This window comes from Sciurus carolinensis, chromosome 12, assembly GCF_902686445.1.
Source record: "Sciurus carolinensis chromosome 12, mSciCar1.2, whole genome shotgun sequence".
Taxonomy (NCBI): domain Eukaryota; kingdom Metazoa; phylum Chordata; class Mammalia; order Rodentia; family Sciuridae; genus Sciurus; species Sciurus carolinensis.
In genome coordinates this window covers 115,823,506-115,934,429 of record NC_062224.1, presented here as the reverse complement: position 1 = coordinate 115,934,429, position 110,924 = coordinate 115,823,506, and the positions used below count along the sequence as shown (strand labels likewise).

General features: G+C 47.8%; 1 protein-coding gene and 1 long non-coding RNA gene across 4 annotated transcripts; one reads left to right on the top strand and one right to left on the bottom strand.

Moving 5' to 3' along the window:
- The first annotated feature begins 13,231 nt into the window (after positions 1-13,231).
- LOC124962391 (flavin-containing monooxygenase 5-like) lies at positions 13,232-35,372 on the top strand. The gene is given in 10 exon segments (XM_047521703.1): positions 13,232-13,290; positions 16,966-17,105; positions 18,379-18,567; positions 18,889-19,051; positions 20,357-20,394; positions 20,396-20,500; positions 20,579-20,778; positions 28,477-28,826; positions 32,677-32,749; positions 33,802-35,372. Coding segments are annotated over 9 exon segments (1,617 nt in total). The 5' UTR covers positions 13,232-13,290; positions 16,966-16,970; the 3' UTR covers positions 34,166-35,372.
- Positions 28,382-97,174, bottom strand: LOC124962394 (uncharacterized). Of its 3 annotated transcripts, none has more exons than XR_007104469.1 (4): positions 96,630-97,174; positions 34,015-34,187; positions 31,476-31,670; positions 28,382-29,167 (listed from the first exon to the last, which is right to left on the bottom strand). It is a non-coding gene; the product is annotated as an uncharacterized LOC124962394 (long non-coding RNA). The 3 variants fall into 3 exon arrangements; XR_007104468.1 differs by lacking the exon at positions 96,630-97,174 and adding an exon at positions 96,433-96,570; XR_007104467.1 differs by lacking the exon at positions 96,630-97,174 and adding an exon at positions 79,692-79,799.
- Positions 97,175-110,924: the final 13,750 nt, after the last annotated feature.

The following is a 110,924-nucleotide window of genomic DNA, read 5'->3' as shown; positions in this document are numbered from 1 at the left end:
GCCCAGTACCCGTCACAGTGGGGTGACTCAGCCAGCCCACTACCCATCACAGCTGGGTGGCTCAGACAGCCCACTACCCATCACAGCTGGGTGGCTCAGCACAGCCCACCATCACAGCTCGGTGGCTCAGGACAGCCCAGTAGCCCACACACTGGCTCAGGATAGCCCACTATCCATCACAGCTGGGTGGCTCAGCACAGCCCCCTACCCATCACAGCTGGTGGCTCAGGACAGCCAGTACCCATCACAGCACGGTGGCTCAGCACAGCCCAGTACCCATCACAGCTCGGTGGCTCAGCACAGCCCACTACCCATCACAGCACGGTGGCTCAGGACAGCCCACTACCCATCACAGCTGGGTGGCTCAGTACAACCCAGTACCCATCACAGCTGGGTGACTCAGGACAGCCCACTACCCATCACAGATGGGTGGCTCAGCACAGCCTACTACCCATCACAGCTGGTTGGCTCAGGACAGCCCACTACCCATCACAACACGGTGGCTCAGCACAGCCCACTACCCATCACAGCTGGATGTCTCAGCACAGCCCAGTACCCATCACAGCTGGGTGGCTCAGGACAGCCCAGTACCCATCACAGCTGGGTGGCTCAGCACAGCCCAGTACCCATCACAGCTGGGTGGCTCAGCACAGCCCACTACCCATCACAGCTGGGTGGCTCAGGACAGCCCACTGCCCATCACAACACGGTGGCTCAGCACAGCCCACTACCCATCACAGCTGGGTGGCTCAGCACAGCCCAGTACCCGTCCCAGCGGGGTGACTCAGCACAGGCCACTACCCATCACAGGTGGGTGGCTCAGCACAGCCCAGTACCCATCACAGCTGGGTGGCTCAGCACAGCCCACTACCCATCATAGCTGGATGGCTCAGGACAGCCCACTACCCATCACACCTGGGTGGCTCAGCACAGCCCACTACCCATCACAGCTGGGTGGCTCAGCACAGCCCAGTACCCATCACAGCTGGTTGGCTCAGGACAGCCCAACACATCACAACACGGTGGCTCAGCACAGCCCACTACCCATCACAGCTGGATGTCTCAGGACAGCCCACTACCCATCACAGCTGGGTGGCTCAGGACAGCCCACTACCCATCACAGCTGGGTGGCTCAGCACAGCCCACTACCCATCACAGATGGGTGGCTCTGGACAGCCCACTCCCCATCACAGTTGGGTGGCTCAGCACAGCCCAGTACCCATCACAGCTGGGTGGCTCAGCAGAGCCCACTACACATCACAGCTGGGTGGCTCAGGAAAGCCCACTTCCGATCTCAGCTGGGTGGCTCAGGACAGTCCACTACCCATCAGAGCACCGTAGCTCAGGACAACCCACTACCCATCACAGCACGGTGGCTCAGCACAACCAAATACCCATCACAGCACGGTGGCTCAGGACAGTCCACTACCCATCACAGCTGCGTGGCTCAGGACAGCCCAGTTCCCATCACAGCTGGGTGGCTCAGCACAGCCCACTATCCATCACAGCTGCGTGGCTCAGGACAGCCCACTATCCATCACAACACGGTGGCTCAGCACAGCCCACTACCCATCACAGCTGGGTGACTCAGCACAGCCCAGTACCCATCACAGCTGGGTGGCTCAGAACAGCCCAGTACCCATCACAGCTGGGTGGCTCAGGACAGCCCAGTACCTGTCACAGCGGGGCAGGCTCAGCACACCCCAGTACCCGTCACAGCTGGGTGGCTCAGCACAGCCCACTACCCATCACAGCTGGGTGGCTCAGCACAGCCCAGTACCCATCACAGCTGGGTGGCTCAGCACAGCCCACTACCCATCACAACACGGTGGCTCAGCACAGCCCACTACCCATCAGAGCTGGGTGGCTCAGCACAGCCCAGTACCCATCACAGCTGGGTGGCTCAGCACAGCCCACTACCCATCACAGCTGGGTGGCTCAGCACACCCCAGTACCCATCACAGCTGGGTGGCTCAGCACAGCCCACTACCCATCACAGCTCGGTGGCTCAGCACAGCCCAGTAGCCATCACAGCACGGTGGCACAGGATAGCCCACTATCCATCACAGTTGGGTGGCTCAGCACAGCCCACTACCCATCAGCTGGTTGGCTCAGGACAGCCCAGTACCCATCACAGCACGGTGGCTCAGCACAGCCCAGTACCCATCACAGCATGGTGGCTCAGCACAGTCCACTACCCATCACAGCACGGTTGCTCAGGGCAGCCCACTACCCATCACAGCTGGGTGGCTCAGTACAACCCAGTACCCATCACAGCTGGGTGACTCAGGACAGCCCACTACCCATCACAGATGGGTGGCTCAGCACAGCCTACTACCCATCACAGCTGGTTGGCTCAGGACAGCCCACTACCCATCACAGCTGGGTGGCTCACAACACCCCACTACCCATCACAGCTGGGTGGCTCAGGACAGCCCAGTACCCATCACAGCACAGTGGCTCAGGACAGCCCACTACCCTCACAGCTGGGTGGCTCACAACAGCCCACTACCCATCACACCACGGTGGCACAGGACAGCCCACTACCCATCACAGCACGGTGGCTCAGCACAGCCCACTACCCATCACAGCTGGGTGGCTCAGCACAGCCCACTACCCATCACAGCTGGGTGGCTCAGCACAGCCCAGGACCCATCACACCACGGTGGCTCAGGACAGCCCAGTATCCATCACATCACGGTGGCTCAGCACAGCCCACTACCCATCACAGCTGGGTGGCTCAGGACAGCCCACTACCCTCACAGCTGGGTGGCTCACAACAGCCCACTACCCATCACACCACGATGGCTCAGCACAGCCCACTACCCATCACAGCACCGTGGCTCAGGACAGCCCACTACCCATCACAGCACGGTGGCTCAGGACAGCCCACTACCCATCACAGCTCGGTGGCTCAGGACAGCCCACTACCCATCACAGCTCGGTGGCTCAGCACAGCCCACTACCCATCACAGCACGGTGGCTCAGGACAGCCCACTACTCATCACAGCTGGGTGGCTCAGTACAACCCAGTACCCATCACAGCTGGGTGACTCAGGACAGCCCACTACCCATCACAGATGGGTGGCACAGCACAGCCTACTACCCATCACAGCTAGTTGGCTCAGGACAGCCCACTACCCATCACAACATGGTGGCTCAGCACAGCCCACTACCCATCACAGCTGGATGTCTCAGGACAGCCCAGTACCCATCACACCAGGGTGGCTCAGGACAGCCCACTACCCATCACAGCACGGTGGCTCAGGACAGCCCACTACCCATCACAGCTGGGTGGCTCAGCACCGCCCACTACCCATCACAGCACGGTGGCTCAGGACAGGCCACTACCCATCACAGCACGGTGGCTCAGCACAGCCCACTAACCATCACAACATGGTGGCTCAGCACAGCCCACTACCCATCACAGCTGGATGTCTCAGGACAGCCCAGTACCCATCACAGCTGGGTGGCTAAGGACAGCCCACTACCCATCACAGCTGGGTGGCTCAGCACAGCCCACTACCCATCACAGCTGGGTGGCTCAGCACAGCCCAGTACCCATGACAGCTCGGTGGCTCAGTACAGCCCACTGACCATCACAACACGGTGGCTCAGCACAGCCCACTACCCATCACAGCTTGGTGGCTCAGGACAGCCCAGTACCCGTCACAGCGGGGTGACTCAGCACAGCCCACTACAGCTGGGTGGCTCAGCACAGCCCAGTACCCATCACAGCGGAGTGACTCAGCACAGCGCACTACCCATCACAGCACGGTGGCTTAGCACAGCCCACTACCCATCACAGCACAGTGGCTCAGCACAGCCCACTACCCATCACAGCTGGGTGGCTCAGTATAGACCAGTACCCATCACAGCGGAGTGGCTCAGGACAGCACACTACCCGTCACAGCGGGGTGACTCAGCACAGCCCACTACCCATCACAGCTGGGTGGCTCAGACAGCCCACTACCCTTCACAGCTGGGTGGCTCAGCACAGCCCACTACCCATCACAGCTGGGTGGCTCAGGACAGCCCACTACCCATCACAGCACGGTGGCTCAGGATAGCCCACTATCCATCACAGCTCGGTGGCTCAGGACAGCCCACTACCCATCACAGCTCGGTGGCTTAGCACAGCCCACTACCCATCACAGCTGGATGTCTCAGCACAGCCCAGTACCCATCACAGCTGGGTGGCTCAGGACAGCCCAGTACCCGTCACAGCGGGGTGACTCATCACAGCCCACTCCCCATCACACCTGGGTGGCTCAGCACAGCCCTATACCCATCACAGCTGGGTGGATCAGGACAGCCCACTACCCATCACAGCTGGGTGGCTCAGGTCAGTACACTACCCATCAGAGCACCGTAGCTCAGGACAACCACTACCCATCACAACATGGTGGCTCAGCACAACCAAATACCCATCACAGCACGGTGGCTCAGGACAGTCCACTACCCATCACAGCTGGGTGGTTCAGGACAGCCCAGTACCCATCACAGCTGGGTGGCTCAGGACAGCCCACTACCCATCACAGCACGGTGGCTCACGACAGCTCACTACCCATCACAGCTGGGTGGCTCAGGACAGCCCAGTACCCATCACAGCTGGGTGGCTCAGGACAGCCCACTACCCATCACAGGTGGGTGGCTCAGCACAGCCCAGTACCCATCACAGCTGGGTGGCTCAGCAGAGCCCACTACCCATCATAGCTGGGTGGCTCAGGACAGCCCACTACCCATCACACCTGGGTGGCTCAGCACAGCCCACTACCCATCACAGCTGGGTGGCTCAGCACAGCCCAGGACCCATCACAACTGGTTGGCTCAGGACAGCACAACACATCACAACACGGTGGCTCAGCACAGCCCACTACTCATCACAGCTGGATGTCTCAGGACAGCCCAGTACCCATCACAGCTGGGTGGCTCAGGACAGCCCACTACCCATCGCAGCTGGGTGGCTCAGCACAGCCCATTACCCATCACAGATGGGTGGCTCAGGACAGCCCACTACCCATCACAGTTGGGTGGCTCAGCACAGCCCAGTACCCATCACAGCTGGGTGGCTCAGCAGAGCCCACTACACATCACAGCTGGGTGGCTCAGGAAAGCCCTCTTCCGATCTCAGCTGGGTGGCTCAGGACAGTCCACTACCCATCAGAGCACCGTAGCTCAGGACAACCCACTACCCATCACAGCACGGTGGCTCAGCACAACCAAATACCCATCACAGCACGGTGGCTCAGGACAGTCCACTACCCATCACAGCTGGGTGGCTCAGCACAGCCCAGTACCCATCACAGCTGGGTGGCTCAGAACAGCCCAGTACCCATCACAGCTGGGTGGCTCAGGACAGCCCAGTACCTGTCACAGCGGGTGTCTCAGCACAGCCCAGTACCCGTCACAGTGGGGTGACTCAGCACAGCCCACTACCCATCACAGCTGGGTGGCTCAGACAGCCCACTACCCATCACAGCTCGGTGGCTCAGGACAGCCCAGTAGCCATCACAGCACGGTGGCTCAGGATAGCCCACTATCCATCACAGCTGGGTGGCTCAGCACAGCCTACTACCCATCACAGCTGGTTGGCTCAGGACAGCCCACTACCCATCACAACACGGTGGCTCAGCACAGCCCACTACCCATCACAGCTGGATGTCTCAGCACAGCCCAGTACCCATCACAGCTGGGTGGCTCAGGACAGCCCAGTATCCATCACAGCTGGGTGGCTCAGCACAGCCCAGTACCCATCACAGCTGGGTGGCTCAGCACAGCCCAGTACCCATCACAGCTGGGTGGCTCAGGACAGCCCACTACCCATCACAGCTGGGTGGCACAGGACAGTCCACTACCCATCACAGCTGGGTGGCTCAGCACAACCAAATACCCATCATAGCACGGTGACTCACCACAGCCTACTACCCATCACAGCTGGGTGGCTCAGCACAGCCCACTACCCATCACAGGTGGGTGGCTCAGGACAGCCCACTACCCATCACAGGTGGGTGGCTCAGGACAGCCCACTACCCATCACAGCTGGGTGGCTCAGGACAGCCCACTACCCATCACAGGTGGGTGGCTCAGGACAACCCACTACCCATCACAGCACGGTGGCTCAGCACAACCAAATACCCATCACAGCACGGTGGCTCAGGACAGTCCACTACCCATCACAGGTGGGTGGCTCAGGACAGCCCAGTTCCCATCACAGCTGGGTGGCTCAGCACAGCCCACTATCCATCACAGCACGGTGGCTCAGCACAGCCCACTACCCAACACAGCTGGGTGGCTCAGGACAGCCCAGTACCCGTCACAGCGGGGTGACTCAGCACAGCCCCCTACCCATCACAGCTGGGTGGCTCAGCACAGCCCAGTACCCATCACAGCGGAATGACTCAGCACAGCCCACTACCCATCACAGCACGGTGGCTTAGCACAGCCCACTACCCATCACAGCACGGTGGCTCAGCACAGCCCACTACCCATCAGAGCTGGGTGGCTCAGGACAGACCAGTACCCATCACAGCGGAGTGGCTCAGGACAGCCCAGTACCCGTCACAGCGGGGTGACTCAGCCCAGCCCACTACCCATCACAGCTGGGTGGCTCAGACAGCCCACTACCCTTCACAGCTGGGTGGCTCAGCACAGCCCACTACCCATCACAGCTGGGTGGCTCAGGACAGCCCACTAGCCATCACAGCACGGTGGCTCAGGATAGCCCACTATCCATCACAGCTGGGTGGCTCAGCACAGCCCACTACCCATCACAGCTGGTTGGCTCAGGACAGCCCAGTACCCATCACAGCACGGTGGCTCAGCACAGCCCAGTACCCATCACAGCACGGTGGCTCAGCACAGCCCACTACCCATCACAGCACGGTGGCTCAGGACAGCCCACTACCCATCACAGCTGGGTGGGTCAGTACAACCCAGTACCCATCACAGCTGGGTGACTCAGGACAGCCCACTACCCATCACAGATGGGTGGCTCAGCACAGCCTACTACCCATCACAGCTAGTTGGCTCAGGACAACCCACTACCCATCACAACATGGTGGCTCAGCACAGCCCACTACCCATCACAGCTGGATGTCTCAGGACAGCCCAGTACCCATCACAGCTGGGTGGCTCAGGACAGCCCACTACCCATCACAGCTGGGTGGCTCAGCACAGCCCACTACCCATCACAGATGGGTGGCTCAGGACAGCCCACTACCTATCACACCTGGGTGGCTCAGCAGAGCCCACTACCCATCACAGCTGGGTGGCTCAGGTCAGCCCACTACCCATCACAGCTGGGTGTCTCAGCACAGCCCACTACCCATCACAGCTGGGTGGCTCAGCACAGCCCAGTACCCATCACAGCTAGGTGGCTCAGGACAGCCCACTGCCCATCACAACACGGTGGCTCAGCACAGCCCACTACCCATCACAGCTGGGTGGTTCAGGACAGCCCAGTACCCGTCACAGCGGGGTGACTCATCACAGCCCACTCCTCATCACAGCTGGGTGGCTCAGCACAGCCCACTACCCATCACAGCTGGGTGGCTCAGTAGAGCCCCCTACCCATCACAGTTGGGTGGCTTAGCACAGCCCAGTACCCATCACAGCTGGGTGGCTCAGCAGAGCCCACTACACATCACAGCTGGGTGGCTCAGGAAAGCCCACTTCCGATCTCAGCTGGGTGGCTCAGGGCAGTCCACTACCCATCAGAGCACCGTAGCTCAGGACAACCCACTACCCATCACAGCACGGTGGCTCAGCACAACCAAATACCCATTACAGCACGGTGGCTCAGCACAGCCCACTACCCATCACAGCTGGGTGGCTCAGGACAGTCCACTACCCATCACAGCTGGGTGGCTCAGGACAGCCCAGTTCCCATCACAGCTGGGTGGCTCAGCACAGCCCACTATCCATCACAGCTGGGTGGCTCAGCACAGCCCACTATCCATCACAGCTGCGTGGCTCAGCACAGCCCACTACCCATCACAGCTGGGTGGCTCAGCACAGCCCAGTACCCATCACAGCTGGGTGGCTCAGAACAGCCCAGTACCCATCACAGCTGGGTGGCCCAGGACAGCCCAGTACCTGTCACAGCGGGGTGGCTCAGCACAGCCCAGTACCCGTCACAGTGGGGTGACTCAGCACAGCCCACTACCCATCACAGCTGGGTGGCTCAGACAGCCCACTACCCATCACAGCTGGGTGGCTCAGCACAGCCCACTACCCATCACAGCTCGGTGGCTCAGGACAGCCCAGTAGCCATCACAGCACGGTGGCTCAGGATAGCCCACTATCCATCACAGCTGGGTGGCTCAGCACAGCCCCCTACCCATCACAGCTGGTTGGCTCAGGACAGCCCAGTACCCATCACAGCACGGTGGCTCAGCACAGCCCAGTACCCATCACAGCTCGGTGGCTCAGCACAGCCCACTACCCATCACAGCACGGTGACTCAGGACAGCCCACTACCCATCACAGCTGGGTGGCTCAGTACAACCCAGTACCCATCACAGCTGGGTGACTCAGGACAGCCCACTACCCATCACAGATGGGTGGCTCAGCACAGCCTACTACCCATCACAGCTGGTTGGCTCAGGACAGCCCACTACCCATCACAACACGGTGGCTCAGCACAGCCCACTACCCATCACAGCTGGATGTCTCAGCACAGCCCAGTACCCATCACAGCTGGGTGGCTCAGGACAGCCCAGTATCCATCACAGCTGGGTGGCTCAGCACAGCCCAGTACCCATCACAGCTGGGTGGCTCAGCACAGCCCACTACCCATCACAGCTGGGTGGCTCAGGACAGCCCACTGCCCATCACAACACGGTGGCTCAGCACAGCCCACTACCCATCACAGCTGGGTGGCTCAGCACAGCCCAGTACCCGTCCCAGCGGGGTGACTCAGCACAGCCCACTACCCATCACAGCACGGTGACTCACCACAGCCCACTACCCATCACAGCTGGGTGGCTCAGCACAGCCCACTACCCATCACAGCTGGGTGGCTCAGGACAGCCCACTACCCATCACTTCTGGGTGGCTCAGGACAGTCCACTACCCATCAGAGTACCGTAGCTCAGGACAACCCACTACCCATCACAGCTGGGTGGCTCAGCACAACCAAATACCCATCACAGCACGGTGGCTCAGGACAGTCCACTACCCATCACTGCTGGGTGGCTCAGGACAGCCCACTACCCATCACAGCTGGGTGGCTCAGGACAGCTCACTACCCATCACAGCTGGGTGACTCAGGACAGCTCACTACCCATCACAACTGGGTGGGTCAGCACAGCCCACTACCCATCACAGCTGGGTGGCTCAGGACAGCCCACTACCCATGAAGCACGATGGCTCAGGACAGCCCACTACCCATCACAGCTGGGTGGCTCACAACAGCCCACTACCCATCACAGCTGTGTGGCTCAGGACAGCCCAGTACCCATCACAGCACGGTGGCTCAGGACAGCCCACTACCCTCACAGCTGGGTGGCTCACAACAGCCCACTACCCATCACACCACGGTGGCTCAGGACAGCCCACTACCCATCACAGCACGGTGGCTCAGCACAGCCCACTACCCATCACAGCTGGGTGGCTCAGCACAGCCCACTACCCATCACAGCTGGGTGGCTAGGACAGCCCAGTACCCATCACACCACGGTGGCTCAGGGCAGCCCAGTACCCATCACAGCATGGTGGCTCAGCACAGCCCACTACCCATCACAGCACGGTGGCTCAGGACAGCCCACTACCCTCACAGCTGGGTGGCTCACAACAGCCCACTACCCATCACACCATGGTGGCTCAGCACAGCCCACTACCCATCACAGCACGGTGGCTCAGGACAGCCCACTACCCATCACAGCACGGTGGCTCAGGACAGCCCACTACCCATCACAGCACGGTGGCTCAGGACAGCCCACTACCCATCACAGCACGGTGGCTCAGCACAGCCCACTACCCATCACAGCTGGGAGGCTCAGCACCTTACGTCCATGAGAGCTTCCACACTGGTGAAGATCAGACTCCTGCAGGATGTGGCAGAGTGACTGTGTGCTCACCTGTGCAGGAGAGGATGGGCTGCCCACCCCACAAGACTCGGGCCCTGCACTGTCCACACAGCTCCTGTGGTCCGCTCGGGCAAATGTCATCTGAGTCAGGCATGTTGGAAGACCTCCCCCCACCGTTCTGTAGAGTACGCACAGGCGTTTAGAGGGCCCCAGGCCGGGTGGCCCTCATTCCTCAGCCAGCCTGAGCCCACACCTGCTACACTGACTGATTAACACAAGGCCACACGGGGCTGGCATGCTGCCAGCAGGAAGCATTTGGAAAGGCCAGGATTGTGCCAGTCCAGGTCCAGGTTCTGGATACCTGAATTAGATGTCACCTATGCAGCAGGAGGCATGCATTGGGCTCTCTGGCAAGAACAGTGATGACAAAAGTCACCTCTAGGAGCCTGGTCACAGCCCTGGAAGAGGGCTGAAACTAGATACGTCTTCTCGGACAGCATTACCCAAAGGTGCACAGAGCCATTGACCACACTTCACCATGTCAGTGTGACGGGCTACCTGGGGGGGGCTGGGGGAGGCCTGCTTCACCAGCCTCCATGTGCTCTCCTATAGACGCCATGTTCACAGCAGTGTCCGCCCCCACTGCTTGCTGACTCCAGAGCTGTGGGATGTTGGCCTCAGTCTTCTATGAAACCATCTCACCACCCCAGATGGCTGCCCCTATGCCTGGGCACTCACAAAGGCAAGGAGAGCGGTGCCCATCTCTGAAAACGTGTGGCATGCCGATGTCCACAGGAACCTGAGGAGACCTGCTGCTGTCAACCCATCCCTATTACAGCCTGGCCAGAGACGGGAGAAAAGGAGAGCAGGTGGCACGGCATGCGGAATCTTTTCACACAGAGAGCTATACGAAAGGTCATGCTCAGAGAGTTGTAGAAGTGAAGAATGATGGATTGACATGTTGGATTGACAGTGACCAGGGCAACCATGTCACAGGACATGCTGCCCAGAAATGGGTCCATATCCATGATGTGTCATGGCCCCTCATTAACCACATAACCCTCCAGCTGCAGGTTTGTGGAGACAATATTTTCTTTTTTTAAAGCATCAGATAGAGGTTCTATTAGACAACCCACCCTGAACGCTGGACTGAAGTCCCTGAAGAAGCATTAACAAATTTCAGTAACGCCTGAGGAATGCCTGTGGGTTCCAGCTCCTGCCCCAAAGAGCAACTGCACCTACAGAGCTGGCTGGAGCTGACCCAGGGACAGAAGCCCTGTTCCTTCACACACCGCAAGCGTTAACCAGGGAGGGGACAGCAGGTGTCAAGGGGCTTGCTCCCACTGGAGACTGGCTAGTTCTTGCCACCCTGGGAGGAGTCTCAGGCCCTCATAACTTGGTCCCCATTGATCCTGTTGGACTCTGGACCTGCAGTCATGGCTTATGCCTGAGTGGGATTAGGAAATACACCACAGCTCTACAGTTGGAATGAGTCTTGGTCTAGATTGTCATTCCATCCTGAGTTCTGGGAATTACACATAGACCCCCATCCCTGAGCAAACGTGTGGTCATTCTGCCACAAATGGCCCAGCTACCACAGCTGTGATAATGCCACCAGGATTGCCTTTACAAGTCCCTACTGAACATTTACTTTTCCATCCACAGCTGCAGGCTTTTGTTCTTCCCCTGGAACCTGTGCTGTTGTCCAACCTAAAGTCATACTCGTCTGATCCCGTCCCTTCTGTAGGAGAGATGCTAAGCTGGTGGTTTGATTTCTGGGGCTCCTGGTGGAAAACACCACTTGTTACTTTCACCTGGATAAGAGCTCTGTCTTTCGGTGCATGTGGCTCTACTGTTGCTGTGGACTCTGTTCACAAGCCAGGCAAATGGCATCACAGCACACTCCTACATGATGCTAAACCCCTGGCAGGATCAGGGCCCATCTCAGAATGGGGTGGGATGGTGATGCTGTAAGAACCAGTGACAAGGAGTGGAGTGTGTGGGTTCAGCTTGACGTGACTGGAGCCATCTTGGCACAACCACGAATGCCCCGGCAACCTTCCAGCTGCTATATACTATAAGGAGGCAAAACCATCAGACTTGTGCAGTTTTACCACTGAATCATGGTGTTAATATCTTTGATTTTAGCTTCAGAGAAACCAGGTACACTCAGCTTGGACAAGTCACTTTTTTCCTGATCGCTTCATAAGCCCCATCTTCTGACCTAAAGGACAAGGCAGCACTTGGTAGTTCTCCTGCTTACTGGTGAACTGAAATGGAGCAAACTACACCTCAGGAATTTACGAATATGTGAAAATTGAACCCACTATTATATATAAGTACTGGGCTAAAAAATTTTTAAAAATATGCTGTTGCTGTGCTCATTACTGGTATCTGTGCATATGTATAAATGTTGATAACACAAACATTACAATTGTTTTCATACTTTATATTTACTTACGTAAAATACAATTTGTTTATTTTATGTATTTTGGAACTTGTGATTGCATATCACACTAGCTGAGTCTAAGACACCATGATATCAGTACCCATCACTCAAGGCCTTTTCCACCTTTTTTGGAAAGGGACCAGTGCTCTTTAGGTTGTATGCAGGAGACTATCAAGTCAGGTTGTATTGCAGCCGGTCCGAGATTTTCATGTGAAGATTAATTATGGTTTGAAGAGATCTGCATGGGTGCCAAGTTAACAAAGGGTGGAATAATGATAGTTAATTTTAGGTGTCAACTTGACAAGATGAATGGAGACCCAGATACCAGTGAGGCATTAATTTCCCTCAAAGTACACACTGTGCCCATTCCTCTTCTGCAGGAGGGAAACGCAGGTGATTGAGCATTTGATTAGAAGGATAAGGAGGACCAGGTGTGCAAGGTGTGTCTGTGATGGTGTTTCCAGAGATCAGTTGGTGCTCAGGAGCCTGAGAGCTGGTGCTCAGGAGCCACCCTGAATGTGGGCGGGTCAAATTCAATGGGTGGGAGGTAGGACCAAAACAAAAGGCAGAGAAAGGCCCGTTCTGTCCCTGTCCCAGAGCTGGGCAGCCCTTCAGTCCTTGGACATCAGAACACCAGACTGACAAGCCCAAGGACTCCAGGACTTGCCCCAGCTCTTCCCTGTAGCCTCAAGAGAGGTGCATCATCACCTGGGTCTGGAGCCTCCATTCCTGGACGGAGCCACACGACCAGCCTCACAGGGTCTCAGCCCTGAAGACGGCCTGCCTGGCACTCCTGGCCTCCATCAGCACGTGAGCCACGTTCCCTGCACTGCCCTCCGTGTGTCTGCATCTCTGTCTGTGCACTTACCCATGGGCTGCGGTTCTGTCCCTCTGGAGAAACCTACCTAAGGCGTGGGGTGAGCAACGCGTCACTTGGGGAGGAGCCCATGCTTGGTCTTTCTGAGTGTCTTTCTGACAAGGCTGCTGAAGGGGCTCCGCCTGTGCTTGACAGCCCAAGGGGGAAACTGGGGGCAGATCTCCTGGAGGAGAGACTGCAGCACCATGTGGAAACGGGCTGCCTACTTCTGCAGCGATCCCACTAGAGCAGCAGGTGGGGCCCCCAGCAGGACTCAAGAGTCTGCCTCCCGGAACGAAGGGACCGGGTAGGTCTAAAACAGGGCTAGGAGGGAAGGACACCCCAGGCCAGCCTCCTCTGGAGGTTGGGAGGACACCTGGGGAGTCCAGAAACAGCTGGCCAGCAAGGAGGGTGGACTGTCTCCTGTAGCACAGGCCCTTGGCCCCCAAGCACCACAAGCCGAGGGGCAGGACAGAAGCGCACACGGTGCCACTCAGGAGAGGACCAGCCCCTCCTGGACAGCCTTTCCCCTGGGACAACAGAAGGCTGTGGGTAGCAAGTTGGGTCTCTTCCACTTCTGCCAGCTTCCATCTCCTTCCTAACGTCCTACTGCATTGCTTCCAAACACTCTTCCAACAGCAACAATGTACTGGAGGATGGCAGGCATTCCCTGATTTTAAATAGTGTGTCCCAGGTTGAGACAGGAAGCAAATTAACCATACTCCGCATCAGGAAAACTAGCAATGACGTCTTCAGACTTGCTTTTTGGCAGGTGACACATCTATCTCTGCCCAGGCTTAGCTGCCCCAATGCACCCTATGCTCCTCGGTGATTCCGATCTTATTCTTCTGGACACACTTACTTCATGTCCCACAGCTACTTTACCTTGCTACTGTTATTTAATATTCATTTTTTGAATCAAAAGTGCATATAAATATGAAAGTAAAGATGGAGGGAGTCAGGAAGCAGGGACACTGAAATGGAAAGATCAGAAAGTCAGGTAGGAAGTCCCCTGAAACCAGGCAGGGCTCGGGGGACACTGCCCTGCCACCGGCTGATCAGGTCCACTGGCTCCTGGTGCCTGCTGGGATCTCATCTACTCCCAGCAGAGAGACTGCCACCTCCTGAGTGGGCACAGGGACTCAGGTGTCCCAGCAGCACCCAAGGAGGGATGGCTGCCTCCCCATGACCCGAGATTACCTGGGGGGGGGCGTCAGCCCCAAGAGGGGGTGAGGAGCACAACCTGCACTCAGGGTGCTAAGGAAGGACACTTTCAATCTGCGCAAGAGCCACCAAGGAAAGCATGTGCGCTGCAGCAGATGACAGGATGGAAATCTGCAGCCTCCGGGACTCGGTGCTTCACTTCCCAACTACTGACTGACAGTCCCAAGTATCTGGAAATACGTTGCACGCAAACGTGGAACAGGAGCCCCACCCCGCACACTGGACCATCTCTGCCTATGTGAAATGCACTTCTTACCTTTTACTGCAGTTGGTGTTTATGAATCTTGAAAAAATAGCAAGCACGCGCCAACTGTGGGACAGAAGTGAAAGAACAAGCAACACTCTGGGCTCTGGCGGCCGTTCGTGGCCCTAACAGAGGCATGTGAACAGGAGATATTGGAGACGTGAAGGGATGTGAAACTTAAGGCGGGGTGAGTCTTGGTTTTTCCCACATTAAGTGAACTGTGAGGCCACTGGGAAATAAACAGACTACACATGAAAGAAAAGAAGGCCACACGTGACTCTCATGGACACGCAGGTCTCAGCAATGGCCTCTCTCATCTGGACATTGAAGGAAATGGGCATTAACACCCAGCACTGGCTCCACGCCCCGAGCACAGGCCTCCCGCTCAGCAGGGCTGCAGAATGGGATCTTCTCCCTGAGTCTAGGGTTTGGAAGCAGCCTGGGATGACATCCTCAGAGGGGCCATCGCCTCAGAAGCACGGATGTCCACAGTGCCCATCAGGACCCAGCAGAGACAGAGAGTGCCCTGAGAGGGAGGGAGCAGGGATCCAGGGTGGCTGAAGCCCATCCAGCCGTCACCCAGTGGGCCATCTGTCCCTCACAGGAGCCGGGGCTCTCCACTCTGAGACGTGAATGAGGGCCCAAGCAGGGAAAGTCAGAAGTCATACTGCAAAAGTTCCCCGAAGTGGGCGTGAGCAGGAATCCCACCCAGCGAGCTGGAGGTGAGAGGGGCCTGGCCCAGGAGCCCTGAGCCCCTTCTAGCTCCGACTCCCCTGCCGGCCTGTGGCCCTGTGGCGAGGACTCAGACGTGGTGCGTCCTATCCTCCCAGCTCCACCAGCCAGCTGACGAAGGGTGCGGCGGGTGCAGAGCCCTGTGCACAATCAGAGAAGTGGACACCAAGTGACACGTTAGATGGGACATTGCCCACTCTGGCCATGCAGGAGGTTGAGATGACCACCTCGGCCAGGAGACTCAGGGGGGACCGAGTCTGAGCACCAACGCTCCCTCATAACAGAGCCGAGCTTCAAGGAACAGGGGACTGGGTACACGTGGCAGGAGAAGACCTTGTGGGCCAGAGCAGCTGCGAGCAGGAGACAGGGAGTGGGAGGAGAGCACAGTGCCTGCGTGTCATGGTGGCCTGCGGATGGAGGGGTGTCCAGGAGAGGGGAAGCTCCAGGAGGGGGCGAGCCTGGCCCACAGGAGCCCTGAAGCCTGGTGGCAGCAGAGCTGCCGGCAGTAGGAGCGAGAGCTCTCTCTGTATCTCCCTCTCTCTGATAACGGCTCCCCCAAACCAGCGCTCCAAGGTACATCCCAGTTGACCCAGTGGGGGACAGGGAGGTGATGACTCGATGTTTCCCTCCTCTTTTCCTTTCTGGACTTGCTCATCTGAGTTGGAGGCTGGAAACGCAGCACTGCCGCGTACAGACCCCTCCTGTCTTGACGAGAGACCCAGCTCTGCCTCCTGACGCATATTTCCGCAGCCTCCAGCACTTCCCGGGCTGCCCTGAACGGGCAAGCCGCGTACAGCCACTTGGTCTTATGAATAAGAAGCCGATCCTTAAGAGAGGATGAAGATCTGTGATGCTTCTATTACGAAGGGTTCTGAATCAGGGGGAACCTGTTTTGATTCGATGATCTAATGATATGATCTTTCATGATCTAACAATATGACCAAAGTCGGGTCAGCACACAGTCACCCCTTGGAACTGGGGGGCCTGGCTGCAGGATCCCCACAGACACCCGAGTCTCAGGAGGTTCTACGTCCTTCTCTGGAATAGGGCAATGTTGTCACGTAAGCTACAGGATCCCCACGCACTGTGAATCACCTCTAGGTTACCCGTTGTCCCTGAGGCACTCCGAGCACCCACGTCAGTAGTTTTACCCTATTGCTTAAGGAAAAAGGAACAGGAAAGAAGCCCTTTTCTCTATCATCTGCAGACACACAATTTACAAAGATGCTTTCACCTACATTTGCCGAAGGTCACACACAACCTTCTGACATAGAGGGCTGGGGTGTGTGGATGTGTGTGTGCTTTCCAAACACCAGAGGCAAGCAAACTCTCACCACCAATGATGGGTCCTAAAATGCAGAGGCCTCTGACGTGACTAGAGAGCTTGACTTTATCACAAGATAACCTAAAGAATTCTCCTTTACTTAAGGGACCATGAAAGTAAAAAAAATCGCAGTGATTGGCGCCGGGGTCTGCGGCTTAGGTGCCATTAAGAGCTGCCTGGAGGAGGGACTGGAGCCCACGTGTTTTGAAAAGGGCAGTGACATTGGAGGACTGTGGAGATACGAGGTAAGCCTGCACACTTGCTTGTGGAGTGAGTTGTCTCTGTGAAGAGAGATGCTAGAACTCCAGCTCTGCTCACTCTGACCACGCCCTTGCTCATTCCTTGCTCTTCTTTCTAAGTAGGAATATCTACTCTGAGATGAAGTGACGACTTCTCCAGCACTTGCAGGACCCGTTTCCTTCAGGTCCCCGACAGCTCCACGGAGCCCCTGGGCTGTCTGCACATAAAACTGACATGTTCTGCTCTGGCAGACTTGGTGACAGGCCAGGAGGTCACCTGCATGCTGACCGTGGCCCTTGCCTCCAGACCACGGGTCACCTCCAAGCTGCTCTGTGGGCTGCCTTGTTGAAGTTTAAAGCAGTGCATTCACTCATGGACCTGTACTGATGGACAGGCAGTGAGTGTTTCTAAACAGCAGGGAGACTTCACCCTTGTTACAGGTAGACTGACACCATTCACACATGGACCCGTCCCTGATGGACAGGCAGTGAGTGCTGCTGGACAGCAGGGAGACGTCACCCTTGTTACAGGTAGACTGACACCATTCACACATGGACCTGTCCTGAAGGGCCAGTAGTGAGTGTTTCTAAACAACAGGGAGACGTCACCCTTGTTACAGGAGGCTTCCAAGGCATCCACCGTCGTCTGCAGTGATCGTGGCGCTGGCCTGACTTCACCTGCTCAGTCAGCTCATGAGTTAGGACACAGCACATTTTCATGACCGTTTCCTCCCATGTCGTGTGATGCTTATTTCCAGGGCCTCCTCCTAATCCATGTTCCTCTAGCCATGAGGCTGAATTTCTCTTTGGAAAACTCCCTTTGCCACTCCTTTTCACATTTCTTTTTATTTTGTTTGTCTGGGATTTGTTTGTTGTGTTGTGTTTTTATTACTTTCAATGTTTTTATTAGTGCATTATATTATAAATAATAGTGGGGGTCTTAGTGACATATTCATACTTGCAAAATACATAATTTGCTTCAGTTCATTCTTGGCACGTCCCTTTCCACTTCTCCTTCTCTTGCCCTTTGGGGTCTTCTATCTGCCCGGACAGTGTCCTGTTGGGATATGATCAGGGAACCACCTAGGGTCCATCCCCATGAACAGGATTCTACACATCTCCCTTCATGAGCTGACTCCAGCCCCTCCCTCCATCCTGTTCAGCTTACTGTACAAACCCAATAGCCCAAGAGCAGTCCCAACCCCACAGGCTGATGGCCCCACACATTGCCTGCTGTGTGCCTGAACCCTGGGGGCCATGGCTGGTTTGCTTCCTGCAGGAGACACCTGACTCTGGACGAGCTGGCATATACAAATCCCTTACCTGCAACACCTCCAAGGAGATGACAGCTTTCAGCGACTACCCCGTTCCCGACCATTTTCCCAACTACATGCACAATTCCAAAATGATGGAGTATCTCAGGATGTACGCCAGGCACTTTGGTCTCATGCAGCACATCGAGTTCCTGGTAAGGGATGGGAGCCCTGCTCCGCACCTGTCCAGGCAGTCTGCAGGTTCCCCACAGTCCTCCAAGAGATATCCTGTCTCCTCATTCTCAGCATCAGCCAAGGTCCCTTTCTATCTGACAGCCCCACCGAGGGCCACTGTCTCAGGATTTGTCCCCAAAGACTACCTTTCACTTGATTATATGAGATGGAGAATAGGGGTTCCAGGGGCTACCAACAGAGAAGTTACCTCCCACTTTATCTGTCAAAACACGGAGTTCTCTGGGGAAATGGACCTGGGAGCAGTGCTCTAGAACTAAGGCTGCCTGCCCCTTGCTTCCCAGGCAAAGGTGTGCAGCGTGAGGAGGTGCCCTGACTTTTCATCCTCTGGCCAGTGGCGAGTTGTGGTCGAAGTTGATGGGAAGCAGAAATCCTACATCTTCGATGGGGTCATGATCTGCAGCGGCCGTTACACTGAAAAGCATTTGCCCTTACAGGAGTTTGCAGGTATTTAACTGAAGAGTGTGAGAGACACATCTTTGGATTCCAAGAACCTCAGAGCTCACGCTATCACGGGCACAGCACAGAAGTGTCTGCGTGGCAGAGTGGGATGCAGAGAGGAACATTCAGGAAAGATCTGGTAATAGAAGTAGCCTTGGAACTGGAAGCCCAGAGTTCTCCAGGCAACCAAGGCAGGGGACTGGCCTTCCAGAAAGTAGTAGTAAGTGAGCAGTGGAGTGTGGCCTGGCCAGGATCTCAGGGAGGTCACACAATTGCTGTGGGAGGAGCAGGTGTGTGGGCAGGAGAGGTAGGTGAGAGTCAGTGAGCAACCACTGCAGTGTGTGTGTGTGTGTGTGTGTGTGTTTGGGCACGGGGGAGCCGCTACTTGTTCACACATGCATCTAATAACATTCTGTCCTATGGTGGTGGGAAGACTGATTGACAGGGAGGAAGCCCAAAGCAGTGACATCAATAAGGAGAACTTCTTGGTAGTCCACAAAAAGGGAAATGTGGGAGGTCCTGAGTACACCCATGGTAGCAGGTCTCAAAGAGAAGGGTAAAACATATGCCTGTAGCAACATATGTCATATTTCTGGAATATAATCATATTTGTCATCCAGAATCTTTGAAACTAATCATTGACACTTGCACTAATAAGCAGGGTAGCTGATAAACACGTCTCTACAGAGCTACTGAAATGTAGCTAACATATACTGACATAGATTTGTTTGAGATACACGACTGATTGTAAAGATACGGCAAAGCATAAAACACCTCATGAGTACCTTTGTATACTGTTCATACATTAACCTTTTAGATTATGCTCTATCAAATAAAATACATCACTGAAATTTCTACCCAACATTTGGTGACCACTCTGATCTTGGAAGTTGCCCTCAGCTTCTCTCACCAGCATCACTGCTCTGCGGTCCTGGCTAAGGTTCTTTGTGTGTTTCTGAGTTCCTTTCCAGTGTTACAGGAAGTGAAGAGCAGTTTTCTTGTGTCAGTAGAGAATCAGAAAAGGATAATAACATCCTGAGGTGACGCCAGTCACCACAGTGAAAAAATTTAAAGTTGGTTTTTAAGGAGAAACTTTAGTCTGCTTGATTTTGGTCTCAGTCAAAGGGACACTGCATTTGGATATTTTGTTCCTTCCTTAATCTCATTCTATCATTTTCCAGTGACTGACCAACAGCACAGAAGGGGTTTAAGTGACACTCACTCCCGTTTAGAAACAAATTAGAAACAGTTTAGAAACAAATAGCTTTTCCGTCTCTGCTGGTGACGTGGACTCTGGGCTGTTCCTCACAGGCATCCAGGAGTTCCGGGGCAGATACCTGCACAGCCAGGGAGTACAAGCACCCAGACACTTTTGCGGGGAAGAGAGTGGTTGTGATTGGCATCGGGAACTCTGGAGCAGATGTGGCTGTCGAGATCAGTCGCGTTGCTGAACAGGTTTGGCATTTCGCACTCATTCTGAGATCAGGGTGATAAACAAAAACATGGTTACTGGGCAGCGTTTCTTCTCCGCAGGTTTTCCTCAGCACGAGACGCGGCGCGTGGATTTGGAACCGGGTGTGGGACGACGGCAACCCCATGGACACCGTGCTCTTCACCCGGTACAACAGGGCAGTCCAGAAACTGCTGCCCTCCTTCCTGATCAACAGGTGGGCAGAGAATAAGCTGAACAGACGGTTCAACCACGCCAACTACGGGCTGCAGGCTGCACACAGGTAGGCGCGGGTGGAGGAGAGCCACCAGGGCTGGACGCTGCGAGCTGGTGCAGAGCCCCGCCCCACACACAGAGTGAGAATTCCAAGGCCCATTCTAATTCAAATCTTGACAGGACTTTTCTCTCCTTTGGTGGCTCTGGGTCATCTACTCAGGTGTAAGAGAAAGGCGTGGAGGGAGGGTGGGAGCAGGTGGCTCTGTGCTGGTCTCAGGAGACCCTGCCACTTTGCCTCGCCACCCTACAAGCTCCCCTCCTCCTCTTCACTGTCGCCCACGGCCCATCTGTTCACTCTCTGCGTTCTACACCAGGTTCACGGAACCCTCAGGCTAACGTCCACCAGGAAGGTTCCACCATCCACACTGACAGCGCCCCACTCAGGCCAAGCCGCCCCTCGCCCTCCTCGCTGCCCTGGTCCCTGTCCTGCTCCTCTTCCAGGCCACCCTGGATCTACCACCCAGAAATGCAGTACCCCTGGACTTCCCCAGACCCCTTCTTGGTTGCGGCCTCTCCCCCCAGCCAGGTCTGACCAGGACCGGCCCTCCCAGCCCGCTGCCCATGCCTGGTTCTTCCACCTCTGTGGCCTTTGGTCCTTTCCCCGCCCAACCCTTAGAACTTGGTGCTATCCAGGATTCCATTCTTGGTCCTCTCCCCTCCTCTCCCTACACAGTTTCCTGTATTTAAAAGTAATCAAGGTAAAAGATTATAAAGGCTTAAACTAGGGTTGAGCAGGGGCAGTGAAAACAAATTAGTTTTCACAAGTATCTGCAAGAAAAAACACGTGGCTCATGACTAGTTTCATGATGTGGGATGCGTGACTGCAGTTTCGAAACAGGTATTTTCAGGATGGAGAAGATGTGTGTAGTGATAGCAGAAGACACCCAGGAACAGGCCCTTCGACTGAACGCGGAGCTCAGCCTCCCATTACAGTCACCCAGCGCCGGCTGCCGCTGAGCCCAACTCTCCCCTCAAGGGTCACTCTTTCATGGTGGCTTTGGGTTTTGTTTTTGGCCACACACGTCTTTACTGTTTTTTGTTTTTCTTTTTTTGTTCGTTTAGCATCTATACTCTTTAAAAAGGATACATATAAAAGAATATGTGCATATATGCTTATTCTTTTATCTATTCCCATTTCTTCTTTTATCATTAACGCACATTAATTCTGCAGATGTCCATTCCGCTGTGGGCGTTCCACACAGGCACAGCTTGTGCTCTGACCGGGTCTCCCCTCCCTTCCACCCCATCTTGTTTCTCACCATGCTTTCCTTTCTCTTCCCTCATCTGTTTTTTTTTTTTTTTTCCAGTCTCCATGTATGAAAAGAAAACATGCAATTCTCATCTTTTTGTGTCCACTTACTCTGCTTAACATGATGTCCTCCAGTTCCATCCACTGACATGCCAATGATATGATTTCATTCTTCTCTACGGCTGAGTGGTACTCCATTATACAAATGCACCATATTTTCTTGGTCCATTTATCTACTGGCAGGCACCTGCACTGATTCCATATCTTGGCTATTTTGCATAGTGCCAGTTGACACTGGCATTCAGCTCTGTAGGGGACTTTGAACTTAGGTGTTGTGATGCATCCAGTTTTGATGTTTTTGCTCAGGACTGCTTTGGCTGTTCAGGGTCTTTTGTGCTCTGGTTTGAATTTAGGATTGTTCTTTCTAGTTCTGTAATAATGTCACTGGTATTCTGATGGGAACTGCATTGAATCTGTAGATCACTTTGGGTATTAGGGCCACTTTAACAAGATGCATTCTCTCAGTTCAGGAACATGGGAGACCTTTTCACATCCTATAGTCTTCTTCAATCTGTTTCTTCAGTGCTTGGTAATTTTGTAGAGGTCTTTCATTTTTTGTTAGGTTTACTCCTAGGATTTGTTTTGAGGCTTTTATGAATGTCACTGATTCTCCGTGATCTCATTATTGGTGTATAGAAAAGCTATGGAATTTCATGTGTTGCTTTTTGTCCTGATGCTCTGCTGTATTTTGCTTATCAATTCTAAGAGTCTTTTGGAGGGTAAGAGTCTTTCCAGGGTTTCCCTGAAGGGTAGAATCATATAATCTGCAAACAATGACAGTGTGACTTCCTCCTTTCCCATGTATATCTTGTGTTTCTTTTTCTTAGCTAAAATTCAGTGGCTAAAATTTCAAGTACTCTATTGAATAAGTGGTGAGAATGGACACCCTTGCCTTGTTCCTGATTTCAGATGAAACGCTTTCACTTTTCCCCTATTTGGCATGATGTTGCAATGGCTTGTCATATATAGTCTGTTACATTGCAGTGTGATCCTTCCATACCTAATTTATTCAGGGCTTTATCCTGAAGGCGTATTAAATTTTATCTAAGGCTTTCCCTGCATCTGTTGACTCTTTAGTTTTTGACTCAGCTTCTATTCCCTGTTACATTTATATACTTGTATATATTGATCCAGCCTTGCATCCCTGGAAACCAACTTGATTGTGATGATTGATCTTTTTGATGTGCTGTTGAATTCACTTTGCAGCATTTGATTGAGGACATCTATGTTCAACAAGGATACTGGTCTATACTTTGCTCTTTCTTTTTCTTTTTGTTATAGTATGCTTACCAGATTTTCATAGCAGTATAATCCTGGTCTGGTAGAATGAGTTTGGAAGAGTTCCTTCCCTTTGTATTTATGGAATATTTTGAGGAGCATTGGCATTAGTTCTTTAAAAGTCTGGTAGAATCCCTCTAGTTCTCAACTTTCTTGTTAGAAAACTTTTTACTACTGCTTCAATCTCATGGCTCATTATTGATCATTTAAGTTTTTATATCCTCTTGGTTCAATTTTGGAAGGTCAAATGTGTCCAGAAATGTGTGTCTCTTCTAGATTTTCCATTGGCATACCATTACTCAAATATCCCTTAAAACACTGTGAAGTTCAGTAGTTACCTTTTGTAGTCTCCCCTTTTCACCTCTAATTTTATTGTGGAGGGTCTTCCCTCTCTGGTTAGTTAGTTAAGGGTTGACCAATTTTGTTTACCTTTTTGAAGAATTGTTTCATTGATCCTTTGTGTTGTTCTTTAGTCCTTATTCTATTTATTTCTTCCATGATCTTTATGATTTGTTTCCTTCTACTGATTTTGAGTTTAGTTTGTTCTTGTTTTTCTAAGACTTTGAGATGCTTCATTAGGTTATTTATTTTAGAACTTTCTTTTAAAAATGTAGCACTCGTGGCTCAAACCTCCTTCTTTGTACTGCTTTGTTGTTTCCCACAGTTTTCATTTTCTTTTGGTTCTAAAAATTTTAAATGAGTCTTTCAATGACCCATTCAAAAGCATTTTATTCAGTCTCCATGTGTTTCTGAAATTTCTATAGTTTCACTTGCCATTGATTTCTAATTTCATTACATTATGATTTGAAAAGGTACACAAAATTGTTTCAACTTTTTAGATTTGAGAAGACTTCCCTTATGCCCTAATATATAGTCTGTTTTGGAAAAAGTTCCATGCGTTGACAAAAGAATGTATATTCTGATGTTGGATGGAATCTTCTGTAGTGTAATATAATCTTTTATAGTATAATTTAACTCTGATGTTTCTTTGCTGGTTTTTGTTGTTGTTATTGTTTTGGTCTGGATGATCTATCTGTTGGTGAGAGAGAGGTATTGGATTCACCCCACTCTTAAGTGTCTTGGGGCCTGTCTCTCCCTTTAGTGTTAATAGTATTTGTCTGATAAGATTGGGAGCCCCAACATTTAGTGCGTATATATTTATAATTGCTACAATTGCTCCCCTTATCAATATGTAGTACCCTTCTTTCTTCTGGTTTTGGCTTAAAGTCTGTTTTGTCAGATATGGTATGGTTGGTTTCTTTTAGATTACATTTTTTTGGAATAACATTCTCTATCACCACCATTTTCAAGGTATGAAGGTCTTTGCTGATGAGGTGAGTTTCTTGCACACAAAACATTGGGGGTCTTGTTTTTAATCTAATCACCCAGTCCACATATTTTAATTGGAAAATTAAGACCATTTACATTCAGGGTTTTTTTTCTTTAAGTCATTTATGGACACAATACCTTTATTTTTATGTAGTGCTAAGGATCAAACCCAGTGCCTCACTCATGCTAGGGAAGTGCTCTACCACTGAGTCACACGCCCAGGCCATTCAGGGTTATCTTTGAAAGATATATTTGTTCCTATCCTGTGATTACTTTCCTTCTGGCTGCTTTGAACGTTCTATGTTCATTTCTTCCTCTCTCATTCATCTTGGAGTTGATGTTTTCTGTACTAGTCGTGCTCGATTCTTCATTCATTCTCCTTAGCTCATGTGTCCTTCCAGGGAACTCTGCCTTTGTCCTGAACTTGGCATCATTGTATCCCCTTGTCCTTCCTCTTCTGGGTGTAGGATTCCTTAAGTGCCCTCTGTAATGCTGGTCAGTGGTCATGAGTTCCCTTAATTTGTGCTGATCTTAGGATTTTATTTCTTCTTCAATCCTGAAGGATGCCTCTGCTGAGTATAGTAATCTAGGTGGGCAATTATTTTCTTGAAATATTGCTTCCATGCCCTCCTGACCTTTATAATTTCTACTGAGAAATCTGCTGTTATTCTGATAGGTGTACCTTTTAATGGGAATTGCTGCTTCTCTTTCAGCTTTGTTCTGTACTTTTGCCAGTTTAATATGTTGTGAAGAGGTTCTTTTCTGGTCTTGTTTACTTGGGGTTCTAAACACATTCTATACCTGTATGTCCATGTCTCTTCCATGCTTTGGGCAATTTCCTGCTAATACTTGTATGCATGCAGCCTGTAATACTTCTCCCTTGTCTATTTCAATTATGTATATACTTGGTATTCTAAAGATGTCCAAGAGATTGTGTGTGTTCCAGTCCTTTTCTCTTTATTACTGTCTGAATGTGATAATTTATCACCATTATCTTCAAGCCTTAGTATTCATTATTCTTCCTGATTTAATCTATTGGTCAGAATTTCAACTGAGTTTGTATCTGACTTATTAAACTTTTCATTTCCAAAATTTTTTTCAAAATCTCTTTATTGAATTGCTCATTCATCTCTTGTATTCATTCATTATTCTGTAATCTCTTGAATTAATTGCACTTTTTAACAATTATTTTTTTGAATTCCTTATTTAGCACTTGGTCTTCTTCAGTATCTTTGGAAACTTTCAGTGTAGAATGGTAAACTTTAGAAGCTGTCATGCTGCCTTCTATCCCCAACTTTATTTCATGTCTATGCTGAGATTTAACATTGATGTAGGATTTAGTTCAGTTGCAATTAGGCTTCATAATGTAATCTCCATGTGGTTCCTTTAGCTGTAATCTGCGGGTTTCAACACATCTCCTGTATCAGAACCTGAGGAACCCACTTTCTCTGTAGTTCTTGCAAGAGTGGGGCCTCTCTGGTAATTCAGACTGGTATGGTGAAGACCACAGAGGATATGGGGTGCGCCATCTGTAGTTACACCTACAGTGTGTGTGGAAGCCTGTATTAGGTGATGGGGATTTCCATAGGCATTGCTCAAACTGGTTCTGTTGATTGAAAGTGATTCTGACATTGGCTATTCCAAACACAATAAAGGACCTGAAATAGCTTGGAGCTTACATCTCCTCTGTTCTTCAAACAGAAATGTGCACCAGGATTCAAGCAGAAATGGCTTGTGACTGGAGCTGTATTTAATTTTTCGCAATGAGTTGAGAGTGTAGCTCAGAGAATAAGTACCTGCCCAGTACGTATAAGACCCTAGATTGAATCCCTAGCCCTGGAAGGGGGAAAAAAAAGAAAGATTGAGAGATAAGAAGAAATAATAATAATAAAACAAGAAATAAAAATTGATGAATTTAAAAAGAGAATAAAAAAGGAGAGGGAAAAATGAGGAAGAAGAAAAGGGAGAAATTTGTTTAAAGAATAAAATCTGGTAACAATAAAAAATGAGAAATAATAATGAAAAAATAGAATAGACAGAAAAAAAAATATCTCCTGGCTGAGGTGTTGGAAACGTGTCTCCAGGTGGCCAAAGGTTGTTCACCAGGTGTGGGGTGGGGCAGGCAGTGGGTCCCAGCTGCTGCTTGCTGTAATTCCTCTCAGGTCTCATAAAACAAGTTGGGCAGAAAGCAGACTGATTTGCACCTTTCTCACTGAAAATGTTAAGGGCATGCTGACCACGCCCAGGGTACATTCTCTCCAGTGACTTAGACTATGTACTTGTGGACATGGCCCATGTCAGAGCCACAGCAAGCCCGTCTCACTGAACAGGTTTGGTGGAGTGTAGTTCGCACTGGGCAGCATACTTGCTCCCAAGAGAAGGTGGACGGAACACCCAAGGATGGACACAAGTCAAGCTGCAGCACATCCCAGAGAACCTCCGAGGGTGGAGGGAGCAACTGGTCCACCGAGTTTAGTGCTGGGATTGCCAGCTTTACTCGCAGCACCTTCCAACCTGGCCTCCCACACAAAATAAGTGACGTGTCACCTCATGTCACAGAGGGCAGGATCACTGAACCACGGTCCCCTCCGCCCCCTTCCCTCGTAAGCCAGCCCCCCCACCCGGCATACACTTCTCAGCCAACCTGTGTCGGAGGCACTTTCCCAAGCCATGACTCTCTGTGGCCGCCACCTACAGAGTCAGGGCAGTCGCGTGTCCACAGGGACCCTACGATATGATTATGCCGAGTTTCCTGGTCCCCACAAGAGTTTAGTCCCCACAATAGGACCCTTCTCACAATGGTTCCCTGCTATAATTGAGGGCTTGCTGAGAGAGGCAAGGGGTCCCTTCTCTGAAGCTGTAGTTACTCAGACTCCTGTTTAAGTCTTCTGTCTACAGGGTACAGCCTTCTACACCACTCCATGACTCTTTCTCTTTCCCCTTTGTCCCCACAGAAGAACCTTCTTTCCCCAACCAAGGTGCCAGGGCCACCAGCTGGCTTACCCCACTTCTGCTGCCTCATCACTCTCTCTGGTCTCTGGAAGCCACCACGCTCTGTTGTACTTCTGTTGCTTCATCACTCTCTCTGGTCTCTGGAAGCCACCACGTTCTGTTGTTGTTTTGTTTTGTTTGTTTTTAATCTGTGGCATCAACTTCCGGTGCTCAGTCACAGACCCTCACCTCCAGGAGAGTAAGAGCTGTGGTTTTATCTCCATCCTGTGGAGGAGCAAACTAGAGCTGACTCTCTCTTTCACCATCTTTCTGTTCACAAAGATTCGCTGTTGAAGTCATTCAGTAGCTCTCTGTAGATCACTGATAAATATTAATGACATGATCTCTATAGATCACTGATAAATATCAATGACAAACTCGTGTCAATCCTTATCTGGTACTGAGGATGAATAGATAAGTTAAAATCAAAGGATTTTATTCCTGATAAAAATATCATTCCCTAAATAGAGTTCATGTTTATTATCACATGCTTAGCACAATCTGATCTGGTTGTTGAACCATTAGAATTTTATAGATTAGGAAACTGATGATAAAATGTTTCCTGCCTTGTCTAAGGTTGCACAGCTGGTAAGTGGCAGGATCAATGCAGAAGCAAAATTCTATGTCTGAAATCAAGTTCTTAACCAACAAACTGTATTACCTTTCTAGAGATATCAATAAATAGTGTAAAATACTGAGATAGTGTTGTGCAATCAAGAGCATTTATTTACCACAATTTCTTTACAAAGAAAATTCATACACACTTTTTTTTTTCATATTACACTCCCTGTAATGCAGATTTCTCAGCCATCAGTCTACTTTCAGTGATGACCTGCCAAATCGCATAATCACAGGAAGAGTGCTGATGAAACCAAATGTGAAGGAGTTCACCAAGACATCCGCCATCTTTGAGGATGGCACTGAAGAGAACGTGGACGTCGTCCTCTTTGCCACAGGATACACCTTCTCCTTCCCTTTCTTGGAGGACGACTTGGCAATCCTGGACAGCCAGCACTCCATGTATAAGTTCGTCTTCCCTCCTCAGCTGGAGAAGCCAACGCTGGCTTTCATTGGCATCCTCCAGCCAGTGGGAGCCCTCATTCCCACGTCCGAACTCCAGAGCCGATGGGTTGTGCGTGTATTCCAAGGTATGCACTGCTCTTCCACACGAACAGGCTGGGCTCCTGATCATGCATGAGTGGCAAGGCACCCAGAGCGCTTCTGTTCAATGTCTTTTATCAAAGCACCTGAAATTTCACCATTAGAAATCGATGACTTTTGGACTCTGTAATTTTTATTTTTATTTTCTAAAAGAATTCTATGAAAATGAAAGTAACCAAAGTATAAAAATAGAAAACATGTAAATCGTAATCAGGTTGCATTTGAGTACTGGATATCCATTCATTTAGTTCTTTCCAGCAGAAAGTTAATTAAGGGTGAGCATCAAGGAAACAATTGGCCAGGAAAAAAACCAGCAAGGGAGAACCTCCTGTGAACAGAACACAGGAAGTTAGTGAGGTCACTTTACATTTCAGATAAACTCCAAGTGTGTGGCTCACATTCTGGCTCACTTCCCAAGTCCTTACGCAGGTTCAAGCCTCTAAGCAAAATGATACTGGGACCAGACAAATCAGGTTCCATTTGGCAGAGTGGCACCGTAGTTTCTGAGAACAAGATAAACCCGCTGAATCACACGTGGCCCTTTCTCTCACATCCCCAGATAACTCTATCTTCCCCGTGCTCTAATGAGAGATCAGGATTCCATCTTCTCAGGACACATCTTCCCTGAGGGGTCGCCATGGGCACAAAGAATGGCCACCCTCACTGGATCCTCTGCCTTCTGAGACGTAGGCTTGCCAGCTACGTGAGTCAGGAAGCTGCTGGGTGCCTGCTTTTCACTACATGAAACCGGAATATGTATCCAGGGGGCCTGGGCACTTTCTCTATCTCACCTCATGTTCTGAAGTCATGTGGCTATTCCCTCAGTGAGGTCACCTTCCAGAATGACTCACTTGCCTCTTATTCAAAAGCCTCTGCAACTTTGGCATCTGGTTTCCTTTCATGTATCTTCCTTTTCTTTCTCCTAGCTAGTATTTTCCTTGCTGACTTCCACCATGAATCCAGGCCTAGCAATATGACCACGAACCATTGCCCCCTGCAGAATGCTAGAGGAGGACAATGGACAGCATGGTGGCCATGAGAGGGGTTGAACACACATGGTTCTTACTGTATTTTCAGTTCTGTACTTTTATCTAATTCCCTTTTTGCGAAAATTTTAAAAGACTCATTTTAGTAAAATATACATACAGAAGTGTGCATAATGAATGCACACCTTGTTGAAATTTCACAAATACGCACGCATGCACATGCGTGCACGCACGTGCACACACACGCGCGCACACACACACACACACACACATACACACACACACACAAACTAGCCTAGAGTCCCCAGTATCACCAAAGGCAACTATTATCTCTATTTGTAATAGCAAAAATCAGTTTCTCTTTTTTTCCTTTATATAAATAGCATCATAGGATAAACACTCCATTGAGTTTGAACTTTCTCTCACCATGATATTTACAGCCATTTGTATTCACTGTTACATAGCATCCCATGTGCTTGCCCATTGGATGCATGGATCTGGGCATGTATATCTACAACTTGTCCATGCTATGCAGATGGCCACTGAGGATGACTAGAAACAATGATGTCATAAACAACCTAACATCTGCTTTTGATCGAGCACTTATATCTCTTGGGGATATACCTAGGAGGAAACTGATGTGTCACAAGGTACGTGCACATGTGAAATAACTTTTAAAGAGAGATGGCTTTGTTCCACCAGTCTGCTCATGTGCGTACACTTGGTTGTCTAAAGTCTGGTTTGTAGGACATTCCATGGTACTCATGAGTAGATCATACTTCTGTGCTAATGTCTGTGACCCTGGGTGTTTGGAGAGTGCCCAGGTAAACTGGGGTTCCAGAACCACTATGGCTAGCAGCCTTGCTCTTCCTGGATGTGCATGGGAGCTGGACATGGTATCTACTGCTTGCCTTTCAGAGGATGCTTTTTTAACTGGGACTTCCAGCTGTCCATTCAAGGAACAGGGAGTCCCACACACAAGAAACCCATCCGTGATGGCGGACACCTGCAGCTCTCACCTGACTGGCATCCAGTTTATGCCGCCTGACTGCTGCTCTGGTGCTGGGAACCAGTGTTGTTTCCCGTCTGGAATCCCAGGACAGTCAGGCCTGGGTGGCCCCTCAGTCCCTGATGATGTTCAAAGATTTACTACTTACAGTTCCTGGCAGAGCAGGGCAGAGGGAAGGCAGTACTTTGTGTGCTGGTCACAACAGACAGGATGCAGAGTCAGACTCAGACTTAAGAGTTGGTGGGCCCAGCAGTGAAGATAAAGGAACAGTGGGACTGCAGGCTAATGCCTGGGGGGTTCCCTTAGTGGAAGGCAGGGGGAGCATGGAGCCCAGACTGTGAGTGGGAGAGAAGCCGACAGACCCCTGGGTCTGACTGCCTGAGCAGTTTGCCTTAGTGGGTTCTGTTTCAGTGTCACTTAGCTTGGACCTGAGCTGCTTGCCTTAGTGGTTCTGTTTCAGAGCCTGAGCAGCAACCTCCTGAGCTGTCCCTGTGACCCTGACTTCAGAAGAAGTCAGTGCACCTGCTTCTCCTACTCTGTCCCTTGATTCCATGTGTCTCCTCCTGACCTAACCTGCACTTTCTCATGTCTTCTCTCCATCCCACATACATGCACACATACACCCCTTTCCTTTTAGTTACCTGTTTTCTTATAAAATGCAGCAGCTACGGTTGTCCGGGGGATTTTCCATCACTGTATATTTGTGGATACATATACAAAGTGAGACTTTCCAATGGCTCTGAGGACTTAGAAGAATTGTTTTTAAGATATGAACTCAAGGTACGGATCTGTTCAGACAGACTTTTAAGGCAGGTCACAATAGAGTTTGAGGAACTCTGGAAGATAAAAATGATCCAAATGATCCAGCAATCTCACTACTGGGTACATCCTTAAAGGAAATGAAATCAATATGTCAAAAAGACCCTGCACTTCTGTGTTTATCAGAGCACTGTTTACAATAGCCAAGATAAGGGATCCATCTGGACATCCATCCAAGAGGAAGGGATAATGAATATGTGCTTCATCAACATATATATATATATATATATATATATATATATACACACACAAATAACACTGCATATAATATATAATACAGATATGACAAACATGATATATATGATATAAAATAGCCAAATGTTAGTCACAGAAAAGCATGAAATCTGTCATTTATGAAAACGTGGATGGACCTAGAGGATATTCTTTTGAGCAAAATAAGTCAGATACAAAAAGACACAGGTGGAATGATCTCTCATGAGGGGCATCTCAGAGGTGATCCCATAGAGGCTGGGGACCAGGAGGAGAGGGGAGAGACAGTCCCCAGGTGAAGGGCTACAGCACCATAGGAGAAGAGGTGCTGGTGTTCTGTGGCACACAGATGCTGCAGTTGACAAAGCACACTGTGAATCTCACAGTAGTGCAGAGAGATCTTGAATGTACCCACCTTAAAAGAAACGATAAAATGAACATGATGCTTATGCTAACTTCCTGAGTTGATTACCCCACATATTCATGGATCCAAACCTCACACTTTAGCTCATAAATCTGTACAAGTATCATGTGTGAACCAAAGGCAACATGTTTGTGGGAATTCATAGTATTCAAGAACTTTCACTGTATATTTCGACTGAGCACAACTCAAAAGCCTATGTCTCTTAAGGAAAGCTCACTTCCATCCTGACACCTGAGAACAAAAGGAAGGAAATTCCCTTCCTTGGCATCTTTCACTTGCGGCTTTGATTATGGGCTCCACAGGACCCAATTATCACAACTCCTCATTTTCCAAACCTCTTTGTTACTTGTCGCCCCAGCCCTCCTTAAATTTCTCTCCTTTTTTCTTAGGACTGAAAAAATTACCCTCAGAGACCGACATGATGGCTGAGGTCAACAGAAGGAAAATGAAAATGGCAAGAGAGTAAGAAACCTGATTGCTGGCTAAGAATAGGAAACAGGGTTAGAAGGTCCTATTCACCTTTCCTCTTTGAACAACTGGCTCTTAGCAAGACCCCCTAAGATAATTCTAGCTCTGGGACATCATGCATGGGTACAGGTGTAGAAAGTGCCCAGCCTGGTACATCAGTCTCACAGAATGTCCAGTCCCTGCGATGAGTGACCTCCAAAGTGAGGACCACCAGAACAGCAGGAAGTGTGCCTATACTCCCTGCCAGAACCAAAGTCAGAAAAACAGGAGAAATCCACTTAGCTCAGAATGTAGAAACACACACTGCACAAATGCAATCAAGAGTAGCCTAGGAAGATGTGTGCTCACTTCACCCTGGTAAACACCTACTCTGTGCGCTCTGCAACAAACCCATACTCAAGAGCACACTCAGGAGAACTTTGGGGATGATCAGGTACCTTTCTTACAATTTCCTGACTATTGGCCGTAAAACTAAACGGGTATGTAAATGCAATTCCTGTCTACTTAAGTCTATTCTTGGTAGTTTATATTTCTATTGCTGAAAGAAATGAATTTCCTTTGTACTTTCTAACTGATTATTTTTGGATTTTGATTATAGCTTCATGTATATTCATTTGGAATCAGAACTTGCTCTACCATTTTGTTGATTATGAAAGATATTTAGGAGTTTTTAGATTTGATATATAGACTGAAAAACACATTTGATTGGATGGCTGATTCACATTTTATGATGTGTTTCTTGAACAATAACATTCCCCCAAATTCGAAAAGTTCTGGTACTTTTAAAATAGTCTTTAATTGCAATTTTTATCACATAACCCCAAGAATAACTTACCAGCATAGTTTTTAATTTCAAAAGTCTGGAATAGTTTCCAACTCTGTTCAGTGTCCAAGGACATAATTACTGTTCGAATTAATACATGGAAACATGTATTAAGAAATTTAAGAAAAGCATATTAATAAACAGAAATAAAGTCCCTTGGAAACTTGGGATAATACCGACAGAAATGTGACCTAGCCTTCCAACACCGTCCTTCCTATTCCAGGTTCATGGAGAGCCCAAGAGACGCACATCGAGTGCAGTACATCGACTACATGGACGAAATTGCTTCTGAGCTCGGAGTCAAGCCCAGCCTGTTCTCCCTCCTCCTCTGGGATGCCAAGCTGGCCAAGGAGGTTTTCTATGGGCCCTGCACCCCATACCAGTACCGCCTGCAGGGGCCCGGCAAGTGGACGGGGGCCCGGGCAGCCATCCTCACCCAGAGAGACCGGATCCTCAAGCCCCTGAGGACGCGTGTGCTGCAACCCTCTGGCTCCTCTTCCTCTAGGTGGCTGTGGGTGGCAAGGGTCTGCGCGGTCCTTTTTCTCTCTGCTTCTGTGGTCATCATCATGCAGATGATCTATCATTAGGCTCACGTGGACACAGATGGTCCTGGAACCAGAGAAGAACCAGGCACTTAGATTTGAATTCTGTCAAAAGGAAATCAGTTAGTTATATGTACATATGGGGGCCAACTGGTTATATGGGGAAAGTTTCATTAGGCTGCTAGCTCACATGTGCACATTTAAATCAGAACCAACTAACCCCAGAGCGCCTCCTCAAACATACCAGTGTCACATGGAGACAGTACCTCTTCAGTGGAAAACGTGACAGCTAACACCATCACCGACTGGTGGACAGCACAGCAGTGGGAGACCAACCTGAGGTTTCGCAGCTGCTAGTGTGACGCAGTGAGATCACCTATCTGGTGTTCTTGCCAAAAATGTCTGATTCCTGCGTAATCATGAAGAGTGATCAGAGAAATGAAGAAAGAGCTACGAGTACGAGACATCGCATGTGCTCGAGGAAGGTCAATGTCCTTGAGAAGTACACTAAAGAGACTAGGAAAATTCTCTGCTCAGTGGAGACTAAGGAGGCTTGATGGCCAAAAGGCTGTCCAGGACAACTGGGGGTTTAGCAGGCACTGTGGGTTAGATGGTCTCACTGAGCTACCAATAGCATTATCTGACACAGCAAGGGTTTGTGGGTATGCCGTGAAACAAGCTTGCACTGGAAGATGTACGCAGAATTGGCACGATGAAGTGCTGCGAGATCCACAGGTCATTTGCAAAAGATTCAGAAAGAAGTGTTGTGGGTTCGCACGGGGCATACAGGAGAGGACCACAAGAGGGACAAAGCTCTAACCGCTGGGGCCTGCAGGTAAAAGGTGAGACGAGTTCATCATAGTATTCCTTCCGCTCTTTTGCAAACTTGAGAGGTTCAAAATAAAGGATTTTAGGAAAGAATTTCTTCTTGGTAATGATTTATATCTGTGCCAAAGGTAGCTCACAAATTTCACTTTAATTTTTTAGTAGCCAAACCAAGGAAGACAGCTTAGATCAGCAAATGATAGGGCTATGAGATAAAAGCAGACCAACTTCCAAGAAGAATAATAGTCATGTTAGGTGTTAAAAAGAGACACAGCTTCTACTAGGGATTCTTGTAGATGAGGACACTATGTTTAACCAAAATGACTTCTAGACACACAGAGTAGCCCAGAGTGGTGGTGCACACCTGCAATCCCAGCCACTCGGGAGGCGAGACAGGACGACGGCAGGTCCAAGGCCAGCCTGGGCATTTTAGTGAAACCCTACCTCAAAAATAAAATTAAAAAGGGCCAGCGGTGTAGATCAGTGGCAGGGTGACCCTGGGTTCAATCCCTGATATCTGAAGGAAGGAAGGGTGGAGGGAAGGGAGGGAGCAAGAGAGGGAGGAAGACAGGCAGGCCAAGAAAGACTGACTGCAAGACTCTCGTGCATGAGACCTTTCCTGTGACCTTTCTCCCCATCTTGACCAACGTCATTACTACCATACGTTTAAGAACAGCTGATCTAATGTCTTACGAACACTCTTTAAAATACCATTCCAACCAACAGAAGCTGCGACAGACACTGGTGGGGTCTCAGGGAGTGTCTGCAGCACAGCGATGTTTGCAGGGTCTCACACCGTAGCAGGCAATGGGTGGGCTCGTGCCCTTTTGTGCACCAGGAGCCTGGATAGAGTTCTCTTTAAGGAAACCGTCCTCTCCGGCTTGAGAGCCAAGCCCAAGGGGACACGCCCTGAGACCATTTTTTAGTGAACTGTTTTGAACCTGCTCCATACTAAGAATGGCCGATGGAGGCCGCTGTTCCCTACTGCATTCCGCCCCCAAGAGTTTTGAGCTGAAAGTGATTTTTATCAAGTTTCCTGAAGATCTTTCATCTCTGAACTTCCTGTTGATCCCTTTAAGGCAAACTTAAGTGCGACCCAGTGTGACTGTGTGATGACTTACTCTGAGAAGTTACAATAAGAGGAAGGTGAGAAATACCTATCAAGTAGTAAATTCAGGTATGAACTAGTACCATTTTTTTTCTAGCAATATTCAATCATCAGGGTTACTCGTCTATTTAGTCCCCTGAAAATTAGAAATTTTAAAACCATTGCCTGTATGTAAAAGCAATTAAAATCTAGAGCAGAGGGGATGTGGGGGCGAAGGGGGAGTGAATGTTCTGGAGTCCAGGGTGAGGGTCCGTATCGCCTTCTAGGAAAGCTCAGGGCTTTGCTGTGTCGCTCTCTCTCTGACCTTTGACTTGAACATCCAAAGGATCAATGGCTGGAAATGCACAAGGCCTATTTTTTTCTTATCAACTAGAATGTGCTAAAACAATCTTCGAATGAAGACTATTTGAGGGTCAACAGAACAGTTTCGTGGTAACAAGACACAGCCTTTTCCTCATAAGGGTGCAGACGTAACAGTGCCAAGGGGAGACCTACATTCTGCTGGCCTCCTGCTCCATCTGGAGGCCTCCACTAGAAACGCCTCCACCTTCTCATTCACCTTGGGGGATGCGGAGTGCGACTTTCACGGGGCCAGTCCTTTCCCCATCTGGCAGAGTGCGAACCCTCTCACCTTCTCCACCTCCCGGGTCCACAGAAGAGGCAGCCATTGAGGGTAGGTGGGCCTGCTGTACAAACCTAGGCTCTCCCTTGCTGGGCGCTGCAGGCCCAAGACTTGGGAGAACTGCAAAAAAGCCCAATGTAGCTGCAGGTCAAAGCCACAGTCTCTCTTCAACCTTATCATTAATCAAGCTGATCAGTCATTTCCATATACCTGTCTCCAGGATCCTAATCTTGAACTGTTTCTGACTTCAGAAGGGAATTAAGGGATGTGGACACTTATGACCCCAAATTCCACAAAAAATGTACTCTCGTGAGGAATAGAGAGGCAGAGGAACAGGATGGAATGAGAAGCTACAAACAGGAGTGGCATTTGGACCAAACTGTGACACCAAAGCAGGTAGGGGGATAATGATCTGTCGGGTCCCAGATGAGGACCACGATGCCAGGAGACCCTCCAGTTCACACCGTCCACACCACCTCACGGCCTCATGGGAGAGGAGAAGGGGAACGCTTCACTACCGAGCAGGAATTCATGGGATCTTCATGTGGAGCAACAAATCCTAATTTTACTTTTCTAGGAATTCTGCAAGCACCCACCCTTGAAGGCAGTGGTCAAGTTGACAAAGATCTACATAATACTCCACTGCCCTTAGGATTAGTGGGATGCCACTAATTCTTCTAGCAGGGTTGAGAGTCTAGAACACCTGCCATCTGAGACCATGACTGACTCTCCTGGGAACTTACTCTGGGCCGGGAACATTCCTGCCCACTTGTCTGTGTGGCTGTCTCAACTCTCTGGATGCTCCAAAAATCAAGGCCAAAAGTCTGTGCGAGCACGTCTGCCCCAGAGAGCAACCAGACCACGAGTTGTCACCATTTCTCACCTGTTGAAGCAGCAGTGTCCACTGGCCCACATACCACCAGTGCACGAGGAAGGGCAGAATTCAGCCAGCAGTCACCCTGGACACAGGCAGCTGCCCACAGGAAGCCAGGACCCGTGCAGATGCAGAGGGCAGCATGGCACGCCAGCCCACGCTCCCCCAGGACCGCCCAGTGCCCCTGCGGCCTGGACGCCTCCGCAGGCTCAAGCTCAGGCTTCCCAGCGGCAGCCCCCAGGCTTTCTGCTCGGCTTCTGCAGTGAAGGCCTCTCCTCTCCTTTCCGGTCTCTCCCTGGCTCAGGCGGAGTTCTGAGGAGCTGTCCACTGAGCGCTTCTCCACCCAGTGCGGATTCCCAGCCCTCAGCCATGGCTTCAACCAGCCCAGAAATCACTTCAGAACAGCGGTACCTCTTCTTGGTGACCTTGCCACGCTGACCACAAAAAGGAATGCAGCAGAGGTGCGGCGGCCCAGCCCCGGAGCTTCTGCACAGGCTCACTGGGTGTGTGCAGGTGCCCGGAGAGTCTTCCGCAGTCGGGCTTCTACATCTTCATTAGAAGTTCAGAAATGTTCTTCAGCAACTTTCCTGACTTCTTCAGAGAAATACAGAAATGGGCAAATATTCTAGAACTTCAAAATTAAAACTGCTGCCCCAGGATGTGTTTCTTTCTCTGATAATATAAAAAAAACTCTCAGTATCATGGAGATGATTACCTATCAAAATGTATTTATTCTCTTGGGCCTCAGACAATCTGAATTTATAAGGCAGCTATTAATTTGCTAAAAGGGGAAGCTCAACAAGCTGCCAAGGTACACAGCCCAAGTCCCCGCACAAGGGCCTCTACCCCATAGGTTGCCAGTTCTGTGAGTCGGTGGGCGCGGCTCCGGAGCAGTAGGGTTTAGAGTCTAGAACACCTGCCGTCTGAGACCGTGACCAACTCTCCTGGGAACTCACCCTGGGCCAGGTGCATTCCTTCCCGCTTCTCTGTGTGGCCATCTCAGCTCTCTGGATGCTCCGTACTCCCTGATCCAGGGACAGCCTAGCAGTTTCTCACACCTGTGCTCTGGAGGCAGACGGCGTGCCTGAGGATGCTGGCTCTGCCTTTGAAGGTCTGCCAGCTCAGGCAAGCTGATATTCTCCAACTCCATCCACTTACCTACAAATGTCATAATTTTATTCTTCATGGTTAACATTCCATTGTGTATATAGACCTCAGTTTCTTTATAGGATATGGTATTTTTTAGTGTAAAGAAAATTTCACATGAAACCTAAGATAGATCAATTTCAAATTGGTTGGAAAGTTCACGTCTATTCCCAACTGCTATCTTGATGCTGTGCACTTGAGAGTTCTCATCACTTCCTCAGACATAGCACATCACATGCCCGCCCCTGGCCTGCACTCAGCAGCTGCCACCACCGCACATCTCTGTTGCTCCAAGATCCTTAATTGCTGTCTTGACCTTGGCCCATGTCTCCTCCATTCTGTGTGTGAACAGCAGGTTCAGCTTGTTCCCGGGTAAACCCCATTTCTGGCCATCACATCATTCACACATTTCAACTCTACTTTGCCGCATTTTTCTCAACACTGATTCTTTAAAGCTGGATCTATGAACCCACAGATCTCCCCCACTCAGCACGCCACCCGCAGGCCACCCAGTACCAAGCCCAGTACCCACCACCACTGTCTTCTGAGAAGTGTGGTTTGTGAACTGTAGTGCAGAGACAGTCAAGTTCTGCTGCAGATGCATCTCCAAGTCAGGGCTGGGCGGGTTCCAGGTCTGGGCCACAGCAGCAGGTGGGAAGAGAGGGCTGCAGGAGAGCAGCCCAGGGCATGTCTGCTGCTGGCCAGGAGCCACGGTGCTGGTGCTCAGCAGGCCTTCTTTCTTTACAATTTAATTCAGGTGAATGCCTTTTCGACATCTTTATTCATCCAAGGAGTAGTATGTTAAACTTTAAATGTCATAGCAAAATTACCTGCAGTCCAATGTGTGTCCGACACTGCCTTCAGCCGCCCCATTTCCTACTTCACTGAATCGAGTTTTAGCAACGTCCTCCTTGACTCTTCCTTCATCCTCAATACCCAAACCCCTAGCTGTGGAGGGTTCTAGAAACACCTTTCTGAAACCTCAAGGCTCCAATGCCTGAGAGACTCTGGATCAAGTCATAGTCCTACCTCACTTTTCCAGGTAAAGCTGGGCCAGTTGTCTCACATGACCGAGTCTCCAAGTCCTTAGGGTTTTCCAGAGGGAGGAAAAATACACACACACACACGCACACACACACACACATAATTAATTTTAAGAGGCAATTTATTAAATTGGCTTGCAGGATCAGAGGCTGAGTAGTCATACAATGGCGATCTGCAGGCTGGGGAGCTAAGGAAACCAGTTGCTGCTCAGTCCAACACCCAGGACCCTCAGAATGAGAGGTCAGTGACTCAGCTCTAGTTTGAGGATGATGGCCCAAGATGCCTGGAGAGTCACTGGTGCAAGTCTGCATCAAAGGCTGAAGAACTCGAGTCCAATGTCCACAGGTGACAGCTCAGAGAAACACACCCATTGGAAAAGCTTCCCCCTTAGCTTTGCCATGACGTCAGACCCCCACCTGCTGGATGGTGCCACCCACTTTCAGGAAAAGGACCACTCTGCTTCCCATCAGTTCACAGACCACACGCCAATCTTCTCAGGGAACATCCCCAACGACACACCCAGACGTACGCTCTACCAATTATCTAGGTATCCCTCCATCCAGTCAAGCTGACAACCAAAATCAATCCATTACAAGGTTGCTCGGTCCCTGACCCAGACCTGAGAGGAACCCTGGTCAGTCAGGAAGAGTGCACACACTGCTGCCAAGCTGAGGAGGTGGGGTTCCAGCAGCCTGCACTCTCCCCCAAGTCTGTACGTCCTGCCGGGTTGCTTCAATGGCACAGGTGTATAAACGGTACATGGGACCAAAGCCCAACACAGCATTCTCTAGAGGGCACTCTATATCCACTCTGGGCACCAGACCCTGCGTGTGGTCCTCAGGTGGGCGTCCATGGCCCCAGGAATCAGATAGCAGCACAGGACCCTCCCGTGGAGTAAGAGCCATACGTGGCTAACTGTGCAGGACACCCAGCATGAGTGCTGGGTTTGTCAAGTCTTTGCTTGCACAGAACAAACGGAGCCAAGGAGAGAACATTCGGACAAGCGTGCAGGGTCCGGCATGCAGCCTGGCCTCCAGGACTGGCTTTAGAAACTGGAAAACTGCTCATAACCCAGCACAGCCTCTCCCTCTGCACTCTCTGCTCTGAGGGCCACTCCTTCTCTCCCCTCTGCCAGAGCAGCTCGGGCAAGGTGGAATACAGCTGCCCGCCTCTGCCTGCCTACAGGTACAGGGACAGCAACACGGGGGAATGTGGACACCCTCATGCCTGCTCTAAATTCTCAAGGAGGGGACCGCGATGGTTCTGCTTGGGGTCAAACTTTCACTCAGAACCAAGCAACCATGGCTTTCTAGAAAGAGTGGGGTTATTTTATACGCACATGGCTGCTTAAAGCCCACCACAAAGGAACAAGCAATAGTTACTGAGCACTGGACAGATCTCTGCAAAAACATTCACAGTAAATAACATGGAGCATTTCTGATTTTCATGCAGTCCACAGATACAAAAACCAGTTCCTCTCTGCAAAGTCTTGTAAGTGTGAATTCCTTGCAATAGGACTGCAGTCAGTTCTTAGTCCATGAATTTGCTTGGTCTCCTCCGGTGTGTGCGCAGAATCTCCTTCAAGTACACGCCCCTCCCTGCAAAGTCCTCTTGGCATGTCCCACTCCTTCACCTTCTCCATTCACAGCAGCAGCCTGCCTCTCCTGAGCCCATCCCAGCTCCCTCTGGGCTCTCCAGACGTTGCGTTCTTCTGCTCCCCACACCCAAGGGAGCCTCCCGATGGGGCCTGAAGAGGAAGAGGAGCCTTATACCTCCTCTGTGACACCCTCAGTCCCGCTGTGTGTACTGTGTGTACTGTGTCCCAAGTCCCGCTGCGTGTACTGCAGAGGCTTCAGGGAGGTGGAGGGATGGCTCGTCCAAATCTTCTCAGGCACCTTGCTCTGTTGGTTCTGGAGCAACAGAGACTGTGACATCAGCAGCATGTTCTTTAGGCTCATGACCTTCTGAATTTAGCTATTTCTATGCCACGCGCTACGTAAGAGCTGAGAAAAGGGACAATGTGTGCCTTATGTAGGTTGGCATTCAGAGCATTGTAATAAAAGTTCCAGAATGAACTGCTGTGAGTCATTGGTTCTGCCAAGCAGAGGGCACCTGGGTGGGAGACCCCCACCACAGAGCCCCATGGCCACTCCCTCTGTGGTACCTTGTCCACCGCTCGCTTTGCCTACCCACTAGAGTACAAAGGCTGCATCTTTTCCTCTTTATCAATATCACCTGGAGAAGTAATCCACGTGGCAGGGCCCTGTACACACCTGTTTGGTGAGGAAAAACAAGCCAATAAGAACCCAGTCACGAGGGGCTGAAGCGGCAGCAGGGGTCAAGTCGCCCAGCGGGCAAGCAGGAGAGCCTCTGAGCCCAGCACCTCAGAACAACAGCGACCCGTGTGCCTTCAAACGTGACAACCAGCGGGCAAGCAGGAGAGCCTCTGAGCCCAGCGCCTCAGCACAGTAGTGACCCGTGTGCCTTCACAACGTGACCAGGACCCTTCTTTTCACTGCTGGCAACTGTGCACTTCTTCCACTGTGAGGTCAACCTGGCAGCCTCTGCTTGGGACAATGGCAGGGCCCAGAGGCAACTGCCGGTCACAGCACAGCATCTCCACACAGACCACACACCACCACCCCTGGCCCATGCTGGCAGCCCCTTCTCTGAAAGCAGTCACCTCTATCTTGGGACAACTCTGCTGCCCTCCTGAGTCACCTCCACTGCCACTGCCACCACCACCACGTGTTGGGGCAGCTTCCGTTGGGACACCAGCCACGGCCTGGAAGCTCAGCATCGAGTTGCCTACAGGTTCGACGCTGCCGCCACCACCAACTAGGGATGTGGCCGCTTCCACCTAGAGACAACAGCCAGGACCTGGAAGACCGTCACCAAGGTCCCTGCAGGCTTGGTTATGCCTGAGGTCTGAGTTATCTCTGCTACGTGTGCTGACAGCCACCATCTCGTGCGGAAGCAGGAGAGAACCTTGCACAGGGTGGGTGGGTAGGAAAAGGGTGTGAAGAACTCTTGATCCCAGCTCACTGAGCCAACCAGCCCAGCACCCACCAGGATCCTCGGAACAACTTGAGCGGCACTTGCTGGGACCTGACACCAGCCTGGTCCCTGACTCCCTCCCCAATCCAGCATCCACAGATGGATCACCTGGTCCAACCGGTTTGGCAATCAACAGGGCCCTCTGGCTCCTCAATCCCCAGTCTCTCAACACCCGCCTAGCCACCAACCCAGCCCAGCGCTTGCAGCTACACAGGCCGGCCTGCGGCTCTCTACACCTGGTCCTGATCTGCCCAATACAGAAGAACTTTCCTCCACAGGTGCACAGGTCCAGGACTCAGCCCCCAGGACCTCCGGGGAGAGGGGTTCCTGACTGGGAAGTCAAGAGGCTGTGGGCAGGAGATACAACTTAGAGACTAAATTAGAGGCCAGGAATTGTGGGGGCCACAAGCATTGTGAGGGGCCACGACCAGGCTCCTGCCTCACACAAGTGGACCTCAAGGGAGATTCCTGGGGTGGTCTTCCAGCAGGACTGGCAATTGCTATACCCTGCCTCCGGGAGTGCCGCCTCCAAGTCCAACCCTCCTACCCTAGTAGCCTTCACCACGCTGAGGGTGGAGTTACCAGCACACTCCAGACAACCCTGCCTATCGGATGAGGAGGAAAGCAGGGAAATCAATGAACTCCAACAGGAACAATTGTTCAGTTTTCCTCTGAGATTTTTTTTTTCTTTTTTCGTTTCCTGCTTTCACATCCCCAAAGCTTTTGAAACCAAGTACTTCTCATGCATCAGGTTACTGAGGACTGGAATGCTGGAATAGTATATTATGATTTTGTTGTATATTCTTCTCTTTCTACATTTTTTTTCTTTTCCTTTTTCTTACTCTATTTTCCTCTCACTTTTCTGATTCCCCAGAGTCTCTTTCTCTCTGTTCTCCTGCTAAAAACCAACTTCTTTTGATTCCTCTTTTGCTCTTTCTCTGATCTAATACCTCTATATTCTCACCTCCTACTTCATGAACACCACATCCTACACACACACACACACACACACACACACACACACACACATACACACCATTCTCTCTTTGTCCACCATTAGAAACTGTAGACCCTACTGCAAACCTACTGTTCACACTGTAGATAATAAACAAACACATCGCTTATGTTTACAGTGACAAAACTGTAAAAGTCTTAATAGGGGTTACTTGATTTAAGGATTCATACTGTTTGCATGGGGTGCTGTTAATATTGATCTCCCCCTTTAAGGCAAGGTATTGGAAACCTGGAGGGACACTATAAACCTATAGGGTAGAAACTGTAATACCTCAGATCTGCACTGCTAGAGGGAAAGATATACAAACAACATGAAAAAACAAGGGACGAAAGCACCTCAAACAAACCCAGATGCTACAATCATAGAATCCATAGCAAAGTAGAAGAAATTCCAGAGGAGTTCAGAAAGGACATAGTTAAAATGATCTGTGAAATAAAGGATGACGTGAGAAAGCAAATGCAGGCAACAAAAGATCACTTCAATAAAGAGACAGATATTCTGAAAAAAAGAAAAAAACAATCTTGAAATGAAGGCAACAATAAATCAAATAAAAAACTCTATAGAGAGCATCACCAACAGACTAGATCGCTTGGAAGACAGAACCTCAAGCAATGAAGACAAAATATATAATCTTGAAAATAAAGTTGACCACACAGAGAAGATGGTAAGAAACCATGAAGAGAACCTCCAAGAATTATGGGATAACATGAAAAGACCAAATTTAAGAATTATCAGAAATGTGGAAGGCACAGAGACACAAACCAAAGGAATGCACAATCTTTCCAATGAAATAATATCAGAAAATTTCCCAAACCTGAAGAATGAAATACAAAATCGAACACAAGAGGCTTATAGGACACCAAATGTACAAAATTACAACAGATCCAAACCAAAGCACATTGTAATGAAAATGCCCAGCATACAAAATAAAGATAGACTTTTAAAGGCCACAAGAGAAAAGTATCAGATTACATATAGGGGGAAACCAATTCAGATCTCAGTAGATTTCTCAACTCAGACCCTCAACACCAGAAGGTCCTGGAACAACATATATCAAGCTCAAAAAGCAAATGGATGCCAACCAGAAATCATATATCCAGCAAAATTAAGCTTCAGATTTGGTGACAAAATAAAAACCTTCCACGATAAACAAAAGTTAAAAGAATTTACAACAGAAAGCCTGCGCTACAGAACATTCTCAGCAAAATATTCCTTGAAATGAAAAGCAACAATGTAAGTCAGCAAAGGGAGAAACTATAGGAAAAGTCAATCAAAGAAGAAATCACGTCAAGTTAAAAACCAAAAATAAACCAAAATGACCAAGAATACAAATCATATCTCAATAATAACCCTGAATGTTAATGGCCTAAATTCATTAATCAAAAGACACAGATTGGCAGATTGGATTTTTAAAATAGATCCAACAATATCCTGCCTTCAAGAGACCCATCTCACAGGAAAAGACATGCACAGACTCAAAGTGAATGGTTGGGAAAAAACATATCACTCACATGGACTGCATAAACAAGCAGGGGTTTCTATCCTCATATCAGATAAAGTGGACTTCAAACCAAAGTTAGTCAAAAGGGATAAAGAAGGACATTTCACACTGCTTAAGGGAATCATACACCAACAACCCATAACAACTGCAAATATTTATGCCCCAAACAAACACTTCTCAATTTCCGGAATCATACAGACAACAATACAATACTACTGGGTGACATTAACATACCACTCTCACCACTGGAGAGATCTTCCAAACAAAAACTAAACAAAGAAACTATAAAATTCAATAATGCAATCAACAGACATATATAGAATATTCCATCCATCAATGAGCAAATACACTTTATTCTCAGCAGCACATGGATCCTTCTCTAACATAGACCATGTTATGCCACAAAGCAACTCTTAGCAAATACAAAAAGATGAAGATACTACCCTAACATTCTATCAGATCAAAATGGAATGAAATTAGAAATCAATGATAAAATTAAAAAATAGAAGCTACTCCAACACCTGGAGACTAAATAATACACTATTGAATGAGGCAGGATAGCAGAAGACATCAGAGAAAAGATTAAAAAAAAAAAATTCTTAGAGGTAAATGAGAACATTGATACGACATATGAAAATCTCTGGGACACTAGAAGGCAGTGCTAAGAGGAAAGTTCACTGCATTGAGCTCATTCATTAAAAGAATAAAAAATCAACAAATAAATGACCTAACATTACATCTCATAGCCCTAGGCAAAAAAAAAAAAAAAAAAAAAAAAAAAAAAAAAAAAAACACCAAAAGCAGTAGAAGACAGGACATAATTAAAATCAGAACTGAAATCAATGAAACTGAAACAAAAGGAACAATTGCAAAAACTGACAAAACAAAAAGACGGTTCTTAGAAAAAATAAATACAATTGATAAACCCTTAGCCAAGTTAACAAAGAGGAGAGAGAAAACTCAAATTACTAAAATTCATGATTAAAAAAGGAAATATCATGACAGACTATTGAAATACAGAAGACAATCGGAAACTATTTTGAGAATTTATACTTCAACAAAATAGAAAATCTTGAAGACATAGGCAAATTTCTAGAGACATATGATCTATACAAACTGATGCAGGAGGACATAACAATTTAACTAGATCAATTTCAAGTAATGAAATAGAAGACACCATCAAAAGCCTACTAACCAAGAAAATCCCAGGACCAGATGGTTTCTCAACTGAGTTCTACAAGACCTTCAAAGAAGAACTAATACCAATACTCTTCAAAGTATTCCAGGAAATAGAAAAGGAGGAATCCTTCCAAACTCATCCTATGAGGCTAGTATCACCCTGATACCAAAACTAGACAAAGAACATCAAGGTAAGACAACTTCAGAGCAATATCCCTGATGAAAAAATTCTTAATAAAATTCTGGCAAATCACATACAAAAACATATTTAAAAGATAGTGCACCATGATCAAGTGGGATTCATCCCAGGGATGCAAATTTGGTTCAACATAAGGAAATCAATAAATGTAATTCATCACGTCAATAGACTTAACGATAAGAATCACATGGTCATCTCAATAGATGCAGAAAAAACATTTGACAAAATACAGCACCCGTGCATGTTCAAAATACCAGAAAAACTAGGGATAGTAGGAACATACCTCAACATCATGAAAGCCGTATATGCTAAACCCAAAGCCAACATAGTTCTAAATAGAGAAAAAATTGAAAGCAGTCCCTCTAAAAACTGGAACAAGACAAGGATGTCCTCTCTCACCACTTCTATTTAACCTACTCCTTCAAACTCCAGGCAGAGCAATTAAACAGACGAAAGAAATTAAAGGGACACAAATAGGAAAAGAAAGACTCAAACTATCACTATTTGCCATGACATGATATTATATTTAGAGGGTCCAAAAAAGTTCACCAGAAATTTGTAGAACTCATACATGAACTGAGCAAAATACCAGGATATAAAATCAACACCCATAAATCTAATGCATTTCTATACATCAGGGATGAATCCTCTGAAACAGAAATTAGGAAAACTACACCATTCACAAAAGCCTCAAAAAAATAATAAAATACCTGGGAATCAATCTAACAAAATAGGTGAAAGACCTCCACAACGAAAACTACAGAACACTAAAGAAAGAAATTTAAAAAGACCTTACAAGATGGAAAAACCTCCCACACTCCTGGATAGGCAGAATCAATATTGTCAATATGGCCATACTAAAAAAAGCATTACACAAATTTAATGCAATTCCAATTAAAATCCCAATGATATTCTTCATAGAACTAGAAGAAGCAAACATGAAATTCATTTGACAAACTAAGAGACCCAGAAAAGCTAAAATAATCCTTAGCAAAAAGAATGAAGCAGGAGGCATCACAATACCAGACCTTAAACTACACCACAGAGCCACAGTTACAAAAACCACATGGTACTGGCACCAAAATTGACAGGTAGACCAATGGTGCAGAATAGAAGACACAGACAAACCCAAATAAATATAGTTCTCTCATACTAGACAAAGAAGCAAAAAACATTCACTGGAGAAAAGATAGCCTATTCAACAAATGGTGGTGGGAAAACTGGAAATCCACATGCAGCAAAATGAAATTAAACCCCTATTTCTCACCTTGCACAAAACTCAACTCAAAGTGGATCAAGGATCTAACAATTAGACCAGAGACCCTGCACCTAATAGAAGAAAAAGTAGGCCCAAATCTTCATCATGTCGGCTTAGGACCTGACTTCCTTAACAAGACTCCTAAGGCACAAGAAATAAAATCAAGAATCAATAAAGGGGAAGGATTCAAACTTAATAGCATCATCTCAGCAAAGGAAACAGTCAATAATGTGAAGAGAGAGCCTACAAATTGGGAGAAAATCTTTACCACATGCACATCAAATACAGTACTAATCTCCAGGATATGTAAAGAACTCAAAATACTTTACACCAAAAAAATCAAATAACTCAATCAATAAATGGCTAAAGAACTGAGCAGATACTTCACAGAAGATGAAATACAATCTATCAACAAATATATGAAAAAATGTCGAACATCTCTAGCAATTAGAGAAATGGAAATCAAAACTACTCTAAGATTTTCATCTCACTCCAGTCAAAATGGCAATAATCAAGAATACAAGCAACAATAAGGATGTGGGGAAATGGCACACTCATACTCTGCTGGTGGGGCTGCAGATTGGTGCAACCACTCTGGAAAGCAGTATGGCGATTCCTCAGAAAACTTGTAATAGAACCACCATTTGACCCAACTATCCCACTCCTCGGTCTATATCCAAAGGACTTACAATCAGCACACCACAGTGACACAGCCACATCAATGTTTATAGTAACTCAATTCACAATAGCAAAATGATGGAACCAACCTAGATGCCCTTCAATAGATGAGTGGATAAAGAAACTGGTAATATATACACAATGGAATATTACTCAGCCTTAAAGGAGAATAAAACTATGGCATCTGCCAGTGAATGGATGGAGCTGGAGAATATCATGCTAAGCAAAATAAGCCAATCCCAAAAAAACAAGGGCCAAATGTTTTCTCTGATATGTGGTTGCTGACCCATAATGGGGGGGTGGGGCAAGGGAAGAATGGAGGAGCTCTGGACTGGGCAGAGGGGAGTGAGGGGATGGGAGGGAGTAGGGGGTGGGGAAGATGGTGGAATGAGATGGACATCATTACCCTAGGTACAAGTGTGACTGCATGAATGGTGTGACTACATCATGTACCACCAGAGAAATGAAAAGCTGTGCTCCATTTGTGCACAATGGATCAAAATGCAGTCTGCTGTTATGTGTAACCAATTAGAACAAAAATAAAAATTCTTTAAAAAATCCAACTCCAAGTAGTTTAAAGAAAATATGCCTAAGACAAATAACTGGAAAAATTAAGATTAAAATTGTCTGATTATCAAACAAAAACAAGAAAAAGCATAGTTGGTTGTTATTAAAATGAGATAAAGAATAAGCAAAATATTAAATTGCTTGTTTAAGCAGCACAATTCAAATGGACTAACAAGAGCTCTGTATGAAGATTATTATTAGTCCATATTTTCATTTCAACATATAGGGCAAAGTAAGTTAGAAATGAAAAACAAAAATGCTGTACTTATTGGTACTTTTCACTCTGTCATGATCTATAATTAGTAATATCCCTAGACAGTCCAACCAAAATCAAATAGAAAATCAGACTGGTGGAAAACATCAACAACGTAGTACACAGAACTATCAAGGGAAAAAGTGACATAATCAGTTTCACATAAGAAGAGCAGAAAATCAAAAATCATGAAACGCATATGAAAACATCCACCAGGACCAAGCGTCAGTAAACACCAGCAGCTTGGAATGAGCTCCCAAGCGCTGTCTCTCATCAGTCCTTCCACACTCCGTAGACAGATGCTGAATGTCCAGGGGCAAGGCCTTATTCAAGGCACTGGGATACTACAGCGAAAGGAATTTCAACTGCAGGAATCTGTAGATAAATAGCAGGTAAATATATTAGATTATGTCAAGCAGCAGCAGACAAAACCAATCCAAGATCAGGACAAGCAGAATGGGATGCAATTTTAGAAGAGATGGGTGGGAAGATGTCTTACATTAAGTTCACTCAAAAGCAGAGCCTGGGACGAGGATTAGTGTAGCAATAGTTAACCTGGGAGTTGATTCCCAGGAATGGAGTGATGGGATGGGAAGTGAACAGGAAGAAGAAAGAAGCCACTCTAAGTGTGTAATACTGCTGCAGGGTAAAGAGGTTTGGTACATCACTGTCCACACAAAGGACAGGAGACAGGAGAAGCATCCACTGGCTCCTGTCTGTGCCTAGCTGAGGGCTTCCAAGTGGTGCTGACTCCTGCACATGCTCAGTTGCACGCATGCACGGGCTGCGTGTGTTCTCACCAGGGTCCTAAGTAAGCACCTGGACGTGAAGGGGAAGACTTGGCAGCTGGGCTTCAGGCGGAGACTGTCAGCCCGAGATCAGATGAGGCACACGGTGCTGGCATGGTTCCGAGCACCAGAGTCTGGCAGAAGGGCCTCCCCGAAGAGGTGGCATCTGAGCAGGGAGTTCAAGGAACCAAGGGAGTGGCCTTTGTTGATATTTGGGATAACAAAACAATCAGGCCGAAGGAACAAAGAGGCATGACTTTAACTGTGACAGAAGGTCCTTGGAGAGGTCTGAACAAGAGAGGGCCATAACCTGGCCACCACTTCACACATGCTCTCGCCACCGGAGGGGTGGAAACGGAGAAGCCAGAACACGCTCACAATGATTACGGGGAGGAAGAAGACATAAGCCTGTGCAAAATAATAAGACACTTCAAAAACAACCACACAGACCTGAAAATCATCAAAAGATGATTATGGTAACTGAAATTTAAAAGTTGATTTAAACAGCAGTTTGACACAACTAAAGACAGAATTAAAAACTGAAATATGTTTGAAGAAATTACTTTTTAAATGTAGTATATGAGGATAAAGGTTTGAAGAAATAGGAAAGAGAAATTAAAAAACAGAAAATATAAAATAAAAAGGTCTAATATATGTCTAGTGCAGTTCCAGAGAGAAAAATAAAATTAAAATATTTGAAAAGAAAATGGCTAATATCCCAACTTGATAAATGATATCTGTCCAGAGATCCAAACCACATACCCCAGGTAAAATCTATATAATTTAATCACATTATCAGAATACAGTCAAAAAACCTTGTGATTTTTTGATAGACACAGAAAAACCATTTGCTAAATTGATTTGCCAAACTTCAATATTAATTTATGGATTTTTTTAAAAACCTTAGCAAACTAAGAATAGAAAGGAATCTTTTTCCTCTGTAAGTAAATATGAGGAGAAACCTGAAGCTAGGCCTTTATTCAATGGTGCAGCACTCAACACGTCTAAGTTTCAAAATAAGACAAAAGTGCCTACTGACCCACCTCAATTCAACATTGCATTACAGATCCTAGCAGGTTCAATAAAGCAAGAAAAATAAATGAAGGACATTATAGTTTTTTAAAAAAAGAAAAATGTATTATTCTTAAACATTATTGTATCCAACCAAAATCAAAGAAACCTTCAAACTATTAGAAATAATAAGTGGCTTTAGCAACATTGCTGAATTCCAGACCAAAATTTAAAATTTCCTGTATCAGACTCATATGTCATAGATATTTTTAATTGACAACAGACATGTAAAAATTATTTAATGAAAATACTATTTTCCCTTACGGTAGAAAGCCTATATTTAAATACAAAAGGAGTAATAATAAAAATTCACCATCTGCCAACTAATACAGTAATCATTTACTCAGACAGGAATTGAAGGTAAATCCTAAGAATACAACAAATAACAATGTATTTACAGTATCAGAGTATCTTCCCACAAAATACTAATTACAAAAGGAGAGATGCTAGGTTTACAGTGGAGAAATTCAGTAGACATTATCTCAGTCAAGCAATCAAAACTAACACCCTCTATAGTAAGAAGTGAGGCCAAGTAGGACCCTTCACCTCCTGATGTGAGACACTGAGAAGAATCCAGAACTCCTCCCCCTACTCCTGCCAAGTATACAAAGCCAGCATATGATTATTATAAATCAGTAAGCTCCAGGCGAGGAACACCATACAAAACAACTATCTCATGCTCTTCAAAAATGTAAAGGCCATTAAAAGGAAAGACTAAAAAACTTCTCCAGATTAAAGACACAAATTACAAGATCTATGACAACTAAATGCAATGATTTGTGCCTTTTAAAAATCAATTAAATTATACATTTTTAGCCAGAATGTTTAAGAATAAAAAACACACATTACTAATATGAAGGTAAGTGGGTACAACTGACAGCATTACTAAAGTTGAAGCAGTATGTACTCTGTGACCCGGAAGTTCTACTCCTAGGTGCACAGCTAACAGAAGCCTGCAAGTCACAAAGACATGTAGTAGAAAGTTTATAGAAACATTCTCAGAAGTGTGAATTTGTAATTTAAAAGTTCAAAGTGGTGTCAGTAAACAGGCTGTTGTAAGTTCACACTCTCCAATACCATATCAAAGGAGAAACCAGATGCAAGAGTACATGCATCAAGTGGGTCCATGTACAGGTTTCTATCCAAGCTTAAATTAATCTGCGCTCTTGGAAGTCCAGCTATTCATCACCCCTCATTCAGGAATTGATAATGTTCTGTATCGCCATCAAGGTTTTTTTTACATGAGTGTGTTTAGTTATGAACATTTCTTGAACTGATGTATGTGTAATTTTTTCTATATTTCAATAAAAAGTTGTTAAAGTGCATGTTGTTTATTTTACCCAGCAGACTTTCAAGATAAAAAATTTAATAATGAACTGGGCTAGGAAAGATAGGGGAAAATAGGCATCCTTGCATTTGTTGGCATGAGAATAATATGGTACAACTTTAGGATAAAGAGTAAACTTGTTCCAAAAGTGCCCTTTGGCCCAGTCATCTATTTCTAGGAATTCACCTAAAGATGCATACTGATGAACTACTGTCTTAAAGGGCAGTCACCTTTGCATTGTTCATAAAACCTTAGTAACAGTTAAACATCCAATAGCAGACGGTTGATTAACAAAGACGACAGTTAGTCTGGTCTTGTAGGGCCCAAGTGGAAAACAAGTTTATTCTTTGCAGCCAATGTCCTTTAAATCCACCCTGCTGTCTAGAACCTGGATGAACGCTCAGAAGGACCCCAGAGCTCCTCTAGTCACTCGGGCAATAACAGATTCATCCTCCAGATTGTGAAGACTTCCACACCCATCAAACATCAAAGCTCTGATCAGCTGACCAGTTTTAAGTTCTCCCAGGAGAGCATCTCTTTAAATGAAGTCCACTACATTTGCCCAGGAGAGACAACCTCTGTGAACTGCAAAGATATCAACAGGCAAAAAAGCAATGTGCAAATGTAGAATTCACTGAAGTTTGTGAAAGAAAAAAATTTCTAAAATTGCACAAGAGTAGTCATTACCCAAGACTAGCAACAGTACAGTCTCCAAAGAGAAGAGATGGGCAGCTTAAATTCTTGGAGCTATGACCCCCTACACCTTCTGAGTGTTAGACCATGTGTGTCCAGTGTCAATCCAAAAGGTAGTGCTGGTGGGATTTAAAAAGGAGAATTACAATGTACTGTCAAGTGGAACGACGCTCACTATAGCCCCACTTGTATAAATCACATCTGAGTTGGTTATAATGAAGAATTTGATTTTGGTTTTACCTTTTACACTTTCCCATAATTTTTCTTTTTTTCTTTTTTTAAATTTTGATTCATTGGACACAAACGGTTTAACTGGTTTCTCTGGGTTATACAGGAAGTAAAATCACACTGTTTGTGTAATCTTACATGTACACAGTGTAATGTTGTTGAGCTTATGGTATAGAGGTAGAAAATTCACTTCCATTTATAAAGTACATAAATAAGCACATTTTGAAGTGGAGGGAATCTGTTGAGGATCCTGGTTCATCTGTGACTTTGAGTGAAACTTACATCAGTTTCCTGCTGTGTCGTGTGAATTTTGCTTGAAAACACAGGTAGTAACAGAAACAAGGTCAGCCACAATTAACTAACTCATCAGAAAGTCACTAGTTACACCACTTTCACCAAAGATGATTCATGGTATTCTCAGGATGACACGTCTATTTCAGGAACATGAGCTCCCCTGGCTATCTCAGGTTTCCATCAGGAAACCTCTGCTTATCTACCAAACACCATCTATAACGTGCAAATACATCAGGCATGGGCAATGAGTATGAGAAGCTGAAGGCCGCGCCTCCAGCTTTCAGAGGTTCAGACTTAGAAGTCTGAATGCAGCTTCCCTTGAAATGCAATGAAATTTCATGGCACTTCCTCTTCTCTAAAGCAAAGAGAGGTAGGGCTTTGTTTGGGCAGACAAATAATAACGGGAAGTTTTGTGTGACTGCAAAGCTAAAATGCAAAATTAAATTAGAAACTGTGACACCTGTGCCATCAGAAGATAGATCCCTGCCTGGAAACGCCTCCGCTTTACACCACGCCTCTGGGAGATAAGACGCAGCTTGCGCACCTGCAACAGGCTTCCACCTGCATTTATGGCACAGATAGGGAAACTTAGAAGATTCACATGCAGCTATTTACTGAAATCAAAGGACACCAGTGAGTGTTAATTTCAGAATCAACCAATGATGGCATATTTATCACACAAATGTATGCAGGCAGGAAAGCTCAGTGCTCCACGTTCCATGCAGAGAGGGAACAGAAGAGCCTGAGGTCACAGCCCTTGGCTGCTTCTTGTCTGGTGGCACAGCCAAACACTGCTGGAAATTCTCATCAAAAAATTAAACAGACACTGGTTTAGGAGAAGCTACACAAAACAAAATATCCAGAACTGAGAAAGCTTATCTGCAGAACTTAGTGTGAGGGAGCCTGTCTTGGGTTTTAGATGAAGGGGTTCCGGTGCTGAAGAGCAGGAGGGCTGAGCCTAAGAATGTCTCCACTAAATGCATCCTACCTGAATCAGCATGCAGTCTCAGGTGTTCCCAGAATGACTGATGGAGTGGGGCAGAGGTGACCCCCCACAGGAGCCATGGCCTGTTAAGAACAGAGCTGCATTTTTTTAAAGGCAAAAACGTACAAAGTAATTTCAAACGCTGTCCCTGGGTAGCCACATGAAATCCTTTGAAAGGCAGAATTTCAAGTATAGCTCCATTTTTTGCCTAAACTTAATAAAACCTGAAGAAGCGCCTTCAGAACATTGCACCATCTTTTCCCAGCTGTGAGCCTCTCCTGACAGCCCTGGCAACTCCTGCCTGATCCGAGGGCACAGTGTGGGGGTGGGCAGCACAGGAGGGGACACACAAGGAAGACAGTGAGAGCTGTGCAGCTGTTGTTAAGAATGACATTATAAATTAGTTCTATGCTTTTTCTATTTTCTAACTTTTAATTTCCAAGTTTTTCCATTTTCTATTTTTGTGGTTAATGCATTACTTCTTTTTAAACTATGGAGTTTTGTTCACCAACATATTACTATTAGGTGTAGTTCAAATGTTATTTCATTCTTTCTGCTATATCATCTGTCTTAAATGTTTCTTGTCTTAATTGGTTCATGTCTGCAGATTTGGGCCTGTTCACTCATTTTAAATCTGCAGGTTCAAAGCACAGGCACAGGGAGGGAACCTAGGAGAGGGGCCGTGGGCACCATCCTGAATGTCAGACACCACAGCCAGAGGAGAGAGTCAACAAACAACATGGGCATTTTCAGATGCCAAAGACGCTGAAGGCAAACCTCCCGTTGGCTGGAACATCGAAAAGTTGACCCCTAAGTTCTTCAATTAAGCACCAGATGTCTTAAGATTAAAGTTCCTCTAAACAAAGTAGGAGAAAACACAAACAAAACTGAGAGGAAAAGAACGTAAAAACAGATACCCAAAAGCTCAAAATGCTGTGCATTAGTATACCTAAAATCTGAATTAAGGATGATAATTTTCTGAGAAAATATTAATTCCCAAAATTTAGAAAGACTAAATGCTATGACTAGACCAATAACCACAAATTAAGTAGGAAAACACATCAAAGAATTGTTCTTAAAAATCTCTGGGGCCAGGCAGCTATACAATTACTAAATTCCTTTAAGCCCTTGCAGATGATAATTCCAACACTAATTGTGATTAAATATATTTAGAATGTACAATGTAGAATGCAGCCCCTACATAAAGAAAATAATCTCCTCAGCAACCTAAAGAAATACAGGAACATGAGTATTCCAAGAGAAGAATCTACTCGAATGCATGTCTGAACCCCAAGATCTGCAAGGAAGCTGAGTGGCTGTTGTGTACATTCAGAGGGTGAGTGGGGTGGAAGATGCTGCCACCTCGGTTTTATTTTCTCTCATGTACTAGGCCACCATGAATCAGTGTTTGGATTTTTACTCCTGAAGCTGAATAGTGGTCCAACAGCTCCTTATGTAACTACAACCTCTCCAGCACTGATAACAGAAATTCTGTTAACATCAGTGCATACCACACTGCCTATGTAGCACATGGAATAAAAATCATCACTCAAAAGAACATTTGTTGTCCAGGTATATAAAGCTGGTTCAACATTTGAAAGTCCACGATGCAATTCTTCACATCAACTGTCTAAATGAAGAAAAACCACATTATCAATGGATGCAGAGAAAGCACTTGACAGATCCAACAGCCATTCTTGCTGCAAATTCTTAATAAACTAGGAATAAAGGGGAACTTTCTCAAGTTGATAAAGAATATCTACCAAAAAAAAAATCCATAGCTCCAAACTGCCTTTCCATTTTGAGAAACTATGAAACTGAAGAAGAGGGAGGAAACTGGGACCATAATGTAATGCGTAGTCTTAGTTGGAATTCTGAAGCAGAACAAAAGGACACTGGAATATATGCAATTAGAAAAGTGCAGTGTACCAGTTAACAGTATTGTGTAAGTACTCTTCTTGATTTAGGTAAGTTTTCTATGGCTATGTATGCTCTTAACATTAAGGGATTATGAGAAGTTCATGTACAGATATGCATTACCAGGTGACAATTTTATTTTCAAATAAAAGGATTTAAACAGCCAAAAGGCCCCTATAGCTAATATTATATTTAAAGGTAAGAAACTAAAAGTTTCCCCACTAAAATAAGAAACAAGGCAAAGACTTCCCCTCTCCCCACTCCTTTTCAACATCATACCAGAAGTCCTAACTAATGCAATAAGACAAGAAAAGGAATGCTGATTGGACAGGAAGAAATAAAACTGCCTTTGATCACAAGTGATGTGATTATTTATGTAAAAATCTGAAAGAATGGACCAAACCACCCCAAAACTGATACATGACTACAGCCAGATAGCAGGATAAAGGTGAATAATACACAAAAGTCTCTTGCTTTCCTATATACCAGCAATGAACAGATGGAACTTGACTTTAAAAGCATAATACCATTTACATTAGTACCCCCAAAATTAAATGCTTAGGTATAAATCTTACAAAATATCTGCGAGATTTGTATGAGACAAACTATAAAGCTCTGATGAAAGAAATAAAAAAAACAACTTAATAAATGGCAAGATATCCCATGTTCTGTGGACAGGAAGACTCAATATAGTCAACATTCGTTCTTAACTTCATCTATAGATTCACCACAGTCCCAATGTAAATGCCAGAAAGTTCTGTTGTGGTCACTGACAAACTGATTCTGCAGTTCATATGGGCACAAAGCGCCCCGAGTAGCCAACACCATGGTAAAGGAGGACAAGGCCTCCAAGCTACAACAGTCAGCCACTCTGTGTGAACACTCAAGGGCACAGAAGAGAGGAGCCCAGAGGAAGAGAGCCACCAGAGGGCAGTCAGCTGCTCTCCAACAAAGGCGCAAGCCAACGGAGGGGATGAGACAGCCTTTTCAACAAAAGCGTGGGGACAACTGGACATTCACACGCCAAAAAAAAAAAAAAAAAAAATCTAGACACAGACCTTACAACAGGCACCAACTAACTCAAACTGGATCACAGATCTAAATGTAAGATCAAAACTATGAAGCTCCTAGAAGATAACACAGAGGAAATCTCAGAGGAACTTGGGTTTGGTTGTGACTGAACAGACAGGACTCCAAAGCACAATCATGAAAGAATCGATAAGCCAGTTTTCATGAAAACTAAGAAATCTGGTTGGGAATGATGCAGTCAAGATAATGAAAAGACAAGCCACAGTCTGGGAGGACATATTTTTCAAAAGACTATTATCCAAAATATACAAAGAACTAATACTCAACAATAAGAAAACAACTGAATTTTTTTAAATGGGTCAAAGACCTTAACAGACACCTCACCAAAAAAGATATAAAGATAACAAATGAGCATATGAAGAGACATAACACATCATGTGTCATCTGGGAAATGAAAATTAAAACAGTGAGATAGAATGGAGATCCAAGATGGTGGACTAGAGGGAGGCTGCATTCCTTGTCGCTTCGTAACTCCACTTTCAAGCAGAGGATATCTGTTTCTCGGGGATGCAGTTTTTGCTGCTTATTGATTCCCTGGTGTTTACCCCATTTGTCTGCTGTGATGACCTGCAGTCTGCCAGCATATGGACACCTTTTTTGAGTACAGATTGCTCACTGTCAGGCACCTATCATTTGCCTGCCTCTCACCTGTCCATCGCCTGCCTTACACCTATCCATCACCCAACACACGAGGTTCACCTCCTGATCATCTGACAATAGTCAGCAAACTGATCGCTGACCGCCAGTGGAGCACCAGCTGCCTGCTGTTGCCTGGAAGTTCACTGTTACAGTACCTGCAGGTTTGATTACATGTGGCTGTCGCCATTTTGAGACAACAGCCAGGCCCCGTAGGACCCCTGGTCAGACTGACTGAGCAGCATCTCCAGGATCCCTCAGCCCGACCGAGCACTCCCTGCCTCTGGGGCCCTCACATCTACTGACTGCTCCCTGCTGCCAGGACCCCCAGACCAACTGACTGCAACCTCCAGACCAACTGATTGCACCTGGCCTCCAGGATCACACAACCACACCAAACACACCGGACCTCCAGGACCAACCGCATCCGGCCTCCAGGACCGCCAGCTGACCACATCCACACCCCGAGCTAAAGCTCCCCATTTGCCAACACATTTCGAAGCCAGAGCGGCCAACTTGGATAATCCTGGAAGTCATAGCTCCGATCTTTGGTTGGGGCAAATCCCATCCTGAGATGGCTGCTGGAGGCTTAAAGCTCAATGTCAGGTACCTCTCATGAATCAGGCTACTGAAGACTGGGAGGTTTCATTAGTATATGACTGTTACACTGTAGATTTTCTTTTTTCTCCTTTTTAAAAAATTTAAGTTTTTATTTCTTTACTTTTCTTGCTCTCTTTTCCTTTTTTTACCTGTTCCCTCAGAGTTTCTTTCTCCCTTTTTTGCATGCTAATATCCAATTTCTTTTGATTACACTCTCACCCTTTCTATTTTCTAGAACTTCTGTATATTCTTTTCTTATCCCATTAACAGCCACATTCTACATCCCTCTGCATCCTCTTTGTCCTCCATTAGAAACTGCAGACCTTATTGCAAACCTGTTTGTTTTACCAAAGATAATATTTGAACTTATTCTGTTTACTATGACAATTTTGTTATTGTCCCCATAGGGGCTATTTGGTCTAGGATTGCATAGTGTCCGATTTTGGCACTGATAATATTGATCTCCCCTTAAAAGAAAGGGCTTTGGAAACCTATAGGGCCACTATAAGCCTATAGGGGGAAATCTGCAATACCCCAGATCTGCACTGCAAGAGGGGAAGATACATGAACAACAGGAAAAAACAAGGGAAGAAAATGATCCAAACAAATCTAGATTCTATATTAATAGAATCCAATGACAGTATGTTAGAAGAAATGTCAGAAAAGGACTTCAGATTATACATGATTAAGATGATTCGTGAAGCAAAGGATGAGATTAGAGAGCAAATGCAGGCAATGAATGATAATACCAATAAGCTGAAAGAGCACCTGCAGGAAGCAAAAGATCATTTAACAAAGAGATAGAGATTCTCAAAAAAAAAAAAAACAAACGGAAATCCTTGAAATGAAGGAAACAATAAACCAAATAAAAACTCAAAGGAAAGCATCACCAACAGATTAGATCACTTGGAAGACAGAACCTCAGACAATGAAGACAAAATATTTAATCTTGAAAATAAAGTGGCCCAAACAGAGAAGATGGTAAGAAATCATGAACAGAATCTCCAAGAACTATGGGACATCATGAAAAGACCAAATTTAAGAAACATTGGGATTGAGGAAGGCACAGAGATACAAACCAAAGGAATGAACAACCTATTCAATGAAAAAATATCAGAAAATTTCCCAAACCTGAAGAATGAAATGGAAAATCAAATACAAGAGGCTTACAGAACACCAAATGCACAAAATCACAACAGATCCACACCAAGGCACATTATAATGACAATGCCTAACATTCAAAATAAAGATAGGATTTTGAAGGCTGCGAGAGAAAAGCATCAGATTACACATAGGGGGAGACCAATACGGATAGCAGCCAACTTCTGTACCAGGACTCTAAAAGCTAGAAGGGCCTGGAACGACATATTTCAAGCTCTGAAAGAACATGGTTGCCAACCAAGAATCCTATACCCAGCAAAACTAACCTTCAGATTTGAAGATAAAATAAAATCCTTCCATGATAAACAAAAGTTAAAAGAATTTACAAATAGAAAGCCTGTGCTACAGAATGTTCTCAACACAATATTCCATGGGGAGGAAATGACAAACAACAATGTAGGTCAGCAAAGGGAGGAACTACCTTAGAGAAAAACCACTCAAAGGAGAAACCAAGCCAAGTTAAAAACCAAAAATAAGCCAAATGACTGGGAATACAAATCATATCTCAATGATAACCCTGAACATTAATGGCCTAAACTCATCAATCAAAAGACACAGACTGGCAGAACGGATTAAAAAGAAAGACTCAACAATATACTGCCTGAAAGAGACTAAGCTCATAGAAAAAGACGTCCACAGACTAAAGGTAAAAGGATGGGAAAAAACCTACCAGGCACATGGACTCAGTAAAAAAGCGGGGGTTTCCATCCTTATATCAGATAAAGTGGACTTCAAGCCAAAGTTAGTCAGAAGGAATAAAGAAGGACATTTCATACTGCTTAAGGGAACCATAAATCAGGAAGACATAACGATAGTAAATATTTATGCCCCAAACAATGGTGCATTCCCGTACATCAAACAAATCTTTCTCAATTTCAGGAAACACACAGACCACAACACAATAATTCTGAGTGACCTTAATGCACCACTGTCACCACTAGATAGATCTTCCAAACAAAATCCAACCAAAGAAACCATAGAACTCAATAACACAATCAATAACCTAGACTTAATAGACATATATAGAATATTCCATCCATCAATGAGCGGTTTCACTTTCTTCTCAGCAACACATGGAACCTTCTCGAAAATAGATCATATGTTATGCCACAAAACAGCCCTTAGGAAATGCAAAAAACTAGAGATACTGCCTTGTGTTCTATCAGATCATAATGGACTAAGAGTAGAAATCAATGACAAAATAAAAAACAGAAAAGTACTCCAAAACCTGGAGACTAAATAATATGCTATTGAATGAAACATGAATAAGAAAAAACATCAGGGAGGAGATAAAAAAATTCTTAGAGGTCAATGAGAACGATGATACAACATATCAAAATCTCTGGGACACTATGAAAGCGGTATTAAGAGGAAAATTCATTGCATGGAGTGCATCCCGAAAAAGAATGAAAAGTCAACAACTAAATGACCTAACATTACAGTTCAAAGCCCTAGAAAAAGAAGAACAGAATAACAGCAAAAGTAGTAGAAGACAGGAAATAATTAAAATCAGAGCTGAAATCAATGAACTTGAAACAAAAGAAACAATTCAAAAAGTTGACAAAACAAAAAGTTGATTCTTTGAGAAAGTAAACAAAATAGACAAACCCTTAGCCACACTAACAAAGAGAAGGAGAGAGAAGACTCAAATTACTAAAATTCATGATGAAAAAGGAAATATCACAACAGCCACCACAGAGATACATAACATAATGAGAAGCTACTTTGAAAATCTGTATTCCAACAAAATAGAAACTACTGAAGACATTGACAAATTTCTAGAGACATATGCTCCTCCCAAACTGAACCAGGAGTACATACACAATTTAAACAGATCAATATCAAGCAATGAAATAGAAGAAGCCATTAAAAATCTACCATCCAAGAAAAGTCCAGGACCAGATGGATTCTCAGCCAAGTTCTACAAGACCTTCAAAGAAGAACTCATTCCAATACTTCTCAAAGTATTCCAGGAAATGGAAAAGGAGGGTACCCTACCAAACTCATTCTATGAAGCTAATATCACCCTCATACCCAAACCAGGAAAAGACACATCAAGGAAAGAAAATTTTAGACCAATATCCTTGATGAATATAGAAGCAAAGACCCATAACAAAATATTGGCACACTGTATACAAAAACATATTAAGAAAATTGGGCACCACGATCAAGTGGGGTTCATCCCTGGAATGCAAGGATGGTTCAACATTTGTAAATCAATAAACGTAATCCATCATGTCAATAGACTTAAGGATAAGAATCATATGGTCATTTCAATTGACGCAGAAAAAGCGTTCAACAAAATACGACACTTCTTAATGCTCAAAACACTAGAAAAAATAGGGATAGTAGGAACATACCTGAACATTGTAAAGGCTATTTATGCTAAGCCCATGGCCAACATCATTCTTAATGGAGAAAAACTGAAACCATTCCCTTTCAAAACAGGAACAAGACAAGGATGTCCTCTTTCACCACTTCTATTCAACATTGTCCTCGAAACTCTAGCCAGAGCAATTAGGCAGACCAAAGAAATTAAAGGGATACGAATAGGAAAAGAGTAACTTAAGCTGTCACTATTTGCGGATGACATGATTATATATTTAGAGGATCCAAAAACCTCCTCCAGAAAACTTCTAGACCTCAACAATGAATTCAGCAAAATAGCAGGCTATAAAATCAACACGCATAAATCTAAACATTTTTATACACAAGTGACGAAACAGCTGGAAGGGAAATGAGGGAAACAACCCCATTTGCAATAGCCTCGAAAAAAATAAAATACTTGGGAATCATTCTAACCAAAGAGGTAAAAGATCTCTACAATGAAAACTATAAAACCTTGAAGAAAGAAATTGAGGAAGATCTTAGAAGATGGAAAGATCTCCCATGTTCTTGGATAGGCAGAATTAATATTGTCAAAATGGCCATACTACCAAAAGTGCTATACAGATTCAATACAATTCCAATTAAAATCCCAATGATGTACCTTACAGAAATAGAGCAAGCAATCATGAAATTCATCTGGAAAAATAAGAAACCCAGAATAGCTAAAGCAATCCTTAGCAGGAAGAATGAAACAGGGGGCATCACAATACCAGAACTTCAACTATACTACAAAGCAATAGTAACAAAAACGGCATGGTATTGGCACCAAAATAGACAGGTAGATCAATGGTACAGAATAGGGGACACAGACACAAACCCAAATAAATACTATTTTCTCATACTAGACAAAGGTGCCAAAAATATGCAATGGAGAAAAGATAGCCTCTTCAACAAATGGTGCTGGGAAAACTGGAAATCCATATGCAACAGAATGAAACTAAACCCATATCTCTCACCATGCACAAAAATCAACTCACAATGGATCAAGAACCTTGAAATCAGACCAGAGACCCTGCATCTTATAGAAGAAAAAGTAGGTCCAAATCTCCAACTTGTTGGCTTAGGATCAGACTTCCTTAACAGGACTCCCATAGCACAAGAAATAAAAGCAAGAATCAATAACTGGGATAGATTCAAACTAAATAGCTTTCTCTCAGCAAAGGAAACTATCAGCAATGCGAAGAGAGAGCCTACAGAGTAAGAGAATATCTTTATCACTCATACTTCAGATAGAGCACTAATTTCCAGAATATATAAAGAACTCAAAAAACTCTACACGAAGAATACAAATAACCCAATCAACAAATGGGCTAAGGATATGAACAGACACTTCACATAAGAAGATCTATAAGCAATCAACAAACATATGAAAAAATGTTCACCATCTTTAGTAATAAGAGAAATGCAAATCAAAACTACACTAAGATTCCATCTCACCCGAATTAGAATGGGGATTATCAAGAATACAAGCAACAGCAGGTGTTGGAGAGGATGTGGGGAAAAAGTACACTCATACATTGCTGGTGGGGCTGCAAATTAGTGCAGCCACTCTGGAGAGCAGTGTGGAGATTCCTTAGAAAACTTGGAATGGACCTACCATTTGACCCAGCTATCCCACTCCTATACCCAAAGGACTTAAAATCAGCATACTACAGAGATACATCCATAACAATGTTCATAGCTGCTCAATTCACAATAGCCAGATTGTGGAACCAACCTAGATGCCCTTCAACTGATGCATGGATAAAGAAACTGTGGTGTATATATATATATATATATATATATATATATATATATATATATATACATACAATGGAATATTACTCAGCTATAAAGAATAATAAAATTATGGCATTTGCAGGCAAATGGATGAAATTGGAGAATATCATGTTAAGTGAGATAAGCCAATCTCAAAAATCCAAAAGACGAATGATCTCACTGATAAGCAGATGATGACACATAATGGGGGGGTGGGAGGGGGCAAGAATGGAGGAAGGAGGGACTGTGTAGAGGGAAAAGAGAGGTGAGAGGGGTGGGGGGGAAAGGAAAAAATAACAGAATGAATCAAACATCATTACCCTATGTAAATGTATGATTATGCAAATGGTATGCTGTTATTCCATGTACAGAGACAACATGTATCCCATTTGTTTACAATAAAAATAAATTAAAAAAAAAAAACAACACTGAAATACCCCTGAATGCCTCTTAGAAAAGCCAAAATCCAGAATACCAACACCACCAAACTGTGACATCTAGACAATGGAACAGTGCTAACAGGAAATGAGCTATTAAGCCAAGACAAGACAAGTAACCACATCTCACGAAATGAAAGACACCAACTCGAAAGGCTACACAATGCAGAACTCCAGCTACCTGACGTTCAGCAAAGGACAGGCTACAGGGACAATGAAGACGACTGGTTGCTAGGAGAAAAGAGCGGGGAAGAGCATGCGGAGCTCAGGGATCTGTGGGGGACCTTCCTGTGCACTGAGGTTGAACACACAGACATTGTAAATCTGTCCAAATCCACAGATTGTGCAGAACCAAGAGTGAACCTTAATGTAAACCCTCAACTTCGAATGACGATTACATGTCAATTCAGACTCATGAATCACAGTAAATGTTCCACTCTGGCGAGTAATGCTGACCACAAGGGAGCTGTGCACATGTGGGGGCAGGAGACATATGGAAGCCCCTGTACTGTACCTCCGTGCACCTCAATCTGCCCCTACATCTAAGTTATATGTGTGTCCTGTCTATTGTATAATATCATATATATTTGTTGAATGAATGAATGAACCGAGGATGACACCAACCCAAAAATACAGGCTCCTCGCTCCAGCCCGGGGCTGCCATGTCGTCTTGTGGGTGCTGCGTGTGTACCTTTGAGAGTACTAACTGAACCTGTTTCTCCATCCACAGCTGCAGCCTTCTACTCTCATGCTGCTTCCTCTGGAACCTGTGCTGCTGTCCAACCTAAAGTCATACTCGTCTGATCCCGTCCCTTCTGTAGGAGAGATGCTAAGCTGGTGGCTTGATTTCTGGGGCTCCTGGTGGAAAACACCACTTGTTACTTTCACCTGGATAAGTGCTCTGTCTTTCGGTGCATGTGGCTCTACTGTTGCTGTGGACTCTGTTCACAAGCCAGGCAAATGGCATCACAGCACACTCCTACGTGATGCTAAACCCTGGCAGGATCAGGGCCCATCTCAGAATGGGGTGGGATGGTGATGCTGTAAGAACCAGTGACAAGGAGTGGAGTGTGTGGGTTCAGCTTGACGTGACTGGAGCCATCTTGGCACATAACCATGAGTGCCCCTGGCAACCTTGGTTGGCTTCTCTGCACAGGTTTCCAGCTGCTATATACTATAAGGAGGCAAAACCATCACAGTAGTATGTGGAATTCTGCAACAAGACCCTGGTGCCAGAACTCTGCCTGGTTTTGATACTGGCCTGGACAAACCAGGTACATTTTGACTTGGATAAAGTCACTTTTGTCCTGACCACTTTCTAAGCCCCCAACTTCTGAACCAAACCACAGGGATCCACCAGTCTTGCCACTGCCACAGACTACAATTCTGTCAGAAAGTCTCCAACGAACTACACTCTGTGCAGTCCACCTGGTGCTGTAGGTCCTTCTGCTCCAACTTAATCATGGCAAGCTGTGGCTGCTACATCTGTCTTTGCCGGAGGGTAATGGCTGCTCCTTATCTGTGCTTCTGTCCTAATGCCTCTGATCCCCAAGACCTGCCATAAACCACCTTTGAGTCACACAGAAAGCCTATCGGTGAACACACTGTCTGGCGAAGTTAGAAGATCAAAATATTGCTTTTTACTTTGTGAGACCTATGTTTGAAGGCCAAGTAATAGATGATCAAAATAATCAATCATTTACATGTAGTATTAAATCCCTCTGGAGACACAGGATTTTTTGAGAGAAGAAAATATGTGAACACTGGGTGAACTAGGAGGAACTGCCATCAAAGAAAGAAGACCAAGCAAAGGGAGCATTAAAGCAACCACCCGCCTGGGTCCTTGCTAAGAAAAGGTGTTGCAGCAGATTTGAGTAGAAAGCCTACTGGTTTTGCTTTGGGAGGCTCTAAGTATCAGCCCACTCTTTTCAGACATCAGAAGGATCCCATGGTGTTACGCTTGAACTTCTTCCCTTTTATCCTCGCTCGTCCCCGCAGTCTTTGTAACACTCAGAACGACATGGACATTGCATGTGAATATCCATCTTGTCCTCCAGAAGGTACAGGCATATACAAATACAAAAAAGCAAAGAAAACTGAAAACACAGGAAACTGAAGTGCACTAAAGTGCACAGAGGAGTGCCGAGACTTCCGGAGCAGGGGTTGGAGCAGGTCGGCAGGGGATGTGCCATTAGGAGCCGCCTGGAGGAGGGACAGCAGCCCTTGGAGATACTAGTTTGGATGGCTTCCATGTCCCCCACCTGGAAGAGCCCCCCTGCAGTGCACCCACTTGGCTCCACCACCACCACTGACCTTCCTGACCTGGTTCTAAACCAGCTGCTACCGCGCTCCGTACAACGTTTACTGCGCCTCTGCTGCGTGCCAGGCGCTGCTCTGTGTAACAGCACTTGTGCCATATAGGAGGCGGGAGGATCTTCCCTCTATTGCAATTGATTTGAAAGAGATGATATAAAAGGCTACACAGAATCTTCCTGTTTGAAGAACCACTTCAGTTGTAAAATTACAAAACCCTTGCGCCTGGGCTGAATGAGGAGCTAGGTCTCAGCATCCTATCATAATAGCAAGGTGGGCCTCACTGCTGCAGTTGTTGAAGTGCTGTGAAGGCAGAATTTCACAGCAAAATCTGTTATGCATAGAAAGGTGTTCCACCCTCCCTTTCCTTTGCCTGGTCTAGATCTTAGCCAGGAGATCTCTAAGCCTTGGCCTGGAGAGGGAGATGCTATGCAGGAAATCTATACCCTACAGCCTGAGTTCTGGGAGAGTTAACCAACATATTTAAATAAAATGTGCTTTTCTTTCACTGGATCATCCAATGTTTTTATTCTACAATAAGTAAACAGCAAAATTAACACAACATTAAGCAACTCCAGATTGCTCTTCACCAGTGATGTGTGATTGGCTCAGCAGATTTAAGGACTCCCAACAGCCCATGGCCCACCACTGCTGCCCGTCTAGAGGCCAGGCCTCACCAGCAGCAAAGCCATCCTCCCTCTTGCTTCATCCAGCTTTGTTCTTCAAAGGAGCCAGAACGGGATGCTCATGCCTAGTAGGCGACTGAGCATGTGTTGGGTGCAGCTGAGATGCCAGCCTGTCTTAGACGGCACTGCAAACACATCTCAGAAGATATCTCTGCACAGTTCTGGACTCAAGACCACAAAGGTAAAGACGGCAAATCCTTCTCCTTTTTAAAACTTCCCCTAAAGACTGATACTTTGCTCTGTTCCTGTAATATTTTTACCTGGATTTCTTCTCTAAATTCTGAGCACCACAAACAAACAAACAAAATAAGTTATAATATATTAAAAAAAAGAATTGCAAAGCAAGTTTCATGTGTGGTGGTCACGAGCATGGGCTCTACCTTCCTGCTGCCCAGTTTCTGCTCCTGCTCCATTCCTGTCCCACCTGTTAACCTCAAGCAAGTTAGGAAACCTGCCCACACCAAGACTCCCTTCCTGCAAAATGTGAGCGGTATTAGCGCAGACCTCAGTGTTAGGGTCAAAGGCTTGCTCTAAGCCCTGAGAATGACACTGACGTGTGAACTCAGCAAGCTTCTGCCGTCATGTGGATGTGGATCCCTGGGTCTGAGCAATTCTGCTCTCTCTCACAATATCAAAACGTTCAGAGCTGTGCATTTCCACAATCGCGACTGTGCAGCACCGGTATGGTCGGCACTGGGCTGCCGGAGCAGATGTCGCGTGGGATCTCAGCTACGGTGCTGGCTGACTGGCACTCGTGTCTCCTGCCGGAGAGCGTGGACCATGCCCGAGGGACCAGGCTTGCTTCATTCTTCCGTTCACAGCACTGCTCGGGACCGACCCGGACCACTAATGATGATCACTAATGATGATCAATCCTAATTTATGAAACAGTTATTTCTAGATGTGAACGACTCTCTGGTGTCCCCTACAGTGCACACCCACCCGCTCACGGCACACGTGGCTGGACACCGAGGGTTGGGATGGAGAGACACTGCTCTTGTCCTTCACTTCAGAGTATGCGCCGTGGCTCCCCAACTCCTCAGGCAGTTACTGATCAGAAAACAAATCAGGCAACAAATTTAACTGTGCTATTTGTGTTCTAAAACCACAGCACAGATATGGCTGAGGACTTATTTTATAAACTCACAGTTGGCACGTGATGACCAGTAACTAGAATGTGGATTTTAAGCCCAGTGGTGCCCTCCAGAGCTCTGAGGTGAAGCCCTGCAAGCGGCTGAAGGGACCTGCACTGTGTGGAGGAGATGGGCACCTCCTCTTCCTCCGTACACCTCCAGGACCCTGAGCATGGGAAAGCAGGTGGCCTAGTGTCCTGGCATCTCCAGGTTCCCCCTCCATGAATCGTGTCCTACCTTTGTCCCTTGGCTTTTGCTACTTTATCTTCAGTTGCTGGGACGAGAGGTGGAGGCACAGCAACCATCTGATTCCTCCCATCACAGTTCTTCCCACCGGACCATCCCTCCCCTCTTCTAACAGGAACCCCGCAGGCCATCTGCAGGCCAAGTGCAGGGGAGGCAGTATCTCCTCCTCATCTGCAGCCCAGCACCGAGCTGGTGTTCAGCAATCGGTAAACTCACTTTAGCCGACTCCTTAAGAGGAGCTCAGTTTCATGTGAACTTTCTCATCTCCTGTCAACAGCAGGGAGGGTAAGCACACACCCACCACACACACAGATACTCCTGCAGCCACAAGAGTCCAAGTAGCCCATGCAATCATTCTTGCTTCTCATTATTACTGCTCCTGCTTTCATAATGCAGTAGGTCTTTGCACCCGACTCTAGTGGCATTCACTTTTCAGTAGATTTACTGTTAATTGGTAGACATCAGTGTTTCTTAGAGCACAAACTCACCCCACAAAAGGTAATCCTTTGTAATCTCCCACTGTCTGCCACAGTCATTCAGAATGTGGAGCTGATAAAAATCTGCATATTTCACTGAACTGAAATATTTTAACCTGATACTCCCTGTGAACACAGGTAAAGTAGAGAGCAGTATTATTTGAAGCATTGGTTATTCTTCCAGGAACATTGACTTAAGCCTTCTTTCCAAATAAAATTTACATTTACTCCCTGCTCTATCTCACAGATGCCTCAGCCACCAGGGTTACTGTCAGCAATGATCTACCCAACACACAACTACTGGAAGCAAAATGTGAGGTTACTAAGACATCAGCCACCTCTGAACGGCACAGAGGACACTGATGCTGTTGTACAGGGATCGACAGTTCTGGTAACCAGTCCCTGGGTCTGAACTCACCCCCCGCCCTCAGCCAGAGAAGCCAGTGCTGGTTCTGCTGGCGCCTTCCGGCCAACAGAGCTGCTGCTCCAACCAGAACTCCAGAGCTCGGGCTACGAAGGGAGTCGAGGGTGTGGCCTACCCCACACCCCAGCAGAGTGGACTTGTGGCCACATGGTGCAATCTGAGAGGCACCTGGACAAACCACATACAATATAGACTCCTGTCTGTCCAGATTTGATATCTGAAATGCAACAGCTGAAGTCCAAAACTTTCCTGTGTCTTGAAGACATCGGTCTTCACCAGCCCTTTGTCAAAGTGCAATCCCTCCATTGAGCTTCCATGCTAAGTCCTTTTCAAATGAGTTGAGCTTATCACCATATCCTGCTTGGAACTGCGTGAGTATAAGGCACAATGTAAACAGATACAAACTAAGTCCCTAGGTGGTGAAGGGAGACTTGTACCACAAGGAAAGTTGATAGAACAATTGAAAACATCACTACTACTCATTTTCCTCATGACTGGTTTGGAACAAAAGGAAAAATTCTCATTCTTCAACCCTTTTTCCAATCCCACATTCAAATAAAACTTCCACTGAAATTAAAATTTGACCATAGAGTCAACTTGAAATTGTGATCTGATGGTTGTTTCTTAGACCTAGAATAAAAACCCCATATTATTCTACCAATTCTATGTAATGAAAAATTACAGATATAGACATACTTGACTACTCAAACATAAACCCACTTATAGGTATAATGTAGGTATTTTTAGAACAAGAGTTCTCTGTGACTTTTGATCTTGTATTAGAAATGGTACTGGAAAAGTTACAGAGTGAGAGAAATGTGGAAATACTGACAAAAACAGGTTGGTGACAGATACTATTCTTTGGAGATAACAGAACTGTCTAAAAATTTTCAAACCATCATCAATTAAGTCCCCAATGCGTTTCCCAGTACTATATATACCCTATAATTAAATATTTGTAAATGAGTCCAAATTTTAAGGGAACTTGCTATGAAAAGGAACACACGGTGCATCTTTTTTAAAAGTAAACCATCTACTTGTAAGATGACTATTCACCTCTTACATTTTGTAGGATTGGGCTTTCCAGGGCTCTCTTAACTTCTTGTTTCCCAAGTGCTGGGATACCTGTTGTGAAAGGAGAGCCACGTTCTATGCGTTTGCAGAGAACCAGCTCAAAAAGCAAAGAGTTAGCCTGCCCTGTGTGCCAGGAGGTGCTGTGAACTGTGCTAGGCCTTGGGACAGAGAGAGCTTCAGACCTCTGAGTCCAGAACAGCAGGCAAGGGAGCAACCACAGATACTAAAAGAGGTGTGCAGTCACTGGGGAAGGATCAAGAGGCAAACCCACTGCCCTCTGCCTGGGAGCAGAGAGGAGGTACAGTGTTGGGGAGAGTTTCCTAAAGATGGGATCACTCGGAAGACAAGTGGACAGGGTGGACAGCAGGGGACACTGCTCAGGCTGACTCCGATCAGACACTGCACCAGGTGCTAAGTGCAAACACATCACCTAATTAAATCCCACAACCTGGGAGACAGATGTCACCATCCTCATTTCACAGAGAACACAAATGACAGAAGTTAGCTTGTCCAAGATCTTATAACTAGTGAGACAGGCCACACAGACCCAAAGCCCTACTGCCATTCGGTTCCTTAAATTACCCTTCCAACAATGCTCTTTCCACCATAACCCAAACCCTGTATTTTTTTCTTTTTACCTTTTTTTTGCCATTTTCTTTTTATCAGAATCACTTGGCTCAGAATATTTTCTATTATTGTGTATCCATTAAAAAAAAAGAACTGGCACTGAGGGATTGCACATGTAGTCCTAACACTCAAGGAGGTTCACTCGAAAATATGAATCCTCAGAAGCTAGCAGGGCATCGTAACAAAAATATGGGAGTGCAGAGGGGGCTCTGGATTTTTGAGATGTTAAAAAGAGTCTAAAACAATACACACCACTATACAAAATATATCAGGGTAACTACTTAGCATTCCAAGGCACAAGGTTTTTTTTAATTTTTTAAATTTAATTACATGACAATAGAATGTACTCTGATACATCATATACAATGGAATATAATTTCTCATTCTTCTTGTTATACATGATGTAGAATCTCACTGGTCATATAGTTATATATGTACATAGAGTAATAATGTTTCATTCTACTATCCTTGCTATCCCCATACCCCCTCCACTCCCTTCAATCCCTTCTACCTAAAGTAACTCTATTCTTCTCAAGTCTCCCACCATTGTGAATTAGCATCCGAATATCAGAGAAAACATCTGGCTTTGGTTTTGGGGGATTGGCTTATTTTGCTTAGCATGTTCTCCAGCTCCATCTATTTACTGGCAAAAGTCATAATTTCATTCTTAAGGCTGAGTAATATTCCATCGTACATATATATATATATATATACATATATATACACTACACTTTTTTTATCCATTCATCTGTAGGAAGTGTGGGTTGGTTCCATAGTTTAGTTATTATGAATGGAGTTGCTATAAACATTGATGTGGCTGTGTCATTGTAGTATGCTGATTTTAAGACCTTTGGATATAAAGTGAGAAGTAGGATAGCTGGGTCAAATGGTGGTTCTATTCCAGGTTTTCTGAGGAATCTCCATACTGCTTTCCATAGTGGTTGCACCAATTTGCATTCCCACCAGCAATGTGTGAGCATAACTTTTTCCCCACATCCTCGCCGACATTTATTGTCGTCTGTATTCTTGATTATTGCCATTCTGACTGGGGTGAGACGAAATCTTAGAGTAGTTATGATCTGCATTTCTCTAATTCCTGAAGATGGTGAGTATTTTTTCTTATACTCATTGAATGACTGTATTTCTTCTTCTGTGAAGTGTCTGTTCAGTGCCTTAGCCCATTTACTGACTGGGTTATTTGTTTTTTGGGGGATTAAGTTTTTTGAGTTCTTTATATATCCTGGAGATTAATGCCCTCTCTGAGTGAGGTGCATGTAGTAAAGATTTTCTCCCATTCTATCCACTCTCTCTTCACATTATTGTTTCATTGCTGAGAAGAAGCATTTTAGTTTGAATCCATTCCCTTTAATGATTCCTGATTTTACTTCTCGCACTTTAGGAGTCTTGTAAGGAAGTCAGGTTCTAAGTTGACATGGTGAAGATTTGGGTCTATTTTTCTTCTATTAGGTACAGGGTTTCTGTTCTAGTGCCTAAGTCTGTGATCCACTTTGAGTTGAACTTCATGCAGGATGAGAGATAGGGATTTAATTTCATTTTGTTACATGTGGATTTCCAATTTTCCCAGCACCATTTATTGAATAGGCCATCTTTTCCCCAGTGAATATTTTTGGCAGTTTCCATCTAGTATGAGAGAACTGTATTTATGTGGGTTTGTCTCTGTGTCCTCTATTCTGTACCATTGGTCTACCTGTCTATTTTGGTGTCAATATCATGCAGTTTTTGTTATAATGGCTCTGCAGTATAGTTTAAGATTTGATATTGTAATGCCTCCTGCTTCATTTTTCTTGCTAAGGATTGTTTTAACTATTCTGGGTTTTTTATTTTTCCAAAAAATTTCATGATTGCTTTTTCTAGTTCTATGAAGAATATCTACTGGGATTTTAATTGGAATTGCATTAAATCTATATAACACTTTTGGCAGTATGGCCATTTTGACAATATTAATTCTGCCTATCCAGGAACAAGGGAGGTCTTTAGATCTTCTAAGGTCTACTTCAATTTCTTTCTTTAGTGTTCTGTAGTTTTCATTGTAGAGGCTTTCAACTCTTTTGTTAGATTGATTCCCAACTCAGTGACAAATCTACTGAAAGAGAAATTAGAAAAACTACCCCATTCACAATAACTACAAGTTTTTATTTTTTTTAATGGAGGACTCCAAATAATCTGCTCTACACTAAGAAAAAAGGCAACATTTGCTTTGCAACTCTCACAAAGAGCCAGAGCCTGGGAAACCTTCCTCTGGGAGACGCAGAGACAGCGCCAGTGTGCAAGCCATTTCTCTTGACTTAGTCTTTGCCTATAGAATTCTTTCCAGATACTGAATTTTCTTCCCCAAAGCAGAATAGATTGCCCTTTGCAAATGACATACAAGCTGACAACAGACAGAAGAAAAACAACCAGAGAAAACACGAAGAATTTTTTGGAGGGCGTGGAGAGGGGGTGGTGCTGGGCACTGAATCCAGAGCCCAGAACAAGCCAGGAAGCTGTGCTGAGCTACACTCCAGCCCCAGAATTTTAACTAGAGTGAATCTAAATCAGTTTCTTCAAGTGGTAACACTATGCGCTTTACATTTTTGTTACTGCGAAATCAGAGCAGATTTCAGATAAGAGAGTGGCTGTTGACACTTGATATCACAGAAGTCACACTCACTGAGTCAGCAGCACCAGCCTCGTGAAGGGTGCCTGTAACTTCAGTGCTGCTTCTCACACCCAGCAACCAAAAATAAGCCAAGCAAAGCAGGTAACAAAACGTCCACTAAGAAACAAATGATTCTGCTGTCACGTACAACAACTTAGGACAAATATTTAAAAATCTTTAAAAAATAATGCTTGGGAGAAGCAAAAATAAATAAAATTTGAGATTGTTTAAAAAAAAGAAACAAGTGAGGACATGAAGCAACGGTGTAATCATTTGAAAGTCTGAGCTCAGAAAAAAACAATGAGTAGATAAAATTATTCAGAAAAAATTCAGATTGAGTTGAGAAACTTTTAGATAGAGTTTATCTCAACCGAATTTTTTCCTCGAAGATCAAAATCGAGAACAGGTTTAGTAGCTCAGTGGTAGAGTGCTTGCCTAGCAGGCATGCAGCCCTCCCTGGGTTTGATCCCCAGTACCACAAAAAAAAAAAAAAAAAAAAAGGGCAGGTTTGGAACTGCCAGAGACTCTTCACACATCAGATTATCTGTACTCTGAAATCCAAATCGTGGGAACATATGGCAAATCTGATTGCAGAAAAATTCTAATTCACAGAAACCTTAAAACAAGCTCATTATTCACCTATGCTGCACTAACCCGGGGGCAGCTGATTTGTTACCAAAGCTGTTTTCTCATGATTCCCATGTCAATGAATCACCCAAGTAAGTCAGTGTGCTACAGTAACAACCAACCTTGCAAAACCAGCCAGATGGCCCAAAACGCAGAAACTAGCAAAGAATATTCATGAAAATGGCAAAAATTCACACAAATGCCTGTGACCATCTAAAAACTGCAGTTGAAAGAGGAGGGAGGACATCTTGTAAGCCAGCCCCTGAGACATGTGGTTCTTTCACAACATCCAATCGTATGCACAAGATCAGGCTAAATTCAGCTAAGCTTCTGCATCTCCCAAGTTCCGTGTAGGGCAGGACAGGGCAGCAAGAGATCACTTCCAAGAGTTGGTCACCGATGGGCCACTTTTCACTCTCTTATCACTCCCTAGAAGTCAAAGAAGCATATTTCTAAGATGCTCCGTTGCTTGTTCAATAAATGTTTTTTGAGCATCTACCATGGCTAGGCCATGCCATTGTAAAAGAAAATGAGACAGAAGGAGCTCCTCCCCTTACGGCATTTTAAGGACTCCTCACTGTGCAAATGACAATTTTTTTATAGTAGTGACAAGATTTCACATTCAATCCAAACCCTAGTGAGAACCGTGCTTTGAATCCATCATCTCTGAGGATACTTGAAGCAGGCACTTGAAGCACAGGCCTGCTCTGGAGGGTCAGTACACCAGGCTGGGCAGGCCAGGCGAGGCTGAGCCAGCCTGGGAGGGAATGGGTGGAGGTTTGGACTTTTTGATCTGGGCAACAGGGTACTGCTAAAGGTTTGGGGCAGGGTAATGACATAACCAGAGGTATTTTGGGAAAATGACTTTGGGTTAAAAGAGAATGGACCGAAACAGGCAGAAAGCAGCTAGAAGGCTTCACGGGGCTCAACCCTGGAGTCGGGCTGGGGCCCCTTGGCTCTAATCTCAACCAGAATTACGCTACTTTATCTTTGTTGCTCTCGCTTCTTGCCTTCACCCGAAGCTGCCTGTGGTCTTGGAAGCCCCAGAACATCACTTTGACACATCAATTGGAAAAACAAATCTCAAGGCCAGCTCCTATTGCCCGATTCCAGGGGAGGGGACACAGCCCCAAGTCTTGGTGTGAAGAGCAGCACCCACAAACAGGGATGAAAGGAAGACATCAATAGACATGTTGGAAGGTGACCTACCGTAGCCCCTGGATACACTCACCCATTCTACACTTCAAGCAACTCTCACTTTGCTGGCCTGAGAACTTGGGAGGAAAACACCAGTCTTGTCCTGCTGCTGAACCTCCCTGTGTCCCAGGCTTAACTTAAACTGCGCAGCCTGACTTGGAAAGCAAGATCAGTGTAGAGATCTGTCCATTTCCACACAACTCCATTCCAACCAGGAATTCACAAGATGGATGAAAATAATCATAGACTAGGTGAGGGAGACCCAAGATGAAAGAGATTCATCCATTCTTTTTACCACCTGACCTCCTGAAGCCTCCGTGCTGACCAGAGGACCTTGATGACATTTTAAAGCCCAAGGGATTAGAATTAACTCAATAATCCCAGGAGCAATCACCCTAATAAAAGGTCACAAGTCCCTTTAGAAAAAACTTAAAAGAGGAAGGTTTACATTGCATATCTGTAGCAGGGTTGTAAGGTCCTTCCTCAAGAAGATGTGGTCTCTTTCAATTCGAGGACTTTAACATCAATCTCTGGATTGCACAGATAAAAGAACTGGGCAAGAGATCATGGTTACATGCTGTGGAACTCGAAACCATATTTCTGCTCACCAGATTTCTGTTCATCAGCTCAAGAGACTTTCCACTTGTTTAAATTTAGTAACATTCTAATAAGCCCACAATCATGGCTTCATTACCTAGTGACACAGATCCTAACTGGTCAGCACACTATGCACGCCACTACTCTCTTGCTGCCCGTTACCATGATTGTACCAACCTTCTCTCCCATGATTAAGTACTAGCACCCAGCCTCCACGGTTCTGGGATACCATCATCCTGAAATGAGGGAACCAAGTTCAATGGTGCCCTTTCCAGTTGTCCTCCCTAGAAACACCATATACAGTCCCACAGGGATGCTCACGTTCCCCTCACTGACGCATCATCAGCATCTTAATGAGGAGAGCATACTCTGGGCTCTCCCTGAAACCACAGTCAAGGTAAGCCAAGTGCGCAAATAATAGATCTTATTTCCCTAGGCCTTTAGATGTATTCTTCCACATCGTGCCCGGAAACGTAAGATATTGGATCCAAGTTTTAGTAGACAACCAACTAAACATCAGGGCCTTTTCCATGTGCAGGAATGAATGCATTAAATCCAGGGTGTCAAGCAAGAGCACCCATGGTGATAATCCAACAAAACACTCTGTACACTATAGATTAACATTTTGAGAACCCTTTCTCACGTTTTCAGCTTTCTCCGTTCAACATAGATTAGCAAGCTCTTTGTGCATGTGTGTGTAAGCTCAGAACAGAATGAGACACAATTCCATTATGAATTGGGAGGCAATGAAAAATATTTAGGATCTTGAGCTATGGTTCTATGTGTAATCACTTACTAGAAGCATCATAACTACCTGGAAAATCATTAGAAATGCAATTTGGGGAACCCATCTTGCCCTACCTGCTTTGGCTTAAGTAGAGAAACAGAGTCAAAGGCTTCGGAAGACTGGAAAGTTAGGGTAGATTTGTCATTTATCACCCACTCGCCCACATTGAGGGTTCCAGAAGACTGTCTTTCATTGTTACTATGGGAAATCACTCTTCCAAGTAGGCCAGAGGGAGGTGTGGGAACTCAGTCACCAAATGGGAAACCTAAATGCAGGGAGTGTCACTGACCCCACTGCAGCAGAGGCCAAGTGGCAGCACTCAACTTCCAAAGGTCAGGTCATTGTAATGGACAGTAAGGTCACGGCAGCTATCATTCGTGCAGACTCATGGCATTGGCTAACTGGCCATCTACTTCCTACAGGAGAAGGAGGATACTTACTAAGGTCCTAAGTGATCTGTATAAGTGAAAGGTTCTAGGTTGAGTTTACAAGTAGTCTACCCTGAATCATACAGAGTTATAGCCCCTCAGTCAATGCTCACACTTGCCTGGGCTGGATACAAGATATACCATTTCAGGGAAGACGCCCAGTGACCTGCTTCCATTGACCAGGCCTCACCTCCTACAGTTTCCACCAACTCCCCAGATTGCAATCAAGTCATAAAGCCACTGATGGATGAATCCACTGATGAGGTCGGAGCTCTCATGACCCAGTCACTTCCAAAAGCCCTCCTCTGAATATTACCACATGGAGAAGCCAGACTTCATCACATGAGCTTTTGAGAGACACTCAGGGATCCAACCACAACATTACTGTATCTCAAACAACTCTCAACTGCCCCCTTCACAGACGAGTTATTTGTCTATATTATCATCTACTGTCCATTTTTTTCCTGGTTTCTGCTGGATATAGAAGTGGACGTGGTGAGGCTGAATGAGGAGTAAATATTAGTCGTCTGCTACCACAGCATCTTCACCTACACCCACACTTAAAACTCCCTGGTGACCAGATGTAAAAAGAAACCTAAAACTTATCTTCTCCCCCACCCCTCATCTGTTGATGTAGTTTTTCCCCGTCAAATTCATTCATCATATAACCACTGGGATTCTGCTACAGCCTACATCCTACACCCAAAAATCAGGCTCCCTGTAGTAGCAGCGACTCTCCAGACAGTCCTTCCCCCTCTACATTGTAGTCCACCCTTTCACACCCATAAACTCGTTTCTGTTCTAGGTATCTTCAACTGAAGTAATTCTCTAGAAGCCAAATCCAGAAAATTGGGGAAAAAACAACTTGAGCATTCAATCAAGGAAGTTGATATGCAAAAATCTTACTGTTGAGCTTAATTTCAAACTTGTATTATAAAATCATAGAAGTTGGGTTTTGCCTTTGTTTTGTGTATGAATGCGAGAAGCACATCGCTTCAGCAAAGATGCTAATCCCGTATCTGAGTCAGAGTCACAGGTTCTTCCCAAGTCCCGGCACATGGCCTCACATTCCTTGATAGAGCCAAATCTCTAGAGAGGCATCTCCAAACACGGACTGCTCTGCGTAGGAGCTGAGGGGAGGAAGCCAGCAGTTTCCACTGGGAAATTACAGGACAAATATCCTTCATCAAGATTATTATTTTATGAAAAGGTGGTTGTGCACCCTTGTGAGCATTGTAGTGGCTACCAAAATATCCTACCCCCACACCAAGAGCTCCAAGTCCCAGACTCAACCGTGTCTGAAGAAACCAACTGCGAGTGGACTTCACTTGGGGCTTGTGGTTTTCTTAACTCTTAATAAACCTCCTTTCAAGTTCAAGTTTTATACACAGGAAGGCAAACCAAATAGATCTGAGAAGTTGGTAATTATTACCGATTAGATAGAAAGTGTCCCCCAACAACTCACAGATTAAAACCGGAGTTTTGAGATGAAAATTTATCACTTTAGCTGGCAGGTGGGGTCTACGCAAGCAAGCTATGGGAGTCCCAACTAAAAAGCATTACCGTTCTCAAAGCCACGCAGCAGAACCCAACACTCACCCTCCACTTGCTTTATTGCAGATTCTTAGACGAGTAAGTTCTCAAATCAGAGAATTTACCATAGACAAAAACAGAAACAAATCCCGGAGCACACGACACTCACCACTAGACCCTCCGCAGAGAGCGCAGCTAGGGGTTTATATAGTACTTGGCTCACTGCTATTGGTCTAAACTTATGCTAATTAGGGTTTGAAAGAAGTACCAATGCTATTGGTCCAAACTTATGCTAATTAGGGTTGCAAGCGCTAACGCTATTGGTCCAAACCATGCTGGGTTGCAAGCGCTAACGCTATTGGTCCACTCTGGAGTCCCAACTTCCATTTAGCTCTACCGCACTTCCAATTTCTCCTGGCAGGTCAGGAAGTGGGAGGTTGAAGGTCTTGGTCTGCGCTCCAAGTTTCCGGGGCTACTGTGGAGCGGGCTTCAGCGGCAGGCGTCCACACAGCGCCCTGGCCACCGAAGGGTGACAGGTTGGCACACCTTGGCTGGTAGCGCCTAGGGCCTGCCACCTGCATGGCGGGCTGCACAGAGCTTCGGACCAGGCCTGACAGCCCTCCAACCCACGAGAGCCCGCTCCCGCCCCGCTCCGCCCCGCTCCCGCCCCGCTCCCGCCCCGCTCCCGCCCCGCTCCCGCCCCGCTCCCGCCCAGCTCCCGCCGCGCTCCGCCCAGCTCCCGCCCTGCAGCCCTTCTGGACGGGGCAGTCTGCTGACCGCGCGGCTTGGCAGGCCGGAGAGTGTCAGCGTCAGATGATGCAGGAATGTTCAGATGCGAAGCGATTAGATCAGTGGCGATGTGACCTAATCAGTGGGTTAATCCTGCGGATATGGATTAACGGGGTGGTAACTACAGGCAGGGCGAGTGCGCCTGGAGGAGGTAGGTCCCGGGATGTATGTTTTGGGGTGTATGTTTTGTCATAGTTAAATCGCCAAAAGTACAGGACAAAGAAAGAACGTTAAAACCTGTTAGCAAAGTACCACTTAGAGGAAACTCCGTCAGATCTCCCAGCAGAAACCCTCAAAGACAGGAGAGCATGAAACGAGGTTTCAAGATCTGAAAGGGGGAGATTGACCGTGGAAGACTTCAGGCCGGCGGCAGGTCCCGTTACTCCATGGCTCAGGACTCAAACAGCAGGAGTAGTGCTGCTCAGCGAGCTGCATTTGCTACCCCGCCAAGGTTTTGCTCCCGTTTTTATGAGTCTCCTTGGGAATGTTTGGTCCTGAGGGACCTTCAATGCAGTTCACAGAGAGGCGCATTAATATTGCTAAAATGACCACACTGCCTAAGGCAATCTACAGATTCAATGTTACCCATCGAAGTATTAATGACATTCTTCACAAAACTAGGGAAAAAATGACATTAATATAGAACTACAAAAGACCCCAAGTAGCCAAAACAACCTTGAGCAAAAAGAACAAAGTTAGAGGCATCACAATACCTGATTTCAAGACATACAGGGCCATTGTAACAAAAATGACATGGTATTGCCACAAAAACAGACACATAAGCAAAGGGAACAGAACACAGGACCCAGAAATAAATCCACACATCTTTAGCCAAGTGATTCTTGACAGAGGTTCCAAAAATATACATTGGGGAAAGGACAGTCTCTCTGACAAGTGGTGCTGGGGGAAGCTGGGTGTCCTGTGTAGAAGACAAACTGTATCCTTCCCTCTCTTGCCCTGTGCAAAAATCAACTCAAAATAGATCAAAGACTTTACTGTAATATCAGCAGCTTTGAAACTACTAGAATAAAATACCAAGGAATTCACACAGGGAAACACCAAAATATCAGTACAGGCAACAATTCCCTGGATGGGATTCCCAAAGTACCAGAAGCAAAAGCAAGACTGGATGGTCAGATGGTGGATCAGTGGGAAAGGGCTCCTTTGAGCTCCAGTCTGGCTCCAGTCCTCGGCACCGTTCTAGTAAATTTCTGGCTTGCATAGAGTTTCACACTTCAGATGAGAACAGTGGACAGATTCCAGCCCGGAATAGTAGTACCCTAGAGGATGAACCTGGCCGTGAGAAGTTGTTGGATTCCTTCTCAGTTCATACCACTACAACAACCAATATAATGATTTCTTTTATATAAAAGACAGCCCATCTCAAAATTTCTCCCTTTATAACCATGTAAATCCAAGGTTCTGCCTTTGGGAATTTAATAATGGATGTTTTCTATTTAGCTTTTTCCTTTAAAATTTAAGAGATGATTTCCAGCCTTGATTTGTTTTGTTGTATACTGATTTGCTATTAATATTTAAACATATTCTTAAGAGGCTATCCCTAATGAGTAATATTTTTTATAAAACAAATTACCCACTATCTTTTTATTTCATAAAGCGTACCAATTACATAATTTATCTGGGATGAAGTAAAAAAAAAAAAAACTAGTAAATAGCAACATTTCTACACTTATTCTAAATATCAGTGGTTCTTAACCCCATTTAAACCCTTAAAATTCTCAAAGACCTCAAAATAACCCTTCTTTAAGTAAGTTAAGTCTATTGGTATTTATTCAATTAGAAATTAAGACATTTTTAAGATATTTATTTACAGTATTTATTCATTTAAAATAATATGCACATTAATGTAAATAAAATATTTTTAAAATAATTATCTGTTCAGAACAAGGAAGTTTTGATGAAAAGAGTGGTATCGTTTTGCATTTTTAAAAGCTAATGTCTGGCTTGATAGAAGACAGCTGGATTATAACATCTGTTTATGCATTTAATCTTTTACTTACATTATTTTGATTGAAGTTTATGAAGGAAAATCAACCTCACTTGGATGTGGATGGAAACAGGGATCATATGTTAATTGTCACTGCAGGTAATTGTGGATAGTCCCATTTGATTTTAAAACAAAACTTGGTAAGCTGCAATAAAACTGTATTGATGAATTATTTTCTGGTCTATTACACTGAAATCTGTTGCCCTGACTGGCCCTTTTGTACACGTGTCTCAGTTGTTTTGTAACATCATGCATTGGTGGTTCAGAAGGATTAGTTTCCCAAGTTGCACAGATTCTCCAAATTTGGCCTTCAACCATTACACAATATCAGAGAATCACACTTCTCATCAGAAAGGCTGTTAAGTATTAGGAAACTATCAAGCTTATGGTGCATATTCAAGTTTCCCCATACTCTAACGCTCTAATGCTATCTTCAATGGCAGACGCTGCCGCTGTTTTCCTTGAAGTGACAGGCCACTCCTCCATTGTTCAGAAACTGTCTGCCAAACACCCAGGCAGAGCAAGCACAGTTTGTGCAACGATCTTTTCAAAGAGCTGTTCCTGAAGAGAGCCCCTAATTCAGCTTACAACCTGAACAGCGCAGTGACCACAGCACCCTTGGGCATCATATTTAGGCTGTCCCGAGGCACCTGCATGTCTTGCTTCTGTGCCAGTAGTGTGAACGTCAACAGGCTGAACACAGCAAATAAAGATGGCAGCACCACAGGCTAGTTCTCCCGTCAGACTCTGAAGGGCGTCATGGACCTGCCATCTGTGGGCTGGACCTTGAGGATTGCTGCTGTGCCCATGTGCTGTTCAGCTATGACTTCTGAGGCTCGAGTTTGAAGCACACTGAACTTCAGCAGCTGGCTTAGAAAGGGTGGAGAAGGGGCAGGAAAACCACGCCAACAAACAGCCCGTCGACAAAGTGAATCCCAGCATCAGCAGGAACTGAAAGACCATGTCCGCGTGGCAGTGATCGTGTTTTAGGGGGTCACAGCCACCAGCTAGGGTACAGAGATAACATGCTCACTTTGGGGAGTCCATCTGGGAAAGCTAAACGAGACGTAAGTCTCCACCTGGATGGCTCCTGCAGCCCGACAGCATAGTAAATTGAGGCGTGGGAGACAGCACCCTGCCAGAGGGAGGGGCAGCAACAAGCGTCCAGAGGGAGGGGCAGCAACAAGCGTCATCGTCAGGGCAACCGAACCAGAAGTAGACTGGTCTCGGTAACGACAGCCCAGCAATGACTCAGCTCCTGTAGGGACTGAAATCAACCCCTCCCCATGCCTAGAATGCGAGACCCCCTGGGGAGAGACGCCATCTGCTCCGGCTCCTCCAGGCCTTTGTATGCGATGCCCAGCACCTATACAGATGGACCACTAAGAAAATTACCTGAAGATCAAGAGTAAACACGAACAACAGGAGAAGACCAGGGGAAAATCCTGGTTGGAGGTGGGAGCAAGGACTTTAAGCAGCTGATGTAAATTCAGAGGAGAAATGGAAGGAGTGAGTGCACAGATGGCTCCAATGGAGAGTTGGATTCATCTGAAAACGTCAAATGGGCATTCATTCTACAACTGACAGATTCAGTGCCCCGTAGGAGCCCAGCAGAAAGACTGAGCAGGCTGGAAGCAGCAATAGGATTTGTAACTCGGTAGGCCAGTCAGAACACTGGAACCGGATCACAGAAACCAACAGAATGCAAAGGAGAACCGAACACAGAAAGCACGTGGAAGGCAGGCAAATGACATGGCATGGGCCCAGTTAGAGAAAGAGGCCAAGAACAAGGTGGCACCCCCGCGAGGAGCCCCCCACCAACCTCCCCGAGAAGCCCCCCTCAGTACTGCCGCAGGGCAACTCCTGGGCCTCGGAGGGGACAAGCTGGAGCCACGGCATGCGTGCGTCGTGAACCTGAGCACAGGATGTTGGGTGGGCACGAATCCTCATCTATCCGTCCACCTCTACCTCACTGCCTAGTCAGCTACTATCTGTCATACCAGGGTCTGATGTTTTAAAGAAACTGTATTTTGAAAAAGTTACATAAATAGTACTCATTTTACTTGAATGGAAATGCTTTACTTTTAAAATTAGAAAAGGTTTTCAAATCTGAGAGCAGAGTATTAAAAAATCAGCTCAGTGTAAATCTGTTAGTATGATCCAGATATAAAATTTCTGGGAGTTTTAGAGACTTGAAGGTGAAAATTTTGAGAGAGGAACATTACAAAAATTAAGAGGAAAATTATATCATGACATTACTATTGCTATAGTGCTATTCTTTGAGTTCAGAAATTTATAATGGATTATGTGTCCCTTAATACATTCATTACATTTACTTGGATGTGATACAGAGTCCAGCTGCTGGCAGAACAGGGCGCCTACTGGTCACTGCCAAGGGAAGACATAAGCTCCTCTAGGGACCAGTTGGTTGTGACGCTGAGTGAAGCATCATGGGAAGGCTGGGACATCCGGGGGCAGGGTGAATCTCCCTGACTCCTGCCTCCTGGAAAACATGTCAGAACAGTTCATGATCATGAACAAAGATCCATTCACTGAAAAACTGGGGAGACAAGGAAGGACATGGGGCTCGGTGACACGGATGTAAACAGCAGGTAATCCAAACCCTGTTTGCATTTGTCTTAGAATTTCCCTGGTAGCCCTACTTTGTTATTGTTTAGCTTTGGCAAGTAAGGGAACTGGCTTGCATCGCCTCTGAGTTTTACACCCACAGGCACACAGCAACCCCAGCGGGAACAGGGACGGAATGGCAGTTCCATTGGGTGGGATCTCAGGAAAGGTACAGTGCAGGCTGCTGCCCTCCAATCCCTATACTCAACCAAGTTATTTAAATGAAACATTTTTCAGAAGAAAGGAAAATTTTTCTGACTGTATCTACATTATTGCATGTGTATTTTTAGTCCAATTAATAGACTGGAAGGGTCTTCAAACTTCAGCAAACCCTGGGATAAAGAATAGCTCAGAATCAGAACAACTAAGCTGAACTCTTGCCTTCTAAACTTCAAATCGCTGCAACTGGGCCTCCAGCCCGTTCCACTTTGAATCCCTAAGCATTTTAAGTCTCCACGTGCCGAGCACCGGGCTGGCTTCACTGGGACTCAAATGAAGTCCGTTGCATAATCCAGAGTCCTAAGGATTGATCCTCTCCTTGGAAAATCAAAATACTGTTTCCTAAAATAGACAGTAAAATAGACCATAAAGTGCCAAGACGCATAATGATGATGATAAAGAGAAGCTGATTTTAGGTGAAGCTCAAAAGAAGGACAGGGTTTTCATAAAAGAAGAGTGAGGAAAAGCCAACCATTTCTCTCGCTGTTCGTATCTCGTCACCATCTGAAGGCGTAAATGAGAAACCACATCGGCGAGACTGGACCGTTTAGAGAGCGACGGGCAAGAGGAGTGAAGGGCTGGGACTGCCCTAGTGCCCACACCAAGGCAGCGTCGTCAGGAGATGTGGACGCAGCGCTGGACCTTGCACAGCCCCCAGTGGTACATCGGTACTGCCCCCTGTGCAGCTAGGAAACCAGTTTGCCCAAAGTCATGCAGCCACCAAGGAACGGCGGGACCGGATCTGAGGTGACCGGGTCTTTCGGGCCGTAAAGCTACCTGTGTTGCACAGGCCGCTGCACAGCTGCAAGAGGCTCGCCAGGCCGAGCCCGAGGAATCACAGTTCTCTCTGCCGCTCGCCCGGGCCTCTGGACAGCTCAGCCAGCACCGAGGGCTGCACACCCTCTCTGCTGCCCTTCACCTCCTGTGGAAGCCTGTGCACTCACTGTGGTCAGCTCGGGTGCTCCTGACCCTGGCTGTCATGGCCAGAGTGGAAGCCCTTCGGGGCGTAGCGTTTAGTCACCTGCTGCTTACAGGATGGCATAAGAGAGAGCCGAGTTCTGGTGAACAAACTAGATTCTTGCACTAATGTACGATACGGAAGAAAGAAGAAACCACAGCAGCTGATAACTGAAAACGTTTGGCCTGATCTCTTGGTGGACACATCTCCTTGGCCAAACAATTGCTAGTAATAATTTACCAGAAGTTTTTTGGCAAATGCAGAATAATCTGAGCACATTTTGCCTAACTACACCATTATGTCACCACCCAGTGGTTAAGTGTAAACTAACTTTCCAAATCAACATGGTGTAACAACAAGATGATGTGCCGAGGTCCGTCCTTCCACGTCAGTTTAGGTTGAGATGTGCTAGCCCGCCCGTTCCGCTCCACTTACACCACTCAGAGCCTTCTCCAAACTCTTTCAGACTTCTCCCACAATCAGCTCCCAAAGCTTCTGAACCACACGGTCAGGTTAGTGAGGGCCACAACCCCCACTTGCCAGGACCAGTTTCTCTGTTGGTTGACTTTTCATTGCTGTGACCAAAATGCCTAACAAGAACAATTAGAGGAGGAAAAGTTCGTTTTTGGTCCATGATTCAGAGGGTCAGTCCATGGTCAGCTGAGCTGCTGGAAGGGAGCAGGTCCTTGAGGGCGTGCCCCTGGGGACTCTGTCTTGCCTGGCCCCATGCCCGCCCCCTCCCTCCCCGCTCTCCCTCCCCCTCCTGGCTGCCATGAGCTGAACAGCTTACCTCCACCAGGCCCTTGTGCCATCAGGCTTCGCTCTGCCTCCTGGCCTGCCGGACCCCAAAGCAGGGGAGCCAGCACACCGTGAGCTGAAGCCTCTGAAACTGGGCACCAGGCGAGTCCTTCCTCCCTCAGCCGTTCTGCTCAGGCATTTGCCACAGCTACAGGAAGCGACTAACACAACAGTACATGAATTATATCTCAACAAACTTCTTTTCAGAAACCTGTTCAGAAGGGCTGGGGTCAGTGATGACACAGAGCTAAGAAAACAATGACAATCTTAAGGAACACCTCTAGGTTGTCACGCCCCTAACGGCTTTAGTGGAATTAAATCGTATTATCTTCTCTCCTCAGCTTTGAACTACTACATAAGTCATCTTATTTCCTTGCCTAGCAAACAGACCCATTCTTTAAATAAATATCCAGTACCTGATTATTTGAGTTGGGTGCTGATCACGTACTAGCCCACGAAGGTCAACTGTTAGGTTGCCAGGGATTTTGACCAGCAGTTGTTAAACACAGCCATTCTCAAAAATTAAATTGAAATCAAGTACGTGAAACGCAGAGGTGATAAATACCCCCAATATACCTCTTCCTGATCGTTTTACTGCTGTTACCTGTGCTCTTGCGTGTGTGGGTATCTCCTGGAGAGAAGGTAGTCCTGCGAGAGGGTTGGGAGAGGTAAGGGAGGCAAGAAGGGGGGAGGGGGCTGCTGTCCTCGCCGCGGCTGGTGGGTGTCCAGCCCCAGAGCGTCCCCACAGGCTGCTGTGTGCTAGGCGCCTGCAGCCTTCTGGCTGGCCACACAAGATACTGCACAGCACCAGCCAGGAAAGCCCTGTCCACAACGGGCTCAGCATTCCCGGGAGACAAGTTCCCCTCTGTCATTTCCGCTTTGTCTTTTATTTCTCCTCCCAAGATAACGTTTGGCGGCCCCTGAGAATCTGCTGGTTCGTCCATCATCCACAGATGCCATGTGCCGGCCAGCGTCTCTCTCCAGTGACAGCAAGGACGCTCTAGCAGAAGCAGTCAGCCAGCACTGCTTCCTTTTGGTAAGCCCATGGTTCTGACAGGCGCAGTCATGGATCACAGGTGTGTGATGACGTCGTAGGCCATTTTGATCAGGTGACGATGGTGTCTTTAGGCTTTCATCAGGTAGATGTTCTGAAGTTTCCGTAAGTTACAAATGCAGTTGTTCGCCTGATGGCCTCTTTCTCTGAGCGGCTTTTGAAACGTCCTTTTGGTCTCACCCACGTTACTTTCCCCTTCGGATCACAAATCACGGATCCCTTTCCCAGGCCTTTGAAGGCGGAGGTGTATTTCTTGACCCTTCTTTCTGCTTATTTCAACTGTGCACCCGAGTCTGCGTCAAAGCACCTGCTCAGAGGGGCTGCCCCCTCGGCTCAGCCCTGCCTGAGCATGTGTGGGGAGAGGGTGCAGCAGGAAAGGAGGGGTCTTGCCCTCTGCTTTGTTTGGGGCTCATGAACTCGGCATAGAGGCCCCTCCTCTGTGGGAGGGGTGTCTTGCCCTTGGTGCTTATGGAGTTAAGTAGGCAATCGTCTTCAAGGGCAAGTTCACTGATGTCCATAATCAGTATATGTCAGAAAATGGAAAAGTGAAAAATTCAGAACTAACTATATAAAACATCTAATAAAATGTCATGAAGTGGGCTGCAGATTGAACCTGGGTACTTCATAACTGAGCTACATCCCCAGGCCTTTTCTATTTTTATTTTTGGACAGCCTGGGTAAGTGGTCCAGGCTGGCCTTGAACTTGCACTCCACCTGCCTCAGCCTCTGTGTCGCTAGGATCACAGGTGTGTACCACACCTGGCGTTCTAGCCAAGCATTTCTGATGCCCACTGTGTCTTTCCCTCCTCGGCCTTCCTTGTCTCTTCTCCACTCAGTGTCCATGTGTTCCACACACTGTGGGAGCCACCTGGCACACGTGCCATACTGGAATTTTCTCGGGAGGGGAAGCGAGGCTAGAGAGCTCATGGATCAGTAGCTGAGTTGGTAGTATGCCCGTGATGTGCCTGGCTCTAAAGCCCAGGCTCCTTTTGCAATACGAGTAATATGCAGTTTTTACAAATACGATTCTTATTATTTCTAATAATCCCACCTCAATTATCAATATCCTCACAGTACTTTTTCCAGTAGGGCTACAGAGAGCAAGAGGGAGTTGAATTCCCCCAGGACTGGCTTCCTAGCTCACTGCCAAGGTTACCTCCGCCCTACATCCCGTGCAGAGCACCTGCCCTGCCCGGAGTGCCCAGCAGGGGGAGCTCGGCCTCCAGCCTTCCTCCCCGCGGGCCTGTGCATTTAGGTCCAGGTGCTTTCCATTCTTTGGCTTTCAAAGCACATTTCCCAGATTCAGAAAATCTGAGGAGGGAAGGAGAAGACGGGATAAACATTCGAGAGGAAAGCATCACAGTCACTTGGGCGTGGTGTGGAAAACAGAGTTTGAGAAAGAGGCAAGGTGCCTTGGTGGGGCTGGACACCTGGATTTAGTTTCTCCTCTACCTTTTATTTGGTATTATCCTGAAAAAGTCACTCAGTCCACCTGAACCTCAGTTTTCTCATCTGTAAAACAGTAAAAATAGTAGCCCTCCTGCCAATGTCCTGGGATTATTGCAGGGATCAAATAAGGTAACGAGTGAAAGTACTCTGAGAATCAAGCCTGCCTGCATGAGGCCAGGTCACCAGGCAGCCAAGGAGGGCTGCACCCAGGTACACTGTGCTCCCCCAACCAGGCCAGGCTCAAGAGCCTACTGTGTGTGAGCGAAGCCAGGAGGATTCACCCACCGTCTGCGCTGCTGAGTCACCCCAGGTGGAACCAATGGAGTGCCATTTTCAATAAGAGAAAAAGAAAAAATAACTGTCTTTGGAAATGAATAAACAGTCCTGACACCAACTGCAAGGAGATGCTCTTTCCTATTTTAAGTCTCATTTTCCTTTCAGTAAAAATTGAAATAACAACGTCGACTATGAAGCACAGGGTACATGAGGTGTAGAGCCTTCTTAGTCCCTTGCTTTTGCTCTGGTAGTTCATCACTCATTGAGTGAGGAGAACCCAGATCCAAGCCATCGAGGGTGGAGCCACAACCCTGTGGTTCTAACAGAACTAGTTAACGGCACATTAATTCCCCCCACTAACATGAATTTCTGGGTATGATAGTAAATTGCGCATTCCGTGACACAAAAATGTCTTTAAAATATTAATAATAAATTAGAAGAGTCTATAGTCTTAGGCTTAGCATCACTCACAATTATCTAGAAATCTTGGTTTCAAATAAGCTGCCTAATTGTTTAGCAATGCTCCTCTTGTAACTTTTAAATTAAGTGTTCTGAATTTTGCATTGAAAATAAAGTCACACTTTTTTATAATTGGAAATCGTTTCTTTAAAAAAAATTCTAAATGAATAAATGGAATCACTTTAACCTTTAGTCTATTCTGAAAAAGCACCAAATGTAGGTTTTCAACAAACATGGGCTTGGGGTGCCATCTAGTGCTGAACCAGTGCTACTACACCAGCTGCAGACTCCAGGAAATCTGGTCCTAAGATGCCATCTAGTGCTGGAAAAAAGCAGCAGTGACCACAGGCTCAGAGAAGAAACTCCTGCTCCACCTTCCGAGACAGGTGCAAAGCCAGACTGCAAAGACTGGAGTAAACATCTGCTACTACAATGCACGAACACCACTGTTACCAACAAGAATCGAGAGCCTTTTGGGCAGTAATATGCTACTCCCAGGCCAGCCTGAGCAGTGTTCCCAAAGAGTGGGGCCCTCAGTGGGTCACGGCAACCTCCACCTGCTGCCACATCCTGGAACCTGCCTGCTGGGCTCCTTTTCTGGGGCTTTATCTCCTGGATCAGCACTGCCTTATACCCCAGCTACTTCCCGCCCCTAACGAGGCTGGTTGAATCTCAGAAGGAACAGGCCACAAATCAGGCAGGCATTATTCAAGAAGACTTGTGGCCACAGGGTTAAAAGTGTGGCCTCACCATTTGGCAGAAAATAAGAAGGTTGTCACCAATTCCAGTGTTGAAAGTAGACACCTTCCAGCTTTCAACTTCACACTGAGTACAGTAAATCACCTCGCTGTGAAGGACAGCTGGAGAAGAAAACTAATAGTGTTAATAAGAGTGCTCATGATAAAAGACTGTGAACAAGGGCTTGCATTTCCCTTCCCAAGTGTCAAAAGAACCGTGGAACAAATCACACCACTAGAAGATTTCATGATCGGATTGACTTTCCAAAAGTGAAGCCATCTCGCCAGGCTGTTTGCAGGAGATCTGCATATTACTGTCTTTATCATGAACCCAGCTGTGAGGGAATACATGCAACCCACAAGCTGAATAAGGTCCAGGTCTGGCTTACCACCCTTGAATGAGATTTCAGAGGAAAACCTCCATTCTGAGCTGTCTCCTATGGCTCTTTGAGAAGAGTCACATTGATAAAGCTCTTGGAGGAGAAGGTACCTTGTGCTGTTTCAAAGGATACAGCCAGGCGCAGTGGCACATGCCTGTAATCCCAGCAACTCAGGAAGCTGAGGCAGGAGGATGGCAAGTTCAAGACCAGCCTCAGAAAATCAGTAAGGCCCTAAGCAACTTAATAAGACCCTGTCTTGGGGATGCAGCTCAGTGGTAGAGCATCCCTGGGTTCAACCCCTAGTACAAAATAAAGAAAGAAAGAACATACAGGGACTAGGGATGTGGCTCAATGGTAGAGTGTTTGCCTAGCATGCATGAGGCCCTGGGTTCAATTCCCAGAATTGCAAAAAGCAAATCAAAACAATCTAAAATATCACAAGGAATGGAGTGCAAGTGTAGAGATTTTTACTAGTTTCTGTCTTTTTCTATCTTTACCATCAATGTTGCTACCATTTTAAAATTGTCGTGATCAAAAGTTGTCCCTTGTAAGCCTCATAGTAATCACAAGTTAAAAACCTATAATAATAGACTCACCAAAAACAATAAGCAAAGAACCAAAGCACGATACTAAAGAAAATGATTCAGTCACAAATGAACACTACAGGAGATGGACAAAGAAAGAAAAGAACTATAAAAAAACCCTACAAAACAATAATAAAATGATGCTAATTATATGTTACCCATCAATAATTACCTTAAATATAAATGAATTAAAGTCTCCAAATTAAAAGATATAGCGATGAATAGATTTTTTAAACATAAGACTCAACTATATGTTGTTGACGAGAAACTTCATTTTTAAGAATCAGAAAAAGACATCCATATGAACATAATCCAAAGCAAAGCAGAAGTAGACAGATCACATCAGATAAAACAGACTTTACGTCACAGACATTAAAAGGTCTCAAAGAAGATCCCGCTGCTGGAAAGACGTCCCTGCTGGCCCTGCATCACCTGTGGGGCAGGGGAGCCATGAAGGGGCCATGCCGCTCGGTCCCCAGCTGCTCTCCAGCCTGGCCAGCCAGGGGGAGGCAGGGAAAGCAGGACCTTGCCAGAGTCCATCTCTGCCCTTCTAACACGACTTCCCCGGGAAGCACCCGCACTCTGACAAGGGAGGAGCTGGGAAGTTACTGCCCCCGGTCACATGAAAGGAAAAGGCCAAACCCTGAGGACGGGCAAGACTCAGGCCCTCCAGGAACCAAGGCTGCAGGTCAAAAGGACTCCCCACACCCACAGAGAGGAGCAGCACAGAATCACCATCACGGGGTCGGCTGGGAGCCAGCAGAGCTGGAGCCTGGGGGGCCCCATAGGGCGCCTGACCAAGCTCTGAAGACCAAGCCCAGACCAGCTGGAACCAGACGCCAGGGGCCTGTGTTGGTCAGTTCTTCATCTCTGTGACAAATTACCAGAGAAAAGTCAACTTCAAGGAGGAAATATTGATTTTGGCTCCTGGTCTCTGGTTTCAGTCCCTGGTCACTTGACGCTTGTTCCTGGGTCTGTGGTGAGCCAGAGCCCTGTGGCGGACAGGGTGTGCGGGGCAAAGCAGGCTCCTGGAGACCAGGAGGCAGAAAGGGTCCAGGAAGCAGCAAGCAGCAAGTGAGCCAGGATCCACGACGAAATGTACCTGCGAGGTCACAGCCCCAGTGACCCACCCTTCCAACCTGGCCCCACCTCCCAAAGTTTCCATCGCCTCCAAATAGTGCCCCAGCTGACACAAGAGCCCTGGGAGGACGGTCCAGACCCAAACTGAAGCAGCACTCCCACACGTCCCTGAGATTCCCCTCCAGGAACCCCTCCAGGTTCTCAGGGGAAAGAGCAGAGAAAACTCCCCGTGTGCCTCTAGCAACAGGAAAGGGACACACAACCACTGAGAAGGTCACCCAGAGCCATCTTCTTAACTAAAGTCTGCCCGAGGGGACCAATTCCGTCAGAACCTAACCAGCCTGGGCTTTCCAGAGTCTGACAGACGGGGAAGGGAAAGACCCACCCCATCCTTGAGGAGGGGGCTGAAGCTCCTTCGAAGGTCACTGCCCAGGGTCACCAGCCTGCTAGGACTGGGGCCTGATCACAGGACTACAGAAGGCCTTCCCTCTCTCCATCCTCAGGCTCCTGTGTCGTCTCAGGGGCTTTCTCAAAGAACTGCAAGCCTCGATTTAGGAGAGTCTGTATTGGCCAAATACAGTTATATCATGTGCACGCACCAGTATGTAACGACAAATCCCAACACTGTCTATGATATAACGCACAATAAAAAAAGGAGGAAAAACACACCAAAAAAAGTCTCTTGAGACACGGAAGACAACAGAGGAGACAGAGGCAAAGGCAGAAGGGGGAGCCCCGGCTCCGACCCCACAGCTACAGCCAGCAGCCAATCCCACCCAACACGCCTGCACTGCACATGGAAGGCCTGGGCTCCTCACCTGAGAGACAGCGAAAAATAAAGGCAAGAAGCAGATGGAGAGAAAAGGCAAGTATCAGAACCAGACCCAGACTGGCGGGGATCTGGGGTCATCCGATCTGGGAGTAGAAATAGCCATGAGAGCCATGTGCTCAGGGCTCTGAAGGCAAAAGTGAGCCACGTGCAAGAAGAGGAGGCGATGTCCCGAGAGGGGCCTCCGAGAAAGAAGTTCTGACACTGCGGTACCGTCACGGAAGTCGAGAACTCTACAGGCCCATCGCCGACTGCGCCTCTGTGCCTGAGGTAGGTCAGCAAAATTTCCAAATGGAAAAGCCAAACAAAACAGGGTAAAAAACAGAACAGCTAGGAAGCTGCAAAAAAGAACAATATCCAAAGGAGCGGAGAGAGAAAGGAGCAGAAGCATCTGAGGTGACAACTACAGGGGCTTTTCCTAAGTCAATGGCCAACATCAACCCCGCTGCAGATCCAGCACTCAGAGAACAGCGAGCAGAAAGAATGCCAAAGAAGCCCCACCTGGGACGTCATCTCTGTGGGTTTATCGATGTGCCTACCTGACTGGGCTCAGGGACACGCAGCTGGTAACACCATCTCCGGGTGTGGCTGTCGGCGTGTAAAGGCATGGACGTGAGGTGAGGTGTCCCTCAAAAGCTCACTTGAGACAATGCAGGAAGGTTCAGAGAAGTGATCGGGTTGAGAGAGTCTTAACCTAGTCAGTGAATTAATTTCTGATGGGATTAACTGCGTGCTGACTGAGGCAGGTGGGGTGTGGCTGGAGGGAGTGGTAATTAGTATCTGGAGAGTGGAACCTCTGCTTCCTGATACCATGTGAGCTGCTTCCCTCTGCCACACACTCCACCATGATGTTCAGCCTCACCTCGAGCCCAAGGAATAGAGCCAGCCTTCTATGGACTAAGAACTCTGAGGACTTGAGCCCTCAAATAAACTTTTCCTCCTCTACAATTGTTCTGGTCAGATCCTTTAGTCAGAGCAGCAAAAAGCTGACTAAAACAGAGGGGTTCTAGAAGAGAGGATTCCCTTCACAACCACAGATGTGGGAGGCCATCATGAGACACGGAGGCCCTGATCAGACTTTGTCATTTACACAAGCGCGTGTGCACACATGAACACGTGCACTTTGATTTTCAGACCTTAAGTCTTGGACTGAATTGTATCACCAGCTTTCCTGGTTCCCTGGCTTGTGGACAACATATCGTGGGACTTCCCAGCCACCATAATTGTGTAAGCCTCTCTATAATGTGTGCGTGTGCACACGTGTGCATGTCCTATTCACTCTTTCCATGGAGAACTCTGATTGATACAATATCCAAACTACAGTAAATCACGACAAGAAGTAAACCTCAAAAGAGGCCAAAGGGGGAGAAACACCAGGACGGCTCATAACATGTGCGTCATTCTGACTCCTAGGAACAAAGGGCATGACTACCTTCCAAGTTCCCTGTCATGGCAGAGGTCAAAAGCCTGAGAGGTGCAAGTGGAAGCATATGAGACCCAGAGGACTTCTCGGACTCACACCCACACTGCATCGACCAAAGGACCTCGAGTGGCCACGCCAAGTACTTTCTGCACATGCTGCCTCAGCAAGGATGCGCTGGTGACACTGCCCCAGGTACATGTGAAAATGTACCACAGGCCTCCAGGATGAAGGACGGCACTGAGGCCCCGAAGCTCCGCCCAGGGAAACTGGAATCCTGTGTTCACCATAGGATGCAGGAGTTCAAAAGGAGTTTGGGGGGCATCTTTGGAACCCCTATAGCCGGTGTACTGCAATCGTTCCCTAGGAGGAAGGATGAGATCAGCCCTGCCTGGCCTAAGTGGACAGGACACATCACATTCCTCAGCAAACTACCCATTATCTGCAGGAGAAATGCAGATAAAGTCGATGAGAGGAACCCGAGTTACCCTGAAGGGGGAGACTTTTGTGACCCTTTGCACAGACCAGATCCTGAAACTTAGGGAGATAAGGATAATTCCTCCTACTCACAAAATCTGTACCAATTTACCGTTAAGAATCCAATTAGAACCATGGTCAGCATGGGCCAAGGTGACCCAGAGTTTCATGGTAGTGGGTACTTGAAAGTCTGATGTCATCCTGCTGTCAGTCAAAAGTCAGGAGGTGGACCTGGGTGGACTCTCTGGAAACCTCTCTGGAATCCCCAATAAAACTGGGGTGCATAGGCATACTGTCCCTTCTTCTCTCTGAGAGGACCCATTCTGTCCCTTGAGAGTGTCCCATTCCCTTTTCCTATCCCTTCAATAAACTCATGAACCTGTTACTCTGAGTGACAGTTTGAAATCCTTCTAAGAACTGGGATTTGAGTGGGGACAGGTGTCTTCACCCTCCCTCAGTTTCCTGGAAAGCCTCAGCTCTGTGACATTTCCAGCAGGTAGGCAGGTCTCAGGACAAACCTAAAAGTGACAAAGATGTACTCCTTGACCCCTTCCCGACCTTCTACCCACCCAGCCGAGTTTTAGGAAGAATCCTGCAAAGTGGATTTAGAAACCTTGGGGGCTGATCACCCTTCATCTCTGACCAAGTATCTCGTCCCTCACCTCTAATGCCGGATCACCCTGACCTGCCTTCAGCAAGAGCCCTGTTCGGTCGGCTCAGCAAACATCCCCCACTTTGATGTCCCGGTCATTTTCCATCTGGTGACCCCCACACCCCTATTCTTCTCATAGACGACAAATCCCCAGCCGTGGGTGCTGTATTGCGTGTTGACTCCCATTTCTCTGAATGAAGTCCTTACTGTTTTACTAAGTGTCAAAGTCATCATTTCTTAAGGTGCCAACGAGAATCCCAGCCCAGACTCTCTCAGGAGGAAGGGCTTCCTGGACGCTCGGTCCGTGGGCCACGGAGCCGCCAGCAACGCCTCCTCCGACCTGGAGGGAGAGCCCTGCTCGCTCAGGGGCGGTCCCCGGGCTCCGCGCCGGATCCGGCGGGCACCCGACGACCCGCGCGCTCCGAGGGGCCGCGGCACCGGTCCGCCGGCGGGACGCGCCTCCGCGCAGCCGGGCCTCCAGAGCGCTCTCGCGCAGCCGGGCGCGGCGGGCGGCCCCGAGCAAGTGCGCGCCCCGGGGGCGCAGGGCGCGCTCGGCGGGGCCCGGCCGGCCGGGCGCTCGGGGCCCCGCGGGCCGCAGGCCGGGCGGGCGCGGCGGCCGGAAGCGGCGCGAGGAGGTGGGCGCGGCGCGTCCCGGCGCCGCCAGGCCTGCTGACATCCGCCGCTCCTCCCCTCGCCTCCCAACACGCTCCGCTGCGGCCGGGCCCTCCCTCCGCCCACCACGTGTCCTCCGCGCTGCCTCCCGAGGGGCCGCGCGCACGGAAGCCGGCGGCGGGCAGGATGGCGCCGTGACAGCGGCCGCGGCCCTCGCGTCCACGGCGGCCCGGCCAGCGGCGGCGGTGAGTGCGCGGGCGGCGGGCGGGCGCGGCCGGCGGGGCGGCCGCCGCCTTTGTTGCGGGCCGCGGGTGCGGGCGGCGCGGGCTCGGCGCCCGGCAGGTGCGCGGGGCCGCGGGGCAGGGCCGGCGGGCGCGCCCCAGACGCCGGGCGCGGGCCCGGCGGGCGCTGCGGGCCTGGCCCGCTCCCTGGTGCCGGCCGGGGCCCTCGCGTCCCGCCCCCGCGGCCCGGGAGGGGCCTCCAAGTTCGGGCTCGGCTGCGGGGCTGACGCCCGCCGCGCCGCCGTCCTCTTGGAGACAGGCAGGAGCGCGACTTTGAACTCCGGAAGGACCCTTTCTTTGGAAGCCTGGGAGGAGGTGGCCCAGGATGCACACTCACTGCACACCTAGGAATTGCCCGCGCCCCTAGAGGGCAGCGCGCGGCGCTTTGTACTGGCCCGCCGAGCCGGCCAGTGCAGGATTTGCGGCCAGAGGCCACGCGCCCGTTCCCGGTGTGGGTGGGCCCGGCAGAGCCCTGCGCCCTCCCGGGCGTCCAGACATACCCCTCACTCTGCATCGCCAACTCTCCGGTTTGCAAAGTCCTTTAAAGCAGAATGGCTGTTTTCTGAACTGGCTCTTGGAAATTGGAAAATCCAGATGATGGGTATTCTGGGCCAACCCTCCTCCTTCCTTAACTGGCCTCTGGTACACACACAGACACACACACCAGCACAGTGAGTGCCCTGTGTCCAGACACCTTCAGGGATAGGAAATTAACACCCCTCTTATGTGATGATTTCCTGCCTGGGCAGCCCTACCTGGGGGAAAGTTCTGCCAATCAGTTTAGTGTTTAAAACCTTCCCAGAGCACTTAGCCCTGGCCAGGGTTCCACATTGCTGCCTCTACCAACCGGTCTGGTCTCTCTGCCACAGAAAGCTTTTCTTAAATATTGAAAGCAGCCAGATAGGTTATCTGTCTACAGTCCCTCTTATCATAATTAAATATGCCACCTGCCAGCTTCCTGGCGTTTTCACCGAAGCCCTTCCTGCCCAGGCCCAACTCAGTTCCCTGCCTTTGTTCCAGACAGAGCAGTGCTTGGGTTGAAGAGGTATGTGGGGCTGAGCCTCCTCTCACAGGCCTTGGAGAGTTCACACTGACACCTGATTGTCTGAACCACGTCTTGCTTATAGATATGGAGTCCACAGCCTATCCTCTCAATTTGACCCTGAAAGAAGAGCAAGAGGAAGAAGAGATCCAGAGCCGGGACCTGGAGGATGTCCCCACAGATATGCAGAAAGTGCGAATCTGCTCAGAAGGTGGATGGGTAAGTAAGATGGTGAGACGCAGGGTAAGGAAGGAGCAGGCCTAGGAACCAGGTTCCTCAGGCAAGCGTGCGGATTAAACACAGCCAGCCCTGCACGTGTGCATTCCCGAGAAAGCAACCCTGTAGCTCTAGAAGGGAGTGCAGAGTGGAGGAGGCCATGAGGCCTCTCAAATGGCGAGTTCCAGGAGCCCGGACATTGGCTCTCATTCCCCATTTCTTTGCACCCTGCTTGATGCCATGCCCTCGTGGGGCAGTAACTGGACATCCACTGACTTACTGCTGGCCGAAGGGACCCATTCTGAGCAAGAGGTGGATGGTGCGCTGCCATGAGGAAGGCTAGACTTGAAGCAGCTCACCCAGGAGAGCTGCAGGTCTGCAGGGCCTGACCGGAATGGTAAGTGGCAAGGAGTGGGGAAATCTAGCATATGCAAACAGAAAAGCGTGATAGATGCAAACAGCCAGTATTCATAGTTGCAGTTCTGTCTAGTTATTCACAGTATTTGCTGGACTTCTTGGAAGCTGGACATGAATTGTAAACATGTTTCTCTGCTTAGTTTTCCCATGTGTATAAACATTATCAGTATCACTAATACATAACATCCCTGTGTCCAACAGGAGGCCCCATTCATAGACTCATGCCACTTCTAGCTGTCCAGTCCACCCCTGAAGTGGAACTGAAGTGTGGAAAAGCCTCCTTGCTTTGCCTTCAGGATGCGCATGTACACTGATATCTGTTCTTTAAAAATAGGGCTGCAGAGCTGCACCCTCAATGCTAGTACCTCTTACTGAACGTATGTTAGGCCTAACCAGCAGTGGACACCACTGTGGGCATCTGGTCTGGCTGTGGGGGCCATGCACCTTTGTCTCATCATGGTTCTTGGCCTGCCTCCCCAGTTCCTAGCCTCCTCTTTGGTTCTGATCCAGGCAGGAGTCAGTCGCCTTTGGCCAGGAGTGAGACCTCGAGGCAGTGGAATCCCTGGGTTTTGCGGCTTAATTGGCCAGCCCAGAACGTCTGCATATGAGTGGAGAACCATGGGAAATGGGTGCAGCAAAAGTAAGCGTCTGAATGTGTTGGGGCAGTGAGGGAAGAGCCAGGTGAGGACCGTGCTGGGCCTGGGACAGCAAGGACAGAGGAGCTGGTGGCTGGGGATTTAGCATGTGGCCTCCAGGCAGTCTGCCATCCATCTGTGGCCTGCACAGAACTGGGGGTTGAGACAAGACCCTTACCCTCATGGAGTTCCTGATCTCATGAGCAAGACGGGGAAGTAGACATGAAGTAGACAGTGTACAGACTGTGGTGGAGGTCAGGAGCAGGGAGGCCTCATTCAGGCTGGAGGATGCTTCTGGAGAAGGCCTAGTCTTGAACAGTGAACTGTTTTCCCCCTCCCCCCCTAAGTCACTCAACAACAGTGGAGACACTTCTGGTTGTCTTGACTCAAGATGTGTGGGGAGATCTACCAGCGTCCAGCCCAGGATCCGTCTGCTCATCCCAGAGCAGAGGTCGGCCTCCCGCACACAATGGAGAATGACTGCCCAAAATGTTAGGAGCGTCAGGAGAGAAGCACTGCTCCACAGCACTAAATCAGAGGAAGCAAAGAACTGAATGTACTTTAAATAAACATTTTGGTTACAAAGAATTATGTTAGGATGATCAGTTAAGGCCATTCAAATATAAGAACTATACTCTGTTACAAAATTCCAGGTAATTAGAATAAAATAAATTTCAAGGAGAACAAATGTAGATTGAAGTGAGCCTCGGTGGTGAATGGAGTTGGCCAAGGGAAAGCAGGGGGTTTGTCCTGCAGCAAAGGCCTCGGAGAGGGGAGGTCTGTGCAGTCAAGAGCCACTCATGAACCGGGGCAGGGAAGGGCCAGGTGGGTGTGGGGCCGCACGGAGAACAGAGCTGGCGCTCCCTCCTCAGTAGCTCTGAGGAGTGAGTCCTGGCCTGTCTTCCTACGGGAAGCCTGGCTGTCCAGGTACAGTGCTCGCACTGCTAAGAAAGAGCCCAGGCTTGGGATCAGGGCCAGACCACGGTCTCCTTACCCATGTAAGTGGGGTCGAGAGCCCTGAGTCGCTGGCTTGCCTCAGTCCTTCTCAGAGTGATGCTGTTATGTAAGTGGGAGTGTCCGGTACCAGCCTGGCACAGCAGGAGCACCATGCAAACAGCGCGGGCTCCCTCAGGCCTGGCCGCGGACTCAGCTGGGTGGTTGTGAGGCCGAGTGTGTAAACCCTTCACAGCAGCCACTCTGGAGGTGACTGCTGCAATGCCAGCTTCCCTGGCAGAGCAAGGCAGTGAGCACAGGCAGAGGCAGCGTCCGAGGGCAGGGAGCAAGCAGCAGGGGGGCCGTGCTGCACGTCCCAGGGGCCGCTGCAGGCTGCTGTTTACCTTCTGCAGTGCTCAGCCAGGTAAGGCCTCTGGAGTGAACAGGGACTGCCATGGGGATTTCTGAGCCTTGCACTGTGCTGCATTCTGGACTTGTCCAAAGCGCCCCCCGTGGCCCAACCATTAGACCCACACCAACCTCTACCCTACCCACAACTTGGCTCCTAGTATCCCAGACCTTGAATGTGTTAGCCCTGCACAGTGACTGGCATAGCCAGACTGTCCTGGTTTATCAGCAAAGGGAAAGGGATTATAAATAGGTATGGCCTAGATCTGAAGCCTCCAGGGAGAGAATAGACCAAAGGGAGAGATGTTTAAAAACCTGGGAAGTGGGAGGGAGTAGGGTGGAAAATTCCTGGGCTGTCTGGCTTTCCAGACTGAATAAGAAGTCTCAGGAAAACCCAGAGACCAAGCCATTTTTACCTCCTGGTATTTCACACTTAAAGAGATTTTTGTCCATTCTTACTCCAAAGAGTTGGCTCCGTTTTGTGACAGATAAAACTTAATGATTCTTTGAAACTGTTCCAAGCACAACAAGAGAAGGGAAATCCAGAGATTATTTGCCTGGATCGTTCATTCAGAAACACAGTTTAAGTGATGCTAGCTACAGGAAGCGTCCTAGGCTGGGGGAAGCAAAGTGGATGCACAGGCTGTGCCCCCAGAGAGCCCACCTTCTAGGGGAGAGAGTGGACAGGGAAAGCAGAACAGGGCAGGGGCATCATGGGGACATGGAGCAGTGCACCCAGCCCAAGACAGAGTGGGCTTCCTGGGAACAGGGTGGACTGCACTTAGGCTAGCAAGGTGGGCAAGATGGGGAGATTCAAGGCCCAGGCGGGCAGTGGGCAGAGGCATAGAGGCATCAGGGAGTGCAGGAGTGTAGCTGCAGCAGAGCGGGAGATTGAGGCTGGTCACCAGGGAGACAGCCTTGTGTGCTCTAGCCAGAGCCACAGTGGAGACACACGTGCTGGGTCCTGATCTCAGCCTTGCCCTTTATTAGCTGTGTGACTTTATCCTGGAAACAAGGACTCTCTGAGCCTCTTCCTCCTTCATTAACTGAAGCACCTCTGCTTCTTTCCAGGGTTGTTAGCAGAAGTCAGCCAAGCAAGCACAGGGCTTAGTGCGTGTGTGATATGCAGAAGGTGCTGGGGACGAAGGGGAGGCCAGGGTGTTTGAGTGATTGATGGCCTGACACCTGACAAAGCTGATTTCCCAGGCTGAGGAAAAGCAGCATTCCCCCAGGCCTCAGGGATGGCTTTGGGGAACAGCTTTGGAAGCAAGAATACAGGGGCCAGCCTGAACCGAGCCGTCCAGGGATTTCTCACCACTGCATATGGTGAGCTTTGGAGTAGGGTTTTTAATGACTGAGAGAAAAAACATAGTAAAAAGAAAAGTAAACCAGTCAATAAAACAAAGAGGAGGTTGGTTTTGGTGGCTTGGCTGTCCTTAGCCATGAGCACCCCTCCTTCAGGGGCCGGAGCGGGAGAGTAGAGGAAGCGCAGGGCGGTAAGGAGAGTCAGCCCCTCTGCGCGGCAGACCCTGCCGCCTGGTCTCTGCATCAGGGTGAAGTCTGCTCCGGCGTCTCATTACACAAAGTGCTGCCTGCCCTTCCCTCCTCCTCCAGTCCTCTGGGTTGGAGAGGCCAGGAGGGCTCCTCTCACTGGCTCCTCTCTGTGGGACTTTGGGTTCCAAGTCAGACAGTAGGTTTAGTGCCTTGAAAATGGAGTGTCCTGGAACACCACAAAGATCCCATGGAAAGAGGCGTCTATTCAGATTTGCAAACCCAGGCCTCTGGAGATAGCGAGGTGCCGGTTGGGGTGGGCATGCTGGTGGGAGCCCCAGTGTGGCTGGCCTCCACCTCTGCAGCTGGGTGGGCTGCGGGCAGTTCTCACAGTGCATGAGGATGGACAGCCAGCATCCCCAGCCTGCTGATGGCCAGTAGGCAGTTTTCATCTCAAGGTGCCGCCTCCTTCATTTGTGAACTGGGGAGCGTGGAGGCCTGTGCTCTTGCCCCCAGTAGCTGCGAACACAGACGGCTGAGTGGGGCCAGACCTGGCCTGAGGAGTGCCGTCCCAGTGGGGCTGCGCAACCCTGAGACCTGAACGTCCATGTCTGCGTGCACGCACATTGCTGAGAAAGGCCTGTTCATGTTCCAGGTTCCAGCCCTGTTTGATGAGGTGGCCATATATTTTTCCGATGAGGAGTGGGAAGTGTTGACGGAGCAGCAAAAGGCCCTGTACCGGGAAGTCATGAGGATGAACTATGAGACTGTCCTGTCCCTGGGTAATGCTTCCCTTCCTTTGTGTCCTGGAGGCTCTGTGCCCAGAGAACTGTCTCCGTGTCTCCCTTCCCGGGTGTACCCAACATCCTTCTCTCCGGGCTTGGAGTCTACCCCCTCCTCACCAGTGCCCGTTTAGCTTCCTGTTTTTGACTTAGACAGGATGTAAATGTTATGTCCCTCCACTCAGCAGTCCCATGGCGTCCTTGTCAACCCAGGCGGGCATTCACATCTTTAAACACACACATCTTTAACATCACCACGGATCTGGGCTTGTGCTTCGTTCTCTAGGAAGGAAGCAAGACCTTCGCTGGTAGCCTGTCAGCCTCAGAAATTTGGGGACCTGCCCCCAAAGATTGCTTGCCCCACTCTGACTCTAGTGCCATCCTCTTGTCAGAGTGTGGCCTTTGGAGACCTCCCCAGCATGCTCACTCACGCTGCGGGGGTCCACTTCCCCGGCGGCTGCTGACCAGACCTTACCTGGAGGTCCTGCGTTCCCCTAGACGAACCTCCTTCCCATCACGTTCTTACATATGTAACCGAGCTTTCTCCCCCATCTTTCACAACGTGGTGGGGCGGGGGGATTAGACAGAAGTACTTATTTTGGTATTGCTCTGGGACAGTGACACACAGCTATTGTCTATTTTGTTTCCTGTAAACAGAATTCCCATTCCCTAAGCCAGACATGATCACTCGGTTGGAAGGGGAGGAGGAGTCTCAGAATTCTGATGAGTGGCAGCTCCGAAGAGGAGCCTTCACAGGTACAGGTAAACCACTTCCGCCTCTGTCTGAAGGGAGCCCATGGAGCTGGATTCAGGAGCGAAGCGGGGTTGTGAGGCACAACGTCATGGGCTTTGGAGTTTAAAAGGCTCCCTCCTTCCAGTGCTTTGGCCTCAGGCAGCTTCTTTCACCTCTTGAGCCTCCTTTTCCTCATTTGTCACTTGTGGATCTAAATAAGACTCTCTGGCAGCTGGTGTGGTGGATGCTAAGTGAGGCTTGTGTGCGTTTGGTCCAGTGCACATACTGGGAGCACACCACCTCTCGATCCCAGAGCCTCTGCAGACTTAGGAACGGGGAGAAAGCGAGTTCCGGAGCCTTCGTCCTGGCTCTGCTGTCTCACACTGGGTGGGAAGAGCAGTGTCAGCTACCCTGCTCATCTGAGAAATGTGTCTGAGAAGCGCCTACTCCCATGTCAAGGGAAAGGGGTCACAGTGGGTTGAATACAGCGCACCTGCCAGACACCAAGGTGGTTCTGCTCTTCTCTAGGTCAGAATCTAAAGTGCCATAATCCATCAATTCTAAGACGTTTTTCTCTGCTGTGTACCGACTCTGAAATTCAGAATGCTCCTTAAAATCGATGGCATGTGATAGTTACCATTGGTAGCATTTTCCTTTTCTTTTAATGGCTTGCAGTCGTGCTTCCTGCGATACAGCATTTGGGTTCTGGTGAAACAGCACTTTCCACGGGTCACACTCAAGTTTCCGTCACCTTCCAGACGCAGACACGCGGTGGAACAGGTGCTCGCACTGGTGTGCACGAACTGGCTTTCTGCCTCTTGAACTTACTTTGCTAAGGTGGTTTTTGCTAGTTTTCTTGATTCAGAGGAGATGATTCAGCACAGGGTGTACCTGAATCTCTGGGATATTCGTGGTAGTCTGGGTTACATTTGTCTTCTCATGCGCAGAAACCTTTTTTTTCTTGTGGTGCTGGGGGTTGGACCCCGGGGCACTTCACCACTGAGTTACACTGACTTTGGGGACAGTCTCAAGTTGCTGGCTGAGGCTGGCCTCAAGCTTGCCTTCCTCCTGCCTCATCCTCCAGAATCACTGGAACCACAGGTGTGTTCCACCACACCTGTCCATCAACATTATTTTTACCCACATGTGGCCCCCAAATTATGTGGGCCAAGCTTGGTGCCGGGGTTCAGTTCCCAGAGCTGCCTTGGCTACCTGGGTGCATTCATGCCTCCACAGCTCTTGCCTCCCTGCAGAGGGTGGCCGGTTGCTGGGAGGATTTGCTGCTGCTCACGAACTGGCCCTCAGGGTAGGACTTAGGCAGTATCACCTAGTAGGAGAGCGACTGCTTTTGGTAGACCTCAGGTTGTGCATGTTGACCCAGGCGCTCTGGGAAAACGCTGTTGTACTCACTGGCATTATTTCTGTCCTCCTCCTGTCTCCCAGAAAACGAGGAGTCCGACGTGAAGCCTCCATACTGGGCAGGCCCGGCGAATCCGCACTCGCAGTTTCCTCAGCCCCAGCACCTGGACGGCCTGGGCCTGGCCGAGCTGCCCGAGTGGAGCGAGGGCTACCCCTTCTACGTGGCCATGGGCTTCCCGGGGTGTGACCTGTCCAGCGACGACCTGGCGGGCCGCTTCCAGTTCAGCCGGGGCATGCGCCGCAGCTACGACGCGGGCTTCAAGCTGATGGTGGTGGAGTACGCCGAGAGCACCAACAACTGCCAGGCGGCCAAGCAGTTCGGCGTGCTGGAAAAGAACGTGCGCGACTGGCGCAAGGTGAAGCCGCAGCTCCAGAACGCGCACGCCATGCGGCGGGCCTTCCGCGGCCCCAAGAACGGGAGGTTCGCCCTGGTGGACCAGCGCGTGGCCGAGTACGTCCGGTACATGCAGGCCAAGGGGGACCCCATCACCAGGGAGGCCATGCAGCTGAAGGCGCTGGAGATCGCCCAGGAGATGAATATTCCCGAGAAGGGCTTCAAGGCCAGCCTGGGCTGGTGCCGGCGGATGATGAGAAGGTACGACCTGTCCCTGCGGCACAAGGTGCCGGTGCCCCAGCACCTGCCCGAGGACCTGACGGAGAAGCTGGTCACCTACCAGCGCAGCGTGCTGGCTCTGCGCAGGGCGCATGACTACCACGTGGCGCAGATGGGCAACGCGGACGAGACGCCCATCTGCCTGGAGGTGCCGTCCCGGGTAACCGTCGACAACCAGGGCGAGAAGCCCGTCCTGGTGAAGACGCCGGGCAGGGAGAAGCTCAAGATCACGGCCATGCTGGGCGTCCTGGCCGACGGGAGGAAGCTTCCGCCCTACATCATCCTGAGGGGCACATACATCCCGCCCGGCAAGTTCCCCAGCGGCATGGAGATCCGCTGCCACCGCTACGGGTGGATGACGGAGGACCTGATGCAGGACTGGCTGGAGGTCGTGTGGCGGCGGCGGACGGGGGCCGTGCCCAAGCAGCGGGGCATGCTGATCCTGAATGGCTTCCGGGGCCACGCCACCGACTCCGTGAAGAGCTCCATGGAGAGCATGAACACCGACATGGTGATCATCCCCGGGGGCCTGACCTCGCAGCTGCAGGTGCTGGACGTGGTGGTCTACAAGCCGCTGAACGACAGCGTGCGTGCCCAGTACTCCAACTGGCTTCTGGCCGGGAACCTGGCGCTGAGCCCCACCGGCAACGCCAAGAAGCCCCCCCTGGGCCTCTTCCTGGAGTGGGTCATGGTCGCCTGGAACAGCATCTCCAGTGAGTCCATCATCCAGGGGTTCAAGAAGTGCCACATCTCCAGCAACCTGGAAGAGGAGGACGACGTCTTGTGGGAAGTGGAGAGCGAGCTGCCAGGAGGTGAACCCCCTACAGAGAGCATGGCTGAGGGCAACTGAGGGGCCAGCTCTGGTGGCCAGCTGGAGTAAGTGCTCAGGCCTCTGGAACCCCACTGCCGTCCCCCACGCCTCCCTCTCTGGTCTCTGTTCTCATTCTCTTGGTCTGCGGTGCAGTGTGCAGGGCCAGACCAGCAGCACGCTCCTCATTGGCGGGAAGGGCGTGTCTGAGGTACTGTTTCGCTCAGTGTCCTGGACCATCCGAGGCCTGGACCAGGAGCACTTACCCCTGTGTAAAGTGGACAGAGGTGAGCTGCCAGACATTCAGTTGGAGCTGTAACACTGACAGAAGGTATTTGAGCCTAAAAGGGTCTGATACTGTGCAGCTCATAGGAAGTTTTGTCTGAAAAGACTTTTTTTCCCCTTAAGAGTGTTCAGGGCCTATGTGCCTGAGGTACCTGGGGCTCACTGCCCTGAAGGACCATGACCCAGGGCAGGAGGTCTGCCTTCGGTTCTCAGGTCTGCATCCTGGCCTGGTCTACACTTAACACCTGCCAGGGAGGTACACACACTTCACATCTTACTCGTCCCGGCCTTCGGGGTGGGTGGGTGGGTGACTGTGTCAGCAGGTGTCTGCAGGATGGTGCTTTAAGACTGAAATCTTTGCACCAGAAGCATAAAACAGGGTGCCTGTCTGAGACTACAGATGGAGGGCCAACAGCAGCCGGCCTGGGACAGAGTGGAGCACAGAAGAGGAGCTAGAAGGAAGCAGGGAACCAACCTCCCCTCACACCCCATCCCCTGGAGGGAGCAGCAGGGCCACAAACAGCTGGCAGGCACAGAAGGCAGGCCACTTCAACCTCCCTGTTCTCGTTTTCCCGATGGCCCATCAGTCTGCCCTCTGGATGCTGTTTCAAGAGAGGCGAGGTCCTCCCCTTTGATAGAAGACCTGAAACCACCTTGAGGTGGGTTTCTGTCTTTGAAAGTATAGTTTGACCCATGTAAGCACATCTGTGTAGAAAGTGACAGGCCTCCTTCCTCACCCCCAAATCACGTCACTGAACTCCATGGTAATTCTGGACCCCTGGGATCACCATCAAGCAAGACCTTACTGGTAAGTTCAGAATCACTGGAACTGTTTGTTGCTTCCTCGGGTCCCCCACTGTGAGAAACCTCTGAACCCAGCCTCCCTTCTCTGCCAGTGTCAGACTTGGAGCTGGGGTTCTTATCCATTCCTTGTTTCCCTTTTGCTTTTCCCTCTCCTTGTTAGATAATATTTTGGGGCATTTTCAGTTTTCAGAGTGTTTAGAAATTGCCAGGGAGGGAGGAAAGCTTCGCTGAGCTGCAGCTGTGAGCACGGCACCTCTGCAGGTCAGCCTGAGCTTTCCTGCCAAGGCGGCCAGAAGAGATGGGGACTCAGTGAGGGAGGGCAGGAGACCACAGACATGAACTGCCTCTTGTCATCTGCTTGGAAACCTAGTGGAACTGCAAAAGTTAATTCACATTTAGTTCTGTTTTCCAGCAAAGGAACTGACGGCAACAGTTGGGAGAGAAAATGACTCTTGGAAAGCGCTGGATGCACAGGAGCAGCAGGAAGAGGCAGAGGGTGCTCAGCAGCCCAGTCTGGACGGTGGCCAGTGTGTCCATCCCAGGGCACGCCCCGCCTGCCCCTTAAATTGTCAGCAGCCAAGTAGAAGATGCTAAATTCGTCAGCAGCACGATTAGGAAAGAACCTTTCTGCCTGTCCATCCAAAGGAGCCTGTAAATCGGCAGGCGCAAGGCGCTCCTGGGAGGGGCCCAGCACGCAGGCACATTGGGCACAGCTCTGGTGGTGTGCTTTCTACAGGGAAGACCTCAAGGGGGGCTGTCCTGCCTCCAGAACCTTCCGAAGGACAGCTCATGCCCACGGGTCATGACAGAGGTTTGTAGAAGTGTCACTTGCATACCTGCTGCCCACACCTCCTCTCGGGAAAATGAGATGCTAATGGGAGCAGCACAGTGAAGACATGCTGGCCTGGTGCCAGCAGGTGGCTTTTCTGTAGGCAAACTAGGTTAGCGTGGAAGACATAAACTTGCTGTCCCATCTCCCAGTCTGGTTGGCAGCTAGACTTGTAGGGTCTTGTCTGGTGGGCCTGTCTCTTCACTGTCCTGCTTGAAAGTACAGGCAGCACCTGGTGCACCAGCTCTCAGGCCACTTGCAGAGGTCCCTGCGTGGAGTCTGCTGTCTACAAGGTACAAGGCCCGCCGACTCATCTGGTACTTGTTTTGTTTCTTCAATGTTCTTGTCGCAAGGGCTGTGGGAGGGCACCAGCCTCTACCACAGCTGTTTGGAGACTTCTGATGGTCCATCCTGCAGGAGTAGCTGAGAAGTCCTTGAGTTTTCACAGTAGTGACTTACATTCCCACGGAGTTGAGTGTTACGAAGACATTCCCTCAAGGCTGTCTGAGCTACAGAAAACATGCCGGAACCTCAGAAGCATCTACAGCCGTCATTCCTGGTCGGGCCTGTTACCCGGATGCTACAGCCATTCTCCCTTCCTGCAGACACCACTCACAGGTGTATGACAAGCTGTTCTTGGCATCTTGAAACACCTATTTCTACTCAGGTACTCATCTTCCTGTGGGTGATCCACCTTTCTGATCTCTGTAAACCAGTGCCCCACCCGGGAGGAAAATCCCACTTCACCTCTTGTATCCCAATGCCTTTCCGTGTCTGAACTGTTCCCCCAGTTGCTTTATCTGTGCTGTATTCTTGCACATCCAGAAACAGCACCCAGACCCTGTTATGTTCATTCCAGAAGCTTCCACTCCCTCCTTAATTCTTCCTCCAGTTGCCTAGTTCCTGGCCCTTCTCCATGTCCTATTTCTCTTACTTTGGTAGCTTAAAAGATGCTACAGGACCTCACTCTGGGTTCCTGCATGGGAGCCAGTTACCTTGCTGAGAGTAGAAGTGGTTCCACCTGTTTTGCCCCACACCTCTCGTCTCCTCACCAGCGGAGGTGACGCCTTACAGGCTGCACAGTACTGGAGCAACCCTGGAGTCACGGTGCTGCTGCCACCGTCTCCTGGGCTTTCTTCCACTGACTTAGCATGATCTATGCCCAACAGCCCCGCTCTGAACAGCTGCCCCTAGAAGGACTACAGCACACTGAGACCTAGCATACCCCCCGTAGGTAGAAATGACCCCCACAATAAACTTTGATAATAATGACAACCGCCGTGGTGCTTTTATTCACCTGCTGACAATGTCCGGTGTTCCATTTTAAGCCTCTGTCTATACTTTACTCCCCATCTAGTTTGGTACCCACATGAAGCAAAGTGTTCGTGGGATACAGTAAAAGTAATACGGTGTCCTTGAAGGAAAAGGGAGAAAATGTGTGCTCTTAAACTGTCTTTTGAAGGTGGGGGAGGTCTAGCATAAATATTTTCCTCAATCATTTTGGATGTCAGGAATGGAATGTTACCAAAACCACATCAGGAAAATCCTTAAAGGATATGAATTTACCATCAGTGAAAATTCAGTACAAGCTGACGAATAGAAAGCTTAGTATCTTATTTTCATAAATTTCTTTAAAAACAAAAGTATCATGAACCCATGGTTCCCTTTATCCCGTGCTTAGTAAAATGAGTCCTGCCAAGTTTAATTTACCATGTCTGTGGACTCCAGTTTAAATACTGTCTATTCTCCAAGAACATTCTAGACATGCTTTTCCTTTATAAACCCTGAAATAAGTGAACTGTTCTGCTGACCACATTGACCAAGCCTGACCCCTAAGGATGCTTTGTTACCCTTCCTCCCGAGGCCATGTTGTTAGGAGTCAAAGACAAAAGGTAAGACACAGGTGGGCTGCAGGAGTAGTCACTGAGAAGACACCTGGGAAATCTGGGAAGGTCAGCAACCAGGCAGTAGAGAAGAGTGTTGGGGATGTAACACGCCATCCCTTAGTCATCCTCGTAAAGTAAGGCAGGCCTCATCAAGTGTTTGCACAGCTGTAGCCAAAGACTTACTGAAGTCCTGCAGGAGGAATAGTGGATCATTCTGAAATTACCTGGATTATATAGCTGCTTTTTTCCTCACTGAAGTGTTTTTCTGAATGTCGCCTGATGTTAACTACTCATGCTTCCTTGCTTAT